We start from the raw sequence: 142,644 nt of genomic DNA on the forward strand, positions 1-142,644 counted from the left end.
CGGATGCTGTCAAGGACATATTTTTTAATGGAATGCAATGGGCTATGCCTGAGGAAAAGGCCTTCGTGGCTTAATCTGGAAGCTCCTGGGTGACTGAGGTTCATGATGGTCCCTCTGGAGCTGCAGCAGTGCATCGTGGGACTTGGGACGCAGCCACCAAGTACTGGGAGGAACCTCTCTTTCTCATCTGCTCGCCGGCAAACTGCAGCAAGGTTCTCGGGTATTTCTACCGTGTTGGTGTATATTATTGGTCTGACAGCTGAGTTTCGTGTTGTTTGCATACCTTTCACTTCCCTAAAGCTGCCCCAGGGTTTGAGGTTCCCTCACACACCCCGTCTCAGGCTCACCTTCTCTGCCACTTCACAGGGCAGCAGCGCCGGGAGCCTGGGATGGATGGACGGATGCCTGCCCCAGAGTCAGCTCCGTGGCTCCTGTCACCTCTGGGGGCCGCCATGGACAGTGTCTCTTCCTCCCAAGCCCTGACCATGTGTGGATGGCATGACTTTTGACAGGGACTGCACCTGGCTAATATACTCTGGGCACTTAGTGTGCTAAGCACTGTACCAAGCGGGGGTGTGTGTGTGTGTGTGTGTGTGCACGTGCGCTTTCTTATTTAAACTTCAGATGATCCCGCATGGGAGACGCTGCTGTAATCCCCATTTTTCAGATGAGGGGACTGAGGCTCAGAGCGGTTAAGTCCCTTGGGTAAAGTCACACAGCTAATTCACTGTGAGCTGGAACCCAAGGTAGGTCTGCTCACCAGAACCAGAGTCTTCTATTCCCCCCCAGGACGGCAAGACTTAAAAGCAACGAGCGTCTGGGGAAGGAGGCCGACGGGGCAGCCCCAGCCCTTTGCCTGCCTTCATTGGAGCAGTGTGTCTGCCCATACAGGGTGGGGGCAGGGATTCTTCATGGGGCTTTTGTCCACGTCCAAAGCTGGGCTTCAGGGCACCCGTGAAAACCCCTTGAAACTGTATGCAAGGTGTTGTGGGTATGCGTGGTGTGGTGTTTTTTTTGTTTTTTTTTTTTTGAAGAAAGGATACAAAATTTCACTGATTCTCGAAACGCTGGTGTCCCCCAAACTAAGAGCGCTGTGACAGAGGGTCACATCAAGTTACCACACCGTGTGCCCCGCTTCTCGGCTTTCTCTTGCCTCCCACTATTTCCGTGGTCCACCCCCTTTTGTTCAATTATTAGCAGTCGATCCCGGGGCTTATGTGATGGTGACACGAGGTGAAAGGCAGTGACGGTCACCGTCCCCGCAGACCTGCCCAGCTGCCACCTTCCTCTGATGTGCCGCCCAGAGTCAGTGGCTTCTGGACCGTGTCTCCGAGCGGGGAGCTGGGGAGGGCGCTTGCTGGCCCGCTGTGAGGTGATTTACAAGAGGATGTGAGGGGCTGGATTAACCGGTGTGAAGGGTAGGTGGGCCACGTGTCAGCTGAGCCAAGGGGCTCTGGCGCCGGGGCCGGAGGCTTCGTTTGGAATCACAGCTGCTCTTCCTCACCTTTTAGCCACAGGGTCCTGAACTTGAGGGGCCTCCAGTGACAAGACTAATACTGCCCTGCTGACAGAGATGGGGGAGCTGGGCCCTGGTCTCTCTTACTCATTTTGCTGAAGTAAGAGCTGAACGTTGAATCCCACAAGAACCAAAGCTAATCAGGGTGAAGGTAGAGAGATAAAAACCCCGAACACCACGTTTCCAAGTGGCTAACAATTTTCCTCAGAATAGAGGTTGCGTCAGAAATAAAACCCTCTGAACTGTGGACAGTCCAGCACACTGGACCCAGATTATTGTGGCCCAAGGTAAGAGGAAGCTTGACTAAAATCTGGACGTTCTCGTCTCAAGATCTCTCTTTCCAGAACTCTCCAGAAAGCCATGGAACCTACCGTCAAGTTTCCATTTATCTTTGGTTGAAGAAAACTGGCCTTGATAGTTGGGGGACAAAGTTCTTTTTCATCATTTCTTCCTTCTTTCCCATCCTGTCTCCAACCTGAAAATAGCCTCCCTTTGGTGGGTTAAGGGCCAACCCTCACACCTCTGAAATAACACCAAAACGAAGGCATCTTGTTCTTTTGCTTAACTTGTCTGGTTACACCTGAGACTGGATGAGGGCTGGGTTCTCCGCAGCATCTGGCTCACAATGGGTGAATATACTCAGGAATCCTTTGGTGACCTGGGGCGGCAGGGGTACTGGTTTGCTTGAGTCTAGAACTGATTTTAACCTTGAGCTTCCATAAATAATTTTTGGGATGAGGCACGTGGAGGTAAATTAATAAAGGATTTGGACCCTGGTTCATAACCGGAAGTGGATTCTGCGCTGAGCCAGGAGGTGACCCAGCCAAGAGTCCTGGGGCTGCCTGTTTACTACGTGCAGAGAAGAGGGAGGTCCTGGGAGGAGCCAGGTCTTAGAAGAATTCCTTCCCTCAACCACAAGCTTTAAACTTTACAAAGGCTAGACTGTAGTTCAAATAGAGCTCTTCTTCTTCTTGCCTTCTAGGAGGACAGTGAGTCAGGGATGGGAAAGGGATTGATCAGAGCCACAAGGGAGATGCAGGTCCTCAGGGTGGAGAGGAGTGGGACATTCAGAACCCAGGTCCTTACCAGTGTGTCACCTTGAACCAGGAACCGAACCTGTGTCTGCCTTGCTTTCCTTACCTGTAATATGCAGATACAGACGGTCCCCGGCTTACGAGAGACAGCAGTTTTTTGACTTTACAATGGTGTGAAAGTGATAGGCAGGCGGTGGGAACCATACTTGTAATTTTGAATTCTGCTCTTCTCCCAGGCGAGCGATATGCGGTAGGATACGCCCTCAGGATCGGAGCTCCCAGTCAGCCACGTGACCAGAAGGCGAACCACCCCTACACTTACAGCCCTTCTGCTTTTCACCCTCAGTACAGCAGTCAGTAAGTTACACGCGACGTTCAACACTTTACTGTAAAGCAGGCTTTGTGTTAGACGATTTTTCCCAACTTGGCAGGCTCGTGTAAGGGCTCTGAGCACATTTAAGGTAGGTTAGGTGTATTAAAGGCATGATCAACTTACAATATCTTCAACTTAAGATGGGTTTATTCGGATGTAAGCTCTCTTAAGTTGAGGAAGATCTGTAGTCACTTGCCCCGCTTGTTGTGAGGATTAGAGTTAATATATATCATGGCTAGGGTCGAAATTGGCTCATGGCAAGGACTAGGTAGGTGAAGGCTATAGCTATGATTACTGCTGCTGTTGTCATAAAAGCCACCTTCTTTGTTCTATAGGATGCCGGAGCCCGAATTGCTGGAAATTTACGAGTGCCATCACCCACCGCTTCTTCCCCTTGCCAGAACCCTGTATTCCAGACACAAGTCTGTTTTTCCTCATCTTAAAGAAAGGAGAGCCCACCAATTCTTCCGTTATCTGATCTGTAACAGTCCTTCACGCCAGAAATTTTCCTTGTAAGTTCATTAACCTCTCTTCTTGAAATTAAAGCCATTTCCTCTCACTGAAGCCACTTTAAGATAGAGAAGTGCTTTTCTCCTTAAAATAACTCTCTAGTGTTTAACTGCTCTATTAAATCCCTTTTCTGGCTTTGCTTTTCTTGAAGAGAATGAGAATCATTTAACTTTTCTCTAGGGCTCCTTTCAATGACTTACTGGAACCGTTTCTGCTCTTGCCTTCTTGTTCTCTGCACATCACTCTTAGAAACCAAAGCCACCATGAAATGAGCAAGTGACGACAATTCTCGCTGATGCCGCAGGTGAGGGAGACGTTACTTCCTGGCTCCTGCCCATTCTCTGCCTATTCCGTCTTGGTACCATACTCATCCTCATGGCCACAGTCAAAGATACTCATGAATGACCGCTACCTGTCAATGGAGGGGACCCTTCTGAACTTCTTCAGTGTCTCATCCTTTTCTTCTATCTGTCAATCACCCTTCTGGGCTCTTGTGGTCTTTTTGAGTCTGTCCAAGGTGCTATACTCACATGCAAATTTGGACTCCTCCTTCAATCTAATGGGCAAGGTGAGCTCCTTGAGGTAAGACGTTGAACTCTACCTCCTGCTGCTCAGCGTGATGCCTGGTTCACAGGAGATCTTCTGTGATACACTGGTAGATACATTTCCTGGCAACATGGGGTGTTAGGTCCTATTAGGACCAAGGTAGGCCCTGAGGTGACATTTCCTGAAAGGTTTCCTCTCTCATGTTCCCACCCGGACATGGCTGTGAAGTGTGTAGAGAGACGTGACTTCTCTCAGGCACTGCATGCCCAAGTGGAAATGTGCTTCTTAGATTTTGTTTAGCCAAGTGTTATTTTATCTTCGAGTCGGAAATTCTCAAGAATCATTTGCAAAACCTCCCAAAGGGAAAACTTGATGTGCTTAGGGCCCGGATGCCATTCTGATGAACTCTTTGGAGAGATAGGGAGGGGAAAGTGGGACTTCGTGAAATCAGGCAGACAATTACAATGTCCTCTGACTGTGTCGGGAATTATTGGTTCAAGTCACGGTTTCCACTGGGTCACTGTTTCTGAGTGCTATTCTACAGAGAGAGTTGCATAACCCCTTGTTAAACATCCATACGTCAGATTTATTTCCATCACCTCCAGTGTGTGTCTCGTCCACCGCAGGCAGCTGGTCCCATCCCCTGCCCCCAGTGAATCTGATTTCTGTGGCTTTGCTAACACTGTTTTCTTGCCAGGGATGCCCTGCCTCCTGCAGCCTCGGGCCGTCTTACACAGCGCTTACGTGAGCCCCGAGCCTTCCTTCCTCACTGTCATTATCCTCTGCTTGTTCATATCTGCAAGTGTTGTCTTCCCAATAACTCATCACTGAGCAGGACCCAGGCGCAACCAGGAGCTACACGTCTTTTCCAGCCCTCGTTCCCAGCCAGCAGAGCACAGTGCAGAAGAAAGAGATCTAGACCAGTGGACCTAAACGTGGCCAGTTTCCAGAATTACCTGGAAAGTTTTGCTAAAGACCTCCTGAATCAAAATCTATGGAGATGAGGCCCAAGAATCTGCTTTAAAAAAAAAAAAAAAGGCTCAGGACGTGAATCTGATGACCGATCAAGTCTGAGAACTGCCAAGATATGAGAGGAAGTTATATCACGTTCTTGGTGTTTAGAGGGTAGAGCTGCTGAGACTTGGGGTCGGTCCCACGGAACCGAAACAGCCTCCTAGGAGGTGGTCTGTGCGTTTTGCGTTGGGGTCCAGGGAGCAATGGGCCGCTGAGACACTACACACATTGACCTACTGGCTTTCCATTCCCTGGAGAGATTTATGAAATTAATTATTTTTATATCCTGCATCACATTCACCTTCAAACTAAATAGCGTGGCTCTTACAAGTGACCCGATTCTGCACTGAGATAAACAAGGCTTGGCTGGGTAACTGTCATTTTCCATCCACTCTGCTTTGCAAGATGGCTCTTTTTGGCCAACATAGAGGATCGATTCTACTCAGCCTAGGGCCTAGTAAGGATTTTGTTCATGACGTGCTTGTCCATTCTCAGGAGGGACACCCCCAGCCACTCCCATTGCCACGTTCATCATACGTTTTGAGGCCCGGCCTGTTTAACGGTGGTGTCGGGCTGGTGACCGTTCGCCCATCGGGCAGAGCTGAGGTTGCAGGCGCTAAACTTTAGGCTCACACAGCCAGCTTGGCTCAAACGTTTGCCTGCATCCTCGCTAGTCTGTGGCTTGGACTGTCCCATAAGCCTCTAGTCTTGAGCCTTGGATGTGCTTTAATACGTTCACATGAGAAATTGTTCTGAGCTTGGAGGCATTCAATTTCACTTTCCATGTAATATCCACTTATTTTATGTTGAATTACCAGGATGACATACTATCAATATTAATAAAACCATTTATTGAGAACCTAATACATGTAGGGCAATGTACGGGGTAGATACTGAGGCTTCAAAGATTAATAGCATAAGGTACTTGCTCTAGAGAGGACCGTACTCTGATGGGAGATACAGAATGCCAGTCATAAGAAAGCAATTTACAAGGCCAGACGGCAGATACCAAATACCAAATGAACGCCTCAGGCACTAATCACCCTCAGGCTTTGGAGGAAGCCTTGACCATGAAAAAATGGAGGATTGGAGAACTTAATCTAACACAGGGCCTGACATGTAGCAAGTGCTCAGTAAAACCTGTCAAATGGATAAATGAATAACTGGGTGATGGTAAGGTTTGAGCTATGCCTTGGCACGTAGGTACAGCATGCTCGAGAGAGAAAACACAGACACACAGACACACACACACACACACACAAGGCTTTTCATCAATGCAATTATGAACCTATCTTATCAGGAAGTTACATGAATGAGAAATTTAGGAGAGCACGCCTTCTTGCTAAGGTTAATCTGCGTATTATCTGGGGCCATCATTTATCAAGCAGTAACTAAATGAATGGCACTTACTAAAGATCATTTATTTGCAGTAAATAGATGAAACATTTGCTGTGTAAATTCATTGATTCACAATGTAACAAGGAAACGAGAGATGCCTACTCAATCAGCTAAGCTACGTACAGTAAGCACCTGGTTTCTTTTGTAATCAACTAATTTATACCCAGCACAGATTTGGTACCAAACAATGTATGAGACCCAAGATAGGAACCAGATATAAAGAGGGTGAGGAACGGGGCAGAAAAAAGCGAAAAGAAGTGAGATTTCTTGCAGTTTGGGCTAAAAAAAAAGCACATGAGCTCCCTAGAACTAGGAATTAAGTAAGTTTGCGGGAGAAGAAAGAAGAAACCTTTCCTCTTGCTCCTAATTCCTGAAGGGAGTGTTTTCATGGGGCTATTTCTAACCCCAAGTTAATTGCTGCTACTCCGAGTTTTACTACTAGGGCGACCATGGCCACCAGCTAGCCAGCTTCTTACGTGTCTGGCACTGCACTAAATCCCATACACACATTAAAAAAAATTAATCCTCCAACTGCCCTGTGAGTAGGTCCTATAATTCGCCCCTTCCTGCAGGCTGCCCTTCCTGAAAGCAGCGGGTCTTCTCCAGCCCGGGAATCGACGCACAGAGCGTTAGATGCAGTCAACGGGAAGCCTGCACAAGGGGAGATAAGAAGACCCCACTTCAGAGACAGCTTTGATCTAGAGGGAGGGGCAGGCACACGGGGCTGTGAGCGGCCAGAGCAGCCCCAGGGGACTCAGGACCAGGTCTCAGGAATGAACAAGGAAGAACCATCTGTGGTCACTGGGGACCCTGGTTTATTTGTTTGCTTGTTTTTATAACACATCAACTTCATTTCGGATGAACAGATTAGGTCATATGATAATTGGTATTAACTTCAAAGTCATCAGGTAGAAGACAAGGTGAGTACATAGATGAAATAAAATGGAATCTGAGTTAAACGTTGTTGAAAGGACCCTGGTTTTGATCAGCCACATGTTAATTGTTTGGAAGCAACCATGGGGCAGAGATCAACGTGCCGGACTCGGAATCAAAGAAGACGTCTCCAGCTGTGTGAATCTCAGCAAGTCCCTTCTCACCTCTCCGCTCCAGCTTCCGCATCTTTTAATAGTGGCAGGAAGGGAGCTTCCCCAGCCCCTTTGCCGATGCCATGGGAATGAGGGTGAAAATTCAAGCCCAGTCAAATCCTGTGTGTGCCTGTTTCTACATAGGTCCTAAAGAGCACTAAAATTCAATACTGCTGGTTCCTCAGTATAGAGTATTTTATTCTTTTTAATATTCTTCACGACTTCAATGCCCCTTCAATGTGTCCCAAGTCCTGCCAGTGGCTGCCTCTCAGCCCTGCCTGTCCTCTTCCTGTTGTCACGATAGGAAGGGGAAGAATATTCATTGTTGTACAAACATCCTATTTTTGTTTATTTTTTATTTTATTTATTTATTGGCTGAAATTTTTAAAAATTTATTTATGATTTAATTTATTTGTTTATTGAATTTTTAAATCGAAGTACAGTTGATTTACAATGATTCAGGTGTACAATAAAGTGATTCAGTTATACACACACACACACACACACGTGCACATATATATCTATTCTTTTTCAGATTCTTTTCCATTATAGGTTAACACAAGATATTGAATACAGTTCCCTGTGCTCTACAGTAGGACCTTGTTGTCCAACATCCTTATTTTTTAAGAACGGCAATTTTATAAAGAATAATCCACCTATCATGGTATCATCTTAGCACGTTGACTCCCACACTTCTAGTTTGTCTCTATGCGTTTTTGATTTTCACATGGCTGTGATCACAGAGTAGCTACATTATCTGCTTCTGTTAATTCTACTTGTTTAACAGCACTCTAAACACTTCCCGAGTTGCTACATCACCTTCATAATTGTTTTGGCTACTGGTTGAAAACTATTCCATGGGGTAAAATGTCTCATGATGAAACATAATTTTATTACTGTTGGACACTTAGATTGATTTTAATAAATAATGCCAGAATGAATACCTTGGGTTTATAGCCATTTTCCCCCTTATGAACTAGAAGCAAAAGTCTTTATACTTTTTTTTTTCTCAAAGCCAGGCACAATTTTCTAAATCCCCTATGTATTTATCAGCCTTCGCTGACCCATCTCTGCTTCATCTTGTTTTATCCTCCTGGGATGTTCTGGTCTGTGAGGCAAGGATTTAGCTGCTGTTTCTGATCATGGTTTTTTTCCATCAACAAGTCTCTCCGAAGGCTGTTTCTTATTCTCTGAAAGGCCAGAAGAGTTAGGTATGTGACCTGACAACACTTGTCTCATGGTCATCCACTTTGGAGAAGTGACTTTTTCCAACGCAAGATGAAAAGTTCTACCCAACAGGGCGAAGGTGCCTCCCGGAGAGTTCCACTCCAGCCCACGGGGCTGGTGGCTCTTTGACCAGAAGTGGAAGTGGCGTGGGTAGCTGTATCAATCAGGGTCTGACCAGGAACATGAGATCCACTCTCAGCATTAAAACGGAGGACATGTAAATGCAGTGAGGTGGTGACACGGCTGATGGAAAAATCGAGAAGCCCAACAGGGATGTGAGGCGATCAGAGGTAGCAGGAGGTCCCAGCTTCCCTGGGCTAAAACCCAGAACCAGAGTCACCTGATGGGAGATGGACCTGGGGGCCGGTCCCCGCAGAGCTGAAGTCCGAGGGAGAGATGCAGCCCTGCTGGAGAGGATACCCAAGGCAGAGAGATGGGGAGAAACACCCCTCTCTCCTGCCACCCAGTCCCCCGCCGGTACCTCTCCTGGGTTGAACCCAGGTGTCACAAGAGCCTGCAACACACAACTTGCAGGGCTGAACCCGCCCCCACCACACACCGTCTATGGTACAAAGTGAACTGGGAAAAGGATGAGGAATGAGCCCAAAGCAAACAAGACAAGCATCGGTACAGAGTCACATTCCAGAGACTCACTCCAAAGAGCGCTGGGGCGGGAGAGAAACCCTCTGGAGAAGCCAGCCAAGAGAGCAGGCAAAAGGAATTAAGCGGTTTAAAAAGTTAAGCACCCGCATCCGTCACACACAGCTGTGTTCTTTGTTGCAACTCGTACCTCTAGCCAGTTTGAGCCAAAAGATGGTTTACTGAAAATTATCAGTAGGTCACAGCACCTACAGGAGACCTGGGTCAGGCATAGAAGCTGCACCGCCGGGAGCACAAGTTATGCAGGTGGGGAGCTGGCTGTCCCTGCAGGGACGGGGCTGGGACCCTGGACTCACCCAGCAGAAAATCGGTACCAGACACGTGACCAGCCCTCCCCAGGGCTGCCTCTTAGAGCTGATGTCTCCCTGCCAAGAGGCACTGACCTCCTGTAAAGTGGGTTCAACCCCTTTCCTGGTTTTTACTGAGTTGAAGGCATCTAACTGCCCAGCCTGTGATATATGCCTGCACCCCAGCTGCAGAGAAGGCTGGAGGAGAGAGTTAGGCTTCCACTTTGGGGAAGAGCAACTGCTACAAACTGAGTTGTGTTCCCCCCACTAAATTCATATGTTGAAGCCCTAAGGCCCGATATGACTGTATTTGAACAAGGGCGTTTAGGGGGTAATTACGGTTGAGTGAGGTCATAAGGGTGGGATCTGAATCTGATAGGATCGGTGCCCTTGTAGGGGAGGAAGAGAGAGAGCGATCTGTCCTCACACAAGCAGCAAGGAAAGGGCAGGCGAGGACAAAGCAAGAGGTGACCGGGCAGCCTGCAAGCCAGGAAGAGCCCTCTCACCAGCGCCTGGCCACACTGGCACCCTGGTCTCAGACTTGTGGCCTCCAGAACCGTGAGAAAATACACTTCTGTTGCTTGAGTCCCCCAGTCTGTGGTGTTCTGTCGCGCAGCCCGAGCGCTGAGAAAAGAGCTCAATGTGGAGTCCACGCTGATCACGGGAGTTCTGTTCACAAGACGTGGGGTGGCCATGCATTTAATAAACGTCCTGTACACCCAGGTTACCACCTTTTGTTCACCACAAAACGTTACCCGGTCTTGCCACACTTGTGACCATTAAAACGGATACACATGAGGACAGTGGTGACCCTGCTTGCACCACTGGTACAGCGCCAGTGCCACTTGTCACGTGAGAGGGCTGGTTTCCATGAGCTCCAGACCTGACGGGGCATGTCTGCATCCCTTGGCCACGTGACAGATGAGGCCACACCACAGAAGCTGAGCTATCACCTTAGCGTGAAGAGGGACACTTCCCACCCCGTGCTGGACCCTACCAATCCTTCTGACAGCCCTAGCTGTCACAAAGGCCGTCTTTTTCTAGCTGCTGCTGGTATCTATTCCTGCAATGCAGATCTTCCCGCACAGATTCAAAATGAGATGGTCGACTAACAAAGAACGTGTGAAAGTCAGCCCCACGGAGGCGCCAGGGTTACAAGGGTGAGGCCAAGGTCATCCCCGAGGAAGACTATGTTAAGAAAGCCTAGTCCTCGGAGAGTATCAGACACCCTTTAAGGTTCTGCTCCGGAGTGGTAAGACAGATTGAGCCCTTTCTGTAATAAGAACCCCTACGACTAGGGTGTTCCCTTGTGTGTTTCTTATTGTGTTGGATTCTGGGGATAAAACGCTGAATAAGATATTTCTCTTGCTCTCGGGAAACCCGTAGTCCGGAGATCATTAAATATACATGTATATATAATGCCGTATGAAGAGTATTAGTCTTTATTCTGTAGGTCATCCAGAGCCATTGAGTACGAATGAGCATGTGACAGTCATTTATAGTTTTTATTGAGTTCAGGAAGGGATCATTGGGATATAATGACAAGAACTACCAGAGAGAAGAATGAACAAACTATGATGAGAGCCTGGAGGAGGGAGCCACCAGAAAGGGTCGCAAAGACAAGGACGTGAGGGCCCCTGAGGACCTGCCCAGAGCTTCTATTTGAGACAGTGACGGGATGCAGCCACCGTCATTTCTTGGGGATGAAGCTGGTGAGCTGGGGCGTGGGGCTGAGCAGGCTGGGAGGGGACACGGGTGAAGAGTTTCTCTGATGAAGGGTTACTAAGACTGGAGGCTCAGGGCCCTAATATAGGGTGAGGGATATGAGTCAGTGTTTCTTCTGCTGGAGAGCCTGAGAGAGAACTGCGAGAGCCTTCTTGTTCCTTTCTTCTACTTTCAAAAAATTAAACAATGCAAAACGAAACAATAGTCGACATACAGTCTCTGCCACCTTCATGCCACCCCTCCTTCGCGGAACAAAAGGTAGCCCCTGCATGCACGAGCGTAGCTATGACCAATACAACTTAATTAAAGACAACAGGCAGCGGCCTGGGTTTGCCAACCCCTGGTCTACAAGATCCAGTTGGAAGATGCAGTCACTGTTTTCCTCCTAGTTTATGATTCGAGGTCCCTTAGGAGGTTGTGTGTGTAGAGGTAGGAAGGGAAGAGACACAGGGGGAGTCAGGAAGGAACACGCACATGGGAGGGGCTCCTTCTAGCTCCAGGGAGGAAAGGGCAGCATTAGCATCACAGGTCCCTCTTGTTCTTTCTTACAGGCCCTCCCGGCCCCATCCTGCTGTCCACCTGCGGCTCCAAACTGACTGGCCATGTCCTGGCCCGCGGCTGCTGGGCCATTTTTTTGTCCCCGAGATGACTGTGCACAGGATCATTTATATTTTGGTGTAAACGCACCTCAAGCTCCTTTGAGATGAAAGACTCTATATAAAAGTGAGTTACGACCCTGCTGAAGGGAAGCACTGCTGAGTTTCTCCAAAAGCGGAGTTAACCCCCTCTGGCCTCTGCGAAGGGCTGGCCGTAAAGGACCGTTGGCCATTTCAGGGGCCCTGGTTTTAGCTATTGATTCTGTGATGCGATAAATCCTCCTCCAAGTGCGAAGGTGGCGTTTGCCTTTTGCCAAAATGCTGAGGACGAGGGGGGTCTCTAACCGAGGCCCAAGCTGAGGTGGGATCTTTGCTTTCTAAGTTGTTTGGGAAGTGAGGGACACACACACACACACTCACACACTCACACATCCATCTTCCCTAATAACATAATCCACAAGCGCTCCTCCCTTACGCTATAATCTCCTACGGGTTCTCAGGATGCTTCTACACGGAAGGTCGCACTTGGTCCCGCTCCCTGGTCCCTCTGTCCCTTAGCCCCCAGGAGGCTCCCTGCTGCGTAGAGCGCGGCTGTCTGCAGGTGTGACTTTGCTCCTGTGCGGGCCCAGGGCTCCCCGGGCCAGCTCTGAGCGGGGCTTCCCTGCACACGGTATCAGACAGGGCGGACCAATGTGTCTGATTTTAGAAAAGACCGTAAGTGTCTTATCTTACTCCTCTGGAATGTTCCACAGTTACTTCACCTCTCGTTTAGGAAACATTGGTTTGAGGGTTCTTCGACCGTCCCCGAGCTCTTCCATCAGCTCTGCGAGCTCGTTTCATTTGAGGTGGCCGTGCCTCTGCTTTTGCCAAGCTCATTTCCATCTCTCCTCCTCCCAACTAGAAACCTTGTGGTTAAAATAACACACAGCCTCTATTCAGAGCTCAAACTCAGAGCTGCTCTCAGAGGCAGATTTGGGATTTAAACCACTCTGGGAAGAGGCATCGGGCTGCTTTGTAATTATTCCATTTTAGACTTTCACGAGGAAAGCGGGAACCTCAGGTAAATATTTTCTTTCCTTTGTCATTGATTTACTGAAAAGATGATTGGGAAAACTGTGCCAGTGGGCGCTGGGAGAAGCCAGCTGCTTCCTAGCTTTTGACTGTTGCACAGGGCTTGTGTCTTTCTCTGAAAGAGGATAAGGTGGGGAAACAAGGATCTTACGGAGAGAAAATTGCAGGGGCGATTCTCTCTGTGCAGAAGGGCTGGAGGTTTGAGGAATACTTGTGCCTCAGTGCAGCCACCCAGTGCCTTTGGGTGCGTGCGGGTCAGAAAGGTGGGAAACAAGGGTCCGTTGGTCTTATTCGTCCTCTGGTGCAGCTGCTTGGTCATGTGACCAGCTCACACAGGCACGGGGGCAAGCCCTCTCTTGACATCTTCTCTTCTTATCAAATGACACTGAACCGGTTCTCTTTCCCTAACTGCTTCCTCCTCAAGCAGGTGGGTACAATTACATCCAGCGACCTACTGAATATCTATCTATGTGTCTATCTATGATCTATCTATCTATCTATGATCTATCTATCTTTCTATCTATTTATCTATCTCTCCATCCATCTATATCCTATTTCTAAATTGTTGTGAAATGTTAACCTACTATCTCATGTTTTCATATTTTCTAATTTATACCTTTCTCTGGTGATAGGACATTAAAGATTTGCCTTCCGTCTCTTTGTAAAACACGTTAACAATTTATTTGAACACCGATAACTACAGTGTCTGGAGACAAGATGAATTTATGTGCAGAAGCCAGTTTTGGGCAAAACTTACCACCACCCTTCCAGATCTTTCTTTGCACAACTTGTTTTATTTTTGCAAACATTCGTGCCTATGAAGTCTTTCAATATAGCTCCCCTTGGCAGGACCAGGTGTTTATCTGCCAATTCTCCATCTCTCTCTCTCTTTCTCTCTACCCTCCCTCCCTCCACCTCTCTCTGTTTCTCTCTTTCTCTCTCTCTCTCTGTTGCCCCTCCTCCCAGAGGTCATTGTTTCCTTTAAGGTTTTAGTTTGAAGAAAATTCCACTCCTATTTGATGATAGAGCCGAAACAATCAATCAATAGTCAATCAATCATTGGTCAGTCGAACACAAATAGACAAATGGCACACGAAGTTCCTTCCAACTCTAATCCCGTCAATCTGAGTTATTGGCTTTGCTATCCTTATAAAGCACCTTTAAACACTATAGCAAAAGAACAGCCAGGGCTCTGCCACCTCGAGCCATGGGAAGTGGGCTGGGTGGGAGGTGAGTCTCCCAGAGCAGTCTGAGGGTAACGCGTCAGCTCACCCTCTGCCCCCAGTGGCCTTCCTCGGGCAAAGGCCACCGTGAGTCTGCTTGTTATTTCAGTGCTGCTTTCAAAGGCAGAATGTCGCAGATTTTCTCTTCTTTGTGGCCACACTTGGCATGTACGTTAGTACCTCAGCCACAGAAGACACCCCATAAAAGCCTCTTGAGCGAATAATCTTCCCTTTCATTAAAAAAAGTAATAATGACAAGATTTTTAATACATTTATGGCAGGACTCTGTGCTTAAAAAACAGTCACGACTTCCATCAAGAATAATGAAGCCACTCCTTACTTGCTACACGTGACAAATCCTTTCTTCTTTGAAAAAAAAAAAGACTCACGAACCTTCCTCTATACATCATGTATACATTAGCTCACATGTGATTAGCTCACGACAGTCTTGTAGGCTAGGGGTTATAAATTCAGATCCTTTTGTTATAGATAGCATTTATTGTATAGCATTATTTGTAGAGTTCACCACTACCTAAGATTACATATGTCATTATGCTTATTACATCTCTCCCCGTAAAATGTAATCTCCACAAGGATGAGGATTCTTCTTTCATCATATATTCATTACTGTTTCCTTAGTACAGTGCCTGGTACATAATAGTGGATCAAAATACTTGCTAAAGAGAATTGAAATTTGTATCAAGAAATTGATATAAATTGAATTGAATTGATATAAATTGAATTGAAATTTATATCAAATTTATATCAAGTATTTATAGCACTAAATATGGTCTACTAGAAAGGGAAAATCATTTAAGCAAAGAAGAGCGCGTATTCTACAGAAGAGAATGAGGCCTGAGGCATAACTGAGGTTTAGGGAGGGGGGCATAGGGTTAATGGGAGTTTTTTACTCCGGATTTGTTTAGAAAAAAATGGAATCAGACAGAAAATGAGAAGGTGGGAACCTCTAAAGATTTTAGAAACTTCGTAATGTTTTCTGTTTCAGAGGTAAGAAGAGTTGGGAATTAGTGTAGGTTTCATTTCCCCCACTCTTGAATATTTTCTTCAAAAGGGAAAGCATAAGGAATAGAAAGATTGCAAATTTAGAGGAAGTCCATGGAAGAGGTGATAGAAAAAGATTTCATGGAACATAAATTAAAAATCTCAAAAGACAATGCAGCTATCCTGCCGGAGAGAAGGTAAGCTAGGAGTTCAAAGGCCATCAGGGAAATCAAGTGAAAGAAACAGTGGGGAAAAGAAGATCAAGAAAATTGCATTGCTGAGGAAAGAGCCACAGACGGCAAGAGCCGCCCAGCTTTGCCAAGGGAGGATGAACGGTTTAAAGGAAACAGGAAGTTTGGGGGCGACTGTAGTCAGTGGAGCAAATAAGGGTGAAGTGGGTGGAATTTTAAGGCTGAGGATTTCATGACAAAAAGTTATGGGATGGTAAGAACTTAGAAATGGCTCTTACGGAGGAGATGAGTCATCCCAGAGACTGAGACTTTATAAAAAGATGTGAACGTGTTAGGAATTGGAGGACACTTGGCGTCCTGAAAATTGTCTTAGAAACACACCAGAACTCATTCATTCTCTCACTTAGCATTTCTCGAATATGAAGCAGACACTGAAGACACAAAGGCGAAAGAATCAGGCCAGACACAAGCCCTGCTTTCTTGGAGTTTACAAATGAATAAAGCAGGTAACCTCACTGAGGAATATATATATGTGTGTGTATTCAAGCAGGTGTTGGCCCAAGGAGTTCATGTGGAAGAGTGAATAACAAAGGAACCAGGTCCAGATGGGGTGGGAAGGAGTGGCCGTGTAAGCAGGCTTTCCACGCAGGGGCATTTGAACTGGGATCCGAAGCGGGAGAGGGGTGAGGCTGGGTGGAAGGATCCTTCTAAAGAGAGGGGACAGAGCACACAAAGTCCTCTGGAGGAAGGATCATGGCACCTTCTAGAAACAGAAGGAAGATCAGCATCGCTGGAGAGCAGAGAGTCAGGAGAAATGGGGTCAACTGAGGCAGGGGTGGGGGACAAATTCTCCATCAGGCAGGTCAGAGGGTCATGGTAGTTACTTGGTTTCAGCCCAAGAGCAGTAGGACATCACAGGACATCTCTTGCTTGTAGGAGGGACGGGATGTGAACAAGAGCTGGGCTCTCCAGATACCCAGTACTGTGCTCACCAACTCATGTGCCCAAACCGTCTATATGTTCACCACCTTCGAGGGACAAAGGTCTGGATGAGGGTTGCTCTTACTCTCTCTTGTCCTTTCTTAAGTTCCTGAACTCTTAACATTTCCTCGACGGTCCAAGGCACCAAATACCATCCTCTTGAGGTATAAAGCCTGCTTGTCCTATGTTCAGTCATCTTAGACTATTTTCTCTTTTCTCTTTTGAAAAGGATTTCAACTTTTCCTTTCCATCACGTCTGCCTCTCTCTCTCATTGGATGCTTCCAATCTGTTGCAGGATAAGAAACCAGAGAAGCCAATCGAGAGGCTTCAGCTGAGCTGAAGTTCATGGGCTTTGTGGCTCTGCGGGTGCCCTCTGGGTTTCCTCCTCTGCCCCAGTGGTGCTCCAAATGGCAGGGCGGCTACCGGGAGCTCCACCTGGTGCCTTTGAGCTGCACTGTCCAATATGGTGGCCACTGGTCACGAGTGCTGTTTAAATCTCAATTCGTTTACATGAAATAAAGTTAAAAAATCAGGCCTTAGTCACACTGGCCCCATTTCAAGGGCCTGATGGCCGCGTGTGCCCAGTGGCCACTATATGAGGCAGCACAGATCTGAACGCTGGTATTATCCCAGGAAGTTCAATTGAGCAGCACCGTCCCAGATGCTGGTGGAGACCACGAGCCAGATGGTGTACACTATTGTCATTCGTATTTTTTAAACGTCTCTCTGACAGTAACTCCAGGCATGTAGCAGCCTTTCTCGTTCCTCTAAGCGTACAAAAATACGTTGTGTAAATTATTCCTTTCGGAGTTGTTATAATTACCGGAAGGCTATTGAAAAAGTACTCAGGGATCTGCTATTTCCAGCAGAGAAATGGACTCAAAGCTAATTAAAGTTCGACAGTTGCTTCCTGGAAAATCTGAGCTTGGTTCACCTTCCCACGGCGACTCCAAATAGATACCTGTCGCGTGCGTGTCCTGCAGCCTTAATGATCTAGTTGAGAAATTCCGCGGCACCACCTGAGCCTTCCTCAGTCCGTACCTCAGCCTCAGAAAACCAGATACTTCAGGAACCTGAGACCTTGGCACAGACAGATGTTCATTTTCTGAGGAAAATAAATCAGCTTATTGGACTGGTGAGCTAGTTATCCTGTGTTCTGGGCTCAGAACCACAAATGAAACAAGAAACAGATCGAAGCTATTCCGGCTGAACGTTATATGAAAATCATGTCAAGGTGTGATGAATAATGCAAGAGCGGTCCCCTGATTTCCATGATGCGCCCGCTTGAGAACGTCGTCTGAGCCTAGAGGTTTCCAGAATCGTCGCAAGAATAATAGCACTTAGACATCACTCATCCTTGTAACGACTCTGTAAGGTGGGTGGCATCTCCCACATCTTACAGATGAAGAAACTGAGGCTCAGGTGGGGGGGCGCAGCAGGACTACAGCTCTATGTCCTGTGACGTGGCATCCCCCTGGGCCGGCCCCAGCCCTCTGCTCTCAGATGCACAGACCTCGGTCTCCTGGCACTTCTGGAGGTGAGGAAGCCTGGGGAGATGGGTCAGGAAGACAGCAAAGCAGAGTGATGGGGAGAGGAGGCTCTAACGGTCCAAGCTGATTGCGTCTTTCTGGAAGCTTCTGTGCCCTCTCATTCTTCTGGTGATGGTATGATTTGTGTGCTTTGAACCTTGGCTTTTACTGACAATGAAAAAAAAAGTGGAACGCAGCAAATTTTCTTCTGACTGTTGTGGTCAGCTGACTCAACATGACCTGAGTTTCAGAGAGAATCCACTCTGTTTAAAAAGGAACAAATAAGCAAATAGAAACAGACAAACGGAACTGCAGAAAGTCTCTGGGGTGAATGGGAACAGCCTGTCTCTTGCTAATTCAGTCATTTGTTCTTTTTAAAAATTCTTTTCCATTATGGTTTATCATAGGATATTGAATAGAGTTCCCTGTGCTACACAGTAGGACTTTGTTGTTTATCCATCCTATATATAATACTTTGCATCTGCTAATCCCAAACTCCAATCCATCCCTGCACCAACCCTCCTCTCCCTTGGCCACCACAAGTCTGTTCTCTATGTCTGTAACTCTGTTTTTGTTTCATAGATACATTCATCTGTGTATATTAGATTCCACGTATAAGTGATATTATATGGTATTTGTCTTTCTCTTTCTGACTTATTTCACTTAGTATGATAATCTCTAGGTCCATCCATATTGCAGCAAATGGCATTATTTCCTTCTTTTTATGGCTGAGTAATATTCCATTGTGTATATACATGACATCTTCTTTATCAGTCAATGGACATTTAGGTTGTTTCCGTGTCTTGGCTCTTGTGAATAGTGCTGCTGTGAATATAGGGGTCACATGTATCTTTTTGAATTAGATTTCTGTCCAGATACATGCCCAGGTGTGGGATTGCTGAATCATAAGGCAACTCTACTTTTAGTTTTTGAGGAGCCTCCATGCTGTTCTCCATAGTGGCTGCACCAATTCACATTCCCACTCACAGTGTAGGAGGGTCCCCTTTTCTCCACACCCTCTCCAGCATTTGTTATCGGTCATTTTTTCTTACCACTGCTTCCAGGATAAAGCGCTGTCTGTAGCGAGGCTGAGGTTGGAGGATTCTGTAAGATCTCTCCCCTTAAGGACCTCAGCTGCTAACCCCAACGGTTTGTAAGTATTTTCTGAGCACCTGTCTTGTCATCCGAAGATGAGTGAGATGAAGTTCTTGCCCAAGAGGAGCTTGTAGTCTGGCCTAGGAGACCGACGGGTAAGCAAATACAGGCACACTTTGTTGTGTTGTGCTTCACAGATATTGCATGTTTTACAAATGGAAGGTTTGTGGCAACCCTGCGTTGAGCAAGTCTGTCGGCGCCATTTTTCTAACAGCATTTGCTGACTTCGTGTCTCTGTGTCACATTTTGATAATCGTCACGGTATTTCAAACCCTCCACCAACAAAAAGATGCCAAGTCGCTGAAGGCTCAGAGGATGGTTAGCATTTTTTAGCAATATTTTTAAATTAAGTAGGTACGTTGCTTTTTTAAAGACATAATGCTATTGCACACTTAATAGACTGCAGTGTAGTGTAAACATAACTTTTATATGCACTGGGAAACCAAAATTTTCATGTGACTTGCTTTAGTATGATATTCACTTTATTGTGGTGGTCTGGAACCGAACCCACAATATCTCTGAGGTCTGCCTGTACTTAAAACACAGCAGGATAAATGCTATGAAACCAGGACAGGTGACGTGTAAATGGGTGGAGAACTAAATGCACACTTCCCAGCAAAGATTCTAAGTTATGGTGGGTGAGACGAGGACGTAAGCTCAGAAACGGGGTAGAATGGCGGGGGCAGGCTCTCGGCTCTGCTTAGAGGTGAGGCAAGGCAGACGAGGCACCCCGGACACTGGCATCCATTACTGAGGGCACAGGGCCACTGGTAAGGCTGGCCCAGGACTTGATTTGGAGCAGTAGTCATGATTCACCCAGGAATAGGATCAGGTTTAATCATTGACTAGTAAGTATCTATCAGCAATACTAGAAGTAGAGAAATTAGTCAGGCATCAGAAACTAACTTCAAGAGATGAGAGCCAGGGACTATCCCTCAGGGGCAAAATTGGGAACTGCAAGTTCAAGGCAGGAGAGAAAAAACGGGAGTGTGTACCACGGCAAGAGCCAGAGTTCCAGGGCACGGAGGATGGACATAAAGTTTGGCTCTGGGCCACAGGCCATACTAGGGAAAAGGATACAGGGATGAAAAGGACTCAGCCAGACCAGCCTGAACCCAACCCAGACTGAGATCTGCAACCCTGGGTCAAACATCCTACTCAGACCATTTGAATGTAACTAATTTCTGGTGAGAACAGGATGTTCTTTTTTGCTCTCCGGAACGAAGGTACTCGGTATGCTTGTTGCAGAGAGAGTGTGGGAGGAGGAAAAGATGGGAAATCAGGCCACACCTCAGGGAGATGGGGGGGGAGAGAAAGCCAGGCGGGAGGCGGGGTGATCAGGATGATGGAGAACCGGCGGGCTGAGTCTGTGAGGCGCGTGGGCAAGAAGAAAACCGGTGGGAGCGGGCGGTCGCCCTTTACAAAGGCAGGTACGGTGCTTGTTAATTCTGAGTGGTAGGAGAAGAGATTTCTTTCCATTGGAACACCATCCACCTCCCCGAGGGCTACACAGGGGAGCGCAGGCAGTGGTAAAGGTCCTCTGCCTTCGATGCGAAGGTGACCCTTCTACATGGCCCCTCACACAGTGACAGTGACCCCACGGCCGTATTTCTCAGTAGTCCCCAGGACACAGTTCCTGAAACTTCATCTTGACTTCAGGACAAGAAATGACAAAGCAGGGAGGCGAGTTCCCTATGACTTCCTAGAGCATTCCCGAAAGAAATATCACACACTCAGCAAGTCCTCAGGGGCCTAGCAAAGTGCTGGGCAAGAGAGACAGAACCCAACGGAGTTCCCAGCTCTTTCTAACAAGATGCCCAAGCTCTCAGGTGAGGACTTCATTACTGCAAGCGATATCAAATAAACCAATATTCTACAAAACCAAAGAGTTTAGAGTTTAGTTTGGGGATGCCTGCTAATGAAACTTGACCTCCAGAAACCTGCTGAATCTCTAAGCCTCACTCTGTCCCTGGGGTTCCCTCGACTTGGGTGCTGCCAACTAGAGTTAGGGCGCTGTCCTGATAATACAAGGGTCTGGAGTTCAGGACACATTTGCAGCGGCTCAGGGACACAAGCACCAAGCCGTCCTATAAGCAGGTCCTCATGGTTGGCTCAGAAGACCCTCAGTCTCTCTCTGTTGGTTCCGCTGTCCTCAGGGGGGCCAGCTCGGGGCCTCTGCCTCGCCCACCCCTCCAAGGCAGCTTGAATACACCACCGATTTCACGGACATGCCAGTCCCAAATCGTCCAAACCGACGTGCATGCCCAGACGTGGGAAACGATGAGCTTGTAAACGACTCTTAGTACGTGGACACCAGGAACGCGTCACAGAAAGAGCACGCCATCGGGATCCACGTGGGAGAACTAGAGGACGGGGTTTTATCAAAATTTAAACCGCGCCCAGCTTGAGTGATACTTAGCTTTGGCTGAAGGTAGATTCCTTTCATTGCTTGGTCTCAGGATCTACACGGAGAGCACAGCTCCTTCACATCTCGATATCGGAAATGACAGTGGACTGAACATCCGTGACCCTGGCCCGTCTGTGGATTTTGAATTCCATCTATAGTATAGCCTTTCCTCTATTTTCTAATTTGTCCAAAATTTCTATTTTCTGGCTAAAACCCGTGGCTTATTTGGAGCATTTCGCATCCTTTTCTCTTTCAAAATCCACATATGTAGTTATCTCTCTTTATGAACACTTTCCCACAACAGAACATTTTCTGTTTCTAGCAACTCACAGAGGTGCTGAGCAGAGAAACGGCAAACCCTGCATTGAGATGCAGACGCTAAGCCGTAAGCTGAGTGCATTTCACCAGCCACGTGGCTCACCCTCGCCCCAAACCCGGCTCTCAGGCTAATTCCACTCTGCGCCTTAGCGGGAGAACGAGTGACCACGTGTCACAGGCTTTGGGGGTTGTTCACAAGTAGTCAAACCAGGAAGGTTCAAGAAGCGAATGCCTGGCAGCCAACATCCTGGCTCAGGTGCTGCTATTAATGCTGCCCAAGGAAGGGAAATTCTTCTTTCTCGAAGCTTCTAAGCCGCTTCGGGGACCGCGTGGCATACAGCGCTGGGCCACGTGCTCGAGGGGCGGCTTCTGCCTGGGATGTTGTCCATGAGCGCAGGCAACCCTGTGAGCTCTCGGGGGCTTCTTGCCCCAGGCGTGGTAAGCTGGGACCTTTCGGCCTGCCACCTCTTGTTTGGATGGATGGGGGAGGGTCCGGCGGCTGCGATGCCTTTGACAGCTATGGAAGGCCCCAGCGCCCTGCTTGGCCTGCCGCTGTGTGCTAGGAGCTGCAGCTGGGCCCTGCCACGTAAATGCTCGCCCCCCCACTGCCCCGGGCCTACTTGGATCCCCACAGACAGCAACCCAGGGCACACCTCTTCCCCTCACCACCCCCCATTCCCATGCTCCACTCTCTTTTTCTAGGCCATCCCTATGTGTCGGAGAAAACAGGATTTAGCCCTCAAGTAGACCGACCTTAAAGAACTTGAAGAGAGTTTAAAATATAGTAACGGCCACCCCGAGGAAATCCAATAGCTGCTGAAGTCGTCTTTTCATGTCTTTCCCCTCCCTGAATCCTACGCCCCTCCCAGAAGTTCTGACGTCAGTCACCACGTGTGCCTGCTGCCAGCTTTAACCATCCTCGAAGCCCTGCTCTGACAGGAGCTCCCTTTAAAGGTAAACTTAAACGGAAAGCCCATTATGCCATTAGAATCTCATCCAGAATCACACCTATTTTTGAGACTTTTTTCTTAGCTTTGTTTAGTGATCCTTTAATTATGCCAAACAACTGTCGGAAATCACATTGCAGACAGAGCTTCTCACAAATGGACCAGTCAGTTGCCTTTAAGTCACCCTACTGTTCATCCTCCAGGGCTTTAAGGGGTTTGTTTAGCCGTGAGGATGGAGAGATGCCTCTGCCCCTGTGGTCCAGGGAAGTCAGACCCGGAAGGGGATTAGTGAGCGGGGCCCCGGCCTGGCTGTGAGGCCAGTGCTCAGCTTTTCGGAGGCTGGGTCTGCATCAGGCCGTCTCTAATCTTGCCGTGAGCTTGTCTCCCGTTCCCTCCCTCGACCTCGATAAACCAATAGCATGAGAATTAGAGCAGACCATCCTCCGCCCTGGGAGGACCGCCCTGCCTGGAGGCCCGGATGCAACACCTTCCCTGCAACGCCTCGACCTTGACTTTCAGTTTCTGGCTTCCTGCTGCTCGTGGTTTGATGGGACCTTTGGCTGAGTATGGAAAGGGGTTTAGGAGTGGGTAAGGGAAAAATCTAGAAGGTTCACATCTTTCTTCTCTTAACCACCTCTTTTATCCACGCCCCACCCCCCACCTCCCGTGGCTGCCTGTCACCTGGGCAAATATTTGTCCTAAAAGTGACTCAAGCAATCAGCAAGGAAGTAGGTGGGGTCCACGATGAGCTTGGGGCCTTGAAGTACTCAGAGTATTTTTAGTTAAATTATTGGCACACAAAGGGACATACAGAACACCTTCATCCCGTGGCTGGGCTCTCCAGCTGTTTGGGTGATACCCCCTCAACGAAGGATGATAAACACTTAGTTAGGTAAGCACCCGTTAGGTTGAGAAGGTTATAGAGCATTGATGTTCGCTAGTGGGACACAGACATTCTTTGGACCATTTTCATAAACATAATTGGGAACAAAACGCATTCTGAATTTATTCTGACACAATCACATTTTTATGAATCGCGAGTAGCTTTTACACAGCAGAGTTGATGAGATGTGTGTGAGTGTGTGTGTACTTTAACCTCAGAATACAGAAGAGCCTTGTTGTTCGCTAGGCAGCTGCCACCTGCTGTTCTCTTCCGAGTGATGAACTCACCTACGGAGGCTCTTCACCCCCTTGGATAAACCAAACGGCATCACTGGCTACAAAAATGGCGGTGGCCATTCCGTATCCTACGAAACAACCGTCCAGTGAACACTGGATAGTTTTATGTATTTCTGAAGGGATCGCCAAAAAGATGCCCCAACATTTCTGTCCCTGGACAGCGACTAGCAGCAACTAAACTAATATGGAAGGAGCATCCTCATTTCACAGCCCTCATCCCTGATGTTCCACAAAGGTTCCCCAGCCAGATGAGGCGGGAGCAGAGAGGTGCCTACCATTCAAGGTTCTAGGAGACAGATGCTCGTCGTCTCTGAGCCCCTCTCTCTCTCAGGTAGCCATGCTCTGACCAACACCTCCGCAGTTTGGTTCCACGGCCAGGTAGAGGTCCACTCTTACCATCAACGGCTTCTCAAAATTTTCCCCAAAGAGCAAAAATGAAAGTCTCCATTTTGGTTAATGAGCCGTATTTTTTGTACATCGCCTTCCTTCTCGAGATAGAGATTAATGGTCTGTACCGTGTCTTTTCTTCCCACATCAAGGCCTGGAAACCAGATGGACTTCATCCAGCCCCTGCTTTGGGGTCACTGTGTTTCTGAACCTTATTATTTTTAAAAGAGAAAGAAACTGAAATGGAATCAGGCCCTTTATCTTGCTATCTCCCAAACTCTTTGATTTAAAACCTGAACACTGAGCTGGCAGACCCCTCCTTTTGTTCCAAGTCAACAAATGCACCGGGGATGGGGGTAGGGGCGGAGGCTGCTTTGAGGATTCCTCCAGCATTGGCTGAGACCCACAGACTCAGGCCAGTGGTGTGTTCTGGAACTCCTAAGGATGAACCTTCTCTCCTGAACTTCCCACAGGGAGAGAGACTGCTGTTTTCTACCCGAGTGCTAATGGTCGATCTTGGGGAGTTGGAAGCCACCGGAAGCCACGCCATCTGCCTCCAGCACCCATTTATAATCTTCACACTCAACCTACTTGGCTTTTTCTACTAGAGCCACTCTCTCTACTTTCATTACTTTTAAGCAAAAATTGACGAAAGTCCAGTGAGGTTCCAGGGACCATGCTAGGTCTTCTTGAATAAGGATAGAGAAATAACCTCCTCCCCTTTTTCCCATCCCACACTGGGAACCAGTTAAGTCCGGCAGTTGTATTACTGATAAAATGATGTTGGAGAATGCTCCTCCCTAACTGGACAATCGGATACTACTTGGCCTCCCACCTGGGGTAGAGCGTACGCAGGAGTGGAGAGGCGGGTTGTGGCTACATCACCGGTGGGTAACAGCACCGTCTCCATCATGCAGGTGCCCCTAACTCAGAAGAGCCAGGATTCCCACCCAAGGCTCCAGCCCCCAAGTCTGGAGTTCATCCCCCCATACCTATCCTGCTGATCTGACAGGTAACAGCAGGAGTTCTTTAGCAAGAAATAAAAATCTACCAAAACTAACAAATGTATTCCATACTTTAAAACAGAGAGAAATCTATCAGTATGCCTTTTAGAAAACTATTTCTGACTATCAGGAAGATCTAGCTTCTTTGTTTATAAGAAGTAGGTGAACATTTTCAAATCATATGCCTCAGGTTGCAAAGAGTTCAGATCTACTGGTTGGAAAAAGCTAGGTGGACATCTCCCCATCTCTTGATCTGTGGGAAAGACCAGGGTGACAAAAGTGAGGATGCCTTGTGTCAGTTGGAACAAAGCACTGAATGACTTTTGTTTTTCTAATAGTGGGATCGCATTTCCACCCAACCTAGGTAGTAATGAATGATCTGGATTTGTGACATGGCCCTCAGCACGCAGAATTCACTGTTGAAAGTCCAAAGCTAAGGCAACTGCTGAGGTCCAAACACAGACAGAACGTCCTACCTTAGGCCCCCTGACACCATCTGCAGGCAAACAAAAAGAAGTGAGCTCTCCATTGGGTTGTAGAATGCGGCTCATTTCAAATTCGGTGGTACACTCTGTTTTCTGTCCTGTCAGTAAAACGCACAACTGACTTGTCTGCCAAAGGGACAAACCAGTTCTTTGTGGAGAGAATTTCAATATCCAAGAAGAGGCAGACAATAAGTAATCTTTGCTTCGAATTGTTTTTCTGGGCAGTTCATCTTTAGTGCGCTTTGTACCTGTTCATTTTTCCTTGAGAAAAATCCCTTTTTATAAAATTCAATGTACAGTTTTAATTTTGGTGACAGTTTAATGCTTAAAAAATTCTAAATTGCCCACTTTCAGAAGAGTTAGTAGAGATACAGAGTTTTGCAAATTTTGTTTATAAAATCCCATCTGATTTGTTACGGAATTTCAATTTTGAACGTTTTAAATGAGTTCATTTAAATGACTAGACTTTCCAGAGGGAGCACTGGATTGGTGTTAGAATTTGACTAAACAAAATTCTATTTGATGCCATAGATTCTCGCTGTGCCCATGAGAAGTTAGAATCTCATAGACTGGATATCACCTTAAGTCCATGGGCGCTCTTAGATAGAACAGGTAAACCGAGTCACAGGTGACGCTGAAGATTAAGGCTCTTGGCCTAGCTGCAAAGTGACCGAAGAGCATCTTCAGGGTCAGCGCATCGTTCCTCACTCACACACACGCTTTCCAACACACATCTTTAGTTCTTGAAACTAGTTCTCACAACTTTGGCTTGTAACTCGTATTGTCCATTACTTGGAAGCCCTTCCTTCTTCCCATCCTGTAAGGGCATCTCATCCCCTTCAAGTATCCTTTTGCGATTGCACATCTCTGACTGGCCTCTGTTTTCTCAGATTTTTGCAAAACCTGTGTCCTATATTGCAGTCCAGCACATCTTTGCTCTAACTTGACAGTAAATTTATTGAAAGCAAGAACTATGACTGTGATTTATTAAAGAAATCTTGAGCTGGAGGGAATCTTACGGTAAAGACTAAAGGACAAATGTTGAGATACTATTGAAATGTAAAGACCAATACGAGGTCGCATAAAAAGAATGGCAAACAAGCACTATTTACAATAGCCAAGACATAGAAACAACCTAAATGTCCATCAACAGAGGAATGGATAATGAAGATGTGGTACATATATACAATGGAATATTCCTCAGCCATAAAAAAAGAACAAAATAATGCCATTTGCAGCAACATGGATGGACCTACAGATTGTCATACTGAGTGAAGTAAGTCAGACACAGAAAGACAAATATATGTGGAATCTAAAAAAAAAATAGGGTACAAATGAACTTATTTATGAAACAGAAGTAGAGTTGCAAATGAGAAAACAAACTGATGGTTACCCGGGGATAAGGGGGGAGGGACAAATTGGGAGATTGGGATTGCCATGTGCACACTACTATATATAAAATAGATAACTCATAAAAACCTACTGTATAGCACAGGGAACTCTACTCAATACTCTGTAATGGCCTGAATGGGAAGAGAATCTTAAAAAAAAGAGTGGATACATGTATAACTGATTCACTTTGCTGTACACCTGAAACTAACACAACATTGTAAATCAACTATACTCCAATAAAAATTTAAATAAAAAAGACCAATACAAGGTCACATAAAAAGAGTGGCAAATAAGCACAATTTACAATAGCCAAGATGTGGAAACAACCTAAATGTCCATCAACAGATGAATGGATAAAGAAGATGTGGTATCTATGTACAATGGACTATTACTCAGCCATTTAAAAGAAAGAAATAATGCCATTTGCAGCAAGATGGATGGACCCAGAGATTATCATACTAAGCAAAGTTAAGTCAGAAAGAGAAAGACAAATACCATATGGTATCACTTATATGTGGAATCTAATATACACAGATGAATGTATCTATGAAACAAAATTAGACTTACAGACATAGAGAACAGACTTGTGGTTGCCAAGCATAGGGGGTGGGGTAGGGATGGACTGGGAGTTTGGGATTAGCAGATGCAAACTATCATATATAGGATGGATAAACAATAAGGTCCTACTGTATAGCACAGGGAACTATATTCAATATCCTGTGATAAACCATAATGGAAAGGAATATGAAAAAGAATATAACTTTGCTGTTCAGCAGAAATTAAACACAATATTATAAATTTTCTTTAAAATGAGTTGCAAATAAAGCAGATGGTTCGCACAGAACAGGGCCTCAAAATGTGCTCATGGTGGATCATTTCAGTTCAGCCTCGCTTTTCTCCTCAATTTTACAATGTGAGGGACTCCCTCTTTAACACCAAGTATGTAAGCCATACCAGAAAGACATTACTCCTCTGAAAGAGTAAACACGTAAAAACTGAACTTGAGTTCATAAAGAAACCAGAAGATTAAAAAGAAAAAATTATGTAACGGAAGAAAAGACACCAGTGATGGCAGAATACCCACCAGTATTTTAGAATCAGGATTCTAGTATTCCGCTAGGTCTAACATCAGGATTGTTACTTTATTTTGTGGGAAGGATATGAGGACAAACTAATCTGAAAACTGTATAAAAGTAGAGAACAGAACAAACATGGATTGGGTAACTGTGATGATTTCCAGAGTGCAAATAATTGCTTTAAATTATTATTTATTTATAAATTTATAAATTATTATTAAATTATTAATAATTAAATATTATTAAAATATTTATAAAATTATATTTATATATATTTATATATAAATATATATATTTATAATTATAAAAATAATTAAATTACTATTATTAAATTATTAAATTAATTTAACTTACTCTCCCACCTCATGAATAATAGACGTTTTCAGATTCTTTAAATCTGCTTTGCTCGTTCACATGTTTTCTTTTTCTTATGATTTCGATGCCTGTATTTCTGTTCTGATTCTTGACTGACCTGTATTAGGGCTAATAGACAGACAGTTCAATTCATCCTCATGTAAAATCATGGATTCGGTTATTTAAACACAGATTTGATGGCTTAGTAAATAGGCATTTAAGCTTTAGCTATTAAATTAAACTTCTTCCAGTTATCTGTAGACCCCATATTCTGGGCTGTACAAAGAACCCTGCTATATCTATCGAGTACAGCAGGACACCCATAAATATATTTATCTTGAAAACTGTTTGTGGTCATGTAAAATGTTCTCTAAAAATCTTTTATTGAAGCATTTAGTAGATCCACATGAATATACATATAAGAAAATCTGATATGAGTGACTATTTATAGAAACAGTCCTTTAGGAAGTAACTTCTTAGCAGTGAAGGGAGGTAGTGGAAAGATGCTGGAGAGGGAGCTTGTTTTCTGGTGCCTGCTCTGACTCTGAACTGCTGTCTGACCTCAGACAAGTCATTTTCTTCATCTGTAATGACTTCTAAGGTTTTTCAGTTCTAGAAAACTCTGCTATTTTTTACTGGTATTTTTCTTTTCTTTTTTTAATTGAAGTATAGTTGATGCACAATATTATATAAGTTACAAGTGTACAATACAGTGATTTGCAATTTTTAAAGATTATACTCCATTTATAGTTATTGTAAAAATATTGGCTATATTCGTGTGTTGTACAATATATCCTTGTAGCTTATTTTATACCTAATAGTTTGTACCTCTTAATCCCCTTCCCTGTCTCCACTGGTAACCACTAGTTTGTTCTCTGTATCTGTGAAGAAAACTCTACTTTTGTAAAATAGGAGATTAGCTCTTCCTCCTTCTTATGGTTAACAAGAAGATAAAGAGATTAAACGTTTCTGCAAATGGGGACAGGAAAATAATGCATATTTGGAAAACCTTAGAAATTTGCACCATTTGGTCTGGAATCAGTGACATCAGTTTGAATTAGGTTTTATATCATTTGATAAGGGAAGTCTTTTTTTTTTTCTTCCAGTTTGTGACCTTCAATAACAGTGAGCTGTCATAGTTCTTCCCATGGCAAAATTTTTACAAAAGAATTCATATCTTAAGGTATTAGAATAAGTGGGAGTTTTTCTTAGCACTACCTGAGAACTGACTCTGTTTTTCATCCTACGGGTAACTGGATTTGACAGCTAATTGGTCTGTTTTGTTCTAAAACTACCATCTGTTCCAAGGCACTTTTAAAGGTTTTCATCATCACCATTATGTGTGAGATGTAAAATATATATTCATAATTATTCATTTCTAAGAAAAAGGTAAAAAACAATTACACTTAGGCTTCAAAGATATAACATTTATACAAATGCAGCTGTTTAAATTGCAGCAAATAAAGAAATTTGATATACCCGTAGACCTTCTAGTTATGTACACATTTGATTGATATCACTAAAAACTAAAGGAACATCTTTTTGCACCAGAATTGCAGTCAGTGCTGGAGGTAATAGTACTACATGCAAATTCTAAATGGGTGTCTCCTAATTCCAGGAGCTGCTCTGCAGCAGCTGTGTGCTGTCCTCATGGGTGTGTCTCAGTGACACTGATTTCTCTTCCCGTCAGAGCCCTGCTAGGACCATGGTTCTACCTACTGCCATTTGAATTCCAGGTTCTGATTCAACTCACGCCTTTACTTACCCAATTTGTTTGTTCAACCCTTTCTTCAATTCCGTGATCCAATTAAAACTCCCTGTATGACCAAGCTAGTTCTAACTGGGTTTTTGTCATTTTACACCACCCCCGACTAAAAAAAAACACCAAGAAAAAAAGAAAATCCTGACTGATATATCAAATATCAAACTCTAGTGGCCCTTTGTTCTAGTCTTTTATTCCTTATTCTCTAGCTAATCTGGTTAACTAGTCCGTGGTATGAGTTCACTACGTGCCAATAATATCTTATCCCTCCCAGGTAACATAGATGCCTCTTAAACTTGACCTCTGGGGGAATTTGCCTTCATCTGGGACGTGACAGATGGTCAGCGGTAAGGAGATTTGGGCCAGAGTAAGGATGTGTCCCGTTCTTCAGTGAGTTTAGAATACAAACATCACCTGGTATAACTCTACAATAGAGCTGCCCTGGTGAAAAGAGAATCGGCCTTCCTCTTTCTGGAGGCCAAGAGCAAGTCCTGGTAGACTCCCACGTGGGAGAGGAGCTTAATGGAACCAACAGGACAGCAGGCATCATGGACAAGAAGACGCAGATTGAGCTGTAAGGAGGACAGTTAAATGAAGGCATGGTGTATCGGGTCTGTGGTACAAGCTGGGGGCTTGCTGTTGGACTTGGGATTGCATGGGGCCCTGGGGGTGATGACGCGGGGGAGCGTTCCAGAGAGGCGATGGCCTGTAGAAAGGATGAGAAGGGGAGGGGTCAGAGGTGGGGCCCTCCTACAGAATGGGGGTGGAGTTGAGATAGTCTGGGACCTGGGACCCTTTGCTGTAAAGCTGGCATCTGGACAAACATCTCCTTGAGCAACAAATACAAAGGAACTATAAGGGACTAAAAATAACTGCATGCATGCACAGTTGGGGCAAATTATGGACAAGAAGACACAAAAAGACCAAAAAGACCAACTGCCATTTCTGAAGAGCCGGGAGCAGAAGCAGGGTGTCAGGAGCAAAAGCAGGGTACTGTGCACGCCCCCTGCACACAACACCACCAAAGGGGTGGGCAAACCACCTACGTCACCCCTTCGGCCCGACCCCTGGACCCACCCCTACCCTTACCCCATATAAGGAAGCAGCTTGCCCCACCCGGGGAGTGAGCGAGCAAGGGAACCTCTTACTTGATCTTGCACCCCTCAGCTGCAGCAGGGGCCCCAAAAAAGCCTTGCCTGAATTTCTTGTCTGGCCTCTGATCCATTTCTGTTGATTAAGGAGGCCAAGAACTCTGGTCGGTAACAGGTTGACAGTCCATGAAGCCCGTGATTAGGAACTTTAATGTAGAAAGTGTGCAAAGTAGCTTTTGAATTTGACAGAGGCTGTACCATAGGTTTGCAAAGAGGGGAGTGGGCTGATTCAAGTGAGATTTAAGCTTTGTGTAGGAAGGCTGAGGGAGTAGAGGAAGGCCAAAGGCAGAGCCCCAGATGGGACACGTGCCAAATTTGCAGGAATATATTGGGAGGGATAGGTTGAAGGATATGAAGACAGGACTCACCGATGACTTCTGTTGGGGAAAGAGAGGAGAGAAGGGAAGGGCTAAGCTGACTCAAAGCTGTGAGTCCCGGGGACCAAGGGGAGGGTGCTATTAATGTAGCTATTTGAAGGTGGAGAGGAGAGAAGAGGGGCAAAGGAGGAACAACTGAATCCTGAAGAAGGAAGATGCAAGTGAGACTTCAAAACCTGGTGGTTCTTCTAAGATGAGACTCCCAAAAGGAGAGGAGAACTGTTTCTTTCACTCAATCACTGTCAAATCAAACTACTGGACAGTAGGAGAATTAATTCCATCTGGACTTACTCTGGGAAACATCTAAACTACTCAACTCAGAAAACTCATTAAGGAAACCCTCTTACAGATTTGTTTTTCTGCCAAGAGGTTTATATGAATATTCATTTTTATTCCTGTTCTCTCTTTGGGAGGGAGGGGTTGTTTGGAAAACTAAATAAGTGATGAATAATGATAAGAATAATTGTGTAGGTAAGACTTGAGCTATATATTTTTTATAATTTATTCTCATAATCTGCAGAAACTGTTCTAAGCAGGGGAGAGAACTGTGAAAACCTAGTGTCTGGTTTCTGTAAGTGCAGACTTAGGTGTGAATGTGTTAGACCCACCAACCATGGATGCAATTCAAGGTCCCCAACTCCTGAAACCCTCTTGCCCACTGCCCTTCAGTATCTGCATGGGAGCAGCCATGTGGTGTGTCAGGTGATCCAGGCCCCCAGACACAGCTGATTGGAGCCTGGTCAAGAAACTGACACAAGGTCAGCCAATCCATGGCCAGAAATCCCAGCAGAGGTTTTGTGGGGAAAAAAGAAAAAAAAAAAAGCTTTGCTCAGAGATAATGGTGATTAAACACACTAATCAATTTCTGCCTCTTGGAAATTTTGCTCCTTAGAAACTCAAAAAGCCCATCTAGAGTAGTAATATCTCCATCACTGAGAAGTTCAATTGCACCTTTCTGCACTCTGCCGCCACAGGCCAGAAGCTCCTATAATCACTACTCTCCTTGGCCTACAAACAAACACAGTCACATCCCTGGAACAGCAACAGTAGTGGAGGTGAGTTTCGTTGGCGTTGACTGGAATAGCCTCACCAGTGTCTGACAACTGGAGCCCAGAACCAGATTTGTAGAGCCCTTCCCGCCATCCCCACAGCATCAGATAAACTTTCCTGCTTCTAGTGCACACAGAAGAGGATGACTATGACCTCTGACCATCCATTACCAAGGGTTGTTTAAGAATACTGTCTGCACCCCTTCCCTCCTGAATGCCGCCAACATCCCTACTCCAGCGGCACCATCCTCCTAAGTGTCATCAAGGAGAAGTGCCTGGGGCAGCTCCGATACCTCTAATTCTGAAGAGCAATGCATTATTGTCCTGTGGACTTTCCAAGTAGTATAAAAGGGCCTGCTGCCATCAGCCGATCACTAGAGAAGAGATTTCTCTGATTGATTCTTCCAGATCCAGCTCTTTCCGATCACCACAGGATAATTTATGGATCTTGCTGTTGCTTTAGAGTAATCGGCTCTTCCCTCCAAAAGAGCAAGCCTTGCACCGCTCACCATTGTCTAGCCTGTCAGGCATTAGAGCAGCTGTTTCAACCATCTTCACAGGCGTGATGGGTGAAGTGTTTGGTTTGCACTGAATGGCAGATCTCTGACGCTGCTGCATTAAAGGGAAAAGGGAGGGAGGAAGGGAGGGAGGGAGGGAGGAAGGAAGGAAGGAAGGAAGGGAGGGAGGGAGGGAGGGGAAGGAAGGAAGGAAGGAAGGGAGGGAGGGAGGGAGGAAGGAAGGAAGGGAGGGAGGGAGGGAGGGAGGGAGGGGAAGGAAGGAAGGAAGGAAGGGAGGGAGGGAGGGAGGGAGGGAGGGAGGAAGGAAGGAAGAAAGAGGGAGAGAGAAAGAAGAAAGCAAGAAAGTAAGAAAGAAAAAAAGAAAGAAAGAAAGGAAAAGAAAGAAAGAGAAAGAAAGAAAGAAAAAAAAGAAAGAAGGAAAAGAAAGAAAGAAAGAAAAAGAAAGAAAGAAAGAAAGAAAGGAAGGAAAAGAAAGAAAGAAAGAAAGGAAAAGAAAGAAAGAAAAGAAGGAAGGAAGAAAGAAAAAGAAAGAAAGAGAAAGCCCGCCATCTGGCCCAGGAGCACAGAGTGCCTTTCCTGATCCAGTCTGCCTTCCTACAATTGCCATCAGTCTCTGTGTGCTCTGCGGTTGTGAGGGTTACAAGGTGAAACCCCTCCAGGGCAGCTCTGAGACTTGTCAGGAAATAGGCTTCATACACACCCTGTTTGGCTGACCAGGGTGAGCTGCTAGAATTTCAAAGGATAAGCCATACCTGTCCTTAGTGACTAAATTATTAAGAACATGGAATGCAAATCAAAACTACAATGAGATACCACATCACACCCCCATTAGGATGGTTATTTTTAAAAAAGAAAATAAAAAATTACATGGGCTTCCCTGGTGGCACAGCGGTCAAGAATCCGCCTGCCAATGCAGGGGACACGGGTTCGAGCCCTGGTCCGGGAAACACCCACATGCCGCAGAGCAACTAAGCCTGTGCACCACAGCCACTGAGCTTGCACTCTAGAGCCCACGAGCCACAACTACTGAGGCTGTGTGCCACAACTACTGAAGCCCGCACACCTAGAGCCCGTGCTCTGCAACAAGAGAGGCCGTGGCAATGAGAAGCCCGCGCACCGCAACCATGAGCAGTCCCCGCTTGCCTCAACTAAAGAAAGCCCGCGCGCAGCAACGAAGACCCAACACAGCCGAAAATAAATAAATAAAATTTAGTTAAGAAAAAGACCAATCATAAAAAAAAAATAACAAGTGTTGGCAAAGATGTGTAGAAGTTAGAACCTTCATCTATCGCTGCTGGGATGTACAATGGCGCAGCTAGCGTAAAAATAGTTCGGCAGCTCCTCGAAAAGTTAAACATAGAGCTACTGCATGATCTTTAACTCCACTGCTAGGTACATACTCAAAAGAATTGAAAGCAGGGTCTCAAACAGATATTCCTTCACCAATGTTCACAGCAGCATTATTCACGATTGCCCAAAGGGGGAAACAACACGACCATCCATGGAACAACAGACAAATGGAGAAACAAGATGTGATATATACATACAATGGAATATTATCCAGCCACAGAAAGGAAGGACATTCTGACTCATGCCGCAACGTGGATGAACCTTGAGGACGTCACGCTAAGTGAAATAAGCCAGACACAAAATGAGAAATAGTATATGATTCCACTTCTGTGAGGTACGTAGAATAGGGAAATTTATAGACAGAAAATAGAAGAGAGGTTACCAGGGGCTGAAGGGAGGAGGAACGGGGACTTACTGTTTAACAGGTAGAATTTCTATTAGCCTTGATGAAAAAGTTCTGGAAATGGATAGTGGTGGTTGTACAAGATGGTGAATGTATTGATACTTAGTGTCAATGAATTGTATACTTAAAAATGGTAAAAAAAAAAAAAAGTATGGAAAAGTACATTTCTTTGTTCAATTCCTTGCCAAGGGTGTAGACACCTCAGTTCCAGGTACCGCCTTCTGCCCACACCTGTGTGTCACCTCGCCGCAGAGAACCACCGGGAGCTCTCTGAAGGCAGGTGGCACCGGACAAGTCCAGGTGCCTTGCAGCCGCGTGGTTAATATTCTGCAATTCCAAATGTCTTCCTCCATTTTCCCCAATTCAATCACATACATGTCCATTTTTCTGCCTGCCATTCTGGGCAAGTGAATTCTGCTGGGGAATGTCCCTTCTTCTCTCCCCGAGAAACCCTTCTCAAATGAATAAAACATGGGCCCGAGCAATTCAGCCTTCGCAGCTGGTCTCGCCAGCTTATAGTGCATCTTTTGTTTCCTTCCATCCTCGACAAGCATGATGGCTTTGCTCTCAGGCTAACTTTGATTCCTGGGAAGTTGAGGCTGGCAGGCGCCTGTCGGTCCCATCACACCCGAGTTCAATTTAGACTAATGATTAGCAAGGCCACGCTCCCCAGGGTTACACGTGTGTCTTCTGTTGTCTTAACCCCCCAGACATGGCCCTTCACAGTCCCACTGCATAATTAGAGAAGGGATGACCGGGCAGTGCTGGGATGCTGTCCCTTGCCGAAACAGGCAGCCCTGCTTCTCTGTCTGGCAGAGTGAGCTCCCCAGTCTTGGAGGACCTGACTTTGAAACTCAGCCCCAGCTGTGGTTTCTGCCATCAAGGACCGCCTGGGCAGTGCAGCTATTCTGATAAAATGCAAACACAGGCGTGCGAACTCTAGAAAGAAATCACTCTGTCAGATTTCTGGGTGGGTACCAAATGCTCCAAAAGTGCCTGCGTGAACCATATTGCTAAATTCGAAGTGAAAACACATTTGCCCCAGGAAGCATCAGGCTAACTCCAATTGTCATCTCAGTGGAGAAGATTCAGAACAAATGACAGCTCTGGGAAGTGCGTGTTCACATGAAATGAGGATGCAGGAGTGGCAGGCTAGGCAAACGGAGGCGTGACAGCTCTTTGCTTTTTCCTCTAATTCTTCCAAGGGATGTCTTCCCCCTTTAGCAGATACTAGAGAAACAAAGACACGCCGCCCTAATTTCGAGCGCACTTTTCCCTTCCCACTCGCTCTGGCTTTTTCCACTGAGCTGCTCCATAATCTGATGGCATGGTTCTGGCAGGTTGGCTTCTGCCAGGGTTTTTGGCGTTTCTGATGTGACATTGGCTTCATTGGATGCACGAATTCTTCTCTGGAATAAATGTAAGTTTCTAGAGTGGGTTAAGGGGACAGCTTTGCTTTGAAACCCACCAAAGTCAGAGCAAACCTTGGGCACCTTCTCTCCTTAGTCACTTATTATATAACAATTGCCCAGTGTCACTGCTGCTGACAGGGAGATTAGATCAATGAGGCCATTCCCTGGAGCTGGGATAAAACTGTGTGAAATGTCACCAGGCTAATGGGTTTAATGAGGAGAGGACATTATTCCTGAGGAAGGCTGCTGAAAGCAGATTGAAGGCAGCATGTGACAGTCCGTTTTGTGGGCTTTTTCTTGGTATTGGCGGGGACTCTGTTTGCACTGGCTCCTGCATCCCCAAAGCCCATTTATTTCCTTCAGAGAGGAGGGCCACGCCGACCCAGTCCACTCTGGACTCCAGGGCCTTTTGCCTCAAGGAAGAAGATGGCTCCTAGAAGTCTATAGAGATTTCCTGCTTGTGAAATCCAGATTTAAATAAAATAAGTAAAGCCTTTAAAAGTTAGTTGGATGTGGGAAATGGCAAAAAGGGAGTCAGCCTCCTATGACAGCAGGTATTGAAAGCATGGTGTGTCGGGATGGGATGGATACAGGACAGGGACCGGGGGGGTTGACAGAGCCACCAGCTGCCCTGTCACCTTCCACCACAACCTTGTTCTGAGGATTGCAAGGACTCTCATGACTTCTGCCCTTTCTGGATTCCTGTCCCCTGTGGGGATCACGGCAGCTGCAGGTCTCCGGAAATCGCTTCCGTTGTGTGTCCGAGTGGACACGGAGCTGTGCCCATCAGCTCTACCCCTGCTATGATGCACTCACACATGAGGTGAGATGCAATCCACCTGGGAACGTTTAAAAGCCAGGCCACAGAGCCAGGCTGGCTCTTCGGAATGTCCAGGCCAGAGAATCTGGCTCAAGACACACAAAGAGGACTTGAACTTGAAATTGCCGAAACTTTCAGTGAGTTTTTTCTTTTCCTTGTTTTTGGCCGCGCTGAGTGGCTTCTGGGACCTTAGTTCCCCGACCAGGGATTGAACCCGGGCCCTTGGCAGTGACCGAGTGGAGTCCTAACCACTGGACAACCAGGGAATTCCCTCAGTGAGTTTATAATATGGTCACATTACGTTCATCTTGGCCAGTGGCCTGCTTGGTGCCCTCCCACTGAATTTGGAAGAAAAGGGTGAAAGGTCAGTGCAGTAATGTCCTAGCCACAGGTCCACTATGGGGTAATATCCAAAAGAAGAGTCATGCAAACTGACCCCCATCAGGGATGCTTCAGAGTACACTTGAGTTAGACTCAGATAGCTATTTTGTCCACAGTATTTTTGTCAAGATTTCTAACACGTTTCTCCATTCTGTCGTCATTGGGTTAAAACTACTTTTCTAAATCCTGAAAGCTGGTTCTTTTACTGGCCTCTTCTCTCTCTCTCTCTCTCTCTCTCTCTCTCTCTCTCACACACACACACACACACACACACACACACACACACACACACGGAGCCAGACGCTCAGATTAAGCTCTGAGCCTTCCTTTACATTTTACAGTAGGTAACAGTCCTCTCACTAAAGTGTTCTCTTGGGATCTTGTGGTATCTGGGATCCCTGGCAGAATCAAGGTAGCTCTAAGTATCCTGCCTTGCACAGTCTTTTAACTAAATTCATTATGATATTTCAGTAGCTTTAGTTAAAACCTTTGTTTTAACTTAAAAATGCAATGCTCTTTGAGATACCATTCTCTTGTCTGCAGAGCAGGAAGGAAGGAAGGAAATCACAGTCTTGCCTTTCAATTAAGAGGCTAAGTGGAACAGTCCCTACAATCTGTTAATCACCTAATATCTCTGTAACGTTTTTCCTACCGCAAGCAAATGAATACCGGCAAGCCTCAGAGATCTTGTGGGTTCAGTTCCAGACCACCTCAGTAAACTGGAGATAGAAACAAAGCAAGTCACACAAAGTGTTTTGTTTCTTAACGCATATATAAGTCATGTTTACACGTCTCTTAAGAGTGCAATAGCATTATGTCTAAAAAAAGTACATACATTAATTAAACGTTTTATTATTGAAAATACTAACCATCATCTGAGCCTCCAGTGAGTTGTAATAACAAAGATCACTGAGCACAGATCGCCATAACAAATATAATAATGAAAAATTTAGAAATATTGTGACGATTACCAAAATGTGACACAGAGACACGAAGTCAGCAAATGCTGTTGGGAAAATGGCGCCGACAGACTTGCTCAATGCAGACTTGCTCCACAAACCTTCCATTTGTGAAAAACACAATGTTTAGGAAGCACATTAAAGCAAAATGCACTAAAATGACGTCTTCCTGAAGAGAGAGAAGTTTCTCCCTTGGTTCTCAACAAATGAGGGGCTGCGCTCAGCAGGTACATTTAGTCCCCAGCACGTGAAGACACTGGGAGCTCTTGTTGAGAGTGTGTGATGGCCAGGAGTTTCCACCTCTCTCGTTCATTCTCACGTGAGCCCCAGGAAAGCGCAGCCTTCGACATTTATGACAGCTAACATTTATGGAATGCTGACTCCGTTCTGAATGGTTTCATAAAAGATCTCATTTGATCCTTGTAACCACAATGTGGTTTGTTATCCTGTAGGGAGACTGAGGCTCAGAGAACAAAGTGATTTCCCCAAAGACACACAATCAATACATGGCAGCCTGAAGACCCAACCCAAACCCTCAGTTACGTCACCGCCTGACAAGCAGGGGAACCGGGACGCGCGTCACTGTGAATGCATTCGCTCCTCACACTGGGCAGCCGGTGGCTTTGTAGGTAACGAGATCTACAGGGCAAGTGAAGAAGCATTACTAAGAGGACCTGTCAGTAGCAAGTTAATTCCAGGATATGTTGCAAACCGTGGCTCCTAAACTTTGCTGCTCATTTGAACCAAGGAACTTAGGTAAAATGCAGTTTTCTGAGCCCCAGCTCTGGATTCCTAGCCAAGGACAGCTACCCACTTCTTTTTTTCCAAACGGCCCATTACTTTAATAAAATCAGATGGTGGCATTTTCAGCCTTAATGGTTTCCGTTGTGAATGGTAGTTGTCATCGGGTATCTTGTCATTTAGAAGCTTACAGTCTGGTGTGATGAAGGAGGCCTTTGTGTGTGTAGGTTCTGCAGGAAGCATGTGCTTATTCTGAGATATTAGTAAACATAGTGTCTCTGCTATAGCGTGGAATACAAAGGGTAGCACACAACCTAGAAAGTGGGAAGGCTCAATAAATGTACTCTGCTAAGTAGCAGTGGGAGTTAACTGTGCACTAAAGATGTTTCATGGCCTTTAATTTAAATGTCACGTAAGTTTTTATGATGCTAACCTCTGGTCGGCCAACTTTACTAGAAAGAAGAGAGCATTTTGTTTTCCCAAAGCAATGATGCACTGGCATCTGGGGGGCTTCTTCTCATTTTCTTTATATTAAACTTTCAAACCTACATCTAAGAAAACCTATCTGTCTTTTAACTTTTAAATATATTCCCTTAAACATAGGTATTAAGACCTTAAAATCTAGAGATTATCATACTAAGTGAAGTTAGCCAGACAAAGATCATGTGATAACGCCTATATGTGGACGCTTACAAAAAACAAAAGCAATACAAGTGAACTTAGTTACAAAACAGAAATAGACCCACGGACAGAGAAAACAAGCTTACAGTTATCAAAGGGTAAAGCGGGGGGTAAATTAAGAGTTTAGGATTAACATATACACACTACTATATATAAAATAGATAAACAACAAGGACCTAGTATATAGCACAGGGAACTATATTCAATATCTTATAATAACCTATAATGGAAAAGAATCTGAAAAAGAATATATATATATATTACACACACACACATATATATCTATGTATTACATAACTGAATCACTGTGCTGTATACCTGAAACTAACACAACATTGTAAATCAACTATATTTCAATTTAAAAAAAGACCTTAACATTTTACATCAAATGGCTGAAAGTCAGATTTACCCTCCAGCAATTGCTTCAACATTAGAATATTTAGTCCTTATATTCCTCATTCTGTCACCATCTCTGTTTCCATGTGCTGGTGCCCTGTTCATACTACAGTTCATTAGGAAAGCTGCGGAAATAAATAAAAATAAATTAATAATTATAATGGAACAATTTATTGTGAGTTAGCAGCAGAGAATTAGTAACTAGGAAATGTTCTACATTTTAAATTAACCTGTCCACGTGTAAAATCCATCATAACCTCATGTGTAGATTTGCCCACTGATAAGCAGGTGGGCCCTGACCACAAATCAGGCAGTGTTCTCTGGAAAAGATATTAGTTTTGCTTATGAATAGCATCTGTTCCAAGAATGTATAATATTATGGCTCCAGCGTATGCTGTGTAGAGAGGAAAAAAAATAGGGGTGGATTTAACACTACATCTGTGACTAGTTAGTTATGGTAACCTTCAGGTATTTGGTGGTTTCAGCAAAAGTTCTAATACACATTCCAGGCATCAAGAACTATAGCGAAGACTGTAAAAATATTGAGACAAAGAATTAATGCATTCGCTAGTTTGAGAAAACTAGAAAGTACGTACGGCTCCCTGCTGACTTGAAAACTGCGCTCAATTCATCCTCTCCAAGGGAGGTTTGCTGTGGGTTCCCACGCGGGGACAGAGGCTCTGGCCCAGGCAGATGCTGAGATGGGGGCGACTTATCAGTGGGGACCCCGAACGATGGACTGAGTTTCCACTTATCCAGGGTACAGTGGGTGACAAAAGGAACACTGCAGGAGTTAAGGTGTTACCCAGGAGCTCACTAACAATCGTCCCAGCCAAATGAGACACTGGGTTTGGACTTTTATTGTTATTTTTTAACCACTGCTGATGAAAAGCTGACTTTCACTAATGATTTATTTTCTTTTCTCAGACTTACGCTTCGTGTCTATTAGATGCTTTCCTACAAACCACTAATTATTCTCCTTGACTCTCTTATTTGCATGTTTTACATTATCTGCTTCTAGAAAATTTAATTTTTGTGGGATTACACCAAATAGCATGCAATGTGATCTATCTATATCTATATCTAGTGATATAGTGGATCAATCAATCACCTGGGTACTTAAGCGACTAATAAAGGAAGAGTAGGCTGGGTTTAAGACGGAACACGGAAATAGCTGAAATAAAACTCAAAACAAACTGAAAACCAATAGACCAAAACCTTGAGAAACCCTAGGCACTTTCTGAAAGTGTTGGTCATTTTTCCTTCAGTGGCACTCAGCCCTCTGCTCACTGATTCCGCCCTGTTCATATGGTGAGGAATTATAACTCAGGATTTGCACAATGTGAGTTCACGTGGCCATTTTCCACTCAGAGATACTCAACAATTCAGTTCAACCCTATGGTGCTGGGTGTGGTAAACAGAGGGATTGATCTGGGTCTTAATTTATAAAGGTGAGTGAGTGACAACTCAGAGAGGTCAATGCCTTTGACAGAAAAGTTTAATGTCCCTCACAGATCCCCTAGAAAGGAGAGGCATGCCATGGCACGCAGGGCCACGGGGGCCCAGAAAGGAGTGATGGGAAAGCAGAGGTCACAGCTTTTACTGGGGTCTCCGTGGGTAAGGCAAGACAGGGCTGGGAAACAGCTTGGGATTGGCTGATTTGAATGACTCTGGTGGGCTCTGGGACATCAGGGCTGTCCCTTGTTGTCTGGGTTGATTTAGGGCATGGAAAACATCGGCTTGGTGTGCGAGGGTTAGATAAGGAGGCTGTTTACAGCATGGACTCCAGATCACAGAAGAGTTATAAACAACGGAGGCCACTGCTTTGGCCCTGTGATTAATGGTTGACAGACAGATAAATATGGGACCTAAGAAAACACAGTTAGGACAGGGTGGAGCCAATCCCTTCCATCAGGAACTCAGAATCCAGTAGCTGAACTAGATATGTAGGCTGACACAGCCAATCCAGGTGTATCGTGATAAACGCTATCCTAGCAGCTTAGGCCAAATGCTGTGGGAGTTTTATGAAGGCTAACAAGCAGAGATGTGGAAAGCTTTCTTATATGGGGGATTTATAGTCTCTTCAGCATTCGACTTGAATCACTCCTTCAGAATCATCCAACCCTGGTAACAAATCCATGGAAGAGCTTAAGTCGAGGCCTAGCCAAGTGCCTGGCACACAACGAACACGAAACGAAAGCAAGGCCTTGCCTCTCCCCACCCTGGTGTCCTTTTTGTATGCTAGCCATCACCTACTCAATGAAAGCCTGATATCTTATTCTCTCCCCTGATGGAAGCTTTTTTTTTTTTTGCAACTAATGTTGATAACCAACTTGTTTCACAGTTGTTCACGTATCTCCTTTTTTTTTTTTTTTTTTACTTTATTTTATTATTTTGGCTGTGCCACTCAGCTTACGGGATCTTAGTTCCCTGACCAGGGATCAAACCCGTGCCCCCTGCAGCGGAAGCAGAGAGTCTTAACCACTGGACCGCCGGGGAAGTCCCTCCCATTTTTTAAATTAAAAGTCACACAGGGTTAAAGAAAATACTCAGTTTTGGTTGCCTCTCGATCAGCTGGTGTGAGATGTCAGGAGAGGAGGCCAGAGTGCCTGTGCCTGTGTCTGGACACTGCGGTGCTGGCCTATGTCACTGTCCTCCTACAGCCACATCTGTCTCTCCTGTGTCCCAGGTGCTCCCAGCCAGCCACTGTCATTCCCCGGAGGACAGGAAAATTGCGTTTTCCTTATGAATCTGACAAAGACTTGTAGACCGCAGGCAGGGGGATGCTCAGAACGAACTGCACCTCTGCTCCGGGGGCAGGTGGCAGGGCTCGGGAGGGAGGCCGAGAGGCTTTCCCGCAAGTGCGTGGCCTGATGGAGGAGAAAGTGGACAAAGAGAAAACAATGAAAAATCATTTTTCTCATGCAATAACCATGCAGATTCAATCTCCTTAGAGTGAAGGTATAGGACTGAAATACATTTGTCATCCTTTTTCTTAATCCCCAGGGTTGTAAAATTTCTGTTGGGGGTGGTGCCCAGTCTTCTAAGCCTGCAGTTAACAGACACCTAATGCACTTTATTCCCCCAGGGCCTCCGCCAGCATCATGTAATGATGACGACGGCTGCTGTTCTGTGAATGTTTATTACGTGCCAATCATTCCGTTAGGCCCTCGACACACTAGCTCTGTTTCTTGTGCTCTCTCCCTGCTTCTCAAACTTTGCAGTGTATGCGAATTATCTGGGCATTCACTGAAAGTACAGGTTCCAGGCTTTCAACTGTAGCAACTGGAAATTCTGATTGTGTCCAATGAGGCCCAGGAATCTGGCTTTCTGGCAAACCCCCTGGTTGATCTGGAAGTAAGTGGTCCAGGGAGTACATTTGGGAAAACAGATTTCTAGTTCTTAGTTAAAACTAATAATGCAGTTCTTGGTTAAAACTAATAATGCAGCATAGCATTATGAATTAATAGAAAGTATGTCGAGGTCTAAAAACAAGTTTTCTTAGCACCTGTTGCTATAAAACCCTTTCTAGTTTTTGTATAACTATTATTGTCTGACTTTCTAGAACAAGCCAACAAGAGGGACTTCAAGATCTTATCGAGAACATTAATCTTTTTAGAAAACAAGAACTGGTAGTGTTTTTACAGACTGAGAAAAACATCAAACAATAGTAAGTTAAAAGAAACCTTGTGGTAGGGTCATCACCGAGGCCCTAAAGCAAGGACGGCGGTGGGGCGGGGGGCAGGTTTCTAGGTCCTTATAAAAGCAGCAAGTCAAAGGAACAAGGGCTTTGTCCTTTTTATTATTTTTTTCCTTAAGAAGGCCGTTAAGCATTCTCTCTCTGGTCATCGCACATCTGCCCTGATGACTCAATAATCCAGTTCCTTCCTGAGCCTGTGAAATGCCTTCTCCAGGACTCGGAGAGAGGCGGAGACGTGCGGCCATCCGGGGCTGGATCCTGGCACCGGGTCCCGCTCAGGGTTGCTTTAAACCACATTTTTTGTTTTCTCACAATTGCATAAGCAGTAGATAGATTTTTTTTTTCCTGTGTTTAAATCTCCCAAAATCAAGTAGGTGAGAGAGAGGGGGTGAGGTTACACCAAACTGAGAGTGGGAGGTGATGGGGGGAAGGAAAGGGGTTCTCTTTGCAGTCAAAATAAAACCTATGCAGGTGCTTTCTGAGTTACAGAGACCTGCCTTTTTTTTCTAAAAACAATAACAAACATACGTATACACGTATATGTGCGTGTATATATAAAAGGCAGAAGACCACATATACGCATATGGATACACAGCTGGTTCGCACATCTGTCCACCACCCCTGGTCTATGTACTGGTGACCAGTGTGGGAAATGGGCACAATGGATTTCCCTCCCCAGCTTTTACCTTCATCTGGGGAAACACCATGCTCCCGTTCACCTCTGTTTTCTTCTGTTTATAATTCAGACACCCACCCCTCATACTCATGTACCTTTTCTATCTTGCCCTCTCCCCTCTTCACAGCGGTATCCCCAAATCTGCAGAAAAGTCTCCCACCTTCTTCCTTGCTTCCCACTGCCCCATCCTCATTTTTTCCATTCTGCTTGTTCTTCTGAAACGGCCTTAGTCATGGCCGTGATTAGAGCAGGGCCAGTGATGTGTCTGTGCTGAAGAAAGAGGGAAGGCAAACACTCTGAACGAGGTTGTCATGATAAAGAGGCAGTGTCAGGAAACCACAGGAATCTTGGAAATCATGAAGTCATCTTCTCCAGCATCTCCAATATCGCAGTCTCAGTACCTCCCTCTAATGAAAGCTGCCTTTGCCCTACCTTTCTGCTCCCACCGTTTCTTTCTGAAGAAGCTTTATGTGAGTTAGTTGAGTTTGTTTCTCCCACTGCTTCATGTTGTCTTCTGCTGCAACGACACAGCATTTCAGCTACATTAGGAAGTTTCCGTGGGGCTGACCCAGAAACCCGACAATATAACGTTGTTCTATGGGGAACCGTGTCCTGATCTCAATGCGCTGGTTGAGAAATGATCCTGCGGGAACATTTGGCTTCGTGTGTGCGCATATGTGTACTGCTGGGCACATGTAGATGTTCCACACCCCAAAGAAGTTATTTCATTGTGTTGACAAATTGAGGACAAACGGGAGTGGTGTGTCATTGAAGCCGTCTATCCCTGAGAGATGCTTTTATGACAAGAAGTAATGTCACCGCTGTATATAACTGCGATTTCCCAGAAAAGCCTCTGCATTTTATTTTCTTTGTTTTTTTCTCATCTTATTTTCCCAGCCCGGAGATGATCGCCTTCCTCTTTGCCTAAGTGCAACCTACCAGGCCTTCAGGGCGCTCCCCACAAAGCCTTCCCACAGACCACTATCAGGACAGGTGTTGGCGGTAGGAGCTAACATTTCTGCGTTCTTACCATGTGCCAGCAGTATGCTAAGTGCTAAAAAGGCATTATCTCACTTAACTCTCATGGCTTCCCTATGAGGTGAGCACTGTCGTCGTCCCCATCTCAACAGACAAGAAATTGAGGCTCACGGAAGTGAAGTGACACATCTGGAAAGTGGCAGAGCGCCCAGGATCAGGACCCAAGCCGTCTGCCCCTTGAGCTCCTGCTCATGCAGTCTGCTCCCATCTCCCGGTCCTGGTTTCCTCGGATGCACTACAGATAAGGAACGACACAGCCCTTGATCATATTCTCTTTCTTTCCCAGCACTGGCGTGTTTGGCTTTTTTTTTTTTTCTCTCTCGTAGACTGCACACTCCTTGCGATGAGGGTTCAGAATGAGAGTCTTGGGCCAGATTCTGAGATTTGCTAACTGTGGCACCTCCCCGAGACCCACCATCTCAAAGGACGGTGGTGAGGATTAAAAGAAAATAATGCATTTGAAGGGCTCAGCCTGGGGCTGCCCGCGGTGAGAGTACAAACGACTTTAGATATTATTGGTACGATGGCAACGAGCACAGCCCGAAATCCATAGTGGGGCTGAACGTTTTTCTACCAATTCGTTCTGCAGGGGTCCCAGGCTGCTCCGCCCACCCATCCTTGCCTCAGTGAAACTGACTTAGCCAATACCCTCTCCCTCTCTGTGACTCATCAGCAAAGTTGAACGCTTTGTCTTTTCTCTGCCCTCCGAAGTACAAGGACTTTTGCCACCACAGAACTGGCAGCAGCCTGATCACTGTTTCGAGAGAGGTGGAGGGGGCTGGAAGCAGGTAAATGCTCATCCCGCTGAGCTCCACCTCCTCCTGGCTTCAGTTTCCTCATCTGTCAGAGACGGGAGACAGGATGGAGCCGCTGACCTGCCAGGGCCCTGGCAGCCTCCAGCGAAGGCTCCCAGGGCTCTGCTTTTAAAGAAGGCGATCCCAGGCACTAAACTGTTGTCAACTGTCTTCCGCTCTTCACGCCTTTCCCGCGTGCCTGTTTTTGTGAAAGTGTGTGTGCATGAGTGTGTTTGTGTGAATCTGTGTGTGGCTGTATGTGTGTGTGTGCATCTGTGTGTGTGTGAATATGTGTGTGTGCTTCTCTGTGAGTGGATACGTATTTGTGTGTGTGTGTGTGTGTGTGTGTACATTCGCACAGGGTTGAAGCAGCCCAAACCAAAGGGACAGGAAAGAGAGGGAAGGGTGGCCCGCTCACCTGTGCCTTCGGCGGGGTGGGAGGGGGCCTGAGCCCTCGGCTCTGCGTCCGCCGCTCGGGTGCCGCCCTCCGGCCGGAGATCAGAGCCCGTAGGCCGCCTGGCGGGCGGGGAGGGGCTGGGGGCGGAGCGAGGGGTGGGCGGGGTCGATGGGCGGGGCGGCCTGGGTGGGCGGGGCGGCCGGCGGCTCCGGGCATGCTCGGCCGCGGCGGCAGCGAGCGGGGCGGGTCGCACTGGTCCCCGGCGGGCCGGAGCGGCGGCGGCGGCGGCGGCGGCGGCGGCGGCGGCGGCGGCGCGGGGCAGCATGAGGGAGCCGCTCGGTAAGTCCCGGCATCCCTCGCCCCTCCTGACTCCCACCGCCCATCCGGTCTGCTCCCACGGCGCCTCGCCCCCAGCTTCCCGCGCTCGCCCCCCAACTTCTCCAGCCCGGACGCGGCTCGGGTCGGCGCCCTCCCCAGCCCGCCGCGCGGCCTCGGGCGGGGGGCGCCGCTCTGCTGGGAGCGCGAGTCCCCGCCCTCAGGTGCCCAGCCCCGGGCGCGCGCTGCCCGGTCGGCGCCGAGGGCCGCGGCTGGCGTCGGCGCGCGTGTCGCCCCTCGGCGCGGAGGGGCCCGGAGGGCGGGGGTCGCTGCCGGGTCCGGCGCCTTCGCGGGCGTGTCCACCCTTTGAGCTGACAGCCGCTGCGCGGGGTCCCTGAGGTCCCGGTTCCCACGGCCCCCCCGCGCCGCGCCATCTCCGCCCGGCCGCGCGCACCCGCCGCCGGGGGGTCAGGGCCGCCGGTGTTAGGGCGCAGATCGCCGCCAGTGCCCGCGGCGGCTCGGCCCCCGGCTGCCGGCGGTGAAGCGGAGGAGGGAAAGGGAAACCGGGGGGGAGAAGGGCAGGGCCCCGCCCGAGAGCGCCGTGCGTCTGGCTGACCAGCTCCCTGTGCGGTCTGCAGCGCGCCCGCCCGCCGGGCCCGGGTCTCCGCGCGCACCCTCCGCGCCCCGCACCCGCGGTCGCCAGCGGCTCGCCCCCGAGGGCCAGGGGTTTCCTGCACGGCCGATCTACGGCTCAGGGCGCCGCTCTCGCCCCCGAAACGGGCCAGAGCAGCCGAGCGCCTGGGATTCTCCTAGGGGTTTGGAAAAGCAGCTGTGATTTCACTACCGAAGGAAAAAATGGAAACGGGAACTTGACGCCCGCGCAACCTGGCCGCGCCCCAGCCCTCGCTCGTACGCGCTCTCCGGGGGCAGAAGGCTTCGGGGAGCTAGCTTAGGCGGGTTCCTACCCCCGCCCGTCCCCTGCCGCCCTGGCCACCCCGTGCTGCGTCTCCCGCCCCGGCTCTAGACGCCTGGCCTGCTGGGGAGAGAGCGGAGCCGTGCGGACCACACAACTCGGAGGTCTTCCTTTCGTCTTTTCAGTTTCGCAAGTGTGTATCCCGGGGATCTGAGATGCGGGTTGGACGATGGGAGGGGATTCTTGGGAGGGGGAGTGGGCCAGGGATTCAGGCGGCCAGAAACGCTTGGGTGAAAATCGCAGACGCAGTCGTCTGAGTGGGGAAAACTAAAGGGAAGCGTTGCCGTCTGTCAGGTAGTTTTAGAATTTAAGATGAATGGATTAAGACCGTCCAGCAGGGCAGGCGAGTGTAAGTTTGTTTGGAAGTTCCACGCAGATTCTATTTCGAGGAACTCGTGTTGGTTTTCGTGTAAAGTGGGGAGTTTGGTGAATTCGTTCGGTTTTCCGTAATGCTCTGTGGGCTTGGACTTTATATTTACCTTGATAGTAGGTGTCTAATTCTTGGCCACCAGCTGAACAAGCTTCCTGAAGAGCTCCAAGCGTTACTCAGGGCAGGCGGCGTGCAGCAAACGGTTTCCCTCCCGCTAGAGGGGTGAGCAAATATTTGTTGAACAGAGGCCTTCATCTGCTGGGCCTTCCTCCAGACTTCACCCGCTGTTGCAGAGATGGGAAGGTCAGGCCTTTGGCAGGCCCAAGAGATTTAGGGGGATTGGGTGGGTGGAGGAATCCCGTGCCAGAAAGGAAAAAAAAAAAAAAAGAATTTTTGTCTTTCCACCTCCTTGGAACATAACTTAAAATGCCGAGTGTCCACATGCTCTGGAGGGTTTGACAGGCTAATCAGAGTTATCCAGTAACGCATCTGAGTAAGTCACAGATTCCAGAGACATTGGGCCGTAAAATTTTAGCTATAAAAGGTAACTGACGACTGGAGGTACACAAGGAGAATAAATAAGGACCAATTTTTCAGTTAAAAAAAACAAAAAAACCTTTGAAAAGATCCTTGGAGTCTAATCTTTAAAATGCAGTTTAAAACTAAATCTTATGAGTAAAGAAAGCCCGGCAGTCTGCAGCCCCAGCAGGTTCTCGAGTTTGGGAGGACCGCAAACACGGGCCGGGCTGTTCAGAGTCCAGCGTTTCTCTGTTAAAGAGCTTGGCGGGTCTTCTCGCTAATTAATCTAAAGAGAGTTTAGAATGCAGAGCGTTGGAGTGAAACAATTGTTCTGTTGTGGTTTTTATTTTGAGAAGCAAGGACTACGTCTCTGACGTCCTCTAGGCCGGTGGCTGAACCCATTACTGCAGTTTATTTGGCTTTTCAGCAGATGTTGTTGTTCACCTTTTGCATGGGAAGTGTTATCTCAGTTGTTGAAACCTTGCTATTGTGCTTTGTCTCGAGGGCGGGCTGACTTAGGGAATGCAGCACGCGCTAAAGGGGCGCTCACTTGCTAAAGCCAGCAGCCCAGAGGGGCTAGAACAGTCTCCAGTACTTTGATATAGTCTTTAAACGTTACATGTTATTGAAACATACAGGAACCGTCCGGGTGCTAAAACCTCAATTATCTTGTTCTGAATTTGTGATGTTTTGTTTAGTTTGGCTTATTACCTTAACTTTCTTTAACTAAATATATTTTCCAGAAACTTTCTAAAGGTAATATATTGACAGTTGGGGACCGCCTGGCCCAACTGACAGAGCCTTTTATTATCAGACCACTAAATATCTTTGTAGTTTGCTGCTTTTTGGTTCTCTCTCTAGAGCTTTCTCATTCAGCTTGTTTCTTCTGTGTGTAAGTCTAAGAATTTAGATACTATTATAAAGACACACCAAGATACAGATTTCAAGGAGGGAAAGAAAAGGGAGAGAGAAAGCAACTGTGTATAGGAAGACTAATTGGAGAAACAGAAACCAGATGGTTTTATCTCTTGACACAGTGGGGCTTGGGGGGACTTTAACTTTTTACTTAAACGCTGAGTTTTTCAGTGTTTATTTCTAGAATAACATTATATGACTTTCCCAATTAGAAAATAAATAATGTAAGAATTATATGAAATAATTTAAACTTTAACATTTTTAAATGTTACATGTTGGCTCTTTTATTCGAAACAAAACGAGTGTGTTATACGTTTAATAGACGACTTCAGGAATCTTCGTATGTGGAGTTTGATGTCTCTGGTGATAGTGGAATTTAATTCTAACCTATTATAAGTTTTACAGTTGTTTTTGCAAATAGCCAACAATTCCAGAAGATTTAAAAAATCGTATCCAATTTCAGTCCTTTTCTTAATGACTGCTAATCTTTTGGAAATGTTAATGAGGTACTTAGGGTCTCTTACAAATGGGTGAGGTCTCCAAAGCAATAATTGTGTGACAGGATTTAGAGGTGAAAGAGAAGATCTGTGTGTGTGTGTGTGTGTGTGTGTGTGTGTATGTGAGAATGTGTTTGTATGTGTGTTCATACAAGTTGTGGTGAAGAGACAAAGAAGTTAGAAGAGATAATATTTATGAAAAAAATAAAGTCTGTAATATTTGGTACTTTATTTTCTTCTCTTTTTGAATCAATGCCTTAATACCAACCCAACCCAGCAAGATTAGTGTTCCAGGAACCTTTTGATCTCAGACCCAAGTTTTCCATCTCGTTTTTTTTTTTTTTTTTTTTTTTTTGTCATCTTAAAGAAACTTAACTCCATGACAGTTGCCCTACTAAAAACTATTACTTCCCAGGTTCGATATGCTTTTTATGTCTAAAGGGGTTTTCACCACTTGAGGGCCCTGGCAGAGCTGGTCATCCCTCTGTGGTGTGGTGACGACAGTGTGTGAGAACTTACTGTCCCAGGACTTAAACTGTTGAGCTCTTTATTTAATTATTAAGACTGGAAAGGGAAATGGCAATCCTCTTGCTCATAATAAAATACATGGCTCTACCATCGAAAAAAACACCAAAAAAAAAGCTGTAGAAAGCAATAAAAATCCATGCCTCAGTTAGCAACATGCCTCAGTCTGGTTTGTTTTGTGTCTTGGCTATTCACCTCTTGTTTAAAGAAAGTACTTTGTTATATATTAATCATAACATTTGACCAAAAAATTGTCAGTTGAAGAAATATTTACAGTCAACTGCCAACAACTTGAGGGACTAATTGCATCTTAAGGATGGAATGTCAGCAAATGCAACTGAGAACGTTTTCTAGAAGAGTAACAATGTCTCATCGAGGCCTTTAGAATGCTGCTTGTAATCTTACATACAATTCTATCAGCAGAACGTGATTTTGAGCCTACTATAATCAGGTTAAGTATATCTGTAGCAGATAAGACGCAAATACCATATACTAGACCCTTTGAGCCTTACGTAATTTACTATTCATTTATTCTTTTCTTCTGTGTCACTTCTATGCTCGTTGAGTCTTCCAAATATGCCGTACGTTTTCAGTGGTACATTTTCCTAATCCTACCTATGTAGCTTCTTGTTTTTACGGGTTTTTTTCCCTGATGATGAAATAATAATAAAGTGTGAGAAAGTGCCAATATTTGACCATTTTTTACCCGTAAAACGTCATACGGTTCGATCTACTCCATTTCATGACAGAACATCATAAAATACAGTAAAGTATAAATAAGGACATTGTTTTAAAAACTCAGAATCCAATAGCACTGTTGCTATTTTAGTATGTTTCCTCTTCCCCACACTGTGTGTGTGTGTGTGTGTACGTATATAAATGAAATTGTATTATATGCACTGAATCTAGGCTTTTGTAAACTGTCTGTTTAACACGGGACCAGGAGCATTTTCTCCTGTGCCGTTATATATCTGAAAACATCATTTTATACACCTGTGTGCATATTGTAGTCTACCACGTGGACGCACCAGAATTTTAACCATCCCTTAAATGAACATTTAGTTTAGCTTTTTTTTATTGTCATAATTAGAACTTGGATAAGTATCCTTATATAAAACTTTGTGTGTATCTTGGATGATTTCATTAGGGTGGATCCCAAGAAGTGAGATTATTAGTCTATAGGGTTTCAGATTTTTAAAGATTTTATAACATTAATCACTTTTAAGAAAGGAAATAGCATTTACCTACAGATCCCTGCACACAGTCATACACAAATAGGAGAACCCTTAAAGCTCACTCACCGTGTCCTCACCAACAACAGCTATTGCCTTCTAGAAGCTTCAATAATTTGAGAAGTGAATAGTGGCATTTGGGTTTAATTTGCATATCCTTGATCACAGGTGAGGGTGAACATTTGGTTCATATTTTTAATTGGGTATTTGTCTCTTAGTTTTCAGTGCTAGGCAGTTGTTAAAAAGGCAGAAAAGTGCTGGTTGATTTCATGAGTTTATTAATATTTTGTTTCATTTCACTGTCTAGCGGAGCCTGCTGACCGTCAATACGAAAAGATGGAACATTTTTATAAATGGGAAGGGAAGAGGCAGTGGAGCCTGTTTAGGTACCATTCGTTCGCAAGGCTCCGCCTCTAGTGATGAGAATGCCTGAGTCACGCCTCCCAGCCTAGGAGGTCCACAGGTGGGGGTGTGGGCGGGGCTTGTGTGTCTTTGTGTTCTCCGAGCGCAGGGCCTACACACCCAGGGCAAAGCAGGTTGCAATCAGTGGGCATCACTGCGCTCGGGGTCTTCTGGGAGCGAGGGTGCTGGGTGGTAGACTCCCTGGCCTTACCTGCGCCCTCCTCTCAGCGTGTGGCCGCTTAGCTCTGCTCTCTGGGCTGGCCTCTGTATGGGTGCTACGTACGAGGCCAAGGTCAGAGGGTCTCTCTTCCTGTGACCCAGTTAGCTTTGTTCTGTGTCAGAGCCACAAGATGTATTCTCTTCACCGGGGCCGGCTGACTTAGAAATGCACGCTGCTCATCACAGGGGAGAAGAGGCTAGAGAGAGGGGCGATTTCTAGAGCTAGAAGGACCCCGAAGAACCTCTAGTTCAGTCTTCTTAATTTACTTTTTAGGGAGAAGACTGAAACCCATGGGTTCTCTCCTTTTCTCCTATGCATCGTCTCAGGCCCCGTTCCACACAGCAGATGTGTACTGAGCAACGTGCAGGAATGGAAATTAGTCCCTACAGCGAGGGGGTGGACGGCTCAAGTTCATGCTCCAATGCTGATGGGTTGTTAGCGGTGCTTTCCTAACCTCACCGTCCCTTCAGCCTGGATATAAAGGATACAGCTGCTACTTACAGAACTTAGAAGCCCACCGCGGAGTAAGACGGCTTTAAGTGGTCTCGTTCGGGTTCTTTGGAAAGGACAAAAACTCTGATGAAAAGCCATTCGAGAATGATTTGGGCACAAAGAAATTTTGCAGGAATAAGTTGGTTAAATTAAAATCGAATGACCTGTCATCTTCTCCAACCGGGAGTTACTTCCGACTTCTGTGTTTCTCCTAATGAAAGGACCATTACCTTAGTCACCAAGACCAAAATCCATTGTACTTCTTCCCTTGAAAGTTACTCTCAATAATTTCCTTCATCCCTTATCCTCTCTGCTACCACCCCTGCACATTACAAAAGAGGGGACTTGTGACTACTTGTCCACACGTCTGTCCTTGTTCTGACCGTGTTAGTCCTTCACTTTCCTGCCAGAGTCAGTGTAAAGCACCTTTCCTTTATCTGCCCAAACCCTTCTGTGGTTTCACACTGTGTGCTCATTTAAGTCCAGATCCTGTTATCGTTGCAGATAAGGGTGGCTGTTTCTTTTTTACTTTTTTTATAAATTTATTTATTTGTTTATATTTGGCTATGTTGGCTGCACTGGGATGCGCGCGGGCTTTCTGTTGTTGCGGTGAGAGGGGGCTACTCCTCGTTGCAGTGTGCGGGCTTCTCACTGCGGTGGCTTCTCCTGTTGCAGAGCACGGGCTCTAGGCACGCAGGCTTCAGCAGTTGTGGCACGAGGCCTCAGTGGTTGTGGTTCACAGGCTCTAGAGCTCAGGCCCAGTAGTTGTGGCACGCGGGCTCAGTAGTTGTGGCTCGTGGGCTCTAGAGCGCAGGCTCAGCAGTTGTGGCACGTGGGCTTAGTTGCTCCGCGGCATGTGGGATCTTCCCGGAACAGGGCTCGAACATGTGTCCCCTGCACTGGCAGGTGGATTCTTCACCTCTGCGCCACCAGGGAACTCCCAAGGGTGTCTGTTTCTATGCAGATAATTTTTTTTCTCTTAGAATTTAGTTTTTTTCTGAAAGTTACAAGCTCCCCTCCCATCTCTCATACGTGCAGTTTGTCCGTTTTTCAGCTTCACACAGCAGCTTTTATGAGAACCCCAGGTCCCCAACCAAGAGCCTGGAACCCAGAATAATTGAAGAGGTCTGCTGAAGGTCGGAGAGCATCGTGTGGTGTATTTGTGAATGAATCGTGTTACTGAGTATTTGAGTGTTTAGAAGTCAGTGCTAGTACGGCCATCAAGACATTGCCATCAGCGAGGCATGAGCCCTCGTGTGTGTGCATGTACGTGCGTGTGTGTGTGGTGTGTGTGCTCAGTGTACAAGGGAAGCATCGCCTCGAAGAGCCGTCTCAGTCCAAGAGAATAAAGAATTTTTTCCTTTTAAATATAGTTTTCATCTTCCTGCCACCATGCCTTCTCTCCTTTCTTGTTTATATTTATGCATTATTTGGTAAATTGGGAAACTTCTGTTGCTTATTAAGGAAGGAAATTTAGAGCCTACAATAGTGCACGGGCTGTGAAGCTGGACAGACCTTGGTCTGACCCTTGGATCTGTGCTTGCAGGCTGTGTCACCTTGGACTCTCAGCCTTGGTTTTCTCGTCTATAAAATGGAGACGTTCATATCCACAGCAGGACATTTACTGGGAGTAGAAAACAAAGTGCGCCAGGCAGCTATCAGAGTAGCTGGCAGACTGCAGATGCTCGGGGACGGATGATGTTATTATCTTTCATGCGCTGCTATTCTGAGCTTATGGAACAGGCTCTTCCTTCTGCTTTGTACAGAGAGAGTTAATTGCAGCGGTGGCAGGGGGATAAATTAACCACAGATTGGAAGATGTTCTTGGTGAATTCGTCATGCATCTCCTGGAGGGTATTTGAGCATCTTACCACCTAGCCCAAGCATCCTCAAGGGGAAGAAAAGTAATAAAATATAAACCTAGTGATGTCATGACTCAATCATAAAACCCAACCCGGGAAACTGAGCTGTTCAGCATTGTTATTCCTCTCCCTCCCCCCCTACCCCTCTAAACCACCTAGATCACAGCCTGTGTGCCGTAAGCATTTCTCTTTGGGCCTCATCTCATGAATTTCGTCTAATCTAAACCAGTCCTGTCGAGGTGAACAAGAGAACTGTGGACTGAACCCAGTCTTCTCACCCAGCTCACTGTTCCTTGTTTTTTATTTCCTTCACTGTTTCTTCGATTATTTTTGGAGTCTTGATGCTTATAATTATGCATTTTAATAACAGAACAGAGGGGGAAAAAGCAATAGTTTGCATTTAGTGTAACTATTTTTTGGTGTGTTGTCACACACTCAGCACAAAAGTTTTCCTCTGTAAAAAGAGACTTGTTATGAATCCAGTTTTCCTTCTTTGTATATACTGTCCTACACAATTTGCTTTAATCCAATGGCTTCTGTCGCTCAACTCAAGTTGTATAAACGGGTGAGAGGTTCTCTGAGCCGGGTGGCCAGGTTGGGCCCTGATTTCTCTTTGGTAACATTGAGCAACGCCACAAAGTCCAGTAGAAATTGCTCTCCTGACATCCCAGTAGCTACTAGAAGCCACACGCTTTTCTTTGGAATAAGCGGCTTGGAAGTTGAGTCACTTGGTAAAGGCCATCCGCCAAGCAGAAGCCAGGATGGAAAGCGAGGCCCTTCTGCCGAGAAAGCTCTCTGAGCTGCTCCGTTTTCGCTCTGATCGGGTGGAAGTCTACAGACAGCTTCCACCTGAGATGAGAAGAAACAGCCGAACATACGCCCCCCAGAGAAGGAGACCCACCAGGACACGTGGCCCTTTTGCCAGGCCATCAGGTTTTTATTGGGGTGGCAGAGTTTTTCAACCGGTTTCTCAATTTTGTCTTTGAAATGATGGACTTAACTCTAGCAATTTGTGGGGCAGAGAATAGTAGGAAAAGATGAAAAGAGCCATAGTGAACTCAAAAGAGACAAAATGCTGCTTCCTGGCTCTCTCCAACCAAAAAGAATAAAAGCGGCAGCACTGCAGGTCCAGTTCATGCTGAGGGCTCCTTGGTGGCCCTCTTGGCTCCTGCTACACCGGGTTTTATCTGTCAACCAGTGATGCTGTGTTCCAAGGCCTCAGGTCTCGAGCCCCAGGTAGATCACAGGCAGAGGAAGGAAGCAGCAGACTGTCCTTTCCCTTAAGGAGGTTTATTTCTTTTCGTCTTATGCTCTTAAGAATAGGAAAGTAGCTTCACTTAGTTGCTGTGACTTTTCTTGAAAGGAAATTGTTGATAGGACAGAAGAGGTGTATTTGCTGTTGAGAACAGAGCAAGGAACTTGTTAGACTACGGAATTTCTCATAGCTTGATGGGGTCATTGAACTTGACAGAATTTCAGGGGTCACCTAGTCCAGCATCCTGACCAGCGCAGGATTGATTTCTACATCAGTGCTTTCCAAACTGTAGGTTGTGACCGATTCGTGTGGCACTGAATTTACTGGGTAGTGGCCAGCATGTTTCAAAAGTGAAAATGGAAGAGAAAATATGAGAGCACCCGTCAGGATGTGAGGGTAAGTACTTTCCCTTTCAAGTTTTGACTAAGGTGTGTACACACACCTTCAGTGGATTTGCTGTAAAAACAACAGAGTTGACAAATCCTTGACCGCCACTGAAGACTCTCCCAGCCACGAACTCCCCCCTTTCAGAGGCAGCCGGGCCCTGATGGACTGTCCTGTTAACACGTGTGTCCTTATCTTAAATGTCTTCTCTGCATTAATGGTATTCAGATAGTCATAGAATGAAAAAGATACTGAAAGTGGGCTCCTTCGTCTCTGTCCTTGTGTCTCGGGATTCCTCCCCTGAGAGTGTATCTACGTACCTGCGCTGACTGGACTGCTCTTTATTAGATGTTCCACTATGAGTATTTGACACAAGGTGACAAAGTAGCAAAGAAAAAAATTTCTTACATGGACTGGCTGGAAAATCATACTCACAGGGTGATCTCACAGTGCAGCTCTACCTTGAGGGATTTGTTTGGCTTAGAAGCGATCTTCCAGAGGCCTTCCTGACCCCTTGAGAGCCTGGGTGAGGGTCCCGTCTCTCCTCCTGTCCTTGTCTCCGCCGCAGCGCTGTGACACTGTGGGGAGGGGCAAGCTCCCGTCGGTGTGCATGCGTGTGCCATGCTTCAACGACCTGTTTTCCTGCTGTCGCCACAGCGAGCCAGTGAGCTGCTTCTCGAGAGCAAAGAACGTGTCTCGTTCATTGTTATAGTTTCAGTGTCCAGTGCATCCTAGGCCCTCAGGAATTGTGTTTCCACGTTTGGGACTCTGTAAAATAACATTTGCTGTTGTCAGTGACTCGGAGGGCGATGGAAGTGTCCCTTCCTGGAAGACAGCTGTCTGGGTGTTGGAAAGCGGGAGTGACTTTCGAAATCAAGAGTCACATCCCAAGTGACACGAAGGGAATCAGGAAGGGTCTAGTGGTCACAATGAATAACGAAGGTGAAAGCTTTTCATCAGGCAGGTAACCCTTCAGAGACAAAGGAGACATCGCTGCATGATGAACGCACTCTCACATTTGTGCACGAGTTACACTTTTCCCTGTACTTATGTGGCCCTCAGAACGGTCTGGTGAGCCAAGAAGAGAGTGGCCATTTTGCAGGTCAGAAAACTGAGGTTTGGTGTGGTTCATGACTTGCCCCCGGGATCATGGCTGGGGCTGAGTGTCAGCACCACCATGGGGATGAAAAGTCTCCTGCCCGGGCCCTAGAACAACGCAGGTTTGACCTTCGCGGGGCCGCAGATACACAGATTCTTTTCAGTAAGCGCCTCCTTACAGGGTGTGAGCCTGCACGCCCAGGCTCGGTTGAATCCGCGGATGGGGAACCGAGGATACAGAGGGACCCTGTGTACAGAGGCCTGACTGTAAAGTCACCCCCAGATTTCTGACGACCCGGGCGTCAGCGACCCAAGGGTCCACTGTACACACACATCTCTCCAAGTTGTAAACCCTCATGTTATAATAGCTTGCGTTTATGTCCAGCTTTGCTGTGTGCTTGTCTGAATAGCAGCCCTTTGGGCTGGTGGGCAAGGGTGGCCTCGGGTGCCATCCGTTCAGAAGGCCGCTGTCTCAGGGCTGGGCAGAAAGTTTGAAAGGGCGCATCTCCTCCTCAGCACCTTGGCGTCCCCTCCTGGTGGCCAGGGGGATTGCTGCGTTAGGGACAGGCCAGCCCTTCTGCAGTAGGTAAGGATGCTGCGGGAAGGACACTGAATCCAAGAGGGGTTGGGACCACCGCGTGGCTATTGAAACTCTGTCTGAGGGGAGGGGTGATGTTTGGCCTGGGGTGGAAAGGAGGGAGAAGACCAGGCTCTGAGTTGGGGTCGAGAAGTGGTGAGTGCCAGCCAGAGGGAGAGGGGTCCTCTGGGGATTGGGTGGGCGCTGGGCATCCCACCCGGGCGGCAGGGCCTGTGGGTCACCCCCTCCCATGGGGCCCCACGGCCTGCGTGCCGAAGCTGCTGTGTTTCATTCTCCTGCTCCCCCAGGCTGCTGGCCTCTGAGGCCGAGCAGGTTACGAGTCCCCCCAGATCAATACACTTTTGACCTCAAACCTCTAAGGTCAAGTACGGCTTGTTTGCGTTTGGGTCTTTTTTGAAAGGTATTCACGGCCTGGCCTGAGCTGGCGTGCCACTTAAGGGTTTGCTAACTATACTTACACACAGACGAGCCAGGATGGAGCTGTTCACCTAATCCCGGAAGGACAGTGACCCACGGACCTTTTCCTTGAGGGTCATTGCTTCTTACCGCTCTCACAGTGGATTCTGTGGTGGACGCCGGCCTGCTCCTCTGCGTACTGGGTGGCCAGTTGGGGTGCAGCGCACTTGGCTTTGCTTTTCAAGAGCCTGACATAGTAACGGAGAGAGAAACTGAGTGTCCTCGGACCTAAACTCTAACTTTAGCCGTGGTGCCAACTGGCTGTGTGACCTTGAGCCAGTGAGTCTGGGGACCCTAGTCTAGGCTACCAGGATTCTGTTGCCGTGTCATTTCTTTACTCCTGGTATGACGGTACCCCAAGTCTATTTTAAATGCCAGTTCCCCATCTCATACACATGCATGTGCAGTTTATGGAGTGAACTCCTAATCATTCTTCAAAACCTAGCTCAAATGTCCCTTCCTCCCACTGTGCATTCATTCAACAGTGATTTATTGAGAGCATACTCTGTGCCAGATGCCAGGGGCCTAGCACTGAACAAGACAGACCTTGCCTCCACGTCCCCACGGCCCTGGGTTTGTGATGGAATCCCTTTCCTCTGCAGTTCCAGCCCAGGGCCCGGCTTAGTGGAATCGGAAGGAACGCTCGCCTCTCTGGTCCTTCCATCTCTCTGGCCATGTTGTACAAGCGCCCTAGAAGACGCACAGCAGCAGGGTCAGGAGTGGCAGAGTTGCTGTGGAGACGGTTCCACTAGTAGTACAGCCACGGCAGGAGCTTGTGGCTGTTCCGTGACGTGTAGGTACCTGACGGAGAACCACAGACTTCCACAGTCTGGTCCCCTCACCCTCTCCGTGCTGACAGTGGAGACTTTGCTGCTGCCGGGCCGAGAGTGTGATGAGCTGAGGACGGGCACAGTCAGCGGGATCCTGTGATGGGCCCCCGTGAGAGGTCCCATCAGCAGGAAGCACGTGCGCCCCCTGCGCCCCCCTGCGCCCCCCTTTCACCTGCAGGCGGGCGGCAGGCATTTCCTGGCCATTGTCTGCAGGGGCTGCCACGGTGCTCGAGCTATTTCCGTCCACCAGCCAAGCGGGGCTGGAGCTGGCCGGGCTCTTCCAGGCCCGCTGCTGTGTGCTGCTCTCCCAGGCCAGCATCACAGCCCAAGGAGAGGCAGCGGCAGGTCTCACCAAACCGCCTTCCACCCTATTAGCGATGGAAAGACGCAGGAAAGAAGATTCTCTGATGTCAAAGTAAACATGGCAGTGCCACGCCTGTGCACGCGTGTGCCTTCTCGTAGGGCTCTGTCCATTTCCATTCTTCTTGGCCGGTACCGTTGTCTTAGGACAGTGTGTTTGGGGAAGTTGCCACTGTTAAACTAAGGTGCCCTGGCAGGATTCGGACGTGGGCGCCCTGGGCTCAGAGGTGCAAACCATCTCCCCAAGATAACGTTGCGGAGGGATTTGATTCTTACAGGTTTCGTGTGGGAAGGAACTTGGGATCGTGTAGCGCGTTGGGTGCGTAGGCTTGGTCAGCGTTTCTCATTAAGGGCTGAAGATCTATTTTCAGCGGCTAGTTACCCACTCAGATTGCGTCTGCTGAAGTGTATCCTGGCCCCGGGTTGATTAAAGATCTCGCTCTGCCCTCTTGGAGCAAAAGGTGTGTCTCCAAGATGAAAGCAGGGAAGTACAGTAAGATTAAGCTGGGAATGGCTCTTTTTAGCAGCATGGAGTAGTAATTGCAGCTTCCGAGTCTCTCTCTTTGTTTTGTCTTCTCTCCGGTGTGTGTTGTCCTCCGATGTCTGGGCTGTGGGCGCTGGGACACTGTCAATCATTTCATGGCTTAAATCGCTAGTCCGACTCTCCTGCCAGGAGCGGCCATCCGAGGGCGCGGTCCCCAGCGTCGGCGCCCCGCCCTGGCTCAGCGGAATCAAAGAACAGACGCCACCTCTCTGGTCCACGAGGGGCCAACTCACCCAAGCCCGGGCTTAAACGAACTGCAGGAGCCCCCCTTCCCTTCCTCTGCTGGCACCGCGCCCAGGGTCCGGACTGGTCGGGGTCGAGGGCGGGCGAGGTGCGGGGCCCCAGCGGGAGTCGGTGATGGCTCACAGATACTCTCCTTCCTTGTCCCGCAGTGTGGGTCCTGCCACCACGACGGCCCCGGCGGCGGGGCTTGGACGCGGCCCGAGCGCTATGTACAGCGTAGAAGACCTCCTGATCTCCCACGGCTACAAGCTGTCCAGAGACCTGCCGGCGCCGCGCAAGGATGATGGCGAGGGGCGCCAGCCCGTGAAGTCCCGGGCGCCGGCGGGCCCCGGCCTGCTGAACGGGTGTGACGATGGCCCTGCCGCCTCCCCACGCGGCCAGGCCTCGCTGGGGACCGGCCGCCTGAGCGAGCCCGACAGCCGCGGCCGCGGGCCTCGGGGCCTCGGGGAGCCCCCGAGCGCTGCTGCCGCTGCGCGGATTTCCGAGGCTGGGTAAGCTCCAGCTGAAGCCACCGTTCCCCGTGCCCCGGGGGTCTGGCAGTGGGTGTGTGAGTCCGTCCCTGGCCACCTCCGGTGGGGCTGGGGGGCCTGGGAGGGGGGGAGCAGAGCGGCACAAGGCGGCGTGCGCGGGGACGCAGGGCTGGTGCAGCGGGCGTTTAGCGCAGAGTGGCCGGTAACCGAGTTGCGCCGGCTGGCGCGGCGTCTTAATCCTCAGACGCCTCTTTGTTCCCGTGTAAGCTCTTCGTATCTCCTCAGCCAGGAATCGCTTAAAAACACTGGAGAAGCCGGCGTATGTCAGGCACACATTCCCAGCACGTTCTGCTTTCTCATCAACATGTTCCACCACCTTGTACCTCACAGAGTTGGGAGACGGATACGCCTCCTCCACCCGTGCCGAAGCAAGCCTTTCTTCTCGCGTATCCGTGTAATTCCACTGGCCTCCACCCATCTTTTCACAAACACACACACACGTGCACAAGCACACGCGCACACACGGGCCCTAGTGCGGAGATCGCGTCTGAATACAGCTGCGTCTGTGGGTGTTTTCTTAATAACCAAAAAGAGGGTGGACCGGGGAGGCTTGGTGGAGGAGAGGGGAGGTAAATTAGAGGGAATTTCGGCGGCTTTGCCCCAGAGCCTGCGCGGGAGAGGACTCCGCAGCCCTCACCCGGCAGTTTCAACCTAGGGGAACCCTTTGCCATCACTTCCTAAAGCTGTATTTGCCTTTAATGCTGCCCGGGGACCAGGCTCAGACCGGGGGAGGGGCCGTGCCTACAAAGAGCATGAGGCTGGGTACAGCCGGGCAAAATGGGCCACCCAAACAGGTGGGAGCAGAGGCCTCTGTTTAAGGGAAGCAAACAGACATGCAAACGAAAAGGGCAGTGAGTCTAGTCCAAAGGGAATGAACTAGCTTCCACGGTTACAGGTCGCCTTTCACAGGGAGGATCTTCCTTGTTGGTCGACAGCCTTCAGGGGAGGGATTTTGCTCTTACAGGTCGGAGCGTTCAACACCTTGGTCACTGAGTACAAGCAAAGGGGCGGGCCCCTCCTCACACCCAGTGGAGTAGAAGCAGGTTTGTGTTGCCAAGTCAGAGCTGCCTCTCTGTGGAGGGCGAGGTTGTCACTGATGGGGCGGGTTCAGGAGGGCGCCCAGGATGGAGAAGGGCTTGAAGCTGCTTTTTTTTAACCTTGCCCTTCAAAACCTGCCCTTACGTCCACTACTGCCTTTGCAGCCCTGTTCCCTGAAAAGCATGCCCACCGTGGGTTTTGGAGGAGGGTGATTGTGGGTATGTTGTCCGAGAGCCAGGACAGCCTTAGCTGCTGCTGCACAAACGCGTTCTGGGTCTCACCCCGCCTCCTGCGCTTCTGGTTCTGTGCCGAGTACACCTGCACCTTCCGCCCTGGATTTCAGGGCACCGAGGCTGTGCCCTGCTCCCCCTTCTGCATTTCCTGCAGAGCTTGCTACATGCTGGGCACACAGTGTGTCCAGTATAAGCCCAGGGATTCAGTTCATCCACCCAGCCTCGTAACAGTTGTTGAGAAGCAGAAGGTTTAGTTTCTAACGAGGTGAAGACGATGGCCTTGGAATCCCTGCACACGTGCCACGAGTGGGGTCCATCCCAGTCCAAAGGGCTGAATCAGAGATCAGAGTTGGGTCCCGCTCGGGAAGCAGCAGAATCCCCTGGAGGATTCCACGTGGGCAGTGAGGCTCCCAGCCCCGTTCACAGCTTGCTCAGGATTCCCTAGCCCTGTGTGATCACGGGGGCCTGGGAACCTCAAGGCCCTCCATCCCAGCCTCCCTCAGACCTGTAGGCGCCTTTCTTTCTGTCACAAGTGAAGGGCTCAGCTGGGTTGAGAGCAGCGCTGGGACGTCTTTGCCTGTCGACAGAGTTCTGAGCGATCTGGCCGTTCCCCCCCGGTTCTGAGGCTGCCCGGTTAACTTGGGAGGTGTCGAGGTGCTTTTGGATTGAAGGTTGCCTTGTAGGGTAGAAAGAGAAAACGCATTCATGTTTGCAGAGATCCATGCCAGCGCCCCGTGCCTCAGAGACCCGCTGCCCAGCTTCCTGGCTTGAAGTGAAAAGACGTTTTCTTTCTTTAGTGGCCAGTAGAGAACTGGAAAGAGGAGGCAGACGGAAAGGTAGGCTGGAGCGGATTACGTTTCCCTTTCGGGAGAAGCGTGCCTTGAGAGGAAATAAATAGATGCTAACAGTTAAAGCTTAATTCTGAGTCGGGGCGCATCAGTGGCGCGCAGCTAGATCCCAGCCTTTAGTCACGGGGCGAGGCAGCCATGCTCCTGCACCTGGCCTGGTCCCCACTGTGACCCTGCCAGGCTGGCCTCCGGGTCTGGGGGGCCGCTGGGGCCCAGGATGCGCTGTCCAACTCCAAGCCATCAGGGTGACTGGGGAGCAGCACAGGGGCCCCTCATCCTGCAGTTCCTCGGTGGGGTGAGGTCTGCCCTAGAGAGTGCCCTCACCACAGGCAGGTCCGCAGCACCCCTGGACCTCCTGGGGACGGGGGGCTCAGAGCAGTTTGGAAGAGGCCACAGGGGCCGAAAGGAGACTGCTTTGTTTTATTCTGGTGGAATGGTGGAGAGGTAGGCATGTTAGCAATGTCGTTATTTTATAGCCAAGAGCTTGAAGCTCAGAGAACGTCAGTGACTCTGCAAGGGCCACGCACTCAGTGCTGGCGTGGAGGGAAGCCCGGCTCGCGCCACAGCAGCACCGGGCCTGGCCACATTGTGCCTGGCGGGGCCCGTCGCCTGTGCTGGGCCATCCTCACGTCCTCCCCTGCACTCCCTGCCCGTGGGCGGGGGTAGCAACTCCCACGCGCCGCCGAGCCCCTTCCTGTCTGGGGAGCTGTGTAGGGATGGCATCTGTGCTCCCTGGTCAGAGCCGGGTAATGACGCCGCCCTGCGCACACAGGCCGGGGCCACGTAGGTGGGGAGCAGTGTCGCCCGTCATCTGGGCGTGGCTGGAACATCAGGGTTCCCGGGTGAGAATGAAGAACGATAGGATTGATAACTCACATCACCTTAGAGTTTCTCGTGTATGAGCTGGTTATATGCAGCAAAATGTTAAAAAAAAAAAAAAGGCGGGGAGGAACACAGAACAGATTTGGAGCCTTGACTAGGTTCCCAAATGCAGGACCCACGCTTCCTAAGTGGGCGGAGAGGCTGTGCTCTGAGCTGTCGCTGTTGTTGGATCGAGCGATACTGAGCTCCTGGGGTGGCAGGAGGGGTGCAGGACCGGCTGAACCTGCTGAGAAGCCCTTCGGCTCGAGTGGGGAGACCGTTTATCCAGCGCGATAATTAGAGTCACTGCTGTCCAAAGCTGCGTCCCACGTGTTGCCGGGACTGACCTTCTCAGGGCTGGAGACTGGACGAGCGTGTAAAGCACAGACCCTGGCTGTGCGGCCCCGTCACCTGCACTGTCGACCCCAGCTCTGAGGTCGCGGCCTTGGTGGCTTCGTTTATGCCAACCTTGGGGGACGGGTGGGGAGGGGACAGTCACAGGCTCAGCAGAACTCCCGGGGGCCGCCTGGTCCCTGGCGGGAAAGCTTCCGTCCTTGTGGCTTCTCCGGGTGCAGGGAACCAGAGGCACCTGCGTGAAGGGGGAGGTGTGAGGATACCACGGGGGCTTGGCCCGCAGGACACGAAGACTGGCGGCCTCACCCGATGAGGGACGAGCAAGCTGGGCCCAAGATGGGCCATTAGCCCGGGTCTCTCCAGGCTGTGGCTCGTCCCTGCGGGACCCTCTCCGCCCGAGGTGTCGCCTGTCACTGCGTCTCCCTGCACTGCAGCTCCTCCACTGACATCACCAGCAGTTCCCACTTCCCGCTAACCTGGGCTCCCCGGGACTTGAGTCCCACGTGGAGGCAGAGGTTTGCCTCCAGAGCCCCCGCCGACTTCCGCCCTTGGGTCTCAGTTTAAATTTCCGAGAGAAGGTACGTGTAGTTTGGGGCAGCCAGAGATGCCTTGGGCATGGTGAGCCTGCGGCCCTGTTCTGGTCGGCGGTCAGCACGCGAGGCTGGCCAGGGCAGGGCGGCTGGACGGTGGTGGGTGTCCGGGCCTCACCCGCTCTGGGCGGAAGGCTTCGGATGAGGCCGCTCTCCAGGCCAGGGTGGGCGCGGGGCTGACCGTGCACCCCACACATATTTTCTTTTCTCTTCCCAGACCGTTGGTTTAGGAACCCTAAAGCCCTGGCACGTCCCCCTTGAGTCATTCACTCCGCAGGGTGTTCACCTGGGTGCTAAACCACTCCTAGATGGTCTCAGGGACCGGACTGGGGTGATGAAACTGGCTGTGTGAGTCACCCACGTGGTACAGAAGAAAACTCACAGGTCACGTCAAATGTCACTACAGTATTCCCGTAGCAGGAAAACCGAGGATGTACATAGCAGGGAAACCCAGGATGTCTGTAAAACTGCAGACAGCGTTCTAGATGTCAGATGATTTAATGCTAGGCTTTTGTTGTGTCCTAATCTTGGCCGTATAACCAACAGCAGATACTAACTGTGTGCATCTTCTCTGTGGCCTCTCTGTCCTCCCCATGGCAACATGAAAAGGATGCTTCTGAGAGCTGGTATTTACATCTGTGCTCAAAGCTTATAAGGAGTAGACTTCCAGTTCATCAGTTTGTACCAAGTTTAACTATTTCGGCACATACTGCCTTGTTGCAGGGTGTGCTTGCCAACACACACACACACACACACACACACACACACAAAGATTAAGGGGAAACAGAGGAAACGCGCACAGGAGAAAAGCTAGCTGTTATCTATATGTGGAGGAAACTGCATGCTTAAATGCAAGTAGCCATCACTGAATAATACTCGGCTACCATTAAACTTGTGAAACACTGTTATCAGGCATTCCCTGTTTCCTTACTGTGTTTCCTTTGAAATGCTATAATCAGAGGAAGCTGTAAAGTAACGTAACATAGCAGAGGTCTGAACCTGAAAGTTGTACCACAATAAGCTCTTTTCTGCTCAGCCCCAGAAATCCTGAGAATAGCTTGTAATTATGTCCTGTCGTCAGCGCAGTCATAGCTAATTAGAGACTCAGGAGTCTGAGAGGGTCTCTGATGTGGGGTGAGGGGCCTCGTCTGGGGAGCCTTCCAGTGGTGGCTCAGTGGACGTCGTTCTAGGTGGTGCTACTGGGTATGGTAAACAGTTCCTTTGCAGAGGCTTTTTAAGCTTCTCTCCCATCATATCCTGCTTATAATGGTTCTCCAAAAAAGGAACGCCTCGAGTTTAACATCTGTTTCCATGTATCTCTTTCTCTGTACAGAATTACACTTCCACAAACATCATTTGTCTTGTAGCTGCTGCTTCGTCTCCTAAGTGTTAGGCCTTGTTGGTTTGACCACTTCACAGAGCAAAGTATGGGCTGTGTGAGCTGGAGCGCTCATCAGCGCACGTGAAGCTCCAGACCTCCGATTTCCCCGTTGTCTTGTTGTAAACCCTTCTTCCAAGGCACTTTGCTTTTGTTCATCAGCAGTGTCAGCTCCCAGAAGCCCGGACGCTGGTTCTCTCCCTGCACGCGCTCCCATGTTGCTCTCCCGTCACCATGTTTTCCCAAGAAGAATCAGATTGGACCCTTTGAACATGAGACTTCAGGGAGAACAGTGGGGAGGAGGAGGAAGACATCAGCAGCACAGCCAAGAGCTCCATTTGTCTTGGCAGCAACGTTATCACCAAGAGGAGACTTGCTGGTGACGAGTTCCTTCTTTAGCCAGAGGACTGGGTTAGTTAGTAGGTGAGGAAACAGCCATATATATCCATAAGGATACGTCCTTATTACGAGAACACGGGGAAAATTCTGGAATAATCTGCCTTACCTAGTGGATTCATGAGAGAGAAGATGGGCCCCAGCTTGCTCTTCCTGCTTTGTTTGAATAGACTAGATATTGGTTGGCTGGACATCGTTGTTACGGACCCTCCCTTAGAGCCTGGCCGGAGGGTCAGGGTCTTGTTATGTCAGTCAGTGCAGGCCCATTGATTACAGCTTAGGAGAGGACAGTACGGGTCTACAGTAACCCCACTCGAGGGCAGACACTCACTTGTCTCTTCCCTGCGTGCCCCTCACCCGCTCCGTGTACCATGTGAGGCGAAGACTTTCCAAATGGATCCCCCCTGCTGAGAATTGCTTTTAATGGGGGTCATGATGGTACTAGTAGCTAAAAACAGGGGGTTCGTATGTTAGACACTCTGCCAAACAGTTGAAATGTATTATCTCATTAATCCTCCCAACAAGCTTGAAAAGGAAGGCGTTCGGACCTCCCACTGGACAGGGGAGGAGTCAGGCCAGGGGAGGTGAGGCGTGTTGCCGAGGGTGTGTGGCCACGAAGCCCTGCTGCAGGCGTCTGGACCCCCCGCCGTCCAGCGCCCCAGGAGACGCCCACACACTCCGGGCAGCGTCCCCACCCCGCCCCCTGGTGGCGCCACTGAGGGGCGCCTCGGCAGCTCCATCGCCGGGAGCCGCCCTCCTTGGGGGTCCGCCGCAGGCTCCCGGCAAGCCGACCACAGGCCCTGTCTTCTCATCCCACTTCTCCCCACTTCAGCCCTTTCTTCCTGAAGCTGGGAAATCCGTCAGAAGGGGCCAGGTCACCCAGAGTAAGTGCAGGGCAGCTGCCCAGCCACTGGGGGGAGGGTCCCACATCTGGGAGGGAGGGGACGGCGTCTGCCCCACGTGTATCCCCGAGAACTGCAGCTCCAGGCGCTGGTTTGTAAAAAGCAAGCAACGACCCTAAACGCCCCTCCCCGCAGCAGGGCCTCTTGGGCGGGGCCTCTGACTTAGGTCACTTGGATAAAAGGTCTTCACCAGACCTCGCAGAATCAAAAATCTCTTGAAGTCCTCCCGAAGATGATGCAGAAAACTGCCGGCCGCCACGGAGCAAGTTGCGTCCACTGCTGGCAACGCGGGCTGATAGCCAGCCCTGCCCAGGGACGCTGCCCATCCTGAGCTCATCTCTGTGGGCCCTGGACCCGGGCTCAGGCGTTCAAACCCCCGGGTGGAGGACCAGATTCAGAGGGCCTTCCATCCCCTGTGTCAGCAGATGTGTTTCCCGGGTGGGTCTGCTTAGTTACCTGTCCGTGTGGATACCTAGAGTGCTTTGGACTGTCCTCCTGCCCCGCCCCTCCCGCATACGCTAAGGTTAGCATCATTCATCAGTCCTGTCATTTATCATGCTTCCTCTTCCAGACCCATTGTTAAGTGTGTGTATTTAAAAAAACAAACAAACAAACAAACCAAATAGTAACCTCCTGAAATAGTCTCCCTGGTCCTTTATTTCAGCTGATTCTGTAGTGTTTATCATTTGCACTCACTCATCGCGACATTGTGGAAAGCAGGCGTAACAGTACATTCGCCGTCTGACCCGACAGTTGTGTGTCTCTTAGTTACCTCTGTGCCAGTGCAACTTGCAGTTCTTGTTCACCTTGAGCCGTTGGCTGAATAGTGATCTGTCCATTATGTTCCCAGAGCAGCTTTGTCTCTTCTGACTGATCTTAATTTGTGCTAACCTCTAAACCTTAGTCGTGATCTCTTCTTGACCTTAAAGCTCCCCTTTCCAAAATTAGCTTATCTGTTACCCTGAGTCAGAGGGTTAGTCACACAGTGTAGTATACTGAATATACCACGGCACGCTGGAAAGTGAAATTGCAGGCTTCCAGGCCCAGAGAGGATTGGGGAGGAAATTCTGTAGCACTAGATAGCTGACCGCGTCCCAGAAACGTGCCAGACACCCAGCACTGGGCTGCTGGCGCTGAGTCCCTCTAAAGAGATGCCCCAGTGCCCCTGCCAACCTAGAAGGAAAGCACTGCTCCTTCACGGGGTGGGAGGTCCTTTAAGGGATGTGTACTACCCTTATGCTCAGACTGTGCTCCTGGGTAAGACTGACCCTCCCATCTGGAAGAGGGCGTGGCTTCTGAAGGAAGTGACACCAGGGTTTCAAGGTCATGGGGCGGCACCAGCATCTGCTAGGGTGGTGGCCCTGCCAACGGGAAGAAGTCACTGGACTGGGGACCACTTCGGTGGGGCCTCCCGACCTCCACAGAGAAGACGAGCCTTTGGGGGCTGCCCTTGGGGGACCAGATTTAGGATCTTGTGGGGAAGGGAGGAGGGCATCTCCCCCCGCCCGTGGGGTATCAGGCACAGAGCTAGGCTGCATTGAGCCCAGGCGATCACAGGTTGGTGCAGCTCTGAGGACCGTGGAGGGGATAATCCTGCAGTGGGTGCAACCATGGTTAAAAACCGTGGCCCCTGCTGCCCTTCTAAGTAGGCTTTCCTTTTAAAAAGGATGGTGGGATTTCCTGTTGCGGTTGAAGATGTCATGTGAACAGAAAGTTCTCCTCACTTTTTTCATCATCAGCCTTTATACCTTCAGCAAACAGATCTGCCTCTTTTCCTATAGACATGTTGTTTTTCACATGTTTATGTTTCAAAGATTTTCCAAACACCGCGTATCAGTGGTTCTGTCGTCATCGTGTCTCTTTTCTGATACTCAGGGAGCTGCTCGCAGGTGTGGCTTCTGTCTCCTCTCTGACCTGTTCTCCCAGGGGTTCTGTACAAAGACGCTGCTTGTCTCACTGACCTTGTCGACACCGTTTATTTGGGGTCTCACACGCCACTTGGCTTTCCTTATCTTTCTCCCACCCCGTATTAACGCGTTCAGCATGTTTTTTGTGAAACGTCCCATTGTTAACCTTTTGTAAATGTAAATTATTAGTCTCATTTTTTAAAAAGAAAAATTTGATCTCAGCTTATTTCCTCAAAGGTACCGGAAAACACGTTCTTGGCTTTGAAGCCATGTGAAGTGGCATACATTTTAGCTGTTAATGGACGTCATACACTGAAGCCAGTAGATACCCGACTTGATAACTTGTCTGAAGGAGAAATTCACCAGAACTGTCACCGCGTGGGCCACGTGTGCCTGTGAGAGCCAGGCTCAGACTAGGTACAAACTAGATGTTTGTGAAATAATTGCTTCATATAAAAGTTTTCTCTGTCATGTGTACTCTTTAAAATAGATTATTTAAAGTTCTCCGGGTGGATCTGTGTTTTCTTGAAACTGGGGTTTTGCTGTATTGTGCAAATAGAAGAAAGTTTTGCCTAGAATGCCCAGCCGTTTTGATCAGTTGCAAATGGCAGCTTTGACAAAGTTAAGGTGATAACGGAACATTTTTGGGCGGGGAAGAAAACTGGCCCCCTTCCTGGCGTAGGCAACTACAGCCTGTTTATATCCTTGTCCTGTTTGTGTCATTCTTGGTTTGTCTCTGATTATGCTCGTGGCCCGAACGTGGACAAATCGCACCTCAGGATTTCAGTCCCTCCAGACGTTTGCCGATAAGCACATTAAAAAAAAAAAAAAAAAAATGAGAGATTACTTGCACTTGTCTAGTAAGGAAACACATCGGCTGTGATAGCCGGACACGGGAACAGTGCGGCAGGGCCAGCTCTGCTCCACGCTGCGGGTGGGACGAGCCTAAACGGGCCGGACCGATCTGAGGTCACATTGCACAACAGGGATAGCATGACCCCTGATCTGCTGCTTCCTTTTCTACAGATTGATTCTAAATAACCTGGGACCTGCTTAGTGTTGGTGAATAGAGTTTCTCAGAAGTGTTTCAGAACGTAAGCTACGTGGATGTCTGATAGCCGCATGATGGTTAAATAAAGCACGTACGCATGATAGACTGCTATTCTCCCATTGAAACTGTGCTCGTGAGGGATTTGTCATGACGCTGGAAGAAGTGAAACATGGTGGCTAACTGGGCTTTATGGCCACATTTGTTGGGTTTGAATTCTTTTCCCACCACTTGCAAGCTGTGTGACTTGGGAGAGTTGTTCAACCTCTCTGTGCCTCAGTTTCCTCCTCTGTAAAATGGGACTGACAGCAGTTCCTACCTCGGAGGGGTGCTGGTGAAGCTTAAATGAGTTAGGAAAGCACTCAGTAAGGACCTAGCACACTGTCACCACTATGTAAGTGTTGGCTGTCGTTTGCGCTGCAGATGTTGGGGAATGTTGACGTAAAACCAGAAAGCAGATCAACACTAAGGCTGTTTGAAAATCCACATCCTTACACACACACAGACCAGAAGATATACATCAAAATGACCGTCTCTGGGTATAAAGACTACGAGCGATTTTTGGGGTTTGTACTTTCCTATATTTTTCCACATTCTCAACAATGAGTGCGTATTACTTTTATAATTTAAAAAGCAATCAGGACTTGTAGAGTTGGAACCTTTCTTGCTTAGCCCGTGGTTAATCGAGGTGGCGGAACGCCCCAGGCTTCCTTCCGCCTCATGGGTTTTCTGTGTTACAGTCCTGGGCTCTGCCGGTTCGTGGGCAGTCGCTTAATATTTCTGCACAGTTCAGCAGTGTTCAGATCCTTCCTTCAGCTGCAGTAGAGCAGCTCTAAACTCGGGCTGCCAGAGTCATTTGAGGAGGTTTTGAAATATCTGGGCCCGGGCTCCTGGCGGCACTGATGAGATCCCCTGTCTGGGGGTGGGCCCTGGGCGGTGGTATGGTTTAAAGGGTCACAGGGAAACCCTGACGCCCAGCCGGGCGGTGGGCCACAGCCTGGAGCTGGCCGGCCGCAGGTGCCAGCATCTGTTACCTGGCAGAGGGCTCTTCTCCGGAGCAGAGCCCCTCAGTCTCAGAAGGTGGCCCGAGCATGTTTCCACGTCCCCTGAAGACAAGATGCCCAGAGAGCTTGGTAACGATAGACACCGGACCCTAACCCGGAGCTACTGAATCTGAACTTTCAGGGGCAGGGACATTGATAATGTGTATATTTAATGAGCCCAGTGGGTGGTTGTTACCTTCGGGGAGGTGTGGGAACTCTGCTGGAGCCTCCGTCTCATCCAGACGCTGGGAAGAGCTGGGGGCCGCGGAGAGACGCGGTGCCTGGCTGCCCGCCTGTCTCGGAGACTCTCACGGGCTGGAGCTGGGGTACTGCCTACGGGCGTGGGGAGGCGGGGTCCCCCGACTGCCGTGCGCTCATGGTTGACGCCCGCCCTCAGTGATGGTGCTGGGCGGGGGTGCTGGGACCCACAGCACAGGCAGCACCCAGGGACCTGGCAGGAGTGCCTTTTGATGGAGCCCCACCCAGGCCTGCTGAGTCAGCCTCTGGACTGGGACCCAGGGTCCTCACCTGAGCGGCCCCCTCGTGATTCCTGCCCACACTCGACGCGGGTTCCCAGACCCGCCCCCAGAGAGCAAGCAGCCGTCCCGCCTGAGCTGGGGATGGAATCCAGGGCCCAGGGCCACACTCTGGAAGCCCGGTCCCCTCGGGCATTTCAGAGCCCTGAGCTTGGCCTCGCTCACGTGCGTGCGAAGTCCTGAAGTTCTTGAGCGCAGCCTGTCGCTAGGCGCGCAATGGCAGAACAGCTGGCTGCCTTCCAGCCCTTATTCGTGGGCCGTGGCTTCTTCCAAGTCGACGAGTGCTGGGGTTGGGAGTGTGTTTTTGTTTTATAGTCCATTGCTTTTTTTTTTTTTTTTAATTTTATTTATTTTTGGCTGCATTGGGCCTTCACTGCTGCATGCAGGCTTTCTCCAGTTGTGGTGAGCGGGGGCTACTCTTTGTTGCGGTGCATGTGCTTCTCACTGCGGTGGCTTCTCGTGTTGCAGAGCACGGGCTCTAGGCGCGTGGGCTTCAGTAGTTGTGGCACACGGGCTCAGTAGTTGCAGCTCGCAGGCTCTAGAGTGCAGGCTCAGTAGTTGTGGTGCACCGGCTCAGTAGTTGTAGCATGCAGGCTCAGTAGTTGTGGCATGTGGGCTGTAGGGCACAGGCTCAGTAGTTGTGGTGCACGGGCTCAGTAGTTGTAGCACGCGGGCTCAGTAGTTGTGGTGCATGGGCTCTAGAGCCCAGGCTCAGTAGTTGTGGTGCACGGGCTCAGTAGTTGTAGCACGTGGGCTCAGTAGTTGTGGTGCATGGGCTCTAGAGCACAGGCTCAGTAGTTGTGGTGCACCGGCTCAGTAGTTTTAGTACACGGGCTCAGTAGTTGTGGCATGTGGGCTCTAGGGCACAGGCTCAGTAGTTGTGGGTGCGGGCTCTAGAGACCAGGCTCAGTAGTTGTGTTACATGGGCTCAGTAGTTGTGGCACGCGGGCTCAGTATTTGTGGCTCTTGGGCTCTAGAGCACAGGCTCAGTAGTTGTGGCGCACGGGCTCAGTAGTTGTGGCTCACAGGCTCTAGAGCGCATGCTCAGTAGTTGTGGTGCACTGGCTCAGTTGTTGTAGCACACGGGCTCAGTAGTTGTGGCATGTGGGCTCTAGGGCACAGCCTCAGTAGTTGTGGTGCACGGGCTCAGTAGTTGTGGCGCATGAGCTCTAGAGCACAGGCTCAGTAGTTGTGGTGCACAGGCTCAGTAGTGGTAGAACGTGGGCTCAGTAGTTGTGGCGTGTGGGCTCTAGGGCACAGGCTCAGTAATTATGGTACATGGGCTCAGTAGTTGTGGCGTGTGGGCTCTAGGGCACAGGCTCAGTAGTTGTGGTGCACGGGCTCAGCAGTTGTAGAACATGGGCTCAGTAGTTGTGGCGTGTGGGCTCTAGGGCACAGGCTCAGTAATTATGGTACATGGGCTCAGTAGTTGTGGCATGTGGGCTCAGCAGTTGTGGCTCTTGGGCTCTAGAACACACGCTCAGTAGTTGTGGCACGGGCTCAGTAGTTGTGGCTCATGGGCTCTAGAGCACAGGCTCAGTAGTTGTGGCGCACAAGCTTAGTTGCTCCGCGGCATGTGGGATCTTCCCGGACCAGGACTCACACACGCATCCCCCGCACTGGCAGGCGGACTCCTCACCCCTGCGCCGCCAGGGAAGGCCCAGGGTGTGGTTTTCAGCAGTCACGGCCCAGGCAGGCTCCCCGTGCACGTCCTCCCTGGCGTAACCGCGTGCCTCTCTGTCTCGCAGGCTCCGCCAGCAACCCCCGGCCAGCCGCAGCCATACCTACCGGAGGAGGGAGCAAGAAGCCCGCGAGGAGCCGGCCCGGGCCCCCAGCCCGCCCGCGCAAGCCACCCAGGGGCCCCGGGAGGCTGGCGGAAGGTGCGAGGACGTGATGAGGAAGGCACTTTGCGAGGAAGGGCTGGGACTGGCGGGTCCCGCCAGATGGCAGAGCGTCCGCGTCGGAGGCCAGGCCCAGCCACGGAACCCAGGGGGGCAGATGCCGGCTGGCGTCGGGGAGAAGCTGTTCCAAGACCTGTACCCGTGTGTGCTCGGAGGCCACGGCTTGACCTCCGAGAAATCCCATTCGCTGCCGAGGGTTCTTTCCCCCGAGAGCCTGAGCTGCGTGGAGATTCCCATCCCTCTGAGCGACGGGCACTTTCCAGGTGTCCCTCAAGTGGCATTTCAGCCTTCATTCGGTGCTCGCGATTCGGAAGCCACCAGGAACCCCGAGAAGGGCGGCTCCTCGGCCCCCTTACCGCGGCCTCGGTTTGGGAGACCCCTCAAGCCTCCATCTTACGGCTCCCACCAACACTGCAGGGCCGGCGGGGAAAACGGCAGCTACGCGGACAGCCGGCAGCCGGACTCGGCTGCCGCCCCCTCGGCCAAGGCGAACGACGCCGCCAGGCAGGAGCCGTGCGCGCCTGACCCCGGCCTGGAGCCCCCGGTGTACGTGCCTCCGCCCTCCTACCGGTCGCCGCTGCAGGCCGCCGCACCCGCCTGCCCGGGGGAGGCGCGAGGGCGGAGGCCCGAGGGCGGAGGCCGCCACACGCAGCGGCAGCCGGTGGAGAAGGCTGCTGCCGGCGGCCAGCCCCCTTCGGGCCCCCGGGGAGCCGAGGAGGAGCTGGGGCCCAGCCCGTGCTCTCCTGTCGGGGTCCTCCCGCAGCCCCGCCCCGCCACGGCTTGTGACGGCTCCGTCCTGTACATCCCCTTCGACGACCCACGGATACGACACATTAGACTCGCCCGACCCCACGGGTTCTGGGAAGACGTGAAGCTGGACGGCCTTGTCCCTGCCACGGAGCCGGCGCCTGGAAGCCTGCAGCGGGAGGCTGTCGTTCGGGGCCCCTCGGGGAGCGAGAGCTGGCTGTGGGACCGGCTCCCCGGGGGTGGAGAAGATGGTGGCTTTGCTGAGCACAGAGACGCCTGCGTCTTCACTCGGAGTCAGCGGCCGGACGTGCACGCAGAAAGCCTCGTCTCCTCCCCGAGCCCCCAGGGCGAGAGTACCTGTGAGATACAAACCCAGCTCAGAAAGTTCGAAGCTGGGCTGCAGACCAAGAAAAGTTCAAAGAAAAAAATGAGCGAGACGATATTTTGTTTGGTTTCCATCCCAGTTAAGTCAGAATCACATCTGCCAGCTACAGATACGAACAACAATGACTTAAAACGGAACGTGGATGAAAGGCCTGGGCCCGAGAAGAGCGCGGCTCTGCGAGAGCAGAGTCTGCTGAGTTTGTCCTCCACCGACCTGGAGCTGCAGGCGCTCATGGGCGGCATGACCGGGAGGACGGAGCTCCAGAAATCAGACCCGGGGAGCCCCGGAGGAGACCAGCCAACAGACGACCCCAGGTTCCCACACCCTGTGAAACACCGAGCGCTCGCGTGTCCTGGCTCGTGGCCCGGGCAGCAGTACAGAGACCAGCAAACGCAGACCAGCTTCACCCAGGAATCCCAAAGCCCGCGGCCCCTCCCTGGGGAGATGTGGGGAGGGTCCCCCGACACCGCGCTGCCTCCAAGATGTTTGGACGCCTTCGAGGTTCAGATGCACGTGGCGTTGGCGTCCAGTGACCAGAACCAGAGGCCCGGGGCTCCTTCCCCGAAAGGCCAAGGGGGGCCCCTGAGCCCGTGCGGCGGCGGCACCATCTCAGGGTCTTCCTCGCCCAGGAGCCAGGCCCCCGCACCAAGGGCCGGCCCGGGTGAGCCACGCGTGGACGGCCGTGTCCGCGGAGGCAGCCCGGTGCCCAGGGCCGAGGTTGTCAAGGGGGCGACCACAGGCCCCTGCAACAGCAGACAGCCGTTTGGGCAGTTCCTCCTGAAGCCCGTCAGCCGCCGCCCCTGGGACCTGATCAGCCAGTTGGAAAGTTTCAACAAGGAGCTTCAGGAGGAGGAAGGGGGCCGGGACGGCGGCAGCGGCCGCGAGGACAGTGAGACAGAGCCGCCCTGGGGAGGCCGCAGCCAGCCTGTGTCCACGCGCCCAGGCCTCCTGGAGGGCCGGGCACCCGAGGACCCGGGGCCCAGGCCGGGGAGCGTCAAGGGCAAGCCCGAGAGCTGGGCCGAGGAGGCGAGGCCTTGGGCCCCCGGGCCCCGGCAGGCAGACGGCAGCGGGCGCGCCGCAGGGCCGTCGCCCCCCGGGAGCCGGATGGCGGAGGGGCGGGACCGGGAGGTCGAGGCCGGGGCGCCCGAGCCGGCCGTCAGCCCGAGGCCTGTGAGACGAGCCGCGTCTTCCGGGCCGAGCGATGCCGCAGCAGGGCCCCCGCCCGATGCAGCGGAACCGAGGGCGCCCCCGCCGAGTCGGGAGCTCAGTGCTGCGGAGCTGAGCGCAGCCAGCGCGCCCAAGGCGGGCGGTGGGGGGCGGGGGACCACGGGGGCCCCCCTGTCCGTGGCTGGCAAAGCCCGAGGCCTGTCGGCGCCAGACTTGAGGTCTGTGGGGCTAACGCCGGGGCAGGAGCAGAGCGCCGGCCAGTTAGCGGGGTCTCCGGGGGAAGTCAGTGCACTAGAAATCCCCCCAAACGAGTCCCTGCAAGCCAGGGCCGCCAGGATCCTGGGCATTGAGGTGGCCGTGGAGTCCCTGCTGCCAGGCGCCCGGAGGACGGGGCGGAGTCAAGACCCCGAGCCTGAGGGAGGCGCCCGCGGGCTTGAGGCCCGCAGGCGGGACTCAGCGGCCGGCCCAGCCCGGCGGTGTGACCCCGCCGCGTCCGCCGACGCCTTCTACAGCAGGAGGAGGTGTGGCTGGACCGAAAGCCCTCTGTTTGTGGGAGAAGTGGGCAGCGCCCGGCAGGCTCCCCAGGCCTCCGAGCCCGCCGGCGTGGACGGGGCTGTCCCCAGCAAGGCCCCCGAGCCTCCCCCCAGCCCCCAGGAGTGCCGGCCCTTCCATCCCAAGGACGTGGGGACAAAGCCACCCTTCAGGTCCACCTTGTTCCATTTTATAGAAAGGACCCCAAATTTGACAGCCTCCGAAAAGAGGCTCCGAAGCACGTCCAAAGTGATTGAAAGTTTACAGGAGAAACTGGCGTCCCCCCCGCGGAGGGCAGACCCCGACCGCCTGATGAGGATGAAGGAGGTGAGCTCTGTGTCTCGGTTGAGGCTCCTGACCTCGCGGGGCGCGGACTCTGCGGAGGAGGCCGAGGACCTGAAGGCTGAGAGGGGCCCCGGGGCTCTGAGCGCCAGGCACAATCTCTCTGACCCCAAGGGTGCCCCCCCGCTGGAAGAAGACGGGCATCCGACAGCACAAAGGGAGGAGAACGGCGCTCAGGACTTCTGGTGCCCAGGTGAGGATCGGGGCAGGCGGGCGGGCGCGTTGTGTTCAGTCGACGTCCCGAGAGCATCGGAACACAAGGTTGGTGGATGCTGAAACCTGCAGGTGCAGAAAAAGTGCAACTGACCCTGTGAATTATGGGCCAAAAGAGTCTTCATTTTACCAAGAATCATCCAGAAGCTTTCCTTAAAAAGCAAGATCTTATAGTGTATTTTAAATGATCCAGTCTTGATAGAAATTATCTATGTAAGCAACTAGGTAGAATTCCAGACATAAACAACCTTGGGGTCCCCCAACAGTGAAGGTACATCAGGAAAGTATTCCAGCTTTAGTGCGGGAACCTTGATCAGTCTCGTAGGAGACCATGGACTCTGTATTCTCTTCCCAGATAATAGCCATTCACCCAGATAACCCTCGTTGCTCTATTAACCTAATGGGAAAAGACGTACCAGTCGATTCGATAAACTCCCCGCCCCGCGATTCTTGCAGAATCCTTTGTCCCCATTTTTATCTGTCTTCACCACCACACCATTCCTGAGACTTGAGAGGTCTAGACAGAATTAGCAGTTTGCTTTTCTCAGTACCCACCTACCCCTGGAAGTTCACCCGCCAGCCCTCTTTCTTCCAGCCCCTGCGCTCTGATGGCTAAGACCCAGGGGAGCTGGCTCTGGCCGCAGCATCCTGCAGGCCCATGAGCCCTGCATCCTCTCACCTTCACGTGTCTCCTGAGCCTTCTTCAGCATGTAGAACCACAAGGCAGGTCCCCATGACAGTGACAGCGGTGCCCCCAGACACCTGTTCCCTCTCGGCTCTGACAGGAACAGGCGACAGAGCCCTTGGCATCTGTTTCAGGCGCCGCGGATTATCAATCATATACCCTAGCCGTGATCAGAGGAAATTCAAAGTCCACATCATAAACTACCGACTAGAAGGGACCCTTCTGCTGGAAGGGTGAAGTGCGCCCCTTTCTCAGTGTTCCGGCGCTGTCCCCGGACCCCGACCCCAGCCCAGCCTCGTCAGCCAGGCCCTCCCATCTGACTAGCTGCGCCGACCTGGTGACCCCCAACCCTCGCTGCTCTGCTTCCTGTTTTGAAATCCAAGGGTTTAAAAGGAGACGGAGAAGATCACTGGTTTCAGCTGGAAGAGTCCCGAAATTTTGGTTAAACAAAAAAATCTCCTTGGCACTTTTTCGGTTTCCCCACAAATGCAGAGTGGTTCTTACGAGCCAACATTGCTCCCACCCTCACTCAGCATCCATGATCGAAAGAACTCGTTTGTCAGGGCCCTCTTGGGTCATCTGAGCTGACAAAGTTGGTCTTTGCTGCGGAAGAGAATACCTGGAATGCGGAGCCTTTGCCATCACGGTGGAAAGTACTCCGTGGCCCATTTTGTGAGCCATTGGGATTTGCCAGGCTGTGGCATGAGACCCTCCCCCCCACCAAAAACAGGCCCCTTGGCTTTTAAGTGCTGGTTACAAGGACATCATCACAGGCTTCTAAAGGGCGTTTCTTTATCTATCAAATCACGATGATTTTGTCAGTGCTCCTGAGAATTATAAGGATTTTGAAGTAAGACACATCCTGTTATGAGGAAAACACCGGTTTGTAGAGATCGCTATGCCTCTGTCCGTGGCCACGTGTTTCGGGGAATATGTTGTAACAAAAAATTTCTAGTTCAATTCAGCACCCCCTCAGTTTGTAGCCTGACCTTTTGACACGTGAATGGGGCCAGATGGGTGTCTGAAATCACCTAGGTAATGTTGCTTTTCATTTTAGCCAGCCATTCAAACTCCACCCCACCCCCATGACTTTATTATTATATTTTTTAACCATAGTTTCCGACAGTTCGAGATTTTGATTACTTTCTTGTCTCTCCATCTGGTGCATTTGTTATTGATACACAGTAAGATGACCAGAAATCGGAAGGCAGAGCGCTCCTCGTGGTCATAGCTACCTCGAGCTTCCTGAAGTGACCGCATAGCACGACCCACAGGCACGATTTCACACACGTGCAGTGGCTCAGGTGACCCCGTCAGCCTTCCAGGTGATGGTCACCTGGCCTCGGGATCCAAAGCCAGTCCTTCTGAGAGGTCTTTGATTGACATAGTAAAGCTTGTTGCTCACAAGCTTTTGGACTCTTTCCTTTTGATGAATTTTATCATTTTAGGCACGAGAGTCATCATCTCCATCCCCGCCCAACCCCTGCCTCTGTCACCCCAGCGTGCCGGACCCCCTTCACTGCCCCTGAACTCACAGGCCACTTAAGTTCAGATTTTGTTCTGGAATTTTCCAACAAGATTATACCGTGTACATCTGTAACCACACGCACACACACACACACACCCCCTTCTAGAACCTTATTATCTGTGTTGTGCACCCATTGTATCAAAGACTTGCCTTCAGCTTAAAGATGGTCATTTCAGTGAACGTTTTTTAGTGGTTTTTTGCGCTCTAGCTAAGAAGTCAGCAGCTCAAAACTAATTCAGGTCCTAGACTTCATCTCTGCCGAACGGATTCTGTTCCAGGTGAGACGTGTAATCCTGGCACATCAGTGTCCGAACCTGCTGGTCCCATCAGCCTCAGCTGGCTGCTCTCCTAATAGACGTTCAGGAGAAGAGTGGAGGGAGCCTGTCTGCCTGGGCCCGCGGTGGGGAACCTGGGGCAGTTTAATGATGCCAGATAATGCCGTTAGAAGGCTGGGCGTCAGCACGTCCTCAAGGGCAGTAGCTTTTGAGGGTGTTCATACTCGAAATACCCACGAGGGCGGGCCTTAGTGATTTGTCTTCACCTGAAATGGTGCCCATGGGAACCAGGATTCCAGATACCGAGGGTGATGACTTGTCTGTTCTCTGGACCTCTGCCAGCCGGTGTGGTAGCCCCTGGTCACACACGGCTCCTGGGCACTTGCAGTGTGGCCTGTCCACATTGAGGTGCGCTGCAAGTGTAAAACACACGCCAGAGTTCACAGACATTCACCCCCAAAATCTAGAACTTCTCAATAATTTAATCTTGATCACCTATTGAAATGATAACCTTTTGGATTTATCTGGTGAAATAAAATACATCATTGCAATTAATTTCACCTATTTCCTTTTGTTTGCTTTAACACGGCTACTGGAAACTTTAAAATAACACGCTGTGGCTCACGTTATATTCTTACTGGACCTCGACCCCCCCATGATCTGAAGAGGGAGCCCCTTATTCTACAGAATTCTCTCCGTGGCCCCCTGTCTCCGGGCCCTCAGCTTCCGCAGTGGAGGTCAGAGAGCAGGCTCGTTCCGTGGAGGCATCTCCGTGCACCTGCCCTCGGGTGGGCTGCTCCGGGCCCGGGGTCTCTGTCACTGGAGGCTTAATAGACACACAGCCTCTCCAGGCCTCTCTGCTGTCGGCAGCGAGCCCGCCCGCCTCATCCTCAGTGGCGAAAAGGGCGTCTTTGCTCACGGGGCGTCCCTCCGGATCCACCTAAGATGAGGCCGATTGAGCACAGAGATGTAGGCTCAGCTGCTACCCATGCTGCCACGGTGGGTGTGAAGTGTGGACCCTCGGAAGGCGGCTGACTCGCGGGAACTCAGCTTCCAGCTAGAGGGGCACTCGGTGCGGCAGATGTTTACAGAGGAGCAGACTCCTTGCCACGAGAAGAGCCTGTCCCGTCTGGCTTGTGGCGTGCGGCTCGAGCGCGACAGACGCTGCCTTAGTCGTCGCGGTTGCGGGGTCTTGTCGTAAACACATCATGGGGCATCGAGAAGGTGTCCGGAGGAGGCGGGCCTCTGTGTGGCCTCCAGGATGCACGTGGTCCAGAGGCTTTGGGAAGAGATGGCTCTGCAACAGCTGTAGTAACTGCTGACTTGTACCCCCCGTCCAGGTTTCCTACGTGTTTTCTCTTGAGAACTTAAGAACCGTTTGAGCTGCCGTGGCAGGAAATTCCGACCATGGGAGCCACACGCGTAAGCCTCAGGTTTGCCTGGGCCCCAGAGATCTGTGGCCCCCGAGGGCCTAGCCACAGCCCTAATGACGGTCTAGGACTGTTGTTCTTTCGTGTGGTGTCCCGTTTCGGAAACCCAGGCCACCTGGGCCCAGTGTGTGTGCCTGTAGAACGGATCAGCGTGGCAGCCCAGACTCCCAGGGCCTGCTGCCGGCTGTCGGGTCAGGGACAGGAGCCCTGTCATTGCCAGCCCAGCTCTCAGGGTCTCGGGGTCCTCAGGCCGTTCTGGGACATCACTGATCTCAAGGACGCACATTCTGCAGCAAGGTTCCCTTAGAGTTGTGATTTACGCGCACACAATATCCTCTTTACCGCCAGCTGAGAGCGCCACTGCTGCTTTACAAGAGTTGCATTTAAAGTTAATTATGTTCCACTGTGAACAACAGGAAGGGGCCATCAAAATGCTAAGCAACTCCCATTTTCCCATCTGCGATTAGGCAGTGGTCATACACGTCCCTTTAAAACAGCCTTTAGACTGTTTAGATAGCTTTTCACTCCGTAGTAAAAAATACCAATAAGATGGGTGAGATGTCTGAAAATGAACGTTTCCACACGTGTGGACTTGGTTCCCTAAACATATTTATTTCTGGTCTGAGGCTTAAACAGACAACAGACCAGCTGAACATACCGCTACTTGTCTTTCGTTTTCTTTTTTGCAGATTCGTACGACCCTAGCAGAGTGGAGAGGGTGTGATGACGCGCCAGTGGAGTGCGGGGCTGTCCTCTGCGAACAGAGTGATCTCCGAGGTGGCCTCAGCCCCGCCGCCTGGGAGGAAGCTGGGACCCTCGCTGTGACATCCTGTCCCCACGGCCGCCAGGAAACTCATCAGCCGTAGAGAGTCACTCTGTGGAAGTAAAGCAGTAGTCGGTTGAAACCATCTGTTTTTATGGCACGAAGAGTTAATACCTGTATTTAGAAAAGAGTCACAAAGACCCTCCTTAATGATGGGTTTAGCCAAGCTGGTAAAGGATTTGGTGTTAATCTGGCTGTATGTGAAAACTCAAATGTGGATGATATAATGAATGATTTTTTAAAAGGACCGTGAATGTCGTAAAGCCCCCTTCGCTTCCCTGTGGCCTGCGGTCCCCGCTCGTGTCACAGAGTCTGGGATGCAGGCCACTGCTAGTGTGTCAGCACTTTGAGTTCTGGGGAAATGTGAACGCATATGTATGATCCATTTCTCATCAGTCTGGCCTTCTGCTGAAGTCACTTTACGTATAAGTAACTTGCCATCAGAGAATAAAGCCGAGAGATTCAGACTTGTACCATAATGAACCAAGAGTGTTATTTATCTGGCAATGAGATGCTTTGATCGTTTGCAAACATGATGTTGTCTGCTTTGCACTCAGTATTATCTATTTTTATTTCCTGTATGGATGTTTAGAAATTCTTTATATGAAAAATAATTGCTGGTTTAAAATAGACCATTTTAACAAAGTAACTATATTTCTTTTTACAAAAACGCTATTTTTCTATGATGTAAACAATTGTGAGGTGGCAGATTTTTAAGGAAGTTTATTGTATTTAAGACTCTGTATCCCTTTGTGTGAGAGGAACCCAAAGAGGGTTCACATTTGCTTTAAAGCATATAGCCCTTACCCGTTCACAACTCTGCTACTTTTAGTTTATCTTAGAAAGAGATGTCAATATAGGCATTTTTCAGGGTTAATAAAATTAACTTTTCACAAAGATTTTTTTACAAAGAGAGCTGTACGGTTATATTTGAAAATAACCCTCTTAAAACCAGCCAACATCCTTAAGACAAATTTTTGCTGCCACAGCCACTAGAATTACCAAAAAACATAGTTTCAGCTTCGTACGTCCGTGGGGATCCGCCCTGAGACCACCCCTCCCCTCCTCCCACCCCGCCCCTTTAAAGAAATATGTATTTTTACCGAGAATCATCCTTAATCAGTGTCTGCATAGTTTTCAAAAGTGCTAGAGACGTTGTATGTATGCCATTACAAAAGTATTACGAGGCCTATGTATTCTCCTGTTTACTATTGCATTAACCTGCGCAAAGTTTATGCATTTTTTTATGCGTTTGTCCCTTCTTTCTAAGTCGGGCGTTCTTGGGAGCTAACATTTCCTGAATGGTTTCTTGTCTCCTCCCTCCCTCCTTTTCCTCTCCTTTTTTTTTTTTCTTTTTCTTTCTTCTTTCCTTCTCTCTGTCTCTCTCTTTTTCAGAAACCACCTTATCTATTTTTAGGCATTTCAAATTCCTAAAATGTGAACTATTGGGTGGTCTGCAGTTTGGCCCTAAAACAACTCTGGGCTTTCATGGCCTGTTTTTATCTGTACCTTATGATTTTATTTCATCAGAACTTCATGTATTTGGATGGTAATAAACAACACAGAATCCAAGCAGTTCTGAAAAGTCTTTTCAAGCACATTTCCCCGCAGCCTTGGTTCTTACCTGTTACTCCTAGTTACTCCTTTCCAGATTTTGGTTCCTGTGAAATTAGAGGATTCTCTGCTTCTCACAACACACGGGGACGATGGGCCAGGCCTCTGCCAGGAATGGCTGGAACTGTTTTTCCCAGGAAAGATGTCGTGGGGAAGAGGCCGCTTTACTGTGCTGTAGTTGGTGAACCACGGGCGTCATCTGGTAGCACTCAGTGAGGGCGGCTCCTGGGGGCTCTCGTGGGTGTGCATTCCTGTTAAGTGCAGATGAAGGAGGGCATGTGTGTATATACGTATGCATATAGACACATAACGTGTATCATCCACGTACATACATCTTAACGGTTCCGACTTCCCCTTACATTTTATTGGTCCCATCTAACACTTCTTTTAACCCAAAGAATCCAATTACAGCTTATTCCTCGAGAGAAAGAGAAGGACCCTAAAGGGAAGAAATTACCGAACCTTATGTATATCACAAACCAACCAAACTGCGACCCTCTTCCTTTCTTCTAAATTGTTGTATCACAGCACTCTAAAAGCGTTCTGAAAATGTGGTGGAAATTATCAATATTTATACTTCTAACCTTAATTTCTGGATTCCAGCCTGTACATAAGTCTTCCGGGGGTGGGGAGGTGTGGGGATGGTAACTTTGAAAATGTGGCTTTTAAACTTGCGTATTCTGAGGTAAATAATACAGTCTCTAATCAAAAAGAGCTTTTCCAGGGCTTTTGGAGTTCAGCTGATTATGCTTTTATTATTTCTGTTTCTTATACACACACAACCCTCCGTTATCATTTGTGGCTGGAAAAGAAGTTTTCATATTTTGTGTTTGTCATTCTTTTTCTCATTCAGATGACTTACTATTAGTGTTTAATAATTGGTGGCTTATAAAATTAAAAGTTCTCATTTTGGCTATTTGGACTAAAAGAATTATATGAGGAATCACATTTGAAATGTATTTGTATTTCTCGATTTGCAAAAGAAGGGGACTATGTTAATATAGCTGTAATTACCTTTCTTTGAAGAAAATTCCTGAATGATTGAAAACCAAATATCTTTAGTATTGTTTTGAACCTTCCGTTTCTGCAGACCACAGGAAACACCTAAGGATGCACAGCCCCTGATGGCATCTTCAGAATCCTTTTCCACGTTGTACGTGAACTCTTTGGGTTCCTTTTTTAAAACTCCCTTAAAAATGTATGTGCTCTCTGAGATCCTGGCTTCCTTCTGAGAGTTGTAGGTTGAGGTTTGATTCATGTGGAAATTCTCAGTAGATCTTTCTTTTTCCACGTGACTGTTGGTGAAGGGCTGTCTGTCGTTAATGGAAGTCCGAGTGTTTGAACTCAAATGACTCTGAAACTAGACACCGACCGCTTTTTCCAGCAGTGAAATGACCTGCTCTGATAGCACCTTGGTTTAGGCCCTCTGGGGAAAAGTGATGAACCTGATCCTCTGTTGACACGACTCCTTCCCAGCTCTGAGCAGAAAGGGCTGATGGAAGATAAGATCAACCCACCATCTCATCCGTGACCCTCCAAGATCTTGTTTGTGTGGTTTGGCTATTCTTTTGTTTAAAATGACTAAATTATACACAATTCAGTGTCAGGTCAGCATCTCCTAGTAACTGACCAGCACAGCAGAATCCCTCTCTGGAGATCTGGGCTTAGAGACTTGTACGCAGTTACTTTACTGCTGGGACTTTGTTCCCCCAGGTCCGTGTGCGCGCAGGAGACGGTGCCCCAGGGATGGAGTGAAGGGTGGGAGGTGTTTCTTAAGCTGAAGCTATTGCAGGCCTGGGGGATTTTTGCATTTTCTTCTTATTTTGTTTTGAACTGCAGATTCTGTACATCTGTGTGTGGGAGGAGAGTTGCTTCTCAGGACAAGATTTAAGAGACAGATTCCAAGTGACCTTTAAGAGTCTGCCTGGTGGGAGGTCCTTTGCCAGGAACGTGGGTTGGTCCACTTGGGGACCCGCCAAGCCAAGACGGGGGAGATGATAAAATAACACGAAAAATAGAATGGTCCCCCAGCCTGCATGTTTTGTTTTAAAAAGAAAAAAGGGGTGTGGGGAGTGGTGAAGACTCTAATTCAGCCTCTGGAAAAGGTGGACGGGGCCCAGCTCACAGCTCCCCGGGAGAGCCTCGGGTCCGCGGGCGGCGAGGGAAGGGGCAGAGCGCCTGCAGAGCCCCGCCCGTGGCTGTTGAGGGCCCCATCACGGCGGTGTGCACTGCACAGGGCAGGGAGGTCCTTGTTCTGTGGCCTCTGCTCAGCGACTGGACTTGAACCTCCGGCAAGTCCAGGTCGTCGAGCGATTCGTTCCAGGGCCTTGACTGGGGGGTGAAGGGAGCCCTCCGCTCGAGATGAGCCCACTCCAGGGGGCAGCCAGGCCGCTGGGTGGCCCACACCCCGTCTCCGGCCCCTCACCCCACGCACAGGAGGACCAGTGTCGGGGGGACCGAGGGAGACAGAAGGCCAGTCCAAGTCCAGGTGCGTTCGGCAGGGAAGCCAGAGCAGCCCGGGGAGAAGCGTCGCCTGCGTGCGATGCAAGTCAGCCCGGCGCCCGGCCTGCGCGAAGCTACGCCGAAGCCCTCAAGTCACAAAGCGGGACAGACAAACGCAGGGGATTTGGTGAAGGCGGCGCCCCGTAATCCCATCATTTCTTTGGGCACCGGTATAACGTATTAACACAGTAAGGCGGGGAGAGAGGGTCCCAGGAAAAGACGCAGCAGGTCACGGCCGATTCCCAGCCGCGGTCGTGGCCCCCATCAGGCTGCCCCCGAGACCCTGACTGGGGAGAGGTGAAGCGGGGGAGACGAGTGGCCCCAGCAGAGCTCAGCTGACTGCCTTCAAGGGGCTCTTCTTGTGTTTCTCCGCACGATGTAAATACTGGCTATTTCGGGATGGTTGACCCGCTAGGTGACACGTATTCCAAATAAAGACTTCGCTTGAAAATACCTACGTCTGTTGTCTTTGGCCTTGTGGGTGAGAGCTGCCCCTTAAGCCTTAAAGGCTGGCCCCTGGAGGGTAGCAGGCTGCAGGGGGGGCAGCTCAGATGGGGCCGGAGATGCAGGAACATGGGGCCCAGGGAGTTGGGGCACCTCTGGTCCCCACCGAGCGCCTCCTGGGTGTTCCAGCGCCTCTGCATCTTCCGCAAGGTGGGGAGAGGCCTGGAGTCGACCTGGGGACTGAGTTTGTATTTCGACTCTACCACTAACCGTGTGGCCTTGCACACGCCCCTTCCCTGACTTCTGTTTCCCCGTCTGCCTCTGTTACCCCTTGAACATAATAATCAAGTGTATGAAAAAGCCCTTGCCTGACCCGTGATGGGTGTTCGGTGCACAGAAACGCACGAAGACCTGCAACCCGTGGGAAGCCGGCAGAAGGTTTTCAAATCCAGGCCTGGGTCCTGCAGGGATTCACTGCCTTGTTTTCAGTAGCGCGGGTCTGGAGATAGATGCAAATTCGCTACCCCACCGGGCTCTCGGTGTGTTTCTAGCAGCCCAGCAAACTGCTAAGCTGCTGTTTCTGAGTTGTAAGAAAATGTGGTTCTTTTTTCCTCTTTCCCATTAGCTTTGCAGACTGTTGTCCTCATTCTTTCCTGGCTCCACGTGTGTGGGCCTCAAAGCTCAGAAGCTCCAGTGCCCTCTCGGTAGCCTGAAACTTCAGATCATGTTAAGATGCGGGTTTTAAAATAAGAGCTACTCCCAGCCAGCTGGTAGTTCAAGGCACACATTAGAACATAACTGAAAAAGGAGTCCCTTGACCAAATTAATGCTATGGGAGGAAACACGCAAGCCAGGAATCGGGGGCCCAGTCCTGGGCCAGGCTCCGCATAAACCCTCTGTGACTGAGGCCACCTCCTCTACCCACTTGGAAACACTTCACAAGTGGAGAGAAGGGACTGAACTAAATTAGCTGGTTCCTTCCAACTCTAACATGATATAACTACTTTTTGGCAAAATTGGGAGTCCATAGGGTCTTTTGCCCTGTCAGAACAGTCCAGGAGTAAAATAATTTGAAAATTACGGCTGTGCATGACAGAGGACCGGGTCACTGCTGGGGTAGGGAGCCCGGCCACGACTTATCCCTTCACCGGGGTGGTCCACTTCCCTCTTCCAATAACTTATCATGCTTCTCTCTCCGCTGCCATAGTTACGGGCCAGCCAAGAGACTGACAACATTGAATTCTCCCAAACATTTTTCTTAGGTTAGAGCAGGGCACTGGGATGTTTATGAGCCTGGCAGTCAGTCCAAGGCGTTAATCTGCAGTGTCTGAGTAGCCTTCTTTTCTCACGATTTCAATGCACGCAGGTTGGGAGAAGTTGTGTCTCACCAGCTAAGTCGGCCTTTCCGCTTCTGCCCCGAGCATAAACCTCCCCCCAGATGCTCAGCTTGTATTTCACAGGCTGGAAATGCTGTCGGTCACCCCATCGCTCGGCATTTGGGGGACAACAGCTCCGTGGAAAACTGAGCGTTATTCCTCCCGGGCCCAGTAGGTGTTTCGTCTGGATTCAGTGGGAGAGCCCAGCTCTTCTTTGACGTAGAGGAGGTTTGTACCAGATCACGCAGAGGCTCTATTTGCTGTTCCTTCTCGTGGTTCCTCCTTCTGTCCTGTGCTTCCTGCTGCATTAACTGTGGTTGTTTTTACCTCGCCTCACCCCACTGGAGTTTCAAAGGCTATCACAGCAGGGTCAGCTCGTGTAGAAACAAACCCAAGTGCATTTACCTGGAGTTTCTTCTGAGTTTTAAAATTAAATTCTCAACATGGGATGGAAGAAAACAAGGAAACCAACATCACTGGGTCCCTACTGTGTGCCAGGTAGGTTATAGCATTAATTTAATGTACAATGCTTTACAAAAGACAAACAGGTACAGAGAAGACAAATAATTGCTTACAGATGCAGCTCGCAGCAGGGGAGGGGTTTAAACCTACTTCTTTACCCCAAAGTGCATGCTGTTCATCTTAGCTTGCTTCATCCCAGGAGGACGAGAGAATGATCCTCCAGTGAGTCAGGAAATTCAAAGGTAACATCTTACCACACTAAATGCATCTGTTAATCAGGCTCAGCTGCTTATGTCAGAAAATTGGAAACAACGTAGCTTAAATGAGATAAAAGCTTATGTCTCTCACACTTCCACGGAGTTCAGAGGCAGGCAGTCCAGGGCTAGCGTCTCAGCTCCATGGCAAATGGGGAGCCAGGCTCCTTACGTCTTTCTGTTCCAGCATCCTCACATGGTGGCTTCCATCCTCGAGGTAAACTCATGGTCCAAGACAGCTGCCAGAGTGCCAGCCATCTCAGACACTTTCCAGGTAGCTGACAGGAGGAAGACTTCTCCTCCCAGGTAGGTTAGCCTCCTTTAAAGAGACTTCCAGGACGTCCTACACTCTTCTACTTTTATTCCATTTGCTGGAACTTAGTCACATGGTCAAACTAGCTGCAAGGGAGGCTGGGAAATGTAATCCTTTAAGTTGGACACCATTATGAATCTGAATATAATCAGGGTTCTGTTACAAGTGAAAGCAAAAGGGGAATTTATGATGGCTATTGGAGAAAGAATAAGAAATGTAAGATGGGTCCTGGGAGGATTCATTTTGAGAGTTTTGTAATTTTACCATAGGGTCTGCCTTTTTTGTATACAAGCTGTCAGGAGAGTTGCTTTGCTTTGGGAAGCCCTACAGGGATGAACTTGGACAGAACTCTGTGTTTGAGTCACACCAATATTGTGCCACACAGGTTATACCAATATTTTAAAATGACTCTCTTTAGTATAAGTGTCTGTTACTCTCAGGTCCCCTGTCAAAGTTATAATCATGCCCATATCACATCTGGTTCAGATACAATCCACATACATAAGATTGTACTATGAAGGATAATAAGCTAAAGTTTGCAGAATTTATTTCATTTACAATAGATCATCTTTATTAAGTTTGGGTACGTCCGATGGATGGTGTCTGGGAAGGGGTTCATTTTTTTCTTTATCCAGAGACGTTTCAAGTCACAGAATCATTGCCTAGATCCTGCCATCACATGCAATAGAGAGAAAACATCTTCTTATGAAAATAACAGATGGTTGTCTGGGGCAGGTTTCTTCAATATGCCTTGCTCATGGCTTATCGAAGAATCTCCGCTGGGCCACCTGCTTCGAGTGAGCTCTGAGATCAGAACCACGATTCCCACGGAGCGGCCATCTCCACAGGCAACCCCACAGTGACAACAGCGAGCGCCTGCCTGGGCGGAGACTCCCAGTCCTAGGAAACTGGGCCGCTCCTCAGCCTCTGCGAGCTGGTTACACAGTTTTGTCTGTTCTTGAGTGATATTTATGAAAAGTGGCATTTGGCCATTTTTCTGCGGCTGCGCATAAATCCTCCAGTTTGAAGCTGGTGGGTCTCAGTACATCATTGACTGGGGAGCCAGCCCAGCATGGGCCTCCCCACAGCTCTGTGTGTTCCACCCACCAATTAGTTCAAAGGCGCATTGGGGTCCACAGGGTGTGATGTTTGGATGATGCCCATTGCCATGAAAACACACCCCAGCAGCCCCTCATTCTGGAAACATGAATGGCATTCTTACCCCAGTCGATCCAAAGACCTGTAGCTTGAAATCGGGTCGGCTCAGCTGACCCACGGTAGTGTGAGTGAGAACCCAATGCTTACTGTGCACGTTCTTGAAATGTTCTCGGTTTCTTGTTAACACAGCGTGACAGTGACAAAGCTGCTGACTGGGACGCGGGCAAATTCCATCGTTCATTATATGCTGCTTGCATTTACAGGGAGAACCCTGCGCTCTCAAGGCATCCAGGAATTTTTATAACTTGCAAATGCCTGAGGTCAGGGCCTTCAGGGATACGAAGAATCACCCGGAGAGGGGGTGTGCTCAAGAGATTGGCTCTCTGCCCTTTGACCCTATGCCTGCCTGGCAACCATCAGTGCTAGATTGACCTGGGCTGGTTGCCTTGGGATATCTCACCTCTCACCCGCCCCGTTTATACCTGAGGGTCAAGTTGACCTCGGAGCCTTCCTCTGACCTTCTTCAAAGGCTAAAAATCAGTAGAGGCATCTGTGCTTTTGGGGTATTCTCCAAAGGCCTCACACAAGGAGCTGCTGTGTTTCTTAGTGCTCAGATCCACGTCTTTGGAAATATCCTTGGTTTCTAAAGGGATGGTCACTTGGGAGAGACTAGGAGATGCAGAACATTTGAGGGTCATGGAATCCGAGTTGGCATTCCAGCCAAGCATCAACACTGGCCCTTGGCCACTGGGATAAACGCCTTCAGGGATGACCGACTGTGGCAAAGGGTGTCCCCAAATCCCCACCAGGGAAAAAAGCCCTCCTGTGGAGCAGAGCCTGCTGGACAGCGCTGGCAGCCCCGCTCAGGCCAGGCGCGCTTGGGATTTGCAGGAAGCGTCTGGCTGTCTGTGTGGTCAGACGCTGGGAAGTGGCCCACTGCTCAGGGCTCAGAGGTGTGGGCTCTCTTCCGTGGTTCCAGGGACGACGGGGGCCGCCGTCCAGAGCATCCTTAGAGGAGGTGTCCAACCGGTGTTCAGACACCAGAGGGCAGCGTCGGCTCGTGCCGAGAAGCGAGCTGGTCCAGAGCATCTGATCCCTCGGGGCTGCGGGGAGGGCCGGCAGCTTTTCCCGCCAACAGAACCCCCAGACCTACTCATCTAAGATCTGGGTTGAGGCACTTTGCTGCAATGGGCCGGCACGAAAGAAAGGCTCTTAAGGGATTCTGCTGCTGGACCCGGACTTGATTTGTGAAAATATGCAGATAACCAGAAACCTTTTGTGAAAAGCATATACGGGCCTTAGAGCCACTGGGGCCTTGGACGGATAGGCGTCTTGTCACTTACTGTGTGACTCTAGCTTGCTGTCATAGAGAGGGTTTCACGAGGATCAGATAAAATAACGCGCGCGGAGAGCTTCGCAAAGCCCTATTCAATCTAAGTTCCTCAGCAGTCACGCTGCGGCCTGGAGAAGAGGCCAGGCCGAGCACGAGCCCCGGAGGAGACGGGGCAGGAACTGGGGCTCCTGCAGGCACCCCGCTCCCCGCTTCCCGGGCGAGAGCCCCTTGCCGACACCTGTTGAAGCACGAAGACAGACCTCAGGCCAGACCCCTCGACCTCTCGAGCCTGGCCACCTTCACTGCATAGCAACTGCCCCTCGGGTACGGATCCTTGGGGGACAAAGCAGCTCCGGCCGTGCAGGCATGAGTGCGGCTGGCTGACCGCCAGCCCCCCCCCCCCCACACACACACCCCGTCCCGCCGCCGGGCTCAGCCCCATCGCCCGGGCAGCTCCAGGTCCGGATTGCTTCTGGGTGTCCCGAGCGCCCTTGTAGCCCTCTGCCACCCCTGCAAGCACGATGGCCGGGACGCAGCCCAGGTATTCAGCACACCTCTCACCTGTTTTCATAGGTGCTCAGTCTCGGACGCTTCCGAAGCTTCTAAGGGCAGTGACTGCTGAGTGCTTCCGGCGCTGTAATTTGTAGGTTGTCGTGGGGATGAATGGGGCTCGAGTGACATCAGAGATCATCCTGCCGGGGGCCCCGGAGGCCAGATTTCTCAGGGTTAGACTCGGCGACTCACCGGGTAGCCAGGTGGCCTGGGGCACCTGCTTCACCTCTTCCTGCCACAGCTCCGCATCCTCGTAAGCAACACAGTGGGGTCGTCTCGGCCCCGCCCCTCACAGGGGCGCTGTCAGCATCCGCGCAGCGAGAGCACCAGACGGACGCCCAGTGCCCACACCGCACGTGGCGCTTGTATCGGGGGACAGCTCTCTGCGGGCCCCCTGCCCTTCTGCTGACGGCTCTTGTTCTAGCTTTTTCTCTCGACCAGCTTTCCAAGGATGTTCACAGAACGAACAGTCTGGAAAGACAGAGACAGTGTCTGTCACCCGGGCAAAGTGCAGGTTTGTTGACGGCTCAGCGGGATGAAGACCGTGTGCCTCGGGGCCCAAGCTCAGGCTGAGCGCCCCTCCGACCACATGCGTCTCCTAAGCGCAGGGCTCCTGTCCCGCGGCAGGTGTCACCTGGCCCTCTTCACTCCGCCCTGTGCCTATTGGCGGTTAGGGATCTGGATCCGGGTCAAGAAAACGCCGGCACCCGGCTAAGTACCATTGCTGACAGCTGCGCAGCCCTTCCTCCCGGCCCAGGATGCTTCTGTGTTCTGCCGCCACCTGTGACACCGGGCCAGCCTCGCTTACAGGGCGGGCGACGACCTCAGAGCCTTCACAGTCCTGAACCCTCTTCAGCCAAAGCCGAAACCCTTGTTCACCACACTCCTGCGAGCCAGGTACGCAGATACTTTTATTCCTGTTTTACAGGTGAAGCAACAGAGGTTCAGGAAGTTTAGAGATACTTCCAAAGCCAGCTAGCACACATCAGAGGAGACATCTGGAAAGTTTAATTACCTAATTAAAAACCGAATTTCCTCCAAACCTCTCTCCATATATATATATATTTATTTATTTATTACAGTCTCTTCCTCCATTCATCCATCTGTGGGCCCTTAGGTTGTTTCCATATCTTGGCTATTGTAAATAACGTTGCAATGAACATGGGTGCAGATATCTTTTCAAGTTACTGTTTGTTGCCCAGGTTATTACAGGATATTGAATATAGTTCCCTGTGCTATCCAGTAAATCCTTGTTGTTTATTTTACATATAGTAGTGAGTATCTGTTAATCCCATAGTCTTAATTTATCCTTCCTCCCTTCCCTTTTGGTAACCAAAAGTTTCTTTTCTATGTCTGTGAGTCTGTTTCTGTTTTGTAAATAAGTTCATTTGTACTATTTTTTAGATTCCACATATAAGTGATTTCATATAATATTTGTCTTTCTCTGTCTGACTCACTTCACTTAGTATGATCATCTCTAGGTCCATCCATGTCGCTGCAGATGGCGTTATTTCATTCTTTTTTATGGCTGAGCCGTATTCCATGGTATATATGTGACACATCTTCTTTATCCATTCCTCTCTCAATGGACTTTTAGGTTGCTTCCATGTCTTGGCCACTGTAAATAGTGCTGTTATGAGCGTTGGGGTGCAGGTATCTTTTCAAATTAGAGTTTTCATCTTTTCTGGCTATACGACCGGGGGTGGGATTGTGGGGTCATATGGTAGTTCTATTTTTAGTTTTTAATGGAACCTCCATCCTGTTCTGCACAGTGGCCACCCTTCTGTCCCTCTGTTTTATATTTTTTAATAAAAGAGACCTCTGAGGAAACTCGGACTGCAGGTACCAAACATTTTGTGTGTGTGTGTGTGTGTGTGTGTGTGTGTGTATCTGTGTGTGTGTCTGAGTGTGTTTGTGTGTGTGTCTGAGTGTGTTTGTGTGTGTGTGTATGTGTGTGTGTGTGTATTTGTGTGTGTTTGTCTGTGTGTGTCTGTGTGTGTCTGTGTGTATTTGTGTGTCTGTGTGTGTCTGTGTGTATCTGTGTGTGTGTGTACCTGTGCGTGTGTGCAGAGGAGGGTATAGGGGGCACACTGGAAGGAGGAAAACAAATGCGCTTGGCTGGCTTGTGGTCCTTTGGTGACAAGTCTTGAACGACACCAGCTTCGTACTGTGGGGATTGGGCACAGAGCAGCTTCTCGTCCCTCCTCCCAGCTCGGGGGCTTTGGGCGAGTGCCCAGCGGTTCCCACGGCCGCCAGGCCTGCTCCACACGGAGGAGCCCCTGTGGTGTGCTGTCCTCGCGGGGATGTACACTGTCAACGCGTAAGCTACGCCCCGGCTTTGAAGGCTTCAAAAAACAAATGCAAAATAGCTCGGTATTTGTATATTACACATGGAAATACTACTTGAGTATATTGGGTCAAATAGAACAGTACTAAGTTAGTGGCACCTGCTTCTTCTCCTTTCTGAAAGTCACCAATGCGGCTTGCCTATGTGGCTCACATTACGGTTCTACTGGGCGATGCTTTTCTGTCCGCCACAACGAGTTCCAGGAAAGGGGCAGGGATGACGTGCTCACCCAGCATCACAAACCCAGCGTCTGCATCTAAGGCAGCAACTCCCCTACCCTTCCTGCCTCAGCCAGGCGCCACATGGCTGGCTCTGGATGAAGCCCACTCTAAAGAGATTTGGCAGGAAGGTGAGGTGTTCCCGTTTTCTTCATCGCGGGCTGCGAAGCACCCAGCTCAGGGCCTGGCACATACGCACTGGACGCAGGCTGTCCGGTTAATTAATCCTCGCCGCCTCTGACGCGAAGTCCTTGACCTCCAGCCTTCGCAATGCTGCCCCCTGCTGGCCAGTTGTAGGAAGAGCCCAGCCAGGTCTCGGAAGCCCTTGGGTGTGCGCGGTGCGCCGTGCGCCCGTGTGACGTGAGCGCGTTCCTCGGGCGCGCACTGCGTGTGCGTGTGTGGACATGATGATGTGCGTGTGCGACACGTGCGACCGTTTAACGCTCCGCAGCTGACAGTGGTCCTCAGCGATCCTCTCCTCCCCATCCCCGGAGCAGCAGTTGCTGGGTCCAAACATCCTCAAGGGGTTGAGGAAAGAGTCCCCGTTTACAAATCGGGGACCCCCTGGTCTTTGCCCAGCACAGAATTATTCCCGAATAGCGGTCCTCTGCGGGGCCACCAGAATCTCAGGTAGGAAATTCTAGCTCAAGTCTGTCGTAGTTCAGGTGTTCCCGGCTCTGTGCTGAACCGCTTGCTTCCAGGCTGAGGGGCGCATTTGCGCGGGGAAGGTGGCAGCGACGGATTGAGAGGGGCTGGGGGAGGGCTGGGTTCTCCACGGCGGGGACAGACGAGAACAGAACGCGGCATGACGTCTGATGGTCGAGCTTCCCGGAGATCCCAAAACATGTGGTGCAGACGTTCATGTTGGAAACACCTGTAAACCGGTGACTGCGTGTCCTTACCCCACTGCAGGCGGGCTCCTCCGAGCATGGCAGGTGGAGAAAAAGCAGTAGGGCCCAGGCACTGGGAGGCCCAAAGTCCCTCCCTTCTGATTAAATCCCATTTTTTCAGGCCTCTGCTCTGTGCCAGGTGGCAGCCAACTGAACCGATAAGCTGGTGGATCAATGCTTTGTTCCTTTCTGTGTCCCAGCTCTGCAGTTCCACGTGGCCTTCTGGAGGTGCACGGTGAGTTACTGTTCATTCATTCAACAGCTACCTTCTGCCAAACACGCAGTTAGTCCCCAGGCCAGAGGTACTCAGAGTCTTCTGAGAAAGAGGCAGAGACGGAGAGAGGGGCAGAGAGAATTTCAGTGCAGTGAGCAGATTCTAAGCAGCAGAGTAGAGGTATCTATAAATAAATGGATGTGGAATCGGGGAGATAACACAATTCAATGCTTGGCGAGGCCCACGGAGACTTCCCAGAGGAGCAGAGAGTTTGGGATGCATTTTGAACAGTGAGCAAGTGATCTCTAGGGGGAGAAGTGAGGAAAGAACTTTCTACAGGAAGGAACAGTGTACAGGAAAGCACAGAGCATGGGATGTCTTCACTCATAGCCGGGTGGGAATTTCAAGTCCCCCAAAGTGAAGCAGGACATTTGGCATTCTTCCACTATGGGCTTTTCTAAAGGAATTCTTCCAACCCTTGCTTCTAGGGACTAGGACACCGCATTGGTGATGTGTGCCATTCCCACTGCATTGCATCAGGATCTGCATGGCGTCAGTCTGTGAGGGGTGTAGGCTCCCATGAGTTTGTGCTTGAAACTGTCCCAGGTGGGGGATAACCCTGCATCGTTTCACCTGCTCAGCCCAGATGTGGTGAGTAAGACACCTGAAAGGTCTACATTGGTCCAGTTCTTTATTAATAAACATAGAGGCGCAAAGGAAAACGACAGGACCTGTTCTTTGGGGGATCCCATGAGGGGTGGAAAGGGATCCACCTCTCTTGGTTCCCTTAGGTTCCTGATTTGAGGTAAATAATATGTTAATCACCCTTTGCTGCCTCACTAGCTCGTATGAATGAAATATTCCCCCAGCACACAGCTCTTCCTACACAATTGCTGGCCGGGGTTTTCTCTCCCCCCTGGAGAGCCATTTGCTTCCTCGCACATGTGGAGTGAACTTTTCTTTTCCCCTTCCATTCTGCTGAGTAAGCAGACCCTGGATAACGACACCTGCATCCTATTCAGTCTGCAACGGGGGCCAACGGGGAGGGAAGCTGGTGTGTGAGGGACCAAGGGCGGCGAGGTCTGGGAGCAGCCTGTTTCTTATCAAAAGAGGCAATGGGGACGTTTCAGAGACAGGATCGCAGGCCGATAGACAGTGATGCTTCTTGTTTATTGATTGACACATTCAAGCCATTGCCCACTGAGGGTCAGCCTGTTGGTAGCCCCCGTTTCCTGACTTCCCTTTTAGTTGAACAGAAATTTAACTCTTACTAGGACCCTAATAAGGCAGACTTTGGAACAAAGGAGAAACCAAAACTGCACTGTTTCCTTCCCCAATGATTTAGCACTTTGAACATTTCCATCCTAAAAGCGTTGATACACCACTTAGAAAGACAGTAGCTCTTCTGAAATAAACACAGTACTAATTTGAAACTAGAATCATCAACCCCGACACTAAATATCACCGTCATCACTATTAGTGGACGCAGGCTCAGTGTATGCATGTAAACCTTTGTCAGATAAGTGCATACCACGGTGCCATTATTTCTGGTGTTTCGAGACGCTGTTGCTGGGAGCTTCTTGACAGAAAAGCTGACATCACCACTCACATTACCCTGATCATATCTGTTTTTCTACGAATGGACATTTAGGTCACATTCTTTCCATCGCTTCTCAAGCCAGCCGTGAGCAGTGACATCTGGGATGAGCTTGCCCACTGACTCACCGCCTGGGGTAATGACTCCCTTCCAGCTATGCAAAGTGCATTACAGACGCCTCATTTATTTTCCACCTTTCCACGTAGTTAGCATGTAGGAGACTGAAAGTCAAAGTACTGTCCGTCGGTAGATGCATGCATACCCAAAATGTGGTAGAGGCGTACAACAGAATATTTCCCAGCCTGAAGAAGGAAGGAATTCCGACACACACTGCAACCTGGATGCACTTGAAGACATTATGCTAACTGAAATAAGTCAGTCACAAAGATAAATACTGTACGATTCCTCTCATATGAAGTACCTAGACTAGTCAAATTCTTGTCAAATTCATAGACACAAAGTAGAATGGTGGTTGCCAGGGGCTGGGGGAGAGTTCGTATTGAGTGGGTACAGATTGCAGTTGGAGAAGGTGAAAAAGTTCTGAAGACGGATGGTGGTGATATTTGCACAATAATGTGAATGTACTTAATGCCACAGAACTATACGCTTAGAATGGTTAAAATGGTGACATTTAGGGACTTCCCTGGTGGCACAGGGGTTAAGAATCTGCCTGCCAATGCAGGGGAGACGGGTTCGAGCCCTGGCCCGGGAAGATCGCACATGGCGCGGAGCAACTAAGCCCGTGCGCCACAACTACTGAGCCTGCGCTCTAGAGCCCGCAAGTCACAGCTACTGAGCCCATGTGCCACAACTACTGAAGCCCGCACGCCTAGAGCCCATGCTCCGCAACAAGAGAAGCCACCGCAATGAGAAGTCCACGCACCGTAATGAAGAGTAGCCCCTGCTCGCCGCAACTAGAGAGAGCCCGTGTGCAGCAACGAAGACCCAACGCAGCCAAAAAAAAAAAAAAAGTACTCAGACAAGTGTGTTTATGAAAAAAAAAGGCAAATTTTCTATATATTTTGCCACAATAAAAAAGTCAAAATACTGTCATGTGAGAAATTGATATTACAAACAGACTATTTGATCAGTTCGAGAATTTCTATCCTAAAATTCCTCTTTTTTCATACTCCACTGTGCCTGTAGATTTAACATTCTGGTTTTAATGGTGGGGTGTCTTCTGTGGCCCATCTGTGGAATCTTTTCCCCAGTGTCTCGTACAAAGCAAGCTCCTCTCTTCCATTCGCTATTGTACATGTAACTTGCCTCTAAGGTGACAGGGTAACTTTCCTAAGCCTTCCTGGATGTTTCTCTCCTGAGTTTATTACCAACCACAAGTGGCTGTAATGAACATGTGATGAACAGGTAATTTTCTAGATGAACAGACCAACCCCCACCGTCTACTGATTTCTAAGGTGCGCTTTTCCATCCCTGGGAAGGCAGACAAGCCGAGTCTTCCCTCCCGCCCCCTCACCTGCTGGACCATCTTTCATCACCATGGGGCTCCTCTTGGACGTGATGTATCGAACTTTCTCCCGCCTGCAACAAAGAAGGCCTCGCGCCTGGAAGCAAAATCTATAGCAAAGCGCTGGACACCTACCATCCCCTTCTGGTGAACTGGGTCCGCAGGCCGGGTTACTGAGAAGCCGGGCCACGCCCGGGCTGCTCCCAATGTCAGCATCCACGGGGGGCTGCTCGCTGTACCCCCGGCGTTGCGGCAGCCGCGAGGGGCTCGGCCCTGAACCCCACGTCTGCACCGCGATAGCCACTGGATGACGTCATCAGGGTCCTCGGTGCTCTTGGGAGGATTTGCTCTCTCTCACACACACACATGCACACACACATGCGCACACACACGCACACATGCACACACACACATGCACACATACACAGGCACACACACACACATGCGCACACAATTTACTTTTTCAGTCTTCTGCATTAATACATATACTGATTGTGACACAAATCATTTCAACTTTTGCTGTTTTAACTCCCTAAAAGGGTGAGTTTCAATTTTCTGGCAAACACAAATAATTAGCCAACATGGATGTGTGTGTGTCTGTGTTTGTGTGTCTGTGTGTGAGTGTGTCTGTCTCTGTGTATATGTGTGTGTCTGTCTGTGTGAGAGAGTGTGTGTGAGTGTGTGGGAATGTGTGTGAGTGTCTATGTGTGTGTGTGAGTGTGTGTGTGCGTACCTGCGTGTGAGTGGGAGTGTGTGTGTGTTACAGACGAGGAAGACTCACAGGACGCCCGGGGACCTGAGAGGAGAAGGCTCTTCTGCTTCAGGTCTCAAGGCTGGGTTCTTTCCCACCCGACTGTGAGGTCTGCGCGTCCCCCCTGCCGGGCCCGTAGGTCTCTGAGGCTGCGTCTCTAGATTGATGGGATGCCATTTCAATTATTTATGTTTCTGCTTTCCTAGGCCAAGCCAATAACGACGGGAAGTTCTCTGGTTTATGTTCTGGCAAATGTCGACAAAGCAAAACAAAACACAGCAAAACTCCATTTCCGAGGCATCCAAAGAGGGGAAAGGGAAAGAGGTTTCAGAACACGGAACGCTCAGCCATCGGAGTTCCATCCAATGGTTATGCTTCACGAAGAAGTGAGGACACGTGCCTGCAGCCCAGGACAGGGTCGTGCGTGCCCAAGAGCAGAACAACGCACTCGGACTTGTGGCTGTGAGTCTGTGCAGCTGCGGCCAAGCCATCTTGGACCCTGAGGCAAAAGGAAAATTCAGCAAAGGTGATTCCATTTTTATTTAAAATTTCGATGGTTTGTTCGTCATGGATTCTTTTGCATTCATTATTTTTTAACATTTTTATTGGAGTATAATTGCTTTACAGTGTTGTGTTAGTTTCTGCTATATATCAAAGTGAATCAGCTATACGTATACATATATCCCCATATCCCCTCTCTCTTGCATCTCCCTCCCCCCATCCCTATCCTACCCCTCTAGGTGGTCACAGAGCACCGAGCTGATCTCCCTGTGCTACGCGGCTGCTTCCCACTAGCTATCTATTTTACATTTGGTAGTGTATATATGTCCATGCCTCTCTCTCACTTCGTCCCTGCTTACCCTTCCCCCTCCCCGTGTCCTCAAGTCCATTCTCCATGTCTGCGTCTTTATTGCTGTCCTGCCCCTAGGTTCATCAGAACCATTTTTTATTTTAGATTCCGTATGAATGTGTTAGCATAGGGTATTTGTTTTTCTCTTTCTGACTTACTTCACTCTGTATGACAGACTCTAGGTCCATCCACCTCACTACAAATAACTCAATTTCGTTTCTTTTTATGGCTGAGTAATATTCCATTGTATATATGTGCCACATCTTCTTTATCCATTCATCTGTCGATGGACACGTAGGTTGCTTCCATGTCCTGGCTGTTGTAAATAGAGCTGCAATGAATATTGTGGTACACGACTTTTTGAATTATGGTTTTCTCAGGGTATATGCCCAGTAGTGGGATTGCTGGGTCGTAGGGTAGTTCTATTTTTATTTTTTTAAGGAACCTCCATACTGTTCTCCATAGTGGCTGTATCACTTCACATTCCCACCAACAGTGCAAGAGGGTTCCCTTTTCTCCACACCCTCTCTAGCATTTCTTGTTTGTAGACTTTTTCATGATGGCCATTCTGACCGGTGTGAGGTGATACCTCATTGTAGTTTTGATTTGCATTTCTCTAATGATTAGTGACGTTGAACATCTTTTAATGTGTTTGTTGGCAATCTGTGTATCTTCTTTGAGAAAATGTCTATTTAGGTCTTCTGCCCATTTTTGGATTGGGTTGTGTTTTGTTTTTTTTTTTTGATATTGAGCTGCATGAGCTGCTTGTATATTTTGGAGATTAATCCTTTGTCAGTTGCTTTGTTTGTAAATTCCATGTCCTCCTAGTATGCCATCTTGACTCTGCCCCTGCATTAATTTTTATTTTGATGATGTCTCATTAATTGGAGTTTTTGGGGGTCTCCTTAAAGTTTGCATCTGAGATGGTTGCCTCTCCCTCACCCTAGTCCGGCTTTGAGTTTGTGTACGATTCTCAGATGGCAACAAGCCTGGAAGCTTGGGTTACTACCAAGGTCCAGGTGATGACGGGTAATGATGTGGTGGGATGGGTAATCCTTGTACCTGTACCAGCTTCACTTACCCAGCGCTTTGTCCCTGCTGGGCACTACTGATGCCTCTTCTCGCCCTGGAAGCTCCAGGGGCATGGACATTATCTGGTTTATTCACATTGTAGTCTCCAAAACAAGGACAGTCCCTAGAACCTTGTAGGTATCCAATGAATATTCGTTGAAACAACCCTATGAGGTTAGTGCTGTCATTATCCTTATTTTGCATGTGGGGAAACTAAGGTTTTGGAGGAATTCGCTAATGGCCCCAATTCATGCAGCCAGTGAGTGGTGAATCCTGCTCTGTCCCCTCTAAATCCTGTGCTGTCCCCAGGCCACCGCTCTAATTCCTTCTATGGTCACATAAAGCTGGGGATTCTGCCCTTCGAAGTTTCCCACTGACCATAGTTGTTGATGGTCATTGCTTCTTGGAAAATCAAATAAAATACGTCTGTGATTGGATGCATTTGCGTATATGTTTGTCTGTTTAAGCCTCATGGAACATGGACATTTCAAACTCTCTGGTAGCTACCCATCCTCCCATTTTTTTTTGAGAAATGTTTTCAAACCTGAGCTATTCAACCTGCCTGTTATTAGGGGCAAAAATGTTAAAAACACTTCGTGAGACACAGGTGTGCTACTGCTTCCCACCTGTTGGATAACCAGGAGCTTCTGACAGCAGCCATGGGGCAGACCCTCTGTTAAAGTGCCTACCAGCAACTTGGACTTTTGTAGGGTCTGGTCAAAATATTCTAAGTATGTTTACCCATAACATCAACCTAAAATAAATTACCAGGGCCAGTGGCCTTCCTTCTATATTTTTACTTATTGTGTAAAACAAGAAGACATAGAATTATAACTAGTGTATGCACTTATCTACAGCTGTCCTTTTACCCAGGAAGACTGACAATTGCCTTCACCTCAAGGGCAGAAGTGAGAGAGGAGCCCATAGCTCTCAGGACTGGCAAAGCCAGAGAGAAAGTATTAAGAAATCCAGCTTTCGTCAACAGGAAGCATGAAGATCTAGAACAGGGACTGGCAAACTTTTCTGTAAAATTGTAAGTGGTTTAAGCTTTGCAGGCCATGTGGTCTCTGTTACAACTGCTCAACTCGCCAGGTGAAAGCAGCCATAAACAATAGGGAAAGAAGTGGGCATGGCTGTGTGCCAATAAAACTTTATTTACAAAAGCAGGCAGTGGGCCAGCTTTGGCCCACACGATGGGCTGTGGTTTGCCAACTCTTGATCTGGAATGCTCTTTCCCTTAACGAGGTTATGTTACTTTATGTATTTCCAAACCAAATACGTGGACCAATAACAACCATGATGATGGTTGACGTTTGTAAAACATTTATTATTGACCGAGAATATACGCAAACACCCTCTCTTGAGCCTGTAGAAACTAGCACCCCTCCAGTGCCCTCCATCCCTTCTGACACCCCTCGTCAAGCCCACCCTCTCCCACTGCATGGCTACAGTGGGGTCCTGCTCAGGCATCCCTTGCCCCCTCCCTGTGCAGCTGGTTTCTACATAGAAGCCAGGGTGATCTTCTAAAAATGTAAATCAGATGCTATCACCCTCTTACTGAAAATCCTTTGTTGACTTGTCGCTGCTTTTCAGCTTAAAACCCAAGTCTGCCCTCTGACCCCCAGAACGCTGCAGGGCCTGGCCCAGCCCCGCTTCGCTCTCCCACTGCCTCTCCCTCCCTGGCTTCAAGCCACGCTAACCTTTGTAAAGTCCCCCTGGCTCCCGCCACCTCAGGCCTTGCCTCTTCCCGGGATTCCCCCCACCCCACCCCTCTTTCCTCTCGTTTGCTTCCACAGCGTCCTCCGCAAACACCGTCTCAAGAGAGCCTTTCCTGACCCACAGATGAGGTCAGGACCTCCTGCTATCGGCTCTCCTGGCTCTCTGGAGTCGTCACGCATAGGGCGCGTTTCCCCTGATAAATTAGTGCTCATTCACGCGTGGGATGCTTGACTCCTTGAGACCAGAAGCTCCATGAAGGCCATGACAACACTGCCTTATTCACACCATGGCCCCAGCACCCAGCAAGGGGCCCAGCACAGAGTGGGGACTCTGGAAACACTCCATTAAAGACACACGGAAACAAATCCAGGCACGGGGTGCCCATGGAATCAGCTCCGCCCCCCGGGCACCATCGTTAGGTGAGGTTAACAGAAAAAAGGAAGGAAGTGAGGGTGACTGGGACCTTGAGAGTCATTCAGCCCAGAGACAGGTGGGCAAAGGGTGACAGCTCTGCGCAGAACGGAAGAGGACAAATAGAAAGCCCAGGCCCAGGGACAAGCAGGACAGCTCTGGGGACGAACAGAGCAGGCAGCCGGCTCGGGACCGGGAGCAGGCCCACGTTTCACCGAGGGCCAGTTCAAAGATTTCTTCTTACTGTTTCCTGACCCAGCAAGTCAAGATCAAAAGTCTACTGCTCGGGCTTCCCTGGTGGCGCAGTGGTTGAGAGTCCGCCTGCCGATGCAGGGGACGCGGGTTCGTGCCCCGGTCCGGCAGGATCCCACATGCCGCGGAGCGGCTGGGCCCGTGAGCCATGGCCGCTGAGCCTGTGCGTCCGGAGCCTGTGCTCCGCAACGGGAGAGGCTGCAACAGTGAGAGGCCCGTGTACCACAAAAAAAAAAAAAAAAAAAAAAAGTCTACTGCTCAACTCCCTGTCGCCCCTGGTATGTGATGTACCAAAGGCCACTTAGGATTTTTTGCCCTTTGCATCAACATTCTTAAATAACCTTGGACAGCCTAACAATCGAATACAAACCTAGAGTTGCGGTTCTGACAAGCTTATTGTGTACAGAATATTGAAGCTTAGAAACTTGAGGTTTCTTTCTCTGTCATTTGGAGGCATCGTGGTGCAGGGTTGCTGGTATGAGGCCTGAAGGCTGACTGCCAGCAAATGGGTCCCAGCTCCACGGCCTGTGGCTGTTGACCTCGGAAAGCTACTTAACCACACTGTCTCCATCTGAACAATGGGGACAATTAGAGTGCTTGCCTCAAAGAGCAGTTGTGTGGATTAAACGGCTGATCCAAGTGAAGAGACATGGGCCTAGCCCATTAGAGGCTCTCAGTAAATAGAATCACAGCTTTTTTTCGTTTTTATTTTATATTGGAGTATCAATATTTTATATTGATTAACAATGTGTTAGTCTCAGGTGTACAGCCAAGTGATTCAGTTCCACATATACCTGTATCTATTCTTTTTGAAATTCTTTTCCCATTTAGGTTATTACAGAATACTGAGCAGAGTTCCCTGTGCTATACAGTAGGTCCTTGTTGGTTATGTGTTTTAAATATCGCCGTGTGTACATGTCAATGCCAAGCTCCCAATCTATCCTTCCCACCCCTACCTGCCTCCAGAATCACTATTATGACATTGGATCCAAGCTGTACGGCCCATCCTGGCCCAAGGAGATGGGAGTGAGGTAGAGGCCATATCAGGAGCTGAAATTTCTTCCCTCTTTTGGGTGTGAGGTGGTCCTTGGGACCCTGGTGGGGAATGTGTCTCCTGGCCCACCCTGGTTCTAGGACCATGACCACACAGGGCTAGGGAAGTGGGCTTTGGTGAAAAACGGGTACAACCTCTCTTCCTGCCTTTGAACTGTCAGCTTCCACAGGCAGAAGAAACCACCCCCCAGGGCAGAATCACGGGCTTCCTTTTAGACTCCAAGGGACACTTAACAAAGCCTCGGGGGTGGAGGGCTGTTTCTTTGATCTCTATCCCACCCATTCTTCTTAAAATCATATACCCAGGACCTCCCGCCAATTTCTGATCTTTTGTTCCGAGTCAATTCATGAACGTTCATAAATTGCTTTGAAGATGAAAGTACCACTTCAGTGCACCGCGATACCCTTATTATTTTAACAAGTGGAGTCTGCACATGTCTCCTTGACATATAAGCTGTTCAAATATTGGTCTTGTTTTTCAGTTCAGCTGCGTGGGAAAAGAACTTGCATCATCTCTTGTGTATACTCCCACATCTACCGCTATGTGGAGTGAGCACTGTTTTCATAAAAATATTTGCCTTTTCTCCAACAAAAGAAATTGATGCTTCTCTTGGGGATACCTCTCCCTTAGCCAAAACTCCAGTAATTATTTTCAGAGATGTGTATTTTTTTTAAATGTCTAATTTATTGCAATGCTTACAAATGCCAATAAAATGTACTCTATTATTCACAAGGCCAACAAAGTTCAGTGCACGCTGAAAAAAGTTTGGTGCACACTGAGAAGAAATACATATACGAACATAATAATGGATTCATGAATGAACACAAGGATGGATTCCGCTTGGAATTGAGGAAGAGAATAAAGCATTTTGTTCTCTAGATCCACTCTAAATGGCTATTCTCTACCCAGGCTCCAAAGAGCCTTTTCAGAGAATTTCTCTGGAAGCATATCTGACTACATCATGGCGCATTGCTTTGGCCACCTTTGCTAACTCCGCCGCAAGTCTCACCAACATCTAATGCTTCCATTTGCTCAGCCTCACTGGCAGATCACCTTTCAGGCACTAGAATTGACCTGTGTGCTGACAGCTGGGACCAGGCAGAGAAGGCTGTTGGAGGGGGTTGAAGAGAGGCCACTGGATGGGGCTTAGAAGCACAGAGTCATTACACAAACGCCCAACCTTGCAACTGGTACCTGGGAGCATCCCTCACACCTGCCACAGGCTACAGGCTTCACCATCTGGTTTCCACTCCACGTCTGAGCATGACATTCTGTGGCCTGGTTTCTCGTCTCAGCCGTGATGGAGGGAGTACACGGTGTGGTCCATCAACCAAGCTTCAGGGACTTACGCTCCACGGAGGAAACGGGCCTGTCCTGTGAGAAGTCAGCGCCTTCCCAGCGGCCAGGGCTTCTCCTGTCCTGGGCTGAAATCCTAGGGGTTCTGGCTGGAATCATCTTCCTGATTCCTGCTTCTTTTAAAGGTTTCCTCAGAAGTCAGTCTGGCTTTCCACAGACCTGGCTCTCTGCGGTTAGCCAGGGGGCCTAACCCGTCTCTCGCAAATGCCCTTGAACCCCAGAAACCCCATTGACCACTAACCCCACCGCAGCCCTCCCCTCTCCTCGAGTCCCCAAGCCCCACCGCCTGCCTCCTCTCTGGGATCTGCCCACTGCCTTGTGGCATCTTTGATGTTGTTTGGTCGGTATTGTAATTAAACTTTCCACCAGTGCCTTGTTTTCTTGGGAAGGAGCAATCTGATTAGATCCACCCCTTGGAACTCCTATCCCAGGATGTCTGCCCAGGACGGCCACCCACTCCAAGTCATCCAGTGCCCCACTGGGCTCGGTTTCTCTGCCATATGGCAGACCAGACACATCCTGGAAGAGTTTCCCACCCCTAGGAGGCAAGAATATGTTCCAGAACCCTCCCTCCCATACCCTGTCGGGGAGATCGGCTCTACTCATAGCAAAATAAATGAAAGCACTCAAAGGTCTTTCTCTCTCGCAAGAGCAAGGAGTTCCTCCTGGCTGTCACAAGGGTGTCCCCCTCCTGCCTCGCCCCCCTCATGTGCAATGCGGGCAGAAAGCTAGAGCCCTTAATTCAGGACGTGGGCACTTGGGAGCACTTGTGGGGCACTTGTTGCATAAAGTATTACCCCAGACTTAGTGGCTTACCACACACGTATATGATCTCACGGTGTCTGTGGGTCAGGAGTCCCCGTGTGGCTTAGCTAGGTCCTCTGCTCAGGGCTGCACTCAGGTGTCTTCTGGAGCTGGGTTCTCATCGGAGGCTCAGCTGGGGAAGGAACCACTTCCAAGCTCCTGAGGGTTTTGGCAGGTTCGGTTCCTTGCGGGTGGTTGGACTGGGGGCCTCAGAGCCCGGCTGGCTGTCGCCTGCAGGCTGCCCTGTGTTCCCTGCCACGTGGGCTTCATTAAAGCCAGTGAGGGAGGGAGTCTTCTGGGAAGATGGAAGTTGCAAGCTTATGTAACAAAACTGACACCCCAAAACGCTTCCCATATTTCACAGGTTAGGAGTAAGTCACAGGTCCCAGCCACATTCAGGGAGGGGATTACGCAGTGTGTGGACACCAGGAAGTGGCGTAAGTGGAGGCCACCCTAGGGTCTATCTGCTGTACTGGGTACCAAAGGAAGGGACGGTTAGGAATACTGGCATCAGCAAGATGTCTTTTAATGAAGGCACTGCGACACCCCAACCATCTCATCAAAGATACTTTTCCAAAAATGTTTACCTCTTATATTTAATAATTATTTTAATCGAAGCTTATTACAATGTATTTGTTTTGATCACATGTAGGTTAATGTTAAAATGATAACTAAATCCGGAAGAAATAATTTTTTAATTTCCACTTTTGTTCATATTTCTGTAACAAAGAAGTATAGTGGGCAATCAATGAAAGATTTTCTTTCTTTTTTAAAATAAATTTATTTATTTATTTATTTTTGGCTGCGTTGGGTCTTCGTTGCTGCACGCGAGCTTTCTCTAGTTGCGGCGAGCGGGGGCTACTCTTCGTTGCAATGTGTGGGCTTCTCAATGCAGTGGCTTCTCTTGTTGCGGAGCACGGGCTCTAGGCGCACGGGCTTCAGTAGTTGTGGATCACAGGCTCTAGGGCACAGCCTCAGTAGTTGTGGTGCACGGACTTAGTTGCTCCGTGGCATGTGAGATCTCCCCGGACCAGGGCTCGAACCCGTGTCCCCTGTATCGGCAGGCGGATTTTTAACCACTGTGCCACCAGGGAATTCCCTGAAAGATTTTTCAATCATAAAAATATTTTCTCTTGGAATAAGATCCTGTATGGAAGAGGAATGGAAATACAATTTAAAGATAATAAATTTCCAACACCTAGAGAAGAGAATTTGGTATGTTTTTTAAATGCATGATAGTAGACATAAAATCACTATAGCTTTTCCCTTTCATTAGATATATTTTAAAGAGTGATGAACTGTGTTATTTTAAAATGCCGTCATTTGCATTCTGCTGGAAATTCTACTCTTTTTTTTTTTTTTTTTGCAGTACGCGGGCCTCTCACTGTTGTGACCTCTCCCGTTGCGGAGCACAGGCTCCGGACGCACAGGCTCAGCAGCCATGGCTCATGGGCCCAGCCGCTCCGCGGCATGTGGGATCTTCCCAGACCAGGGCACGAACCCGTGTCCCCTGCATCGGCAGGTGGACTCTCAACCACTGCGCCACCAGGGGAGCCCTCGCACCTTTTATGTGAACTTCAGTGGTACCGTCAAGGCCAAGGCAATTTAGTTTAGGTTAACCAGGATTTGTTTCAGTTGGTAAGAGAAACATCTTGCAACAGGTTTTTTCAATTCTCTTTAAACATGGTGGCATTCCTTTACTTTTCGCCTTTTGGAAGCAGCAGTTGCATATATGGAATAGCAGATTAAGTCTAAAAATGTGGGCCCTACTCAACTTTATTTTTCTGCATATGATTATGATAAAGGATCACGACACCCTTCACATTTCCAAGGAAAACCCAATTGAAAGTGTGTCCTTGCCAAACTCCATAAAACAGCAGAGTAAACCAGCAGAGCATTGCGTCACCCCAATAAAGCTGTAGGTTTCATCACACGCACCAACAAATCTACACGGCTAGTTTCTGCGCTCATCTTTTCCAGAATTTTACACCTATTGTACCAAAAGGCATTTTAAACACGGACATATCAACTCCCTAATAAAGCAAAAACAAAGGCATTTCCCTTATTAGAAACAAGATACCCCATCACTTAAGGTCTTCAAACATTATTGCACTTTCAGAACCTGACAATGCATTCAGTGAAACAGTCCACAGACAACTAGTTTTAACAGACAGATTAGACACGGATGTCCTAAACTGTTTATTAGGTAAGGATTTTACAAGCGTTACTCGTGTTAGTGGTAGCGGTGGAGCTGGAGAGCACTGTGCCTTCTCCAGGCTGCGCGGCGAGAACCACCGGTCGTGCGGAGGACCCTGTGGCCTTCCCTGCCTGCAGGCGCCGCCCTGTGCTTGTGGACTGGCGTGGTGATCCACTGGGTGTCAGGGTTTCTTCTCTTAGCTTTATGGAATGGATCAATGAGGACAACCTCCAAAGATCCGTACGTAGAATCTTCACCAACCCAGTAAGGCTTCAGGACCCTCCGGGCCCCAGAGCGGCGCCCAGCTAGCTCCTCGGCGGCAGAGGGGAGGCTTCGAGCGAACCTGAGCGGGTGGACGCCATGGTGGACAGGCGTGCCGTAGGTGGCAGGCACACTTAGGGACCGGGCGTTTGCGGCCACCGCGCCACACGCCAGCCGATGCATGACATAGCCTTGCTTGGCCTCGCAGCCCAGCCGCGTCTTGTCGGGCCGGCGGGGCGCGGGGCGGCACAGCGCTGAGAGCTGGGGTGCTGCCCGCGGCGTCCCCTGAGCAGAAGCGCATCGCGTCCGACGGCTGCTTCGGCCCCAGCTCCCGGGTGTACGCGCAGGTGCCCATCGCGGCTCACCGGACGGCCGCCGCCAGACGGCAAGGGAGCCCCCAGCTTTCTGATCTCCTTCTGCTGTTTGGGGTGCAGGCCGAGGTGGGCGCTGATAAATTCAACAACAACTGAATATAAATATATGTATATATTTACATATACACACCACACCCCACTGAATATAACATAGGCCCATTTATTAAAATATACATTTCTACGTTTATATTTAGAAATTATTTATATTATTTGTATTCTAATTTATTATGATTAAGTATATAATTATTATGTTTTATTACTATAATTTAATTTAGTATAAGTATGCTTTATTATGATTATAACGTTTTATTATTTATTGTTACAATTATAAATTTATAAATATATTAAAAATAATTATTATATTAAAGACAAGTGTTTGGCTGTCCCCTCTAGAAATATTTATTATAATCTTGATGACCCTGAAAGGAATCGTGACAGATTTTCTACAGTTACCTGGTTTTTCAGGAATTTGGTGGGCTGCTGACACACAGCAGTGTGTGGTGTAATGTGAGGCCAGGGCTGGATGGCCTGCCCATGCCCTGCTTGTGTTTTAAATAAAGTGGACAAAGGTTTGTAAGAAAGGAATCTGGAGGCTCTGGTTTCTCCTTGGACACCACACCTCGTTCCCAGGATCCCAGTAAAGCAAAGAGACAAGGAGGCCCGAGGGACAGAGCCCAGGCCCTAGGCTGCCCGCTGCCCCTCCAGCTGCACCCTGTTTGTCACCTGAGAGCGGCCACAGCTGCTGGTCCAGGACTTGTCCATACGCACCAAGGGCAGGGGACGCAGCCTTGGTCTGGACTGAGCTCTGATCTGCTCCCAGCACACGGAGTCACAGCCCGATTAATACCCTGTTTACACCAAGGGCTATGGAAGGCATGTGTTTGTCCCTGTGTGGCAAACTGCAACTTCGGGGATCAGAAAATCCCAGCCAGTTCTAATCCATCCACATCTTACATGCTCATCCTTTCACTATGCCGAGTGGTTGGTGGTCAAGTTCCTTTGTACTCATCAACTTTCAATATATTCATCTGCCGGTAGTCGTTGGTAAAGGATGGTGTCAGGCCCACGCTTCCAAGAGAAAGAAGGTAAAGAAAAGGAAATCACGTTATATACCAACCAAATGCTGGCAAAAATTTCAGTGTATGAACCTAAGAGAATAGAGGTCTCTTCTCCAGAAGACAAACCAACAAAATCCACAGAACCTTGCTTTACTTATCTCTACAATGGGAAGATACTCCCTAATCCCTCAGGGATGAAATCTGTAACAATTTCATAGCTCGGGGATGAATTAGACAGAAATTTGGAAGGTGCAGAGAGTTTAGATGTAGTGTTAAGATGTAGTGAAATGGTACCATTAAAATCAATCTTGCACAGAGCTTTCAAAAATCCTGTGCTATGGTGACTCTATTTTGCCTTAAAAGTGGGTAACAGCTTCTCTCAAATTCTCAAATTCTTCTCCCACTCCCAACTACTCTAATGCCCCTCATCCTTGCTCCATATCTGGGAGAATAATTCTGGGAGTTTATCCACCAAAAACATGTTTAAATTCCTTCTTTCCCTCCACTCAGCCTCCCAAGAAAGTATGTGTATAGTACTACCTCCTACCACAGTGAATCTAATTTTTGATTCTTCTGTCAACTAAAACCAAAACAAAACAAAATGCACAACCTAAAAGTTGAGAATTATGTTTTGTTTGGGGACCTTACTGAGAACTATAGCCCAGGAAAGCAGCTTCTCAGATCACTCCGAGGGACTGTTCCAAAGAGGTCAGGGAGGAATCAGGTTATATAGGAGTTTTTGCTGGGGAAAAAAATGTAGTTGAACATCAAAAGATCACTGCTAATCATAAAAAAGTAGACGTCTTCAGTTAAGGATTTTAGTGCTTTTCTGTGTATGGGAAGATGCAAGAGTCTGGGCTCATTGAAGTCATTCCTTTGATAAGCATCTTAGCTCTCTAGGGCCAGTATCTTGCTTTTCTCCATCCTGAGTTCCCCTCAGGGCGTGCCATCGGGGGGGCTGCCATGGCTGATGGCTTGATGGCCTGAACACCCTTTCTTTACTGAAATGGCAGGTGACATGCTTTGTACACACTTCCTAAAAGGGTCCTGGTCTCTGTAAAAATGGGGGAGAACATTGCTGGCCGCCACAACTGGCCAGGATTTCTGCATGTTACATGATGCCTCTCTTCCTGGCCTTTCTTTCATGGGGTTAAGGTGACCTTCTAGGCACTCTCTCCTTTCCCTGACAAAGTCACAGAGTCCCATGGACCTCCATTGGGCAAAGGCATGGACTGTATTTGGACTGAGTAGTTTTCATCTAGGGGGTATTGGCGGGGTTATAAGAGTTTGTCCCATTGTGTTACGGGCAGGTCCCAACCACGAGGAGAGTGGAACACCAAACCCCAAAAGGGATTTTGGTTTAGCTCAGCTGCTCTGATTAATTGGGAAGGCCTGGTGACCGAAATTTCACAAGAAAAGGAAACCACGTATCATGTTGAATGTATCGTCTTGGGCACAGTTATCTTAAACTGAACATAAACTGGTACCTCTGCCAAGCTTCTCTGTACAACCACAACGTTTCATGGGAAGAAACAAAAGTACATTTTTTGAGTGGGGCATAGCCCTCATAGTATGGTTTCTAATAAAGGTCAAAGGTCTGGGAGAGATTTTGGTGAAATCAGCTAAAGTGCTTTGCTTGGCTTGAACCCAGAGCTAACTGAGGTTTCAGGTTTCATGAAGACATTTGCCCAGCAACAGGGTTGATAACGTGTCATTTAGTATCTGGTCTTCATAGCCGAGACCTCTTCACTATGGCTGTGGCTTGAAAATGCTCTAAAAACCACAGGAAACATTTTCCCAATGAATCATAAACCTTCTGGGAAGTCAGAGGATTCAGTCAGATGTACCTCCATTCTTCCTGGGGCCACTTGGACAATTCAGATAACAGCGCGGAGACCACAGCCCACGTTTTTTCAGATCTAAAGATGAACTTGTTATCTGAATGGGATTGAGGCAGGGAGTGAATTTCTGTGAAGGTACATGAAAAGGGGGCTGATTGCCGCTAACACACCTAGGACGCATTTTCTAAGTGATTTTTCCTAAATTTGCTGATCCCGTGTCCAAATCCTACTCAGTTAAGAAACGTCCAAATTCCTTTGCCCCACGGTGCCTGGATTCGTTCCACAAGTGCCAAAGGAAGAGTTCATTAGCCCAAGAGTACTTCTCAGACTGAGAATCTGAACAGCCAGGGGCGAAGCATTGTAACGCTGCGACTGGAAGGCCCATTCTTGAAGCCACATTGTGGCCGGTGGAATTGTGTTCCTCACACCTCATCAAAGCTAGACCAACCCTAGCGTCCATCCAGACACAGCCTGGTGTTCACAGAGCCTAACTGGGCTGGTTTCCTTCGGCTCAACCCAAGAAACCTAAACAGTAGTTCTGTACTTAGAATTTCCCATGCGGGAAAAGCTACCGTCTTCCAACTAGAGAGAAATCAGTGCACGGGAACCACGCTAGTGATAGTGCGGGGTAACAGCTGGACTCGTTCACCTTGCTGCTACGGCAGAACGAACTATCAGGCATGTTCAGAATATGAGCACAATTGGAGGACTAAGTATCCTTTCTCTTTTTTTTAATTTTTAAATTTTACTTTATTTATTTTTATTGAGGTCTAATTGACATATAACATTATGAGTTTCAGGTGTATCGCATAATGTTTTGATATTTGTATGTATTGTGAAATCATCACCACAATAAATCTACTTAGCATCTCTCTTCACGTAGAGTTTACAAATCTTTTTTTTTTTCTTGTGTTGAGAGCTTTTAAGAACTACTGCCTTAGCAACTTCCAAATATACAAGACAGTATGATTAACCACAGTCATCGTGCCAGATGTCGCATCCCCCTTTTGACCCCCCATCACCCATTTTGCTTCCCAGCACCCCACGTCCCTTGTCTCTGGCAACCACCAATTTGTTCTCTGTATCTGTGAGCTGTTTTCTGTTTATTATTATCATTATTATTATTATTATTATTTTTGAGTCCACATGTAAGTGAGACCATATGGTATTTGTCTTTCTCTGTCTGACTTATTTCACTTAGCAAAATGCCCTAAAGGGCCATCCGTGTGGCAAATGGCAAGATTTCCTTCTTTCCCGTGGCTGAATAAGATTTCATTGCATATATATACGCAACATTTTCTAGCATTCATTTGTTCATTGATGGACCCTTAAGACCTTTCTTAAGCTCAGGCATTTTATGTTGCAGCTGTTGTTGATGGCAGAGCTGCGTGGCTTGTGGGATCTCAGTTCCCCGACCAGGGACTGAACCTGGGCCCTTGGCAAAGAAAGTGCTGAGTCCTAAGCACGGGACCACCAGGGAATTCCCAAGCCGAGGCATTTTTGAAAATAGCTCTGTATGTAGCAAGAAACACTAAAAGAAAAGTGATTCTTCTCCATATGCCCAATAAGGTGGATTTTATTATAACTGTGCCTCCAGGCCGAGGCTGGGGCATTCAGATGAGCGCCTGGACAGCTAGGAAAGATTTCTTGCAAGAGATTTGAGGGGGAACTAACAATATGTAGGTCTTTCAGATAGACCATCAAACAAAAGGACGTACAATGTACAATAAGTATTAAAATAAGCCAAAGGGAAACTACAGAGAAAAAGGCTGGCAGGAGAAAGATAACACACTAAAGACATCACATGGCCCCGTACGTGTTTGTTAGGGCGATGCAGCAACTAACCATGCTCACTGCAAAGAGGAACCTACAATGCGTTCCTGTAAGAAGCCAGAAGGAGGAGAGCTCAGCAGCGCAGGAGAAGCATGATGATTTGAGAAACCCTGGGGGCTTTGAAGGGGAGAGCCGTCATCCCCATTTGCCTAGGACTAAGGGGCTTCCCACGATAAGAACTTTGGGCAACTTGGGCAAATTTGTGAAAAATTCATATGGGTTAGACCCATCCCACCATGGCAGGAAGCACTCTGCCTAACCCGAACCCTAACCTGAACCCTAACCCTAACCCTAGGCCTAACACAAACCTAACCCTACCCCTAGCCGTAATCCTACCCCTAGCCCTAACCCTACCCCTAGACCTAACCCTACCCCTAGCCCTAACCCTAACCCTAGCCCTAACCCTACCCCTAGACCTAACCCTAGCCCTAACCCTAACCCTAGCCCTAGCCCTAACCCTAATCCTACCCTAGCCCTAACCAGGACCACCTCTGGACCTCACGTTTATTCTCAGACCCACAGCCGCAGGTGAGGGCAGTTCCCACAGGCTCTGACCTTGGCATCCCGGCAAGCTGCTGGCCCGTGTTCGTGAAACACAGTCAAAACCAGAGGGGGCAGGAGCCCGAAAGGACGGCAGAGGCACAGGAGGATGCTTTCCGGGGAACCTCAGCCGCGGCTGCGGCCTGACTTTGCTCAGGCTGAAGCTGCGTGAGGAAATGAGGGCAAACTGTCCATCAGGAACCTCGTGACACCAGGGCTCAGGTCACCTCCCTCAAACAGGCCCAGGGAAGCACGCCGGCCCTCCAGGGCGGGGGTGAGGGGACAACGGCTGGTGTCTCCTCTGCAGGGCAGGAGCCAGGCTTCTGTCAGGCCAGCCTGCCTTGCCTCCATCAGCCTTGGACTTTCCTGGTTCACTCACAGGGAAGTTCCTCAGACTCATGGCATCCGTGACAGCTGCGGGTGTGGGACTCCAGACTCAGTAAGGCGGCTTCATGGTAGCCTTTTACCTGGTGTTGTAGGTAACAGCGAGCTGCTCCCCATAGAAGACACTCACCTCTTTCACAACCTGTGCTCCGACATAGCTACCCTGTGCTGGAACATTCTGTCCTGTGCCAGCAGACTCCTTCAGCCCAGCATGGTGACTTTTGCTCAACAGAGGGACTTCTGCTGCCCTATTCTAGGAATACGACATAACTCTACCCCCTCCTACAGCGTCACCCTCCTTGGAAGGTTGACGGTCACCAAGGCTTCTCAGGCAAACGAGTGTTGCCTCTGAGTTTGCCCCAGCTTTCGTGGTGTTAGCACAGAAAGACGTTTCTGTTTCTGACCCTTGGCGGGGCTCCCCAGTCTTCCTTCCCCCATATTGCTAAGGAGGCTGAAAGGTCATACTCCACTTTGACTTGTCCATTTTTTCTTGCATCTATCCATCTAAGATAATTTTCTGGGCATCCTTGGAGAAGGTGAAAGACTTCACAACACTGCGTTGCTTCAGCGGTCACGTTTTTAAAAGACTGGGGCGCATCTCTTTTAAAAACAGTCTTTGGGCCTTTTTTATATACAAGCTCTTTATTTTTTTGAAGTATAGTTAGTTTACAATATATAAGCCTTTAAAAACAAAAATGTCGACTTATAGCTGTCTCAAAATAAACCACTTGCCGAATTAAGAAATATATATTTGGGGGTTGTCTTCAAATGTCTGACGGTGTCCCAATCAACATTTCCATGCACATTTCTGAATAAGTAAGGGCTTTCATCTGAATATTTCTACAATGGGCCCTGGACACAGGAGGTATTCACCATTTATTAGAAGAAGACAGATGGTCACAGTGACTGTGATCGGGGCTATGACAGACCCAGAGCAGGGCACAGTCCTGGCTGAGGGCAGACGGGTACATGGAGGGAGGTTTCTCAGAAAATGGAGGCTGGAAACCATCTCGGAGGACGAGTGAAACTGACTATCTGGACCACATGAGACCGGTGATTTGCGCTTCAGATGACAGGACGGAAGATTGCAAAGATAAAGCAAGGCCAGATCTCAGAGGGCCCCGTGTGCCAGGTCAAGGAACTTAGGCTTTATCCCGTGCACTTTCTGATTTGTTGTAAAGGATTTCAAACAGGAAAGTAACATGATCGAATTTGCACCTGGAGTCTCTTAAAGAAAGGGGTGGGTAGAGAAGAGTCTAGAGGCAAAACACCCAGCTAAGAGCCTTGGCGATGGTCCAGAGGAGAGGTGAGGAGGGCTGGAAGTGAGGGGGAGTCACGGGGAGTGGTAGAGGGAACGCAGTCAAATCCCCTCTACTTCGGAGGTGAAGCTAACAGGATTTCATGAGTATCGGATACTGGAGGTAACAAGGCAGGGACATCAAGAAGAACGTCCTTCTAGGAGAAGGCAGCCTATCCTGAAGCTTGCGTCAGACTCTGTCAGGCAGTAACTCCTGGGAGAAGATTTATCTTCTCCTAAGAAAGATTTACTTTCTTGCTGTGTGTCTGGAGGGTGTGAGGAGGGCTCTGCTGAGGCGGTGGAGGGGGGCTGACAGGTAGGTGAGGGCGGGGCTGGGAGCACGGGGCTCGCGCGTCCAGACTGAAATACCGCTGGGGTCCTTTGCACATGGGATGAAGAAGTGGGCCTGTGGAGGTTCAGGACATACTCACGTTCAGGGCTTCCCTGGGGGCACAGTGGTTGAGAATCTGCCTGCCAACGCAGGGGACACGGGTTTGAGCCCTGGTCCGGGAAGATCCCAAGGCCACGGAGCAACTAAGCCCGTGCGCCACAGCTACTGAGCCTGCACTCTAGAGCCCGCGAACCACAAGTACTGAGCCCGAGAGCCACAACTACTGAAGTCTGCACTCTAGAGCCCGCATGCCATAACTACTGAGCCCACGTGCCACAATTACTGAAGCCCACGCACCTAGAGCCCATGCTCCGCAACAAGAGAAGCCACCGCAATGAGAAGCCCGCGCACCGCAACGAAGAGTAGCCCCCGATCGCCACAACTAGAGAAAGCCCGTGCACAGCAACGAAGACCCAATGCAGGCAAAAATAAATAAGTAAATTTATTAAAAAAAAAAAAAAAGAACATACTCAGGTTCAAACCAAAACCAAGATAATCCCGGGCTGCCTCTCCACCCAGCTTTGACCAGGAAAGACGCTGGACAAGAAAACTATACTAGCGTCACTCCAGAAAATTCTGTCCCGTCCCAGTGGGTTTCCTTCCAAAGAGCAAAGTGAGGACGTGCGATCTAACAAATCCAGGGATGGGAGGGGCACACGGAAATGTGCTGGTCACAGCCGGGGGTCACCAAGGCCATGTCGCCAACCAACCTGAATGCAAGGAGGGTGGTTTTCCTGGGAACATCAACAACCCTGCCTCACTGGAAAACTTGCTTCATGGAAATGGTTTCATAATAGCCTGCTGTGCAGCTTGGGCGACTTGGCAGGAAAGGAATCTCCAGCTGTGTGTCGACTGTTTGCCTGCACGCTGGGCCAGAAACCCTCCTTCTCTGTTTTCACTACTTCTTTTACAGATTCGCCACTATAGTGGAAGCCCTCTTTACCAGGCTCCCCCTAAAACTGCTAGATATCCCCTAATCTCCCTTTTTCAGGAAAACACACCGACTAAAGCTCTGAGTGTGCAGGACGGTTTGCCTGGGGGCTTCTCAGGCTAACTCCTGAGAAGTGGCCCAGGTAGGCGGATCCAGGAAGGAGAGGCCGTCCACCTACCAGGGGACCAGAGAGACAGCACAAGCTGGATCCCCATGCGTAGGAGCCAATTAAACACAGCAAACACTGTCGCAAGCCTGTGAGACGCACGCCAGTGCCTGGCCAGACTCTGAAGAGTGCAAAGTGTGACTGTTCCTGCCTTGCAGAGGCTGAACCCAAGGCTTGCAATCCAGACCCTTCCAGAGGCCCGGCAGGGAACGGGCCAAGCCGAGGTGGGGCAGATGCGGTGGCTAGTGCTGGGGTCCCCCCACTCTAGTCAAGTGTCCCTAAGTGACAGGGCTGGCTCACGGGCTAGCCACCAGTACAGACGTCCAGGGCCCTGTGCTCAGAAGGGCCCGACATTTGGGTTTTAATGCCCTTCATACAATGAATTTGATGATTAAATTTTAGTTTTGAATGTGTATTTTGTAAATAAAGTCTGATGGGACAATGGAGCAGGCCCCGGGAAGCCTCAGCCCACGGGGGGCTGTCTGTCAGCAGCTCCCCAGGACAAGTTCTTTGTCCCAGCTCCCCAGCCCGGGAGAAGAAAGCTGATGTTTCTGCCATTACCGGGTGGCATCTTAGGCTCCTAGAAAAGACTCAAGTACAAACTCCAGGGCCCTGTGGAAGCCAGGTGAGCTTGAACTCTGGAAACCCTTGTCACCAAAGCTGGTGGGATTAACCCACATCTTTCCAAATAAACATGGCACTAAGCTGTGAAAATAGTTGCTAAATTAAGCTTTATTTAGCCTAGATGGACTGCCCTTGCTCTCTACTCTATTCAAAACCATCAAAAACCAAACCAGTCCAACTAACAAAACTCCCCCTCCCATCTAAAACAGGTGCTCTGCAGATGATACTGTGAACTGTGAACAGTGATCCTTTCTACAATCATCAGAACAGCTACTCTTTATTGATTCGTTAAGCCCCACATCACCTGTTTCATTGACCTTTTCTTATTAAGCGCTCCAAACTGTCCCAACCGGTAAGATGCCAGTGGGGTTCCCCTTAATCCACTCTAGTTCCTGAAAGGGTGTCCGAGTCACATCCCCACAAAGGAATAACAGTTTCCAAGGGCAACAGCAATTACACATGGGAAATTAATGGATTTGGTTTCTTCATTCAAATAAGCACTTGTGGAGCAATAAAATTTGGCAGTGGGACTTGAAGCAGAGAGTGGCGGTGACAGGTGGTGTGAGCAGAGGATGAAGAGAAGGCAGGTCTACATCCGGGAGGAAGGGGAGCTGTGTCCATGGACCACAGATGCTGTGGGAAATGCCTGGGAACAGAGTCCTGGGCCCCAACCCACCAGGACCCAGATCATCCTGGGAAGACCCAGGGGACCAGACGGCCGGCCTTTGGAGGGCCGTGAGGCTGTCTCTTTGGCCTTACGACAAATCCCCCCTTTATTCTTTTTTAAAAATTTTATTTTATTAAAGTATAGTTGATTTACAATGTCATGTTAATTCCCCTCTTTGTTCTTGAATAAATTTTTTTAATATCTTTATTGGAGTATAATCTCTTTACATTGTTGTGTTAGTTACTGCTGTATAACAAAGTGAATCAGCTATACGTATACATATATCCCCATATCTCCTCCCTCTTGCATCTCCCTCCCACCCTCCCTATCCCACGCCTCTAGGTGGTCACAAAGCACCGAGCTGCTCTCCCTGTGCTATGCGGCTGCTTCCCACTAGCTAGCTATTTTACGTTTGGTAGTGTATATATGTCCATGCCACTCTCTCACTTCGTCCCAGCTTACCCTTCCCCCTCCCTGTGTCCTCAAGTCCATTCTCCATGTCTGTGTCTTTATTCCTGTCCTGCCCCTAGGTTCTTCAGAACCTTTCTTTTTTTTTCTTTAAGATTCCATATATATGTGTTAGCATACGGTATTTGTTTTTCTCTTTCTGACTTACTTCGCTCTGTATGACAGACTCTAGGTCCATCCACCTCACTACAAATAACTCAATTTCATTTCTTTTTATGGCTGAGTTATATTCCAATGTATAATTTCTTGTAGGTTTTGGTTCCTTAAAATCAACAGACCTTGACAAAAAGCACCTAAAAATACCATAAAATCAGCATGTATATATATCTGGAAAGAACCCTCAAGATCGTCCATTCTGATCTCTTCATTTTAAGAGGATGCTTGAGGCCCAGAGATGGTAAGTGGTGTCCCCAGGACCACAGAGCTGGGGTTCAGCCTGGACCCCTCCCATGTGACACTCTTTCTAAGACACTACACCACCTCTTACTTGGAAAAACGTTGTTCAACACATAGAGGGACCAATAGCTATAAAACCGTACCCGAGAATCCCGTTTCTAGACCAGAGGATAGCACTCTATTCCTTTATAGTCCATTTAGACTTCAATCATTAGACATTGATGATCATTTCCCATTGTCCTGAGCTGTATTTTTTAAAATGCCAGCCTGGCTTAGGAAAAACAAATTGGTTTCTACCATTTCGTACCCATCTTTATGCAACTAAATAACGTGCTCATGGCCTGTAATCCTAGTCTGTTTATCCGAATAGACTCTTTAGTGTACAAATTGTGTTAACAAATATATACTGTTAGGAACTGTATGTAAGAAAAAGTAATGAAATTCTAGCCCAAAGATAAGACTTCATGAATGTGTGTGTGTTGGGTATGTTTCGTTTAATTTTTATTGTTGTTGGTTTAATTTTTTGTGATTTCAACTTGGTCTTCCCTTCAATACACGTAAAGAGTCGCCCCAACCTGGAAACACCAGAAGAATGGATAAACAAGCGGAAGCACATTCATGGAAGAGAATCAACGCAGCGATCAAAAGAAAGGAAAAACGTAGATGGAGCTGACGGTCATCGTGCTGAGAAGCTTTGCGTGGAAGTATTCTCAATTACAGACTTCTAGAAGAGAAAACACTAATCTATGGTGGAAAATCAGAAAAGAAGCTCTTCTGGGGGCAGAGTAGGGACAGGAATTGACTGGGAAGGGGCACAGAGCAATGTCCCCATGGCGGGGGAGTAAAGCTCTCTATCTTGCTAGGGGCTTAGGTTACCAGAGTGTATGCACATCCCCAAAACACAGCCAGTGACATGGAAGATGTGCACGTTTGATCACATGCAAATGTTACATCCAAAGGAAAAACTACAAACAGACATTGAACCCTCACTGATAACATGCATGCTGAAATATCTAGGGGATGGTGCACCGATGACTGTAATTTACTTGGCACTGCCTTGTTTTAAACAAGGAAGCTTGCTGGGTGGATAACGGAGTTGGACAGACAGGGCATGAAGTAAGTATGCGAAAACGTTAATTATAGAATCTAGGTGGTAGGTGTCCGTTAAAACTCCTTACTACATTGCTGTATGCTTGAACATTTTCATAATAAAATATTGGAGGGAAAAGCCATGTACGAGCAGAGCAGAAGAGAGCAGACATCTTCATAATTCAGGACCCTCTGGGCGTCGGAAAGAAGCAAGGACGCAGGGCTGGCACTGGGGCGTACTGTGGACCATGTTATGATATCCAGGAATATTTCTATGGCAACGACAGACAGAAAGCCTGCTGGAAACAAAAGACAATTTCCTGTTCCAGCTTTGGGGAAGACAAAACAAACACCTGAAAAAGAGGCAATGAGAAAAGCACAAATGTACCCCTCACCCCACGAGAGATTAGCCCACATTATCAGCAGAGACAAGCTGTGTTAAGGAGAGATAGTGGCCGAGCCAGCACCAGAGGCTAATCTCTCCGGGAATTAAAGCTTCATCAACTTGTTTTCGGCATTTTTCAGGAAGAATCCACAGATTCTGAACTATGACCGTTTGCATGTTATTTCTTCTTATCACTAAAATAAATAAATATATAAAAAGAACACGGTTTGCCCACACGGGCAGTGATTGGTGGATAATGGAGACATAATGCTGACTGGTATTTGGAACTTGTCATGTATTGGTAAGTTCCTTTTCCACCCCCCTAAAATCTGTCCCTATCGGTGCTTAGGGCAGAAACCCTTTTTTTCTACCCCACTCCACCCATGTTGTTCCCTTTTCTCCTCTTTCCTTTACTTGCTTTTTGAAGGGATCAGTGGTGAAGGAAGAGATTACTAGGAAGTACCCCGCTTTCTCCCCCTATTCTCCTCTCTGGGCTTGTTGCCTTCCAGGAACAGGGAGATCACTCCCACCTGCTGAGGCAGGACTGTTCCGGGCGTCACACTTAAAGATGGCATCACAGGAAGGGAAGCAGAGGCCAGAGGATTCTCAGGGAGCCTCAGAGCCACTCCCAAAGCGAAAGCAAATTTCCTGGACGGTGTGTGATGTTCTGGGGAGGACTGAGGACAGATAAGGACCACGGAGAGGCAGAAACCATGCTTCGGGCGCTCAGCCCTCCCCGGCTCTTCCCTCCGGCAAGGCCCCTCCACCCAGGGTCCTAGCACTGTGGTCTAGTTCGTAATGTTGGAAAACCACCGCTTTCCAACATCCCTCCTCAAGCCTTCAGAAATCGTCTGCAGTTCCGCAGTGTGCAGAGTGGAAGCAGCATGGAATTCGGAGTTGGGAAAACCTGGGCTCCAGTCTCTGTGTTCCCTTCTGTCTGGGTGTTAAGAGTGCAGGAAGGCAGTGTCTCTGGGGGCGCAGTGTCCCCCAGGCCCCAAGGGCAGCATGGCTGTGAGGCTCCGGGGGCCTCGTGGTGGGTGTGAGAGCTCCTGGTGTAGCCTGGTGCCCACTGAGCATTTGGGGTCTGGCGGAGGGGGTGATGGTCCAAAATGGAGGAGACTGAAGGCATTTCCCGTTCAAAGCAGGTATCCCGGGGCAAAAACGCTGCTCAGTTACCCATCGCTGGTCGAGGGCCGCTGCGCGACCAAGCAGGCTGAGGGCTGCCATGAGGGGAGAGGGTTACACTCATCCTCTCTGCTGGGTAACAACTCACACAGAGAGTGGTTAGAACAACTCAGTTTTCATCTCACAGGGTCTGTGGGTCAGGAGTCCGGACCCGGCAAAGCTGGGGCCTCTGCTCACGGTGTCCCCAGGCTGAAATCAAGGTGTCCACAGGGGCTCCGAGCTCGTCCGGGTACCAGGGCCCCCTCCGGGGTCCCTGGTTGTCAGCAGGATCCAGTTCCTTTCAGGGGTAGGACGAGGTCCCGTTTTCTTTCTATTTATTTGTTTGTTTGTTTTTATTGAAGTATAGTTGATCTACAATGTGGGTTAGTTTCAGATGTACAGCGAAGTGATTCAGTTACACACACATGTTCCTCTTCAGATTCTTTCCCATGTAGGTTATTACAAGGTCTTGAGCTGAGTTCCCTGTGCTCTACAGCAGGTCCTTGCTGGTTGTCTATTTTACATACAGCAGTGTGCGTATGTTAACACGCTTGCCCCCTTGGTAACCAGAAGTTTGCTTTCTATGTCTGAGTCTGTTTCTGTTCTGTGAATAAATTCATTTGTATCATTGTTTTAGGTTCCACCTATAAGTGGTATCATATGATATTTGTCTTTCTCTGTCTGGCTTACTTAGTAAGATAGTCTCTAGGTCTATTCATGTTGCTGCAAGTGGCATTGTTTTGTTCTTTTTTATGGCTGAGTAATATTCCATTGTATAATATATATGTACCACATCTCCTTTAACCATTCCTCTGTTGATGAACACTTAGGTTGTTCCCATGTCTTGGCTACTATGAACATTGGTGCACGTATCTTTTTGAATAATAGTTTTCTCCAGATATATGCCCAGGAGTGGGATTGCTGGATCATATTGGTTTTTAAGGAATGAGGTCCCGTTTTCTTGTTGACTGTCACGGAGGGTCACCTTCAGCTACTAGAGGCCCGCCTTGGGTCCTAGCCTCTGACCACCCCCAACAGGGATGCTCAGAGCCAACAGAATGGCTCTCCCTTCAAATCTCCCTTTAGTCAGCTATGAAGGGCACATAATATGTGATATATAGAATGTGACCAAATCATCCCATCGCTTTGCCAGTAGGATATAACCTTACCCAGGAAGAGGCCAGCCATCCTGTTCATCCGGTACTTGGGGGAGGGGGTTATATAGCATGTGATCACTAGGGGGCAGGATCTTGCGGTCCGTCTTAGAGAACTTAGAATGTGGCCTGGGAGAAATGGGCTCAGAGCATCAGGCCGGCAGGGAGGGGAAAGGGCTGGGCTACTGACAGTCAGCATAAGGCTCTGAGACCTCCCCAGCTTCTAGGAAGTTCCATAGCATGAGAAGAGCTTTGGGGTTAAAGCTAGAATAGCCCCAGCCAGGTTTATTTCCTGAGTTTCCTTTAGAATCATGGATGTGTTGGTCATTTTTAAAGAAAGACTGTATATTGGGGGAGAGATGTTGCTTCTGCTGCTGCTTCTCAGAATAATGTGGGTCCAGGTCTATTCCTGAGACACGTGCTATCATCAGAGAGTGAGGAATCGATAACTGGATGCAGACAGACATCATGGCAGCCGGCAGAGAAGTTCTCTCTTCTTTGAAGACATCCTTGGAAAGAGACGCCTGCTGCCCCGAGACCCTATCACCCAGGCTGGTATCTCTAGCCGGCAGGACAGACTCTGTTTGACTGAAATCCTCACCTTTTTGTAACCTCGGTGAAGGCATAGAAAATGATTCATAGATTCACAGATAAGAGAGAAAGAGCCAGAAAGAGACACAGAGGCAGAGAGAGGCAATGAATCGTCCATCCCTCAGCTTAAGGCTGAGAAAGCCTTGGGTTTGGGGTCGGATGTCTCCAAAGACCAAGATACAAATCGTGTACAATTCTCCCTGCGCCAGGCTGACACTCACCCCCTCTGAACACCAGTGCACTCCAGCCCTGCTGGATCTTTGCAATCTTACCTTGGGCTGTTCAAAGTCCTTCCCATCCAGTTTTTGGTAGGGTTGCTTGGAGCAAAACCAGCCCCTGGGACCTATGTACTGAGTGCTTACAATGTGCTGGACTCTGTGGGAACTCAGCGAAGAGGCCGGGCACAAACCTGTGAAAAATGACATGGCAGGACCCAGTGCAAAGAAGACAGAGGAGGAGATCACAGGGCGCGCCGTGATTGCTTGCCAGATGGTCCAGATAAAAACCTCCCAGGAGCTCAGAAGAAGCGTGATTGCCTCACACCGGTGCTGAGTCAGAGGCGGACTTGATTAAAAAGTGTAGCCTGGACTCAGGCCAAACTATTTTTTTCTCCTTTCACCACCTTCCATTCTCCTCCCCCCGATCCTCTGGGTGTTTGGAAGGGGTGTTTGCAAGCAGAGGTGTTTTCCAAGCAAAGTTCTAAGAAGGGCTGTCCGTCTAAACTTGCTTCCAAAGAACAACAAGAAAGCCCAGCAAAGTAGCAGTGTCCTAAAGTAATCCTGCTCCTTCACTTGATGTCGTAACTTAGTTTCAGCACGAGATACAGAAAGTCAGCCTGTGCTCTTTAATAACACTGGTGCAAGTAGAAACAGAATGCTTAATCACACCCTGTTTCACGCAGCTGAGCTTGAGTTGGCAGTGCTGCTGGGTCTGAACTAACCTGAGGCTAGGGAGCAACAGTGTATAATGAGCCTCTACTTAAAGCAAGGCAGGCCTGAACTCATCTTCCTGGAACTTAGAGTTTATCTGCAAAGGGAGAAGTAACAGGTAATGACAACACAGGGTGTTTGGGTTTTCTATTGCTGTGTCAAATATCATCCTAAAACTCAGGGGCTTTAAAAGAAAAAAAAAGATGGCTTTTGTTTCTCACAAGTCTCTGGGTGGACGGGGCTCAGCTGGGCAGCTCTTCTGCTCCACATTCTGGAGCAGCTGCATTCAGCTGGGAGCCTGGGGTTGGGGTGGAGTGCGGGGCTGGAAGGTCCAAGATGGCCTGTCATCCCCCAGGGTCTCGCGTCATTTAGTAGACTAGCCTGGGCTACTTGAGGCTGTGGTGACTGCCTTCCAAGAAGGAGTGTTCCAAGGAAACAAGCTCCAGGATAGAGGTGCTATCAATTATTTGCCTGTATCACTCTGACTCACGTCCCGACAGCCAAAGCAAGTCACACGACCACGCCCACAGTCAGTGTGGGAGGGGCCACGTAAGGTTATGCAAAGCAGGAGGCACGGTTCTTCTGGGGACTACGAAGTAATAATCCTCCACTTGATGTAAATACTACGAGAGCACGCTGGAGGGACAAGGAGCCCAGGTTTAAAGTTCAAGGTGACTTCCTGGAGGAACAGACCTTAACCAGACATGAAGGATGGGGAGGCACGTCAGGGACATCTGTTGTTCTGCCTCGTTATTTCTCGGAAAGCTACTCGTAAGATTTGTGTTAGGTATACTATGTATATACAGTAATTAATTTTTTTAATTTGCAAGAATTAATCACCTGTTAATTAGGAGATAGAGGCATAAGCACACTTCTCACGTGGCCACGGCTGCCAGCAAGACCGAGCGATTTCCACCACGTCTCCCCTGCTGGCTCTTGTCCCGGGGTCCCCAGCAATGGGACTCTGACTCCGGATTCTACGTGTCAGCGTTTCCTGCTCTCACTTTCCACTTGGTAGTCGTGGATGCTTCCAAACTGGTAACATTCCTATGTGGATGGTTAAGCCTTAATTCTTGTAAGATGATCATTTCCTGATTCCCGGACTGATTTTTCTTGGGATTCTGAAAAACATAAATTTCCCAAGAATGGCGGAGAAGGCATTCCTGCCCAAGGGAACACTTGTATTGTGGCTGAAGAGGGGGAGAGACAGTCCGAATGAGGTGGGCGGGGGGGAGAAATCACGCAAGAGGGAGGGTCTCATGAGCTCTTTTCAGTTAGAGCTCTATCCTTACGGCAAGAGGAGATCACTGAGAAGTTTTAAGACGGGGAATGACAAGATCAGAATTGCATTTGAGAAAGATCTCCAATGCAGAGGTGTGGATTGGATGCAGGGAAACCTACCAGAAGGGTGAAGAAATGATGCAATGGTGGTCTGAGATGGTCTGAATCGAGTAGGGGCCACGGGGATGGGACAGGAAGGAACACAAGACCAGCCTTCGTGATTGATTAGGTGTAGGACTTGCGGTGTCCGGAAGAGTTCTGCAGTCAGCCTCTGGGCTCATGCCCGCTGACCTCCCCAGGAAGATAACCCAGGTTCTGAATGTTTACAGACAGCAGAGATAAACACCATTTCTATTTGTAGCCACTGCCCTCCGCAAACACTCACCCAGTTACTTCCTCTTGTGGACGCTCACCCTCCCTCCTTATACAGTGTCTGTCTTAATCTTGGAGTTTCCTAAACAAAAGTCATCTTTAAAATCATGATTTTCCACCAGAAGACTCAAGCATCTCCCGGAGACAACTCTGTCCCATCACGTCTATGTCAGATTTAAACAGTACTTTATCTCATTCTCCGGGCAGGAGCAAGCCAAGACAGATTCCAGAATGGAATTCCAAGGTGTGGAAAGCAATAAAGAAGGTGCTTTTTCGTAGGACTCTGCTAGCCTGTATGGCTCTTCAGTGTTACTGAAAATGCCACCAGTTCCACTGGGCTGACGCAGCCCCAGTGGCTTCATTTCTGTGGCTGACAGCTGAGAGTGGCCCCTGGTTTGACGGGCCAGAGCAGCGACCAGCGTTTTCGTGAGCTCTGCCCTCTGCAGGGAGACGGCTCTCCGTGGTCTCTCACATCTCTGTACCCCTGCCAGCAGAGGCAACGTCTTCTCAAGGATGTTTGTGTTGCAGGTAGCTCGGAAAATAGAGATAGCACCTCCCTTTAGAGAAAAGGGCGGTTTGTACTATCCCGTATAATAAAGATGAGTCTCTCCAAGGCCAAGGTCAGGTGTGCTTGCAGCCCGTGATAAATGATTGGGGTTCCTTAAGCACAGGGTTCCTGAGCTGTGATGCCAGCCCTGCCTGTGCAGCGTCCACCTGAACCTGACGGACGAGGGGAGCTGAGGGTCAAGCCTGAAGCTGCTGCCGCCGCCGGAGCTGCTGCATCTCTGTCTCTGACCCAGGAGTCTCGCGTTCTGCCAGCACCCACTCAGCTGGGCCAGGCTAGCCAGTTAGCTAGTGGGGAGGATAAAACCTCAGCCCCTTCAGCGTTCTGAACCTCCCACGGAGCTTACATCCTGATGGAGGAAGAAAAACACGTGTAACCAAGCAAAGTAATCTGAATTGTCAGAGTGACAGAGAGAAACAGATCAGAGGCTGAAACAGACAGTGTGTCTCATGGTGGACGTATCACAGTGAGGGCGGCCTCTCAGGAGTGGGGCCATTTCAAGCGTCTAAGGGAGGGTCTAGGCAGAAGGCATTAGGCCCAAAACCCCGGGCAGAGGGAACCGCACGTACACCCTGAGGTCTGTTTGGGGAACAGGAAAAACACCAACGGGATTCAGGGATGGTAAGTGACAGAGAGCTGTGTCCTGAGATGAAGGGGGAAGCGGTCACGGCAGAAGCAGCAGATTCTTACGTGCTGTGGGGTTTGGCTGTTTCCTAAGACTTTCAGGCAGGGAGTGAACTGGCCTGTTGATCTCCTAGAAGGTCGCTGTCTGTGTGGAGCTCGCAGGGGCCCGCAGAGAGCTGCAGCCAGAGAAACCTGTAGGGAGAAGGTGGACGCAACATGTTTGCGGGGCGAGGTCCATGCTGATGCCAGAGATCAGGCCGTCGGACAGTGATGACGGGCCAGAAATGCTGAAGCTTTCAGCAATGGGCTCGACTCTTTAGAAGAAGCCCAAGGCTCTAGGAAAACATCTGTGGATAGACTTCAGAGAACGAGTGTTTCCCCACTGACTTATTTCAGTGATGGCTCTCTCTTCATCGTTTGATTTTCTCTTGGCAGTGCTTCCAAACCCTTTCCTCTGGCCACCCTGCCCTTCCCGACCAATATAAAGAAAAACTGAACTACAGTGGAGAGGCTGCTGTTCAAGGGAACTTCTGACATGAAGCATTCCTTCTCCTTTGTTTTGTAAGCTTTAACAGCAGTGCTCACGGGGCGACCACGTGCGTGTTAACCAGGGCAAGCGTCGCTGCCGGCATGACAGACGTAAAGCACGAGTGCCACAGGTGGGCAGGCCCTCAGCTCCACGCAGACACGCAGGGTCTGGTGGATGGAGCCGGGGCTCTGGGAGCTGCACCGTCTGGAGCACGTGCTCCCCAGCAAAGTAGGAGAAAGAGGTGACGAAGCACCCAAGTTTAATTGCCTCAGCTCAGAAGGGGCACACCCATCACTTCCACTTCTGGTCCACGGGCCCAGGTTAATGATACGGCCTCATCCGAGTGGCGAGAAAGGCAGAGAAATGCGCTTGAAGAATCCGTTGCTGAGCCCTGTTGCAGCAGTCTATCTACAAAACATCGAGAAGCAAAAAGGAGAGGAAATCACGTGGAATTTGCTAAGTGCCGTCTCAGCGTCAGGCACGGTGACTTTTGTCCCCATATTCATTTTCTGTTGCTGTGTCACAGGTCATCACAGACTTAGGGGCTTCGTACAACCGCCATTCACAGACTCCCAGCCCTGCAGGGCAGACGTCCCGTGGTCCCCCTGGGCGCTCCGCTCAAGGTCTCCAAGCTGAGATCCAGGTGTTGTTCAGGCAGGCTCTTCTTGGGGCCTCTGGAAAGGATCCACCCTGAGTTCTTTCAGGTCACTGGCTGGATCCAGGTCCTTGCAGCCGGGCACTGAGGGGTCTCTCAGCTCCTTCATCTTCAAAACCAACGGCATACGTGGCCTCCTCTTTGTGCTTTGAATCTCTGACTTCTCCTTCTGCCACCAGCCAGAGAAAACTCTGATTTTATAGAGGACAAGTTATGAGATTATCAGACCCCGGCAGGTCTCAGAAAGCTGGGTGACATCCTGCCCCCTGCTTTCCAGGCAGAGCCCTTGGGAGCAGAACAGCGGTCCGTGCAGTGGGTCGACCCTGGGCCTTTGTCACGCTCATCAAGCACAAAGCAGAAACAACAACTTGCCTCTGTGACCTTGGGTGCATGTGGAAGTAACACAGCCCCCAGGATGCCGCGGCACGTGAAGGGGAGCAAAGGATCTCACTGCACTACCTGTGTGGACCAAGGGCAAAGGCCAAGACGGATGCTGAACATTCTAGGGGGTGCTGATGTGAGCAGATGACAGTTTGGCCAGATGCTACCCACCACCTGGCTCCTTGGTGGAATGTCAGCCCCCTGGAACTTGGGTGATAGAAGCCACAACCTCAGGGAAAAGAAAGGGGGAGTTTCCATCGTCCCAGCAGGATGTGATCTGGAAGCAGAAACCAAGTTGATACGTAGACAAATGGAAAGCCCTGTGCTTCTGCATACTTTGATTTTTGCAAGGTGTGCACGAGCTCCATCGCTGGGGAGCACCATCCACCCTGGAGGCAAGGAGTTCCCAAGGTCATCCTGAAACAAAGCAGGACCCTACAGTCCTTCCCCCACGTCCTCGGCTTGCCTTTTGTCTGTGGACAAATTTTGACGCAAGAATAAGTTGAATCAGAGAAGGGAGAAGATGCAGAAACAAAGGACAGCACTCAAATGAGACCAATAATAGTAGTTTAGTCTTTAAGCAGAGTCAAGGACCTTTAGTTCTTTCTCAAGGAGGAACCATATATTCTTTTTTTTATAAATTTATTTTATTTATTTATTTGGCTGTGTTGGGTCTTCGTTTCTGTGTGAGGGCTTTCTCTAGTTGCGGCGAGCGGGGGCCACTCTTCATCACGGCGCGTAGACCTCTCACTGTCACGGCCTCTCTTGTTGCGGAGCACAGGCTCCAGACGCGCAGGCTCAGTAGTTGTGGCTCACGGGCCCAGTTGCTCTGCGGCATGTGGGATCCTCCCAGACCAGGGCTCGAACCTGTGTCCCCTGCATTGGCAGGCGGATTCTCAACCACTGCACTACCAGGGAAGCCCAGGAACCATATATTCTGAGCCATGTCCTGTGAGCTGTCCTGTAGGTACTGAAGCCCCACCAGGTGGGAGAAGTTAACCACATGATGACCTGACTGTAGCCATGACAGAAGCTGCCACAATTCCAAGAGCTGGCCTCCAAGAAATGGGAACAAAGCAACCCTGGAACTAAAGACTAACTGTACTTAAACGATCAGGATGACACTGGTCAGACCACTGCGTGACCAATGTCAATATGACCGTCAGAGCTGCACGGAGCCCCCCCTCTCCGTCTATAAAAGGTCTTGCCCCGTGATTGTCAGGGGGGTGTGGAGGGGAGTTGGCCTCTGGACAGGGGTCCACCCCTGCCCCCTTCCCCTGCCCAGTTACCGGCCTCCAAAATAAAGCAAACTTTCCTTTCCAGCAGCCTTGCTTCTTTATTGGCTTTTGAGCGGTGAGCGCCCGGACCCACTTTCAGTAACAATCCCAGTCCACAGGGCAGTCCTTCCAACAACGTTGGCCTTCTGCATGCATCACAGAGAGAAATGGGCTTTCAAGTTAAAAGGACGCGTTCTTATTCAACAACTGTTTATGCATCTGCTAGCCACTATGCTGGGCCCTGCAGACGCTGCGAGGAACCAACCAGACGTGGAGCTTAGAATCTAATGGGGAAAAGACTCACGATAAATAAGGAAAATGCAGAGGTGTTAGGTGCGGGAAGTGCTGCAGAGGAGCTGGGGGTGCGGGAGCCTGAGTGAGAGTTCAGACGGGTGGCAAGGGCGCCACTGAGAAGCAGACCTTTGACCACGACCTGAGGGAGTGGAGGGGGAAGCCGTGTGGATATCTGGGATTGGGGGCTCCCAGGAGAGGACAGTGCAAGTGCACAGGCCCTGGGAAGATGTACACCTGCCATTCGGGCACGGCAGGGACCCAGGGTCTAGAGTGGGGTGGGCCACGGGGGTCCTTGTGGATGTGCTCGGAGACGCTCCAGGACAGTGCTTTGCGGCCTTTAGGAGGACTTCGGCGTTTACTCTGAGCCTAACAGGAGCTCCGTTAGACTCCATCTTTGGAAATGCAAGAGGTAGACGCTGGGAGAAAACAAGAAGAATTAGGGAACGTAACCCTCCGCAGCATCCTGAGATTCTCAGAGGCTTACGGCAGCATTTAAGACTCTGTTCCTAGGACAGCTATTTCAATGTTCTGCAATATTTTACCGTTTTCCCTGCAGGAGACGATGTGATGTCCAGAAACTTCACTGCCCGTCCGCCCTCAGGCAAACGGGAACTGCCCCCTGCTGGCCGTCAGCGGTAACGCAGGCCAGGCGTTTCTCTTGAGCCCCCAGCCTTGAGGGGTACCCCGCTCGGTAGGGTGGGAGGGGGCAGGACTCTATTTCTTTCCATCTGATTCCTTCCCCCCAAGGGCAGCAGCTCTGCAGGGCGAGGCCAGGTGATTGTCTTTGACCACAGGCTCCAGGCAGTGCCTCTCGCTGGCTTCTCCTCGGATCCCCTACGGCGGTGGGGCGGGGCGGCTGACCTCCAGGCTCCCCTCCCGCATGGGGAGGGCGCGAGGCAGGCTTCCCCGGGCGCCCCCGGTACCCGCAGAGCCGGTGCCTTCAGGGATGGGGCTGCCCACGTTGACGTGGCGGGGGGGCCCAGACCTGAGGCCTCAGGAAGGCGTCCCCTCCCTCAGGGTTTCGGCTGCCCGTTCAGGACAGACGGAGCCCTTGGGAGGAGGCAGGGGCGAGGTCCAGGATTGGCTTGGCCTGGCTCTGACCCTTTCTGTCCCCACTCCGTCCGGCCCGGGAACATATGCTCGCTGGCCCTTCTGCTCCACACCCAACCTCCAGGCCCTTCAGGGTTCCGGTTAAAGGGCAAAGGTGCCCTTTCTGGGTCCTGCCCAGTGCTGGCGTCCCTGGGCGTCCTACCACGTGTGCCCCCTGCTGGTCGCCTCAGCCTGTGTAAGTGCGGGCCCTGTCCGTGGGCCCGTGTGCCTCTGTCGTGGTGTGCTGGGGCCTCCGTGGGAGCGTGCCCACATTCACGCAGGGGGCCCGGGGCAGCTGTGGGCTGTGCTGTGTCCACGTGTGAGTTCAGGAACACCCCTGCTGGACTGCATAGTGCTCCCCCCGAATTCCTACGCCGAAGCCCTAATCTCCAGTGTGACTGTGTGTGGACGTAGGACCTTTAAGGCAGTGATGAAGGTTGAATGAGGTCATGAGGGTGGCCTGGTGTTCTCGTGAGAAGAGGCACGGACGCCGGGGGGGACACAGCAAGAAGGCAGCCGTCTGCAAGCCCGGGAGGGGGCCTGCTGCAGACCCCAACCTGCCGACACTTGACCTTGGATTTCCAGCCTGCAGTAACTGACAAAAGAAATGTCCCCAGTTCAAGCCTCCCGGTCCAGGGTGTTTTGTCCCGGCAGCCTGAACAGACGGACACAATTCCCCTGTGCTTTTCTGATGGGATGTCAAACAATGGGAAGCGAGAGAGACGGTCTATTTGAAGACATTCTCACTCAGAGTGAGGCAGAGAGGCTGGGATGGGAGGGAAAAGCAGGAAACAGGACAGGAGCACACGCTGGCTGATGCTGTCAGGGCCCCCCAGGACCTCCATCCTATGGGTGTCGCATCCTGCTTCCTTTTCCTAATTGTCTTCGGGAGCCTGCAGCGGGGCCCAGTGACCCTCCGCGGCCTCCCATTTGCCTAGAGAAGACTCCTCCAGGTCGGAGCTCGCGCAGCTAACTCCCCTGCAGCTGGAGCTCTCCCCCGGCCCAGGCAGGCATTTGCGGGTGAGCACGTGCTTTCCCTTTGGAGCTGAAAACGCCGGCATCCCAGGCAGGCCTGTGCTAAGCCGGGACTAGACGCAAATAGCTCCCTGCATTGTTCAGCCGCCGCAGAGATCCATGTGCCCTTTAAAAATAGCGGCGCTGTGCTAGAGAATTTTCAAGAGAAGACACGGGTGTGTGTGTGTCTGCCACGCCCTCTTCTATCTTCGTTCTGAGACGCAAAATTAGAGCCTCGCGGAAGGGAAAGGGGAAGGAAGGTGATTAGCACACAGCCATGCGCACGCTTACCCCATCATCTCTTTTCAGACTGATACCCCGCACCCTGCCCAGAGACAGTGCTTTAGCAAGAACGCGCCTTCTCTAAACCACTAGGAGGCGTCCATGAAGGGATCTGTCTGAAAATAAATGAGTAGACTTGAAACTCAGCCTTCCTGGTTGAGATCAGTTGACAAAAGCTACCCTGGGTCTGAGGGAGAGAGAGGGAGAGAGGGGAGAGATTTCACTCATGGACAGGAAATGCTTTTCAAGGCCAAATCTCTCTCCTCCAAGCTACCTCGAAGCCCCAAGCTACCTTCTTAGATGGGAACAGAGCAGGGTGAGGGTGATGCTGGGGCCTGGAGCTGGGTCAACGCCCTCACCCCAACACACACACACACACACACACACACACACACACACACTGCTCTGCAGGCCTGACTCAGCTCAGGGCCACTGTGTAACCAGCACAAGGGTGTGGACTCAACGTGAAAGAGGTCCCCAGGCACTTGGACCCTTGTTAGCAAAAATAGTGGTGCTTGGAAGCGACAGCTGGGATGATTGGAATTGTGACGAGAAATTCCAAGAGGGCTGGACGCTTCTCGGGGAGCCTGTGCGTTGAGATGGGGACAGATGTTACATCGAGCAAGAGCAAAAGGTTTAAAGGACCCTGTCGTTCCCAGCCACCAGCTCCCAGTTCTGAACTGAGAAAACTGCTATTTGTCTCGGAGAAGTCAGCCACGAGCACTGTATGTAGGAGGCGGCTGGCAGCTCCCCTACGAGGGCCTCGAGTCCTTTGTGCAGATCCAGCGCCCTTGCTCCTAACTGCTGTAGGCGGCGCTGCCCCGGCTCTCAGGAGCGGTTTTCCTGGTGCCCCCGGTGGCTCCACAGGCAAGCCGTCTCTGCTTGCATCCCTCATGCAAACAGACACCATACCTAAGGCTCGAGGTTAAGGGTCAGTTCCTGCATTTGTTCTGATATTTTCGCCGTTCGCTCGCCGCCATTCACTGCTTCCTGCCTCTTTCTCCCTTCTGCTCTCTAAGTCAAGTGTCCGTTACTGGGCATTTACTGCAACCGTCGACGAGCTCCTAGGTCAGGAAGTGTGCAGAGGCTCTCATCCGATCTCCACAATCACCCTCCAGAAGGAGAGACTATAAGCTCCAGTTTACAGAGGAGTCAATGTGGGCCCAGAGAGGTGCCTACCTTGACCAAGCCTGCACAGCCAATGTGCTTTCGGGTCAAGACTGGAGCCCTTGCTCCCCCAGCCTCTCCAGGCCTGCCCGGGGCCCCAGGACGGAGCGGGAATGGCTCTGGCAGGGTGTCCTGAAGGGGCGCCGTGAGTCCAGCCCTTGCCTCCTGGACTTCCGACCCGCCCTGGGGTGTGGGGACCCACGGCAGGCCCGGAACCCCGCTCTCCTGGGCACTTAACTCTCAACACCGCCACCAATGGCGAGGTTCTGCTGAATCCTACAGAAAGCTCAGGGGCCCAAACCCAGTCACAAAGGTGAAAGCGGCCCCAGACCCCAGAGAGAAGGGGACAGCGACTTCCAACAAGATCAGACAGAAAGACAACCGTGCATATTTAAAAAAACTCAGCAGAAACAGCAGGCTTCCAGGAGGGGAGAAACGGTCCAGAGCCAGCCCGAGTCTGGGACACGCTTGTCACGACCTCGCCAGTCCCTCCATCCACACCCTGGTCCCTGCAGCCACTGGAGGGTCACAGTCCCTGAGTGCAGAGTCCAGCAGCCACCCAGGCCAGTGAGGCTCGTTAGCCAAGGCGGTGCTCCTGGGATAGCGGTCAGAGCCCGGGGCCAAGTAGGAGAAGGAATCCAGGTGGAGGTTGGGCTTTGAGCAGAGTTGACGGATTAATCTTTGTAGCAAGCGCTGAGTCTCAGATGCACCCAAATTCTTTAACGTTCAGCTCCCAAAGCACAGCATGTTCCCCAAACAAAGGTCGATTTGTGGCCTTCCTTTGCCCTCCGCTTATTCCCCAATCTTGCCCACCATCTTCTAAAACTCGGTGAAAAATAACTTGGGTGACTTCCCTGAGTAGCTCGGAGAGGAGTTAAGCCCGGGAGGGAGTCCAGGGAACCGTGGGATTCGTGTCACAATTAGGTCCCGTGGAGACACGTTGGTCTCTGCGATCGGGTTGCAGGTTAGGACTAGAGGCAGCCACAGGCTCGGAGAGTTAGGGATTCAAACCACGAGCCATGCATGGACCGGACAGGCCGCTCAGCTCCGGGGGGCATCAAGCTTGGAAAAGATAGTGACAGTTTCAAGACCTGGAGCTGGGACCCTCAAGGTTCTGGAGGAGGAAAGGGAAAAGGGAGAAGTGTGTGTGGGGTGAGACGGGGAGAGGAGGCGAGAGGCTGGGAGGGGGGCAAGGGGTGGGAAGTGGGGAGAGGAAAGAGGAGGGGAGGAGGGGCAGGAGGAGGAGGGGGAGAGGGAGAAGGGGGAGGGGAGGGGAAGGGGAGGGGAGGGGAAGGGGAGGGGAGGGGAGGGGAGGGGAGGGGGAGGGAGATGGGGAAGAGGAAGGGGGAGGGAGAGGGAAGAGGAGGTGGAGAGAAGGGAAGGGGGCAGGAGAGGAAGAACAGGATGACTTGTGCTCTTGAAACTGGGGCTTCCACGTTCCAACAGGAGTGCGTTCCCAGGCCAGCAGGAGACCGCTGACGCTGTGAAGCAGGAGGGGACTGTCTGCAGGACCAGCGCCTGGATGCTGCTTGTGCAGGTGACCCCTCGCCTCCCCCAGCCCATGCCCAGGCCACGTGTGCTTATCAGCTTGGCTGGAGGATCTGCTCCGTGAAAAGGGGCAGCTGGTCTTTCTTGGACTTTGCTTGGGTTTCTGGGGCAGGGAACCTAGATGTCAAGTTTAATGAGCGTCTTTCTGGCTCACCAGGAATGGAAAACATGCTTGTGGGTAAGGAGGAAACTGATCATAGCAAATAAACCCATTTCTTGAGGAAAAGCCCCAGCCGTGGGACGGGCCTCTCTCCAGGTGCCGAGCAAGCCGGCTTCCTGAAACCGTGCACGGAGCTGTGACCCTGGGGACGTGGCGGGGCCTCGGCGGCTCAGACGCTTTGGATGCCCGGCCCAGCTGATGCGCTGCACTGTGGCGGCATGGTTCAGGCAGCACCGAGACTGCCTTTTCGGGGGCCTCCGACAGTGGTGCTGACATTTCATACGCATGTGGGAATATATGCACCGGAATTTTAAATGTTCTCGGTAATAAAAGAAAGCCTCAGGAACCCTGCTACTGTAAAACAGTGATGTGAACATTGACATCACAATGATATTAAGGAAAAAAATACCAAAAGCGCCACTGCTTCCTTTCGGAGCCTTTACTAAGACCAGAAGTGAAACAGACTCCCTGTGACTTTAGCCTCCAGAGTGTAAACTTGGCCAATCTGTCAAGCAAATAACACGTGGTGACTGTGTGACTTTGGCTGGTGTTACCGGGCAGATATCAGAGAAGCACATCACTTGTTCCCAGGACGCAGGGCCTTCGGCACTTAAACCGGGACAGTCCAGGGCAAACCGGGACTTGGTGTAACACACATCCAGGCCCAACCCAGGCTACCTAATGAATTCCTGCCTGCTTGTCAAGGCTGGGATCTCCCCTCTGAGAAGGGCCGTGGCGCTGTGATCCATGCAAGTGCTCTCCTGGTTTGTGGCACTCGTGACGTGCTGTTCTCTTGTGCTCAGCTGTTCCAGGTACGTCCACGAGCTATAGCACTAGCGTCGCCCAGGAGCTTGTCAGAAATGCAGGATCCCAGCCTCAACCCTTAAATCTGCACATTTCACAAGGTCCCCAGGAGGCTGGTACAAAATTTGCGATGCCGTCCTAATCCTCCATTTGGTTTGAGAGGTGGACTTGTTTCTCCCAACCAGGGGTACAAAGAGCCCCACAGAATGAGGGTCCCCTCCTGCCATGCTGGGTACAACGTGGGCACTCGGGCACCTTAACTGCTGGGACTGCATGGGGGGCCCCAAAACGTGCCTGGGAGTCACCTCAGCCTCTCCCCTCACATCCTGTTCCCAGTTGCTTCCTAAGGAGTTTCATAGACCAAACAACACGGACATATATCGCAGCGAGTGCTGCGTATCTGGTTAAGGAGTCCGGACATTGTCACTCTTCTTGGCGACCCTGCGTCCGAGCCCCTCCCTGTGTGAAGCGAGGTTCCCCGACCCTGAGTCTTGGTGGGAGCCAGGCGATGCCAGAATTACGTTTTCCTCCGCGTCCCAAACTGTGAGTAGTGAGACCCCCCCCGAGAATGGCACGTCCTCAAGTGCCAACTGAGAGTGTGGGCCTGTGACCTTGGCCTTGCCCTTCAGTCACTCTCCACACTGGACCAGGCAACCAGTCTCGCTGGAGCGGGGGGCCATTGAGCAAGATTCCGGGAGCAGAGGAGCGATCACAGCTCCAGCCAGGAGGGCGGAGCAAGTGGAGACCCCGGACCCACAGGCGAGATGGTGGGTCTCACCCCGGGCTGGTCCACAATGAGATGTTTCTGGGTGGCAATGGAGGCCCTGAACCTGATTCTCAGATTTTCCAATTCTTTCAGCTTCCCAGTGTACTTTCAGTAAATCCCACTTCTGCTTATGCAGTCGGTTCCTTTTACGAGCCCTGACTTGCAGGGGACGTGTGTTCACTTGTGAAGGTCAGGGCCTCCCTTTCTAAAGCGCCTACTGGTAACAAGGAGGCAGGAGAAACCATGGGCTTCACGGAGACTAATTAGCGCTTGAGAGTTGAATCGAAAAGTTCTATCTTCTGCTTTCCTACCACATCCTCTAAGTGTGAACAAGTCAGGGATCTGATTACACTGGAAGACGTTCAGGCCGGTCCCAGGGACCTACGGAATATTGTACACAGTGTACTCCTTCAAGCAGGAAAAGAGAGAGCCATCGTTATTCCTTTTTCACTTTGGAAACGGCTGGATTTGGCACACAGAACTCAGTCGATCCATCACAGATATGTTCCGAACACCAACCATATGCAGACTTGGCTAAAGCCTGACCCAGTCTGCTTGGCAGACAACATGTGAACCTGGACTCCCATCAGCCCACGACTGGAATCAGTTAGGCTGATTTGTGGCCTGCTTAGAAAATGCTGAAAAACTGAATATCTTCGGAAACCTTCCATTCACCCTGCAGGGGTTCTTTTCTCCCTTCTTTTTGGGGGACGTGAGAAAGAGAAGGAAAGAAATAGTGTCCTCTAAAGGGCTTATTCATCGTGACCAGAGCTTCCTTGTTAAAAACAAAACAAAAACCTCAGAGAAAAAACGTATCCCCTACTCCCCAGGAATCAGCTGCAATGAGCTTTTCCTGTGGAACCTGCCCCCCACGGGCTGGGGGCGTCGCACTGGTAAAGCCCATAGCAGCGGGAATCCCCTCCAGGAGCAGTGAATGGCGTTGCTTCTGGGCTTGGCTTCTAGGTAATGATAACATAATGCCCAGGGTGACAGGTTTCTCACTCGAGGACCTTAAAAAGTGATTAGGGCAACAGACAACAGAGACACTCGCAGGGGACAAAGGTGGCATCAGGAGAAGTCAGGAAAGGCTACATCTTAAAAAGTGTGTTTGAGGGCTTCCCTGGTGGCGCAGTGGTTGAGAGTCCGCCTGCCTATGCAGGGGACACGGGTTCGTGCCCCAGTCCGAAAAAAAAAAAAAGGATGTTTGAGGGAGGTACTAAGGGATGGGCGGAATTTGACTGGTAATGGGAGGCATGGGGAAAAAGCATATTAAGAGGGTATCCTGTGAGGAGAGGGATGGAGGTGGAGAGAGTCTTGGGGGGCAGAAACTGGTCCAGTTTAACTGAGATACAGAGTGTGTAAAGGGACATCTCGGGGGAACAAGCGGGAAGGGCAGATCTGCATCAAGCGTCCTTCAATGCTGTGTCAAGGGGTTTCAAAGAGAGTCTCAAAGTAACGGGGATTCTTTGAAGCCTTTGGGAGGGTTGCATTAGTCAGGATGGACTCAGTGCTGCTGCTGTAATAAGCAACCACTAAACCCCGATGTCTTAAGACTGCAAGCGGGACTTGCCATGTATGTTACATTCAGCTGCAGGCTGCACTGCACACCGTCCTTACACCGTCCTTACCCCAGGACTCAGGCCGGTGGGGTTGCTGCCGTCTGGGGCACACCGGTCACTGCGGGAGAAGGAAAAGAAAAGCTCTGGAGGGTCTCACCCCGGTGCTGAGTGTTCTACCCAGAAGTGACACTGTCCCTTCCAACAATACTTCTGAGAAGCAGGCCTTGACCCCGTTGCTGAGAAGCAGTGACTGGAAGTGCTTTATGAGAGGTGCTGATGGTCAGGGTGCGGGCGGGTCCCAGCCGGATTCTCAGATGAGCATCTTCCGGTAGAGGGTGTAGGACTGAATGGATTTAAAGGCTAACGGGGTACAGCTGCCTTCCAAAAGGCTGTTGCAACCGTCCGGGTAGAAAAGAATTACCTGCTTCAGTAGGAATGAGGAGAAGGGGACAAATGGACAAAATGTTACAGAAAAGGGTTTGTAGACTGGGCCGACCATCTGGGCAAGGTGGTGAGGGGCAGGGAAGACTTGAATACACCCCCCATTTCCAGTCTGGAAGGCTCAGGATGGCAGTGCCAGGAGTTGGAACAGGGAATGGGGAGGGAGCACCCGTTCTCTGCGACGAAGTTTAGTTACCAATGGAGGAAAAACCGGTGCTTACCCGTTTTATTGCGCAAAACAAAAGCAAAGCAGAACCCGTTCAATTGGCAGTCAACCCATGAGCACCTGGTCCTAGCCTTGCGCAGCGGACCCGATGATTCATCGTGAAATGCTGCTGGGAAATAAGCCGTCCACAAGGCTTATCCACAAGGCTGGGAAATCAGCCTCCTCCGCAAGCATGTTTTTTTTCTTTCTTTTCAGATGACTCAAACTTTTGCTCATTTTGACTGTTTTGAATGGAAAATGTCCTAGCTGTGTGTAGAGTGCCCGACTTGTTGCCAGCTCCGTTTAAAACAAGTGTCACATTCATCTCTATCATCCCCACGTCATTCCTGATGTTTTGGTTATGGAAGGTACTTGGACTGCATGAAGGAATTCAGCCTTTCATATCAACCCGGGGACACTCTTATGACATTGGCCGCGTCCTCTTTATGGTTTAAGATGTGGCCCAGCACGCGCAGTGTGTCCTGTAGACACATGTCTGCGTTGCTGGCCCCGCCCTCCCCTGCCGGCCTCTTGGCAATCGTGTACGGTTCCTGGAGACTCTCCCTGTGTTAACATCCTTGCCCGAGTACCCAACGCCCAGCAGGCAAGGTGAGCAAAACTCTCATTTGAGTCCAGCCAGTGCACGGAGTGAGAACAGAAGAACTACAATTTGGCTGAAGACCTGGGGCGTGAGATACACTGTGAGAACTAGAAGAGATAATTCCTAACTCAGTGACCGATCACACGTAATGAAATGTTCGTAAGTCTTTAATTCCCGGCACCATCGGTGCATTCTCATTGCCCATCATATTAGCCTTTGGCGCC

At 49.7% G+C, this 142,644-nt stretch overlaps 1 protein-coding gene and 2 long non-coding RNA genes across 8 annotated transcripts; 2 read left to right on the forward strand and 1 right to left on the reverse strand.

Annotated features, from left to right (window-relative positions):
- Window positions 1-12,900: 12,900 nt before the first annotated feature.
- Window positions 12,901-84,631, forward strand: JCAD (junctional cadherin 5 associated). 6 transcript variants are annotated; one of them, XM_060291717.1, is made up of 5 exons: window positions 12,918-13,031; window positions 57,148-57,251; window positions 61,518-61,859; window positions 74,781-78,298; window positions 82,926-84,631. In XM_060291717.1, the coding sequence occupies exons 3-5, from the start codon at window positions 61,576-61,578 to the stop codon at window positions 82,958-82,960; spliced, it is 3,837 nt and encodes a 1,278-aa protein (XP_060147700.1). In that variant the 5' UTR covers window positions 12,918-13,031; window positions 57,148-57,251; window positions 61,518-61,575; the 3' UTR covers window positions 82,961-84,631. The 6 variants fall into 6 exon arrangements, with proteins under 6 accessions (XP_060147729.1, XP_060147700.1, XP_030688207.1 ...); XM_060291735.1 differs by lacking the exon at window positions 12,918-13,031 and adding an exon at window positions 47,521-47,617; XM_060291723.2 differs by lacking the exon at window positions 12,918-13,031 and adding an exon at window positions 48,303-48,699.
- LOC138842505 (uncharacterized) lies at window positions 39,473-45,558 on the reverse strand. Its single transcript, XR_011377145.1, has 4 exons — window positions 45,210-45,558; window positions 43,477-43,543; window positions 40,687-40,798; window positions 39,473-39,494 (listed from the first exon to the last, which is right to left on the reverse strand). It is a non-coding gene; the product is annotated as an uncharacterized lncRNA (long non-coding RNA).
- Window positions 84,632-96,659: 12,028 nt separating the features above from the next.
- Window positions 96,660-101,338, forward strand: LOC132596795 (uncharacterized). Its single transcript, XR_009562802.1, has 3 exons — window positions 96,660-96,757; window positions 97,225-97,387; window positions 100,756-101,338. It is a non-coding gene; the product is annotated as an uncharacterized lncRNA (long non-coding RNA).
- Window positions 101,339-142,644: the final 41,306 nt, after the last annotated feature.

Source organism: Globicephala melas, chromosome 2, assembly GCF_963455315.2.
Source record: "Globicephala melas chromosome 2, mGloMel1.2, whole genome shotgun sequence".
Taxonomy (NCBI): domain Eukaryota; kingdom Metazoa; phylum Chordata; class Mammalia; order Artiodactyla; family Delphinidae; genus Globicephala; species Globicephala melas.

What these genes read in the sequence shown, in the direction of transcription:
- JCAD (XM_060291746.1), top strand. Translation starts at nt 61,576, where the DNA reads ATGTACAGCGTAGAAGACCTCCTGATCTCCCACGGCTACAAGCTGTCC. An exon ending in GCGCGGATTTCCGAGGCTGG is followed by an intron (nt 61,860 to 74,780) that starts GTAAGCTCCAGC and finishes TCTGTCTCGCAG; the next exon opens with GCTCCGCCAGCAACCCCCGG. An exon ending in TCAGGACTTCTGGTGCCCAG is followed by an intron (nt 78,299 to 82,925) that starts GTGAGGATCGGG and finishes TCTTTTTTGCAG; the next exon opens with ATTCGTACGACCCTAGCAGA.